The sequence below is a fragment of the Lepus europaeus genome, chromosome 9 (assembly GCF_033115175.1).
Source record: "Lepus europaeus isolate LE1 chromosome 9, mLepTim1.pri, whole genome shotgun sequence".
Lineage (NCBI taxonomy): Eukaryota > Metazoa > Chordata > Mammalia > Lagomorpha > Leporidae > Lepus > Lepus europaeus.
This window is the reverse complement of record NC_084835.1, coordinates 10,619,014-10,759,078: the sequence shown is the minus strand read 5'-3', so window position 1 is coordinate 10,759,078 and position 140,065 is coordinate 10,619,014. Positions and strand designations below refer to the sequence as shown.

Genomic DNA, 140,065 nt, shown 5'->3' with positions numbered 1-140,065 from the left:
AATCTTGTGCTTGAGACTGAGAGGAAAACACAGGAAATGGGGGAAGAAAAGGAGGGAGAAAGGGAGAAAGGGGGAAGAGGGGAGCGTCAGAAAAATAAAAAGTAATGACTTTCCCCAGGAATTCAGACATGGGTCTTTCCTGCGCCAAAGCTGGGAGGAAGTGGCAGCGAGAGGCAGGAATCAGAGAGGCTGTCGCCAGCCGAGGTCAGGCAGAGTGAGAACATCGCAGGCGGGCTGCGCAGCCACAGCAGAGGGTCAGAGGCCAGCAGCTGTGGGCTGTGTTTGGCTAGAAGAGAGACACAGTGAAAGACACGGTTTGAAACTGGATTCGACTAGATGAGGCTCAAATGCAAAACTAAGGTTCTTGACTGTGGGACCCAGTCCCAGATCTCCATGGCAATTGGCAGTGGGGGCTGGGAGCTACCTGGAATGGGAGGAGAACAGGCACACAGATTTAAATGTGTCCCTCTAAGATGCAGATGTTGAAAGCTAGTAGCCAAGGTGATGGTTTGAAGAGATGTGGCATTTCACCGAGGTCCTGTCGGGAGGGTTCCTCCCCTTGCACATGGGATTAAAGCCTTGACAGAGCCCCCGCCCCTTACCCCCACAGTGTCCAGCCACTTGTCCTTCTATTGTTTGCTGTGTGAGGATGCCAGTTTGAAGGGACCATCTTGGAAGCAGGAAGCAGCCCTCACCAGTCAGCTGATGCTGAGGCACCTTGATTTGGGCCATCCTTACCTTCAGACTATGACAGATTAAGTTCTTTTCATTATGAAGTTCCCAGTATCGGGTATTTTGCTATAGCAGCACAATGGACTGTCACGTGGCAACCCAGAATCCACTGCTCTCCTCGGCATCCTGTGCCCTACTGTGCCCTTGGTTCATGGAGCTGGTATTCCCAACATGAGTACCTTGACCCTGGATGCTGGAGCCAGGAAGCTTCCTGGGCCATGGATACTTGCCTCAGCATGAATTTGGGGATCTAGCATGGTTCTGACAAGGGGGAGTGATTTGGCCACCTCTGCAGCCCTCAGGCCGTCTTTCTTCCCCGCTGCCCCGCCCTGGGTCAGACTGTATCACTTCTCACTTAGACAGCCACACTCGCCTGCTCCTTGCTTCCACCTGCCCCCCCTTAAAAGTCATCTTGTATGGCACAGTCTGGCGCTGGCATGCCCCTGCTCACCATCTCCCATGGCTCCCCACTGCCTTGGCGAATGCTCTTTCACAGCTCCTCTTTCTCCCTGTGCTTTTACCTAGCTTACGTCACCTCGTAATTCAAGTGTCAGGGCGATGTCTTCTCTGAGCCCTGTGGGGTTCCACAGCCCCCTCCTCCCATCCACCCTGGCCTTCCCTACTGTCTCTAGACTCCTCCAGGCAAAGCCTGGGCTTCAGTTGTCAATGATGCCCCTGCTTCTGGCACACAGAAAGTCTCCAGTAATGTTTGTTGAATGACTGTGTGACCAATTGGATGCGTATTAGTAGGAAGGGAGGCAGACTGGGAGGAAGGGTGGGGAAGGGATGGCCACAGGGCCTTTGGCTTTGATCATCACTGACCTAGGAGCTGACTGAGCCCTGCGTGCCCCAGGAAGGACTCCAACATCCACAGCAAAGCTCGTTTCTCCCCTATCTCCACATGGGCTCCAACGCACTTGCTCCTGGGGCTCATCTCACATCGTTTGCCTCAGTCTTAGGAGGTAGCACAAGACCCTGACTCCAAAAGAGGTCTCTGTTCTAGAACAGACTCTGCCTGAAATCCCTCATGTGAGCCCTGCGAACAAGAGGCTCCCTAAGGCTGCCATGAGTTCTCTCTCTCTGCCCCAGGGCCCAGTGGCTTCCTAGTCACTCCATGTGGCCCATGTCATTGAAACCTCCCAGCAGACCTAGAAGGCGGATACTCCTAGGAAACCATTGCACGGAGAAGAGCACCCACCATCCAGGGTGAGAACTCTAGTCTAATGCCAGAAGCCAGGAAACACGGGGCTAGCCCTGGGCCAGTGGCAGATCTATCCAGGAACACAAGTGGGGCTGGTGGCCTCTGCCAGCCTCTTGGAGCCACCACGGTCCATTCCGGATTCCTCAATGGGTAGAGGCCTGAGGCCAGGCCCTTCCAAGGAGGCCACCCAGCTCCCCATGGCTCTCTAACCACCAGCCCCAAGTCAGACATGACAGGCCCTGCTTTGTCCCAAGAGGCTGTCCCTGGAGCTGAGTCGGGATGAGGCTGGGCTGGCCACAGTGGGGGCAGCTAGTGTCCTGGGCAGCAGGAGGCCCTCCTCCTCCTGCAATTCAACACATTTGTGTTGACCCCTAGTGTGTGGCTTCTGCCAGGCAACAGCCATGGACACCAACAAGCAAAACCCCTCAATGGGGAGAGATACCAAGCCCAGTCAGGAAAATGTGCAGTGGCCACAGTGACGAGTGCTGTTGGGTAAATGAAACATGGAGAGCCTCCCTGAGTAGGTGACCTTTGAACAAAGCCCTGAAGAGGCAAGGGAGGAGCCTGTGAAAGTCTGAAGGAAGAGGTTTCCATGCAAAGGTCCTGGGGTAGAAGCACACATGGAGGATTGAAAGACAGTGAAGGCCCCATGGAGTGGAGTGGAGCTGGAGGCTGGGGGCCAGGTGAGTTCAGAGAGGTAGCAGGGCCAGGCCTGGGTTGCTGAAGGACTTTGGCTTTCACCCTGAATGAGGAGGGACGTGGCCAGCTGGGTTTGAACAGGCTCTCTGACTACTGACCAAGACTGGGACCAAGATGGATGTTCATGTGTTTTGAGGATCAAGCCAGTAGGGTTTGGATGGAGAAGAATGAGGAAAAGGACCCCAGGTAGGCCTGTCAGCTGACATGGAGATGTCAGAAATGATGGCACCCCCTCTGAGAGCCTGAGCCTGAGGTCCATCCCTTCCCCAGGCTACTCTGAGGGACAGGTGAGGAGGAAGTGGTCTCTCTCCAGGACGGTAGCAATCCTCACTTCACTGGCATCTTCAAGGAATGCTTTCAACTACGTCACTAGCTGCAAATGCCCCCATTCTCTTCCCAGCCTCCCACACAGCTGTCTCTGGTGGATGCTTCCCTGCCTGTAGTGCCTCTTTTTTAAAGATTTATTTATTTATTTGCAAGCCAGAGTGACAGAGAGAGGGAGAGACACAGAGAGATATTTGAATCACTGATTCACTCCTCCAGATGGCTGCAATGGCCAGCACTGGGCTAGGCTGAAGTCAGGGACCAAGTACTTGGGCCCTCCTCTGCTGCCTTCCCAGGTGTGTTCGCAGGGAGCTGGACTAGAAGCCAAGCTTCCAGGGACTCAAGCCAGCACTGTGCCACAACGCTGGCTCTTCTAGTGTGTCTTTGACGTGCTAACCTCCCTCTGACTGGAGGGAGAGGGAGTCTCAAGCTCAGGGCCTCCTGCAGGTGACAGTGTTCGACTAGAATTCAGTGTAGCGTGCCGTCCAGCCTATTTTACAGCGACCTTGAGTTTGTAGTACACCATGGCCCTGACCAGAAGTACTCTTTACATCTAAGTTGAAGTGTGAATGGGTTGAATGAAAGATGTCCAGTGAATGAGCAGGCGGGGCTAAGTGTCGTGATGTTGTGGAAACTCTTGGGTAGCACGTCTGCGGGTGCTGCGAGGGTTAGCTCGTGCGATCTTCTTGCTGGGGGGCCCTTGCCGTGCCTGCTTGGCTCTTCCTTCTTGTCCTCATGCTTCCTCACGGAGCCACTGGGAGCAGGTGGATCCGGCCCAGCTTGGTCAGGTTCTGAGAACTGCTTCCTGGCGGCCCTGGTTCCCAGTCCACTGGGGGGCGTCTACACTGGCCACAGGCCACATCTGCCTCCTTGCCTCACACCATGAGTCCTCAGGTCTTGGACACAGCAGCACGTTTTGCTCTCTTTCTGCCAGGGCTTTCCTCATCATGGCCCCAGATCTCTGTAGCCACACGTCGCGGCATCCCTGTGATGTGGGCTCCAGCAGATGTCAGTGCCCACAGATGTCAGTGCCGGCTGAGGTCACTTAGCAAATGTGTGGCTCATCCAGCATGATGCGATGGCAATGGATGCTGGACTGGACCCTGAGCTCCACCAAAGAGCCGCCTGGGAAGGAGTAGGCAGGAGAAACGGGGCAAACAGAGGGATGGGACCTCAGGACCATGCCGCTTCTGAAATGTGGGCCACATGCACAGCCTGTGGGGACAGAGTCAGGTCCCCATGCACTGGAGATTTACTGCTTCCTCCCAGGGGCTTAAATCTGACCCCAGCAAGAGCCCCAAGAAGTGCTTAACACTTCTGACATAAGGGTGAGGGCTTCTCCTTGGAGCCTCTCACTCATAATCTCATCTTACTACGAAGGTCAAGGCTCTGTTCTAAACACTGTACAGCTACTAGCTCACTTATTCTGCCTAACAGCCCCACGGGTGCTTCTCGTCCTGCCTGGTTTGAAGCACAGAGAGGCAAAGACGTCTGTGAGATCCCACAGCAAGTCAGAGGCAGAGCCTAGAGTCAAGTCCACAGAATTTTGATCAGCGTGTGTCCACAGCCACAGGCCAGGCCGGAGTGGACAGAGGGGCCCAGGCTGCCAAAACCTCCGCAGCTGCTGCTGCATAAGGGCCAGCCCCTCCTCGCCAGCTGGGCTGGTGGCCCCACTCGCAGGAGCCCAGAAGGGCCCTCTTTGCACTGCTTGCCCTCGCCTGCCAGGGCCTCATTGGCTGCCCTGGCTAGTGGACTTGCAGCCTCCAGTGGTAGGCGCTCATCCCCACCTGGCCACTGTGCCTTCCCTTCTCAGGGGAATCCCTCCTTCCCCTGTGAATCCAGCCCTCAGTGGACTCCTGGGCCTGTCTGTTCCCCTGATCTGGGACAGTACCTGGGCCCCTCGAGGCTGCTTCAGCCACAGTCCCTCGACCTCCGCAGATGTCTGCGACCTCGGCCCAGAGAGCACAAAGAGTGGTTTGGGGGATTCAGATGAAGACAGTGCTGCAGCCCCTCCTGTGTGTGTGCGCGGCGGGGCGGGACTGCTGCAGGCTCCAGCCTCCCCGCCTTTGCCCCCACAGTGAGGCCAGCCCAGTGCACTGTTTCCAAGCTCAGGTCCTTTTAAATTTAGCTGCAGGAAAAAGCAGTTTGAGCAGGCCTGGAACGCGGAGACAATCAGCAACAGGAAAAAGTCATCCGAGGGGAGTTTTCAATGAATTATGGAGGCATTGTTCCCGTGCCCAAGGAGCCAGTGCTGCTGGCCCAAGCCTCTCTGAGCCAGCCCAGGCCGCTGGGGCAAAACATTGCCTGGAGCTGCGTCAGGACAACACAATGTAGGCGTCTGAAGGCCAAAAAAAAAAAGCCAGAGGGGGGAAAAAAATACTGGAAATTCCCTGCGTCCCAGCGATGGAAGCGGTTTCTTGAAAATCAACAGCGAGGGAAAGGTTGCAGCCCGCCCAGGCAGGGGCCTCAGGGAGCGGGCGGAAGTCACAAGCGATATTTTGAGATATTTTCAGTCTGGTGTGATGCCGGTTGATTTTCCAAAACACGAGGACCTCCTGCTGGGAGAAGGGCTGAGCCTCAACTGGAGCTGCCCGGGGTGGGGCTGGAGTGCAGGATGAGCCAGGACAGAAACTGGAGCGACCCACTTGGAGAGCTCTGCGGCTCCAGATGGTGGGGGCTGGCCCGAGGCCCCTTCAGCCCTGGGAGACCCAGGAGGTCTCCTGTTGGCCTGGAGGCCTTTCCAGACCTCTCTGAGGGAGAGCTGCAGGTGAACAGCAGGATCCCTAGCACAGAAAGCCTGCCATGGGGCCAGGCAGACTGTTTGCTTGCCCGTCCTGACAGGTCGCTCTCTACCTGCTGGCATCTCCTTCCGCTTCAGCACAGTTCACTGAGAGAAACAGCATCGGTGTTCTTGAAAGGGACCCGGCAGTGAACAAAACCAAGGAAACCACTGACGTCCTCATGGAGGTGCATCCTAGCGTCATGACTGATGTAGACGGTGTGCGAGATTAATAAAATGTGTAGTGAGCTGGGAATTGCAGACGCTGTGAGAACACAAAACAGGGAAGTAGGGTGGGGGAGGGGGGGTAGGTGGGTAGCAGGTGCTACGGCGCAGCAGGTTAAGCCACTGCCTACAACGCCAGCATCCCATGAGCACCAGACCAAGTCCCAGCTGCTCCACTTGTGATCCAGCTCCCTGCTAAAGTGCTAGGCCCAAGTGCTTGGGCCCCTGCACCCACATGGGAGACCCCAGTGGAGTTCTATGCTTCTTGCTTTAGCCTGGCCCAGCCCTGCCTCAGCTGTTCTGGCGATTTGAGGAGTGAACCAGCAGATGGAAGATCTCGCCCTATCTCTCGCCCCTCTCCATAACTCTACCTTTCAAATAAAATTAGTTAAATAATGTAACAGGGAAGGGGGCAGGATGTGCTTGGGATGTGATTCTAGAACAGGTAGTTAAGGAAGAAGTTTTTCTTCACCCTCAGCTGAGTCTCACTCACCTACAATATCTCGTGGGCTGCCTCAGCCCTCTGGGTCCACAGGTCCATCTGTTGCCCTGGGACACCCTTGCTCTGTTCCAGGCTGGTCTGGGCCAGATCCTTGTGGGAAGGGGACTCCAGCCTTCTCAGCCTTCTCGAGGGCCCCAGAGCTGAATACCTTTCCCAGAGCTGAGTGGAACAGTGTCCACCCTCTGAATCTGAATGCACCCTCAGGCCCTTCCTCCATGTTCTAGCAAGTGCACCCCGCCATTACCTCCTGCTGAACTCAGCCTCTGCTGACCTGTGTCACCCACACGTGCACCTCCCCGGATCCCAGGGCCGGGTGGGCTTGCAGAGCCCAGGATGGGCACCTGCATGGGTTCTTGCTGTTCCCTCTCACATCGTTCTGTCCTGTGGTAGGCAGAGGCAGCACACACATGAGACAGAGAGTTAATATTCTCAGCATACAGAGAGTGCCTAAAAACTGATAAGGAAAACACAAAACAAAAGAATACGTTCAGGGAGCTCACAGACACAGAAATGCAAATGGGCGCAAAACAGGAGAAGATGCTAGGCAGCCCCGAAATGCTAATGAGGAGAACAATGGGATGCCCGCTTTCTATTATCAGATTGGGAGAATGATAACATATGGATGAGGCCCAGTGCCAGCAAGGAGCGGGCCCCTGAGCAGTTTTGACAGTGCTGGTGGGAGTGTGAGCTGCCTCGATCTTCTGGGACAGTAATCTGTATTAAAGTTTAAATGCGTATGCCCTGATTCAGCAGCTCCACTTTGAGGAATTTGTCCTGAAAAACTACATATAGACACAGAAGAGGATGTTTACAAGGATATTTGTGGCCAAAATACACTAAATATTATAATATACAAAATATACTAAATATCGATCAGTAGGGCGATGATTAAAGTATGGGTCGTTCATTATGAAGGTAGCATACAAAAATAACCACAATATGCAAAGGGGCTTCAAAAAGTTCATGGAAAATGAATTTAAAAGATTGATTTATTCTGGTGCAAAAAATTTTTTAAATGCATGCATATGAGGGGTCTTTTCACTTCATGGAAAATATGTATTTTGAAAAACTATGAATTGATTTCAATAATTTTTATCTGTTTTTTTAAAATATTTATTTTATTTATTTGAAAGGCAGAGTTAGAGAGAGAGAGAGAGTTCTTCCATCCAGTGGTTCACTCTCCAAATGGCTGTAATGGCCAGGGCTGGGCCAGGCCAAAACCAGGAGCCAGGAGCTTCTTCTGGGTCTCCCATGTGGGTGCAGGGGCCTAAGCACTTGGGTCATCTTCTACTGTTTTTCCAGGTGCATTAGCAGGGAGCTAGATTGGAAGTGGAACAGCCAGGACTCGAACCACCGCCCATTTGGGACAGCAGCATTGCATACAGTGGCTTAACCCGCGGCACCACAGCACAGGACCCCCTCAGTAATTCTTTTAAGTTATTTGTGAGGCAGAGAGACAGAGCTCCCTCCTGCTGGTTCACTTCCCAAGTGCCTGCAGTGGCTGGAGCTGGGTCAGGCCAAAGCTGGGAACTTGGCCCCCAGTGCAGGTCCCCCTGTGGGGGGGAATCATCACGTGCTGCCTCCCACGGTCTGCATCAGCAGAGAGCTGGAGTCGGGAGCTGGAGCCGGCACTTGGTACAGGTGCTGCTATGCAGGACAAGGGTAGCTTTACCAGGCTGCCCCCCCATGAACTCTTTGAAGCACCCTTGTATGTACACACATGTGTGCGGGACTGGAACGGCATTTAATTATGTTTTATTAGACAAAAAAAAACAAGCTGCAAAGTCAGGTAGATGGTGTGATCCTGTCTTTGTAAACATGTTTGAAAGAGCAAAGAAACTGCTCACGTCAGTTACCCCAGGCTAAGAGGTTCACTAGAAGGAAGATGCTTATATTTCTTTTTTAAAGATTTATTTTTTTCTTTTGAAAGCAAGAGTTATAGAGAGAGATAGGAAGAAACAGAGAGAAGTCTTCCATCCACTGGTCCACTTCCCAGATGGCCACAACAGCTGGGGCTAGGACTGAACCAAGTAGAAACCAGGAGCCAAGAGATTCTTCTGGGTCTCCCATGTGGGTGCAGAGGTCCACACACTTGGGCCATTTTCCGCTGCTTTCCCAGGTGCATCAGCAGGGAGCTGGGTGGGAAATGGAGCAGCCAGGACTAGAACTGGCATCCATAGAGGATGCTGGCTCTGCAGATGGGCCCTGTGTTTATCTTTCACAATAAGTGTAAAATCCTGACAACTGTGGCTCAGGGGGTTGAGCCACTGTGTGCACAGCCAGCAACCCATATGTGCACCAGTTCAGGTCTCATCTGCTCCACTTCCTATCCAGCTCCTTGCTGATATGACTGGGAAAGCAACAGAAGATGGCCCAAGTGCTTGAGCCCCGATACCTGAATGAGGCTCCTGGCTCCTGGCTCCTGGCTTTGGCCTTGCCCTGCTCTGACATTGCAGCCATATGGGGAGTGAATCAGCAGATGGAAGACCTCTCTCTCTCTCTCCTTCTCTCTCCATAACCCTGACTTTCAAATAAATAAATAAATATTTAATTTTAAAAAGAACCTGGTAATTTCAGTGGCAAATACTCTTTCTTAAAAGTCATTTTTAAGCAATTCTTAGGGAGATTTGTTTAGTGTGCCTTCATAGCAATCAAGGACTGGGATGGAAGTTTGTCTTCTCCCTGCCAGGCTGGGGGGTCCACCTTACCTTAGACCCACCAGGGCTTCACACTGTCACATCAGCAGGAATCCCGCTGCTCACTGAGTATCATGGTTTCTCTCTCCCTCAGTTTCCCATATCTCTTCCTCCCATGTCTTTTTTTTAAGATGTGTGTATGTATGTGTTTATTTATTTGAAAGGCAGAACAACAGAGGGATGTGGGAAGGGAGACAGAGAGAGAGAATCGTCCTGCTGCTGGTTCACTTCCCAAATGGCAGCAGTAGCGAGGTCTGGGCCAGGTGAGAGAGAGGAGCTCCATCTGGGTTGCCCATGTGGATGGCAGGGACTCAATTACTCGAGCCATCATCTGCTGTTTTCCAAACATTAGCAGGGAGATGGCTCGAAGTGGCATTCCATATAGGGTGCAGGTGTCCCAAGTGGCTGCCTAGCTTGCTGTGCCACAACGCCTCTCTCCCACATCTTGATCCGCCTTTCCTATTCTGTGAACCATCCTGGTTCTAGAACCTGTGCAGAAGGGACTGGGCTGGGTATCCTAACTCCGGTCCAAGATTTGGTGGTGCAGGCTCTAAGCCCAGGACAACAATTAGTTTTGTGTCTTGCAGGCCAACTCTGCACGGTGGCAGGAAAGCCAGGAGTGCTGTGCAGAAAGGGATTCTGAGCCCACTACCAGGTTCCCTGGCAAGAGTGCTGTGGTCAATTGCAGTGTCTGCTCTGGGCAAGAGCTTGTTGGTAGAAGCATCCCAGTTACTGATCTGCCATGCTCTGTCTGGGCTAGTGAGTCCCAGACTGATCCATGCACAGGAATCACTGGGCGTCTCATTGGCAAGCGGATTGGAATCTGACAGGTCAGGGCAGGGCCTGAGAGTCTGCACTTCTACGGGCCCCAGGGAGACCAGTGCAGCTGGCCAGAGAACCACCCCTGGCCAGGGCAAGGATCTCACCTCAGAGCCCTCCATTCACAGCTACCTTCCTCTTCCTCAGCTTCTCACACATTTGCAAATAGAAATGACTGACCCTCCCCAACAGTCCAGCACTTCTTAAATGTGTCTCCTGGGCTGATTCTTGGAGCAGCCCAGATTCTTATCTTCTTTGACAGATGAGGAACTGGAGGGGAAGGAACTCGCCCAGGCTCCCCCAGCTGTGGCTGACAGACTGATCACCAGCCTCCCTCACACCTGCCATCTCCTCTCCTGGGCCCAGAAACCAGCCAGGAAGATCCTGCCACTGCCCTAAAGCACTGTGTTTGTGCCATAAAGAAGGCCTTGGCCCCGTCAGCTTCCTCCTGCTCCCTCAGCGATGGCTCATAGCAGGCTGGGGCCTCGGAAGCCGCGGAGGGAAGGGGAGCTGTGCCGACAAGGTGAGTTATGGGCTCGGGGAAGCCCATTAGTCATGAAGCGAGAGAAGCGAACTCGAGCTTATTAACTCTAAACGTTTATTATTCACATTGATCACGCAGCAGACAGCACCGCCAGCCCACCCCCCGGAGCCAGCCAGCACGTTCTGATGGGGAGGGCTGCACAGGCTGCAGGGGCTCGCTGAGCCCCAAGTACCCGGGAAATGCAGGCAGGGCACAGACAGGCTCCAGGGGCCCAAAAAGGGTTTGAGATCTGGGGCCATGACACTCACTCCCCACAGGTCTGCTGGCTGTTCTGGGCCAGGCCCTAAGCCAGACCCTGAGCCAGGAGCCAGGGAACCACTGATAGAAAAATGAGATGCTGTCTCCACCGTCACAGGCCGAGTGTGAGGCAGAGGAGCGGGGGGCCCTACTGGTCAGAAGCCCGCGCTCCAGGTCTGCCTGGTTGCATTTCTGGCTCTGCCACTCATTGATGGGGGACCTTGTATGGAAGACAAATGGCTTTTCAGATGCTCAGTTTAGTCATCTAGAGAATGGGGATGCATTTCTTCATTCAACAAATAATTTGAGCACCTACTATGAGCTGAGTACTTTCTAGGCCCTGTGATACTGGGATGACCAGGGAAGCTGGTGGTCCTTATGGAATTGATATTCTGGAGGCAGAAACAGACATAAAGCAATGGAGGAAGATACGCAAGCAGAGTAGTTCCAGATAGTGGTGGGAGCTAAGAGGGAACAAGCCCACATCCTGTGCTCCAAAGTGACTAGGGCCACTGGGAGGACACCAGCAGGGAGCCCTGGGCTGGCCTCTCCAAGGAGGAGCACTGGCGCAAAGGCCTAAGTTTAGGGAAGGAGCAGCTGCGGGACAGTGTGGGCCCAGGCAGAGGCAGCCAGCGGCCAGGACAAAGCCATTGCGTCAGGCAGGCGTGGCACGGGTGAGACCAGAGAGAGGAGAACATGAGGGCAGAGCCAATGGAATGGGGAAGGACACGGGGGTGCCCGATCACGGGGCCTCCCTGGCCGGTGCTCTGGGAGCTACTGGGTGGCTTTCAGTGAAAACAGTCATTAAGGTCATCCTTACATTAACACTCCCCCTCTGGCAGCTGTGAAGTACTGTGGATACTGTGCCCCCACCCCCACTGCCTGGAGACAACTCCTGTCACCCAGCTTCAGGGACATTGTCTGCTCATGGCTGACAGCCACCACTCTGCTAGGGCTACGCCTCCCTTCTCCACGGTGGGGCCCTCACCTCCAGGTGGAATCACTCCATGGCGCTCCCCAGGGCTCAGGCTTGGGCCACAGCCTTGCTCGGCTTTTGCCGCCTGCACTCCTGCACCCCCCATGCCCTGCTGATTCGCACACCTCAGCTCCGACTTGGGTTCTGCTTCTGCACCTGACTTAAGACAGGAGACTTAGATCAAACGGTAACTCCACAGGCTGAACCCACACCGACTACACAGTTTGTCCAGTACATCTCTGATTTCAGTACTGAGAGTCCTGGGCAAGCTGGGGTGATGGGGAACCCTAAAGAGCTGCCTGGTAAGATTCACTCACACAGATATCGACTATCTCCTTGTAGCAGGCTCTGTCAGCTGAGCTGCAGCAGGACCTGGTCTACAGCAGCCACAGTCCCATTGCAGTGTCAGGTGCTATTGTAAGATGTTTGCCCTGGCTTGGGAGGGTCAGGAGAGCCAGCCTGGGGTAATGCACTGGGGCCTCCTGGTGAATGGGGAGGGGCTGCTCTAGGCTGAGTCCCAACCCTGGGGAGCTGAGAATCACGATAGCCCTGAGCGTTGGATATGTGAATACAGAGAGAGTTGGTGAGAAGTGGTTCTGGGTCATCCCACCAGCCATGCCCTGAGCTTCTCCAGCCCTCATGTCCTCACTGGGGAAGGTCTCTGCAGCTCCATCAGGAAACCCAGGATGTCTGCCAAGGCAAAGAGCTCTGAGGCCACTGAGGTCCCTGGGCAACCATGAAGATGCTTAAAACCTTGGGGAACCTCCTGTGAGTCAGCAGGCACTGTGTCAGTCCCTGAGGCCTCACAATCACTCAGACAAGTTGGCCTATTGTTTCCATTTTACAGACAAGGAAACTGAGATTTCGTGACTTGCCCAAAGTTATGCAGTCAACAATTGGTGTAGCAGAAGTGGGGTCCCAGGGCCCACAGCCTCCACAGCCACTGAGCCACTTAACTAATTGTGGAGGACAAGGAAAGGAGTATTACCTGCCTTCTCTCCCTTCCTTTATGCCTACGCTTTTATCCACTCACCTGCTTCTAGGACCAGCCTGCCTGTGTTGGATCCTGATTCCACTCTCTGGAAAGTCTATGCCTTGACCTCATCTCTGAAAGAGATCATAAAATCACCTTCCTCAAAGGGCTCTTGTGAAGACGAAATGAATTTGCACTCGAGCCTGACACACTGTAAATATCAGCTGGTGTGGGTTCTCTATTACCCTGACCAAGTGTGATGCAAGTCAGGAAAATAAAACACTGGGACAATGTAAATGTCAGTGATGGGGCATCAGTGAATCAGCCATGATTTATTAATTTGAGTTGAAACAGTAGTGGAGAAGACAGAGTAGTCTTGGTGCTAGATAGATACATAGACCAAGGGAACAGAACAGACGTCTAAAACTGGACCACCACGTGCAGAGTGACCAGGTCTCTTGACAGTGGAGGTGCTACAGCACAGTAGGAGAAAGATGGTGCTGCAGAACAGTGGCACGGGTTCAGCTGGATATTCACATGAGGGAGAAAGATTCCTGATCCCTACCTCACACCATGCAACCATTTCTGTTCTGGTGAAGCCCTCAGCCACCACTCACCTTAACCAGAATATTGTCCGTGGGTACATTTACCCAGTCCTGTGCATTTGAAGAAGGTGATGTTATGGGGAAATGTGAGAACTCGAGATGGTAAGGACTCTTTACATATGCACACAGCCTGACGAGGAAGCCAAGGAGAGAACTTCACTGGTGTCAGTGGTTCCATGTGAATGAAAACTTTGGTTGGTAGAGTTGTCCTTCTGGTAAAGTGAAGGTCATTCCTTTATTTTGAAATTTGCCCAGCACATCTCACCCAATCCAAGATAATCACAGGAGAAGGAAGATGAATTTTAGGCTACAAGTAGTCAATAAGAAAGTTCCAATTTCCTTTAGAGAAAAAGGAAAACATGTTTTGTTGTCTCCCGACAGTGAGATGGAAAAAAATAAAATAACGAAGGGAAAAGTCACCCCACGCTTTCCTTGCAGCCATGGGCCCCCACCACTGTGGCGCCGAGAGGAAGCCAAAGGTGGAAGAAGCAAAACATGTTTTCCTTCGGCAGGACGTCTGTAGAACTGTTGGAATCAATTATTGGAAAACACAAAAATAAAATAAACTTTGGCCTGTGGTAAATACTCTGCTTCTTTCTGGAAAACAAAGGCCAGGATTGGGGTCAGCATAGGACAGTAAGCTAGTGTGCGATGCTAGAGGAAGGGACCTGGGTTTTTGGTGACGCTGGGTGAGATAGGACTGTCCCTAAGCCTCAGCCTTCTCCTGATCCTGTGTCAGCTCACGGAGTTGGGGTGAGATGTCACGGCCCTTGGTGTAGCTGTGCGTTTAGCTCCAGTGCTGTTTCAGGAGTCTGGGTGCTTTCTGACCAGCGTTGTCACGCTGAGACCCATGCTTAGGAGCGTCCTGCACTTTGCTGTCACCGCACAGCAATTCCCAACTTCTGAGAAGGAGGTACTGCATCTTCATTTTGTACTGGACCCCACAAGCTTAGGAAAGAGGCAGCAATGCTTTGTGGTGGCTGCTGAGCGTGTCTGACGCTGGCAGGGTCCCCCTGAAGTCCTGGCACAAAGAGGGTGCTGATAAATGAGGACTGAAATGAACATGAAAGGGGAAGCCAGGGGTTACGGGTAGCTTTCGACAGCTCTCTACCACCCGTCCCACACCTGCCCTGGCCACAAGGACCCCTGCGCACCCTGGCAGTCTGCAGCTGTACCTGTTTCAGGGCAAATGATCCCCACTTTGGTTGGGAAGGTCCTGAGTGCAGACCGGACGTGCAGTTACAACAGACCACCGCTTGCCAGCTGCGTTAGTCTCTAGACAAGTGTCCGTCCCTCAGCTTCTTCATCTGTAAACCAGAGATAATTACACACAACATACAGAGTGCTTGTGTAGATTAAAGAGACACTATTTATTCTATTGAATGTTTCCCTTTGCTGTGCAGGAGCTTCTGAGTTTGATGGAATCCCATTTGTCTGGTTGTATTTTGTTGCCTGCACTTCAGAGTTCTTGTCCAAAAAATTCATTGCCTGTCTTAAAGTATTTCCCCTATGTTTTTTTTTCTAGCAGTTTCATGATTTTAGATCTTACATTTCGGTCTTTGATCCATCTTAAGTTTCTTTTTGTATATGGCGGGAGATAGGGATCTAGTTTCATTCTTCTCCACATGTATGTCCAATTTTGCCCGCACCATTTATTGGAAAGACTATGCTTTCTCCAGTGTGTGTTCTTGGCACCATTGTCAAAAGTTAGTTGGCCAAATGTGTGTAAGATAATTTCTGGGCTCTCTATATGTAGAATATAGACACAGTGAAATACTATTCAGCCATCAGAAAGAATGAAATTCCATCATTTGCAGTAAAATGGATGGAACTGAAGGATATCATGTTAAGAGAAATGAGCCAGACACAGAAAGGCAAATACCACATGTTCTTGCTCATGTGAGGAACACAGGCAGCAAATTAGTGAGGTAGAAGGAGCCGGTCCTTGTGAGGTAACACTGTTCACAAGATACTCGTGTAAACTGTAGGAACAAACAGAAGAGAGAAGCTCCAGCCTCCACTCATAGAGTAATGTCAAAGGAGAGGAAATGCCGGTTGCCCTGTTTAACCTGTGCACAGTGTGTGCATGTACTAAAATATCACACTGTAGCCCATAAATATGCACAGCTGTTACAGACTTTTTTGAGGGGGCTGGCATTGTGGCATAGTTGGTAAAGCTGCTGCCCACAACACTGCCATCCCTTATGGGCATAGGTTTGAGTCCCGGTTGCTCCACTTCTGATCCAGCTCTCTGCAAAGGACCTAGGAAAGCAGCGGAGGATGACCCCAGTGCTTGGGCCCCTGCACCCACGTGGGAGACTCGGAGGAAGCTCCTGGCTTTTGGCTTCAGCTGGATCCAGTCCCAACAGTTGCGGTCATTTGGTGAGTGAATAAACGGATGGAAAACTCTGTCTCTGTCTCTGTCTGTCTCTGTCTCCGTCTGTCTCTCTCTCTCTCTCTAACTCTGCCTTTTAAGAAAATAAATAAGTCTTTAAAAATAAAAATTTTTGAAAAAAGATGTTTAAAGCACTGTAGCCCTACCAGTTTGAGGAGACACCACACCCAGGTCTGTACAGATGGCGGTGGTGGTGGGGTGAGGTCCGGATCCAAAGGAGATGACTATAGCCAAAGGCAAACCTGCTGCAAGTCTCAAAATTGAGACCTGGGGACACCGTCCCTGGACTGTGGGAGTCAGAAGCTGCTCCCTACTCAGAAATGTAGGCAAATGGTAATTATAAAGTTAAAAATGGGTTAGGCTAACCATCAAGTCAGTAAGAAAGAACAGGCGGATCAGGCTTCCACAAAATGCAACACAGTGCCTGGCTGCCCAAAGACAGGGAGACCTAAGTGATTGCCTACTGTGTGCCAGGTGCCTCGTGAGTTGTGCTTAGTGGTGCTCTCGGACGCTGATGGAGAAACGACTATGGGCCAGGCACCTGGGCTTCCAGGTCTTATTTCCCCTTTGTAATAAGAGCCATGCACAGTAGGTGTTAGAAATGCCCCCACTTTACAGGTTAAAAGAGGGACCCCCCCCCAAGGGAAAAAGACTGGTCTGGGGCTCAGGGCTGGTAAGTGGCAGAGCTGGGGCTCAAACCCCAGCACCTGTGCCAACAAAGCTTGGTCCTGTGCTCACACGTAGGGATGATCATTGTGGTCAGCTCCCAGCTCCTGCCAGTGGAAGGTGCTCCTCCCACATGCCCGCTTTCGTCAGGGAGCCCCTGGCTGCAGAAGAGCAGGCTCCAGCCCGTGGCCCCGGTACCCCAAGGCAGCTCGAGGGCTGCTGCTGCAGGGAACAGTGTGTTGACCGCTACCTCTTCTGGAAGGACAGATCCCTGGTGGCCAACAGGGCAAACAATGGATGGGTGCCCAGAGCAGCTGAGCGTTTTAATGGTGTTCCCGTACCAGGCCCTGATTCATTTCCCTGAGTGTCTGCTGGGGGACGGCTGCCCCCTGCAATTGATGGCGTCTGTGACAGGGGTCACACTTGCCTCCAGTGCGCCTCTCTGTGCACCAGTGCACGGTGTGCACATGGTTATTAAGCTAATTAATACGTCCTTTCCAGAGCCACTACCTCCCTTACCCTCTGTCCTGGGCCTGTGGGACTGGATCAGGGGAAACAAATTAGGAGATGGCCCTGGTGGCTCAGCAAATGCTTCTATATAAACCACCACCCTTCCTGGCATTTCAGGGACGGCGACGTCACCACCTCTGTTCTGCGAAGCCAGCCGCGGGGAGGGTCGGCCTTCGAGGGCCTGAGCCACTGTCCTTGGGAGAATTCAGGCACGAGTGGCTGTCAGAGCTGGGCAGCAGGATGGCCTGTCAGGCTTCCCGGCCCCCTTGGCCTCCTAGCACAGCCCTGGACACCAGCACACAGGAGCTGAAGTGCTAGTAGCCGGGTTCTATGCAGATGGGCTGACTGCCACTCCGGCCTTTCGCCAGAAAGCTCTCCCTGGGCTCCTCCCCCGCCCCCACAAGGCTCCATCGCCTTTTCGTGGGACCTGCAAAGCTCCACATTTTCCGAAATGCAGAAGCTGGGTCCCAGACTCCGGGAATCTCACCTCACTGTGCCTGAGGAGAGGCATTGGAACTTGTATTTGAGTCAGCTTTGGAGAAACTTCAGATCAGGAAATTTGGTTCCCTTGCTTTAACCGTGGCCTTGTCAAGCCCTCAAAATGTCAAATCAGAGTGGGCATTTGGCATAGCAGTTAAGACGCTGTCCAGAACACCCACATCCCTCATTACAGTGTCTTGGTTCAAGTCCCAGCTCTGCTTGCCATTCGACTTTCTGCTGATGTGCACCCAAATGCCTAGGTCCCCGACACTCGGCGGGAGACCAGATGGATTCCCTGGCCCCGGCGCCAGCCTGGCCCGGGCCAAGCTGTTGCAGGTATTTGGGGGGTGAAGCAGCAGATGGAAGATTTCTGTCTCTGTCTCTCTCGCTTGGTCTCTCTGCCTTTCAAACAAAAGGAAAATAAATACGAAAATGTTAAAATAGATTTAAGGGGAAGTCAAGTCACCCTTTGTCATTCTCCATCTGTGTCTTTGCTGGCCTTGTAGGAGAGTAAGGAGGAGGCACAGTCCTGGGCTTCCTGTGAACACCTCAGGCACCAGCCTTGAAGTCTCTGAGCCTCCATTTTCCCACCTGAGCAAGGGGGGCAATGATGCATGCCTCCCAGTGCACTCGGCCCCAACGCAGTTCCTGGTGCTCTTGACACCAGCGCTCTTCTAGGGCAAAGGTGTCCTTTGTGCTCCCCTTCCCCCTACCTAAGCTGCTGGCTTCCTGCCTTTAACAGATGTTGCACTGAGCACCTACTGTGTGTCAGGCTCTGTGGTAGTTGCTGGGGAGAGAGTGGCTGGCAGGCAGGAGGCAGTGCTGTGCCCCCTCCACGGCTGGCACAGGAGCTGGGGAGACCAGCAGCATGCAGGTACTGTAGCCCCTTCTCCTGGCAAGGCGGTGGCAGCTTCTTTGTGGTTTCAACGGTGGCCTGAAAATTGGACATGAAGAATTCTAGAAATAAGCAATCTGTATGTTTTAAGCAATGTTTATTACAACTTAGCATTAGAATTGCTCTAACTGGTTACTTGTTGTGATTGTTCCGCTCTTACTGTGCCTTGCTTATCAAACTTGGTCATGGACATGTGTAGAGGAAAACATAGTACATGAGAGGTCTTTGAGAAATACACGGGAAATTCATATGCGTGGACTCCAAAAGTATCTTCCACCAAAATCAAACTCTTCTCAAAATTTATTTGAGACAGAGCAAGCTAGAAAAGCAAGGTCAAGAGCCAGGTAGAAAGAGTGTGTGAGAGATGGGGTAGGGAAGGGGGCACGGGGAGCTGGGGCCAGGCTGGGTGGTGAGGAGAGCTCAGGTGAGCTGCTGTCCTGTGGGAGCTGTGGTGTGGGAGCTGTGCCCATGACACCCGTACAGCAGCCACAGGGGCTGAGGGAAAAGGCAGGGCTCTGGTGGTGCAGTATTTGGGCTCAGGCCACAAGGTCTCAACCCTCCCCATGCCCCACCTCCATCACGACAACAAATGACGGCCTCTGTCCCAAGGCTCGGGTCTCTCCAAGGTTCACAGGGCAAGGTCCCCCAGAAAAGTCACTTTCAGAGTCACCATTCCCTGTCACTTGAGCTGGCTCCCACCTCAGCCACAGCAGAGGGAAATCATTGAAAATGCGCCATGGAATCTGTCTGCCTGCCTTGCCCCCTCTCCAGTGCTGCGTTGTTCTGAGAACACAGTCCCCGCGCCTGCATGGTGTGGCCCGGTGAGGACAGCCTCTGCCTCCACCGTGTCTCACACCACCTGCCCCACCTCTGGGTCTGTCACCTCCTCCCATGTCTCTGCAGGGACAGGCTCCTACTCACTCCCCAGGCTTTCCTCAGCCCCCAAGCTGGAGAGAGCCCTCTGCCTGTGCATTACCCGCCCACCCTCAGAGCCTGGCTCAAGCTCAGAAGGTCCCCCGATTGGACTGATCTGGGCACTGGTTTCTTGCCTCCCTCCCTCAACTGCAGCACTGGTCACTGTGTTTCTCTGCTGCACCCTTGGGCCTGCAGTGCTCAGCACAACACACGTGGATATATGTCGGCTCCGTGATATATGCTGTGGCAGTCAATGCCACAACAGCTCTGTGAGAAAGGCACTCCAATTAACCCGTTTCACAGGTAGAGAAACTGAGGCTTGGGGAAGAGTAAGCCACTTGCCTGAGGTACACAGTTAGCAAGGAGCCAAGATTTCCATGGAGACTTCAGGCCCCACACTTGTGCCTCCTGCACCTGACTCACTGCGGGGACAGGCATTCGCCTGTCTGAGTTCACCTCAGTCTTCTCATCCATCCAGTGGGTATAAAATCCAGCGCTGCCTTTCCCTTGCCTTGGCAGAGAGATTTGGGGGACATCGCTGAGGTGGACCCCCATCACCTGCCTGGTGTCACACCCACGAGAGCTTGCTAAGACGGGGCTCTCCGCCAGCCCTGCCGTCAGAAGGGTTAATGTGGCCTCTTTGTCCGGTGGTTGCCATGGGGACAGTTCCTGCCCTTCAGGAAGCAGGGAGAGCAGTTTCCTGTTTTGAAGAAGGCTTGAGGGCTGTTTTCCTCCAATCCACCTAGGCAGGAAGCCTAGGGCCGGCCGCCCCTGCCGCGGGGTGTGTGGCAGAGCCGTGCCCACGCCCAGCCAGCCAGGAGGGGCCTGGGTGGAAGTGCAGCCTTGGGAAAAGCCAACCAGGCCAGCGTAAGGGAAAAAAAATGCCTGGCCGGAAGAGGGTGGCCGCTTCCTCCACAGACTTCGAATCCCACCCAGTGATAACACCCCACACTGGCCCTGCCCAGCCCGGCTCCCCTCCCCCTTGGAGGGCTGAGGCTGCTGGACAGGGGCCCTGGCGGCCCCTGCTTGCCTCCTCACCTGAATGTAGCCCAGGCTGCACACTGGAGGATTCAGGATAATTGGGTTTGGCCTCCACTTCCCCTTGCCAGCCCTGCCTGGCATGCTCTTCTGTCTCTGAATGGGGAGCACAGCAAAGCCCACCTCCCCCTGGAAGCCTTCCCAGGATGCATTGAGGCCTTGCAGGTGTGGGCCAGGGACACTGCTGAGTTCAGGCCTCGTCTTCTCATGGCACCCCAGCTCCATGCCACCTGCAGCTTTCACCCACCAGGTCACTCTCTCACTCACACATGCAGCTCCTATCACGTGCAGGGTCAAGGCCAGACTCTTGGGCCCACCCACCTTTGGAGAGGTTTTCTCCATGAACACCTTGACTACAACATACTTCCCACCACACCCACACCACTCTCCCCCTCTTCCCTCCTGGCACTTGCTCAGGCTCTTCTCCCAACCTGGAATGGCCGCTCCTGCTCCTCTACCTGAGACCCTAACCTCTGAAACCCAGCCCAGTACCTTAAACTCCATGCAGTCCCCCACTGTCAGCCCAGCCCCACGGTGCCACAGTTAGCTGACCTCCAGCTCCTCCCTCTGACTGCACCAGAATTCAAGGACGAGAAGGGGAAGAGAGAAGGGAGCTAATGTTCATGATGCCCTCATGATGACCCCAGAGCCATCTTATTCTCATTTCACAGGGGCGAAAACTGAGGAGCAGAGAGGTGAAGTGACTTGCCCAAGGCCACAGAGCCAGGGACAGATGGAGCCGGGGGTCTCCAGGTGCCCTGCTCCTCTCTCAACTCAGGTGAGTGTCATGAGGGAGGGGGTTGGCTAAGCTGAACTTACCCGATGTCCCCCCTACCAATTTTTATAGCCCAGGGAGGGACTGGCCGCCTGGCAGAGACTCTGTCCACCCAGGCCGGCAGGTGTCAGCTCAAATTGTCCTCCCTGGAGCCAGCTGAATGCCTTTTCAGGGGAAGAGAAACCCAGGAGGCAATGATGCTGCAGCAGCAGCAGCGGCATGGCAGGTGCGCAGTCAGGGGCTGCAGGCCCAGGGGAATGTCCTTTTTCATTAAAACACATTTCATGCCTGGTGACAGGGGGTTACCTCATGGAAAACGGATGCTGCCCCAGGAGTGGGGTGCCAAGGGGGCGGTCAGCTGGGGCCCTTGATGGAGGGGCCTCTGTCTTGGCTGGAAACAAAACCCTGGCTGGCAGTCACCTCCTTCTGACCCAGGCCACCTCCACGTGTGCTCCTTCTGCTTGGCTCCCCCTCACCTCCCCCTGCACCCAGCCCAGCATACAAAGGGTGCTCTCTCTACTCTCTCCTGCTCTGATTGTGGAGTTTGTGTGCCTTGGTTCCTGCTCACATTTGTTTGCAAACATTTACTGAGCACCAACTGCATATCAGACATTTACGTGACAGTGTTCCCTCCCTGAGCACCTGCTTTGTTGCCTTCCCCTGCTGAATGTCTCGGATGGATTCCCTCACTCAGTAGGGATACTTGTATTTCTACTTGAGAGGGGAGTGGATAGGGGCCTGTGCTGAAGGAGGAAAGAAGGCCAGCTCCAGAGTCAAGGTCCAGTCCCCTCCTTCCTAGCTCTGTGTCCCGGGCAAGTGCCTTAGTTCCTCCATGCAGTGGTAGCCTCAGGGGTAACGTGTGGGTGTTACCAATGCCCACCTGCCTCGTGGGTTTGTGAAGAGGATTAAATGAGTTAATGCACATAAACATTATTGAGTGTATGAAATAAGGCTTCAGCACACGGAGCCATTATGATTTGCAGATGCGGAAACTGAGGTTTGGTGGCCGGTCCAGGTCATATCTAGGTTAACGGGACATTCGGTTGCGTATGTGGGAGGTGTGGCAATGGGCACTTCAGGTGTCCCCAGAGCCAGCTTAGGTGGGGATTTAGCACAGGAGAGTATCTGCCAGGTATGACTAGCGAGCTGGATTTCAGTGGTTTGGAGCAGAGCTTGCCACCAGCCTGAGCTGCCTGCTGGGCTGGAACCAGCCCCAGAATGCCTGTGTATGAGCAAGAGGTGTGAGGGCCGGAGCAAGGGTGAGGAGGAGGGCTCCTGGGGGCTGGTGGGTTCTAGAAGTGCCGGGAAACCCATCAGCGCCACAGCAGGGATGTGAAGGTATCCAAGGAGTCAGCAGGCCAGCGTTGCCCCCTTAGTGTGCTCAGCAAGAGGCCAAGTGACCCCTGAGGGGCCTGCGTCCTCAGCCCACCTCAGGCACAGGGAGGCAGGGAGTGAGCCTGGCCTGTTCACCCAGTACCTGGCCTGGTGCTGGCAAAGAAGACACTCAGTGCATTGTTAGAGATTTTTATTTTTAAAGATTTATTGTATGTATTTGAAAGGCAGAGTTAAAGAGAGAGTGGGGGAGAGAGAGAGAGAGAGGTCTTCCATCCACTGGTTCACTCCCCAAATGGCTGCAGTGGCTGGGGCTGTGCCAAGATAAGGCTAGGAGCCAGGAGCTAGGAGCTTCTTCCAGGTCTCCCACGTGGGTAGCGGGGGCTATTCTCCGCTCTTTTCCCAGACACATTAGCAGGGAGCTAAATCAGGAGTGGAGCAACTGGGACTCAAATTGGTACCCAGATGGGATGCGGGTGCTGCAGGTGGCAGCTTAACCAGCTACACCACAAGGCCAGCCCCTTTTGTAGAACTGATGAAGGAAGGAAGAAGTACAATGGATTCAGGTCCAGAATCTGCCTTGGTGACCTGGGCAAATACTGTGTCATGCACACAGCACAGTCTCAGTGACACACACTAGGGCTAGCTCTGGGCAAATACCCTGCCTCCCTGACCCTGGTTTTCACATCTCCAAAACCAGGATCATGACACACACACACACACACACACACAAAACCCCTTTTTGTTGTCACGAGAAGTCTGCAAAGGCTTGGTCACAGGGAACCTGACCTCAGCCGCTGTTACTGTCATTGTCGCTATTGCTGCTGTTACTGCTCCAGCCTGGGGCTGATGCCGTTTATCCCATTGCCCCCGGCTCTGGATTCCGCACTGGGCTGTTGGATGGATCAGCTCACAGTGGTGCTTTGGCCACCCCTTCCGATGCTTCTGCAGACACGCACTGATTTATCACCGTAAGGTTGCTGGTAGCTGCTCCCATTCTGCCCACCCAAGACACATGGAAAGAATGAGAGGGAGGAAAGGAATGAGAAGGGAGAAAGAGGGGGAGAGAGGCAAGGCTTGCCCAGGGCGGCCTGGCTCCTGCCGGGTGGCTCCCGTGGACAGGGAGGCCTGGCTCCTGCCGGGTGGCTCCCGTGGACAGGGAGGCCTGGCTCCTGCCGGGTGTCTCCCTTGCCCAGGGAGGCCTGGCTCCTGCTGGTTGTCTCCCTTGGAGCTGTGCTGTCCTCTGCCAGGTGCCTTCAAAATGTAAAGCAAGAGACTGCAGCCATTCGAGAAGCAGTGGATGGGTGACTGCCCGGCTATCAGGCACATTACTTTCCCTCTCTCAGCCTGTTTTCCCATCTGCAACATGGGATACAATTCCTGGCAAGAACACGTGTTAAAGGCTCAACACAGTAGCACTGATGGTCATTCGACGGTCACCCTGCTTGCAGCGTGTGGCTGGGGCCTAGCTCCGTGAGTCCCAACAGCAATATCTTCCCCAGATGTTTGCAAAGCTTCGCAGGCTTGCACTTCCACGTTCTTCACCTGGGCAAAGCCAACAAAGGGACAAGCATTTCGGCTTCGCTCCACACTGGTACGTGGCTGCAGCCACACAAGTGCAGACCTGCGTTGTTTCCCCAAAGGCCTTGGAGCTGAGATCTTTGTGAGTACACTTTGCTCAGGTCGAATCCCCGATCAACGGAAGCAGAGAGGGCCGAGTGAGGCTCGGGGGGGGGGGGGGGGGCCTCCGCCCGCCCTGCCACCTCCCTCAGGAAGAGCCGCACTGAGCCTCTGGGTTAGCTGAGCCTTCCTGCCTGCTCTGCCCTGGGGCGGGGGGGGGGGGGGCAGTGTCTTCCATTATTTGATTTTTATTGCTAATTCCCAGAAACAAGCTCAATTTTTTAAAAGCATACTTTCTTTGTACAGTAAATATTAAAATGGCTTATCTGTTCATTTGTACCCACATTCACACACAGATATATCTCCCCCACCACGCCCTCCACCTCCCTCCCACCTCACCTCCTCTCCCTTCTCCATTTCCCCCCGACCTCTACTGCCTCTTCCACCTCCACCACTTCTCCTACCTCCGCACCCCACTCCTCTTCCTCCTTCGCCTGCCACCGTCACCCCATCGCCACCTCTTTCAAACCAGCAGGCACAGACCCATAAAGTTTACTAAGAACCTGAGTAGCACACAGCTCAGCCACAGATTTCCTGTCCCCATCAACTCTCCACGATAGCCTGGGGGCGCAAGGACAGCTTGGAGGTGGAAAGGTCACTGCACAGGGTCTCACTCCATTTCCAGTTCTCCAGCTGGGCAAACTGAGGTCTGCCCTAGACCAAGCCAGGGCCCCCCCCCCTGCCAGTCCTCTAGCAGGCCCTGGGAAAGTCTGCCTACGCTGTTCCTTCCACCTGGAAGGACTTGAACCCTGTCCCCCGCGGCCTCCTCTGAGCTCCAGCAGGCTGCCTTGTGTCCCCAGCACCCATCCCAGCCCAGCACAACCATCAGACCATCAGACCAGCAGCACCTTGAGGGCACAGGCTTATTGGCCAAGGCGTGGCAGGCACCGAGTGGGTACTGAGTGACGAACAAAGAAAGGCTTCTCACCCACCAGGTGGCCCTTTCAATGTCACCTCCCCGGGGAGGCCTTCCTAGTGGTGCTCAGACCTCAGCGTGCCCCAGAAGCACGGGGTGGGGGTGGGGTCATGGCCAGTCAGCCTACAGAGGGTCCCCAGGCTAGCACTTCCTACAGTTCCCAGTTGTTTCTGCACACTGCCCTGCTCGCTCAAGGCACTTCGGGCGCCTGAAGCGGTACTTGTTGCACCGTGACTCTTCCTCTAGCTAGGCTGCTACAGGGCAAGGGCCCGGGGCGCTCTAGCGAGGTCCTCGGCAAGGCTCCGGGTGCAGGACTGGCAACAGGCAGAAGGTCCCCTGGAAGAGGGTTCTCGTCCCTTTAACTTCGCGCGGCTCCCGCAGTCACCATGGCCCCTTTAAACACGCGCGGGGACACCTCGACCCTGGGCTCCCTCGATCCCTGACTGAGCAGAAAAAAAGGAAAAAAAAAGATCCTTCCTCTGCGGGCGCGGGAGGAAACATCTAAGAGGGGGCGGCGGCGCGGCGGCGGCACAGCGGAGGCGCGGCGGCCTGAGCGCAGCGCGGCCCCTCGGAGCAGGGAGCCGGCAGCGGACCCGACGCCCCCGCGCGGCGCGCTCGCGCCCCCTCCCCTCGGGCGCAGCCCGCCCTCCGCCTCCACCAGCGCCGCCCCGCCCCCGGAGGCTCGCGGCTCGCGCCCCCCGTGCCCTGCGCGCCGCTCGGAGTCCTGAGTGGACGCGGCGCCGCGCGCTGCCCCGGCCGCCGCCCTCGCACGACCCCCGCTCGCGCCCCCTCCCCTGCGCTCCACGGCCCCGCCCAGCCCTGAGGCTCGCGCCCCGCGCCCCCACTTGCCCTGCGCGCCGCGCGGAGTCCAGCGCGCGCCGGGGGCGGGGCGGGCGCGAAGGGGTGCGGGCCCCGCGGGGCGGCCATGGAGTGAGGCGGCGTGCGGACTGGCGCTCGAGCGGACAGAGCCGTGGACGCACCGACGGGCGGCCCCGGGCTCCGCGCTCTGGAAGATGAACAGAGCAGGTAGGAGGCTCCGCGCGGGCTCGGGCGTGAGGCACGCGCGCCAGGGGTCCCGGCCAGGCGCTCCAAGTTGGAGACCGCTGGGCGCCGGGAGCCAGCTGCTGCGAATCCCCGACCCCCGCACGCTGCTCGGCCTGGGCCGAGCTGGGAGCGGACCTGGGGTCCCTTGGCCGAGGAGGCTGGGATTCGGGGGTCCCTGTCCGAGGTGCCCCTCCTCAGGGACGACTCCTCCGCTTTGGCGAGGCCGCGCCCTGCCCATGTCCGCCTTTATCCCTCCACGGTCCCCAGCAATGAAGAAAGACGTCTCTGGGCGCCGACGGGACTTGGTCGCACCCCCGAACCTTCACCCCCGCACCTCGGGGTCCCCGACGGGTCCTCGCTCGCCCCTCAAGAGCCGCATCTGGCCCGCGCGCTTTGGCCAGAGCTCTCCCCGACCCCGGGGTCTGCTCCCGGTCCTCTGGTACCCGGCGCACCCTCACAACAATTCCTGCCGCCTCCTCTCACCCGACCCCGGGACGCGGAGCTGCCTCGCCGGCAGAGGGGCCAAAAAGCCTTCAATGATTCCCCCTGTAGCGCACCCCTCCCTCGCGGCGCCCTGGCCCGGGGCCGCCTTTGTGCCTCCCCGGGGGACCGGCCGCTGAGGGCCAGCCCTGGCTGAGGCTTGGCCTCGCTCCAGCCGGCACCCCTTCGCACCCCCCGGGCCCTGTGGGTCGGACTCCCCAGCTTGTCCCGCCGGGTGAGGGATTCCGGGAAACCCGGGCCTGTTTGAGAAGGATCCCCGGTGAGCCCCCTGAGGGGTGCCACTGAGATGCGGAAAGTGAGCCGCAGGCGGGCGGTGCCTGGAGTCCCTCCCCGGGATGCCGGGCTCCGTCCTGCGGGGAGCAGAAAGTTCCCTCCAAGATGGGATTCTGCAGGGGAACCAGCCCAGCGAATCTCACTGCCTGCCGGGCGGGATCTCCGCTCCATTTTCTTTATCCGGCGAATTTAGGGGAAGGCAGCCCCCTCCCCGAGCGACATCCTTGCCGAAAGCTATACTCCAAAATGCACGTCCCTAAAGAAACAGGAAGCCACCATTTTGGCTGTCTTGGAACCATATCCTGCTGCCTTGTGTGTGAGTGTGACTGTGTGTGTGTTGGGGGGTGGGGTGGGGGATGCCGGTGATGAGTTTTTCCTTTTAAAAATCTTTGTAAAGAAACAAAGTTACTGCCGTAATGAGGTGCAGGCAGGAGACCTTGGTCTCCCCTGATGGGTCGCAGCCCTTCGGAGTGGGCAGCTGCCTCCTTGTATCCAGGCCCCATTGTGGCTCTGCAGGGGTTACCTGCGTGCTTAGGGAGGCACAGAATTGGGGGACAGGAGCTGTAGCTGCCCTTATCAGTTTGTGGGGCATCAAAGACTCTGGAATAGAGTTCCAGCACCCAGTCAGCCACTGATGATGGGGAGAAGGTTGCCTCCCGCTATGCTGGCCAGGCCTGAACAGAGCCAAGCTAGCTTTTTCCTACACTCCCAATAAAACTGGCATGTAACAATGGTGAGAGCGTTTCCAGTTTTCTCACATTTTCCTGCATGAGGCTTGGGCACGCCCTCCCTTCGCTGAGAATCTAGGGAAGGGACTGATTGGAATAAACCAAAGGGCAGGTTTGGTCCCTGGAAACTTAGCAGTTGCCAGTTCTGGGTTCAGCCATCCTGTGGTTTGTCTCCAGCTTAACGTGGTGCCTTTTTCAGTGTGGTGGCAGTGACGGTAGCCCGACATGATTTCTGGGTGCCGTGCTCTGCATAGCTTTGAGGCTCCCAGACCTGGTGGGGCTGAACCTCAGACCCAGCATGTCCTGAGTTCTGTGACCTTAGCAGGTTGCTGAACCTCTCTGTGGCTGTTTCTGTATCTGAGAAGTGGGGGTAATGCGATCTTTGTCATCGAGTTCTCATGATTAAATGACTTAAAGCACGTTGTAAGGTGCCTGGAGCAGCATCTGTCACCTTATGAGTGAACAATAAATGCCAGGGTCCTTACCGTGAATCAGATACTGCATTTAAGTGTTACCCTTGTATCCGTTTATTTAGTGTTCACAGTGACCTGGTGGGGCGAGGACTCTTGCTTTCTCCTGTTTTTTGAGCAGGAAAACTGAGGTACAGATAATACGAAGGGACCAAGACAGGATTGAAACAGACTGTCCAGCTTGGAAGCCTGCTTGCTTGTCCAGCGCCTGACACATAGCGGGATGTGGTTTGCCAGTGGACTTGGTCAGGCATCTTATGTCTGTCATTTCCCTTGACCTAATTGACAGCTATATCGGAGATGCGTGTACCGTTTTACCAGAGGCAAAATGCCGTGCCCAAGATCCCACAGCTGACTGTGGCGGAGCTGGGATTGGAGCCTTGGTCTGTCCAAGCCCAGGGCCCAGGCTCTCCCTTCTCTGTCCCTTGCTGTCTTGCTAGGACGTGCCCTGTCATGGATCGCTGGACTGGCTTAACTGCAGCCTAATTAGAAGTCCTCAGGCTCAGCTTGGACATTCCAGCAGGCATGCAGGAATGAAAGTTAAATTAAGATGCAATTGGAAGGTGAAATTGGAAGGTAATTACTCCTGTAACATATGGTTACAAGGTTTGGGGGGATATAATGAAGTGCAAGTCGACTCGGGGAGGGCAGAGGACATCATGAGAAGAGCCATGAGTTTCAAAGGCTGGACTTGGCCACAGCAGACCTGGCTGGCTGCTTGGTCCCTCCCCTCACTCTACAGATGGGGAAACCGAGTCTTGGAAAAGGGAAGGGACTTGCCCAGGGTCGCCTCTCCACTTAATGGCCGAGCTGGGAGAGAGGATCAGGGCTCTCAGCCCCCCGTCCAGTGCTCCTCCCAATACCCCTTCTAACTGAACGTCTCCACCGCTGACAATGGAACTTCTACAGGCAGCCAGCGTGAATGTGTGAGTGACAGATATTTAATTAAAACAGAGAAAGGGAAAATGTAAACTGGTACCAGGGGGCTGTCTGGGGATGATGTCTATCACGAGAAGCTGTTTCTCCTATCATTCTGGCTCCCCTAGCCCCTGCTTAACTCTTCCCATCTTGGCTCAAGGGGTGTTCTGCATTTGCACCATACTCAGGCTTAGCAAGTTGCCGTGAGGTTCCAGGCACTGGGAACTCCATGTGAGGAGGATGTGACCCCAGACTGTGGCATCAGGAGAGAGAAGGTTCACCTGCAGCCCAGGGGCTGCAGCTGAGAGCAGAGGCCACCAGCTGTGACCTTGTTGGGTTCTGGATGGTCAGAAAGTTAAGCTTGGCCCAGAGGAGGAAACCCCAGCTCTGATCCATCCCTGATGTGCCACTGGGGTGCTCTGGCACACCCCAAAGGGCTCACGATTCCCTGCCCCTGGCTCTGCCTGTGCGCCTCGTCCCCTCTGCCTGCAGTGCTGTATCCCTCACCGTTTTGGGTTGTAAAAATCCTCCGTCCTGCTCTGAACCCCAGCGCTGCTTTCCCCAGTCTTCTCTCTGTGGCCTTGGCGGGAGGCTGAGGGGAGGGGCCCCATGGTTCCTTTCTGTGAGGGGGGCGGGCTGGAGGAAGCAGAGCTGGCTGCTCACCCTCCCTTGGTTTTGTTTCGTCGCCCTCAGTCTCCTTTCCTAGCGGATGCCACCTGGGCTCCCTCCACTCTCGTTCCCCTGGTGATCTCGACAGGTGCCTGCCTTCATTTCCGTCTCCAGCTATACCTCTCTGACACCTGAGTTTGTGATAGGTCACTTGGCTTGATGCAAACTGAAATTCCAGGAGTCTTCCCCAGCACCTGCAGACGTTTTCCATTCTCATGGGCTCAAGTTCATCTTTCCCGTTGCTCTGGCTGAAAAACCTCAGTGTCGTCCTTGGCTTTTTCTTTTCTGCTCTGTGTCCCGACCGCCAGCCGATCCCCTCGGCTCTACCTTCAGGCATGTACTCCGGCTCCTTTTCAGCCCAGCCTGGCGAAGCCCCCTTCCTCTCTTGCCTGGATCTGTGCAGAAGCCTCCCTGCTGTGTTCCCTCTTTCCTTCCTCTCCCTTTCATTTCATTCCCATGCGTTAGAACGTACCAGCGCTTCTTCTCGAAACCCTGCAGTGGCTCCCCACATCCTCTGAGCAAAAGCCCCAGGCTCCTGCCCTGGACTCACTGGACAGCCCCCTGGCATCACTTGCCCTCTCTGTGCCTCAGTTTCCTCATCTTTCGGCGAGGGCTCAGACCAGAACTCTCTGCTGCTGGCATCCCTGGATGTCAGAGGGGTGCAGGGCAAGCACCGTGCACTGCAGAGCTGGGAGAGCGGGCGGACTCCGCGTGCTTGTCATCTGCAGGGGCTCCGGCGCGGGAGGCATTTTCTTGCAGGATCACGCCTCAGATGTCCATTGTAACCTTTCCGAGGAAGCGGCGCCCATAGATCAATAGCTTGATTGGATGAAGCATGGGATGAGGAGGAGGGTACTGTGGCCAAGGTGACGGTCATTTTTCATGCCCCCATCTGTCCCTTTGTCATGTCTCCTGGTTGCCAAAAATGCCACCTGTTAGGGATGAGCAATGAGAGGCCCCACCCCCAGAGAATGAGTCCATGCCAGTGCCTGACCCCTGATGTTGAGCGCAGGCTGCTGGGTCAGTGTGGAGCGAGACTTAGACCAGGGAGGACGTGGGCGGGCACAGATGGGCTTCATCTGGACACGGTGTAGCTGCTGCTTATTGAGGAGCTCCGAGTAGCCCCATGTGAATGCCTACTGCTAAGAACTTTTAATAGACATCCTGTGATCTTATTTTTATTATTTTATTATTATTTTAAAGGCAGAGTTAGAGCAAAAGGGGTTGGGGAGAGCTCTTCGATCCACTGGTTCATTCTCTAATTGGCCGCTAAGACCAGGCCTGGGCCAGGCTGAAGTCAGGAGTGTGGAACTTCCTCCGAGTCTCCCACATGGGTGCACAGGAGCACTGGGACCATTCTCCTCTGTCTTCCCAGGCACATTAGCAGAGAGCTGGATTAGAAGTGGATTAGGCTGGTGCCGTGGCTCAACAGGCTAATCCTCCTCCTAGCGGCGCCAGCACACCGGGTTCTAGTCCCGGTCGGGGTGCCGGATTCTGTCCCAGTTGCCCCTCTTCCAGACCAGCTCTCTGCTATGGCCCGGGAGTGCAGTGGAGGATGGCCCAAGTGCTTGGGCTCTGCACCCGCATGGGAGACCAGGATAAGCACCTGGCAGCCATTGGAGGGTGAACCAACGGCAAAGGAAGACCTTTCTCTTTGTCTCTCTCTCTCACTGTCCACTCTGCCTGTCAAAAAATTAAAAAAATTAAAAAAAAGAAGTGGATTAATTGGGTCTGGAACTCACACCCATATGGGATACTGGCATCATAGGCGGTGGCTTACCTTGCTGTGCCACAGCTCTGGCCCCATGTGATCTTGTAATACTTATCCTCTTGAGGGTGGGTACTACTCTGTACCCCTTTTATGGATGAGGAAGCCGAGGCTTAGCTCTGCAGTGGTGAGTGGCAAAGCCAAGATGTGACCTGGGCCGGCCAAGCTCCAGCTACGCTCCCTGGTGTCCCACCACCACTAACGATGAGGTGAAGCTTATGTTTTTAAGTTCTGCATTTCTGTTCTTTTCACTCATCTGGACAGACACTTACGTACTCTGGGGCATGGTGACTACTTCTGGAAAGACGCTGCTTATTCCTGGAAGACGCTGGATTGGGATAGGGGTGTCAGGGGCTGGGTTGAGTGTGGATGTGGGTGAATGGACGCCCCGGGTGCTTTAGCCTTAAAGCCTCTGACAGCTGTGCCTCTTTTCTGTTTTCCTGCTGCCGTTGCCTCCCTGGGTGGGGAACCAGGCCACATGTTCACTGGGCTTCTGTGCAGGCCCTTGCAGAAGCAGGAGGCAGGGGCTTTGTAATCCTGCACCAGGTGCTTTTTCTTTGGGGGCCTCAGCTGGACTTTACATGATTGTGTCATTTGGGGTACAACGGTGCCAACGTTGGCTTCCCAGACATTCAGAGTGAGGTGCCACTGGGGCAGTCTCATGGAGATGTCCAAATGCAGAGCTGTGCTGATCCATAGCCTCCAGACGCACGGGGTTACTGGGCACTTGAGATGGGGCTGGTCTGCCTTCAGGTGTGCTGCAAACGTGAAACACACATTAGCTTTTCCAGACTCAGCATGAAAACAATGCCAAATATCCACTAATAGATGCTGTATAGTCATTACAGATGCTCCTCGAATTATGATGGGGACACCCCAGTGAACTCATTCTAAGCAGATGATGCATTCAGTGTGCCTGACCTGAATGTCATTGCTTAGCCTCACCTACCTGCAGTGCGCTCAGAACACTTAGGTTAGCCTCCAGCCGGCAGAACCACCCAGCTCAGAGCCTGCTTGTAACGAGGCACTGAGTGTCTTGTGGAGTTGATTGACTCCCGTGCTGTAAGCAGAAGCAGAATGGTTGCCTGGTACCCTTTCGCACCATCATGAATTATAAGTTGAACTTTGTTGAAATGATAACATTTAGATATATCAAGTTCAATAAAATACGCTGTTACAATGATTCCATCTACTTTTTAAAAAAAGATTTATTTGAAAGGCAGAGTTACAGAGAGAGGGAAGAACAGAGAGATGCTTCCGTCAGCTGGTTTACTCAAATGGTTGGGGCTGTGCCAAGCTGAAGCCAGGAGCCAGGAGCTTCTTCCAGTTCTCCCGCATCGGTGCAGGGGCCCGAACACTTGGACCACCTTCTGCTGTTGTCCCAGTCAAGGAGCTGGATTGGAAGTGAAGCAGCTGGTTCTCAAACTGGTGCCCGAATGGGATGCCAGTGTCCCAGGCGGTGGCTTAGCCTGCTTGCCATAGTGCCGGCCCTGATTCCATTGCTTTTTTTCTTTTTTTTTTTCATTTTTCCCCAAGATGTATTTATTTATTTAAAAGAGTTACAAAGAGATGCAGAAAGGGGGTGGGGAGATCTTGCATCTGTTGGTTCACTCCCTTAATGACCACAGTGGCCATGGTTGAGCAAGGCCAGGAGCCACGAGCTTCATATCCAGGTCTCCTATGTGGGTTCAGGGGCCCAAGCACTTGGGTGGCCATTTGCTGCTGCTTTTCCCCAGGCATCAGGAAAGAGCTGGATCAGAAGTGGAGCAGCCGGGACTCAAACCAGCCAGCACCCGTGTGGGATGCTGGTGTCACAGGGGGCAGATTAACCTGATGCACTGGCCCCTACTTTTTTACTTTTTAATGTGTCGGCCTCTGAGGAAAGTAAAAGTCACGTGTGTGACCATGTATGTGGTCCCTGCAGTAGCCCTGTGGGGGCAGCCCTGGCCTGGCGATGGCTGGCATGAGAGGCTGCAAGGACGTCAATGGGGAGGGGTGCATAGGGAAGAGGAGAACTTGCTGAAGGAAACCTCCAGGTGCTCTCCTCCCCCTTCCCTCTGTCATGAGCCAGGCTGGCATTCTGAGGCTTGTTTAAGTCATATCCAGGCCTTGGTGGGGGTGGAGTTAGGAGACAAGACTCGGCTGATGGGGAGCACAGGTCTCCTGATGCGTGGGCAGTGGGGATCCAGGCAGCAGGTTTGTGTGCACCCCTGAAAAGCTCCCTGTGCCTGGGGAACAGACAGGAGGCAGAGAGACCAGGGAAAGGCATGGGTTGTCTTGAGCCAGGAGAAACGTGGAATTTTTCAGCCATTCCTTGGACTCATCCCCTTGTTTAGATTCTTCCTGTCCTGCAAAAGTTAGCCCAAGTTTCACTTCCAAGGGATCTTCCCTGGCCACGGCAACCCATACTCCTGCTTCCTTATCATGTCATCTGCAGTACATCTTTTGTTCTGCCACTCTGTCGTCCTCGGCCTGCGCAGGGGAAGAGGCAGTGGGCAGATGCCCGCACTGGCAAGTAGCCGTACAGTTCTGTGCCAGGAGATCAGGGTGCAGGACAGCTGGGTACCATCTTGAAGCATGCTGATTTCAGATGTGGCACTGAGCAGAGTTGTTGTTCACCATTAGGAACCTTTGGTGTGTCACTCCTGAGGCAAAGAGACGACGGCCGTCCCATCCTAACACCCCAGGGGCTGGCCAGTCCTCCAGTTCTGACTCCATGGCGAGCGCTAAGCAGAGGTGTTCTCTTCTGCACTGTGGAGAACTCCGCCATCAACAGTGCCTTGTGTGTAGGGAGAAGGCATCTGACGGGTTTGCTGTAGAATGGATGGGCTGAGGACGGATGGGCTGGTGACTGTCATGTCCAGAATTTGCTCCTGGCTACTTGGCACGTAGAAAGTGTTTAAGAAATAGCTGCTAGGGGCCACTGTTGTGGTGCAGCAGGTTAGGCATCCCATATCAGCACCGGTTCGAGTCCCTGCTGCTCCATTTCTGATCTAGCTCCCTGCTAATGTGCCTGGGAAAGCAGTGGGAGGTGACTCAAGTCGTTGGGCCCCTGCCACCCGTGTGCGAGACCTACTTCCAGGCCCCTGGCTTTGGCCTGGTCCAACTTCAGCTGTTAGGGCTATTTGGGGTGAACCAGCGAATGGAAGATACTCCCCTCTCTCTGTCTTTCTCCATTTCTCTGTAACTGGCCTTTCAAATAAATAATAAGCAAATCTTTGAAAAACCAAAAGAAATAGCTGTTGGATGAATGGATGCAATGGTGTGAACACAGTTTGGAGGGAACAGGTTTTCATTTGGCTGATTTTCATCTGCTGGACACCGTGTGGAAACAAGGTCTGTTCGTTTTGTTTATGGAGTGAGTTGTAAATCGCAAATCAGGGAATCTTAGAGTTGGGATCCAGATAAGCCTGAGACAGGGCATGGTCCATGGCAGGTTCACCTAGGTTGGGAGAACCATCTTTGGTACTCCCTTGCACTGATAAATAGGAGACTCTTGAGTGGAAATCAAGTTAATTGTACTTTTTTCTCCTTTTCTTATCACTTAGATTCTCCAAAACCTCCAGTTGCTCCCAAGCCAAAGACCAGCGGTGTACTCACGCCAGTGACCACACCCAAATTCCCTTCCTCACCCAGACCCGAAAGTCTCCACAGTCCAAACTTCATGTCCAGGGGACCAAAGCCCCCCATTGCCCCCAAGCCCAGGCTGGCTGTCCCCAGTGAATGGAGAGCCAGCGTGTCTGTGAACAACAGTTTCAACAAATGCAGCAACGGGAGGCTGCTCTGTGTAGACAAGGGGCTTTATGAGGGGCACCGTTCCAACCTGGAGTGCTCCGAGTCAGAGACGGATGAGGATTATATCATGGCCCCCAGGGCCCCGCGGAAAGAGGACGAACCCAAGGAGGGGCCCTGTGGAGAGAATACGGTCACAGGGCCCCAAGATGCCACCGGCGAAGAGGTGCATGAGGAGGGGGCCGAGGAGAGTGGCAGGGAGAGGACGGCAGCTGGCGAGGACTTGGCAACTCCTGCAGCCCCAGCTGGTGGAGCACCGGGCGAAGAGGATGAGGAGGGTGCAGACTGCACCCCTGAAAACGGGGACAGTGACAATGACCCGGGCACCGGGGAGCAGGTGTCCACAAGCGAAGAGGAAGAGAAGCTGGTAAAAGAGCATAACGTGTACAACAGGGAGGACAACGGGCCTTGGGCTGCAAAGGAGGGCGTCGAGAGTGACATCATCCTAACTCAGCTTGGCTCAGAGGACCCAGCAGCCCCTGGCGAGGAGCCCAGGCCCCCTGAGACCCCTGGGGAGGTGGCAGAGGAGGAGGGGGTAGGCTGTGCCAGTGCAGAACCAGGGGGGCCAGGCGAGGACACCGATCAGGGTGCTGAAGATGCCAGTGAAGGACCCCCTGAGAACGAGTTGGCCACAGGTGTCCAGGAGGCAGAGATGGCCGCAGAGAACCCTGAAATCCCTGAGGAGGAGTGTGATGGTGCCCCCGCCGCTGAGGACCCAGTGGACCAGGATGAGCAGATGGAGCAGGAAGAAATGGCAGCAGACCCTCGGGAAGGTGAGGACCCTGCGCAGGACGAGGCCCCCGAGGAGAGCTGCCACATCATTCCTTTTGAGAGCGACTGTGTCGATGACGCCGTGACCTCACTCACAGGAAGCCCCTACGAGTTCTTCCAGACCGAGAGCACCTCTTTCTGTAGTGAAAGCTGTTCCCCTCTTTCTGAGTCAGCAGGAGGCTTAGAATCGGAGCAGGAAGCAAGGTCAGGCGCATGTGCAGAGGAGGGCCCTGTGGCTGGAACTGTGTGTGACCAGCGTGACCCCCTGCAGGGTGCAGCTGGGGAGGGGGGGCCCTCTGTCCCCGCAGTGGTGGTCATGCCAGAGGAGGAGGCGGAGGAGGACGCCATGGACGACGCGCTCACCAACCCCTATGTGATGGGAGTCGGCTTGACGGGCCAGGCTGACCCTGCCGAGGGAGGGCAGGCCGAGACTTCAGCTGATCTGGACACTCTGAGTGACTGTGGCTTGAGAGAAGAAGTGGACGCTGATGCCGAGGGTGGCCTCGTCCCCACGGACAGGAAAAACCTCATCACCAGGGCCCGGCCCCACTCCGGGAAGGTGGCTGGCTCTGTCCCGGAAACTGTCCCGGAAGAGACCGGACCAGAAGCTGGCTCACTGGCCTCTGGCACTGCCGGTTCCTCGGAGCAGGCAGGCAAGATGGTGTTGTCATCAGAGGGGAAGGCCGGAGAGGCGAGCAGGGCCCTGCCAGCAAAACCCCGGGCCTTCACCCTGTACCCTCGCTCCTTCTCCGTGGAAGGCCGAGAGATTCCAATCTCCGTGTACCGGGAGCCGGAGGGCTTAGACGACCACCGGATAAAAAGGAAAGACGACAACCTTTCCCTGCCCTGTGTCATCGGCTCCTCTGGGAGCTTCTCACAAAGAAACCACCTTCCGTCCAGCGGCACCTCCACGCCGTCGTCCGTGGTGGACATCCCGCCCCCCTTCGACCTGGCCTGCATCACCAAGAAGCCCATCACCAAGAGCTCCCCCTCGCTGCTGATCGAGAGCGACTCGCCGGACAAACACACCAAGAAGAAGAAGTCGTCCTTTAAGCGGTTCCTGGCGCTGACGTTTAAAAAGAAGACGGAGAACAAAGTGCATGTGGACGTGAACGTGTCCTCCTCCAGGTCCTCCTCGGAATCCAGCTACCACGGGCCCGCCAGGATTCTGGAACTCAACCCGAGAAGCCTTAGTAGCTCCCCTCAGCTCAAGTCTCGCACGGGGAAGCTCCGGGCCTCGGACTCGCCCTCCTCCCTCATCTTCTGTCGCGACGGCAAGAGGAAGGGCGTGCCCTTCAGCAGGACGGTGTCCAGAGTGGAGTCCTTCGAAGACCGCTCTCGGCCACCCTTTCTGCCCCTGCCGCTGACCAAGCCCCGGTCCATTTCATTCCCCAACGCCGACACTTCCGACTACGAGAACATTCCAGCCATGAACTCAGACTACGAGAACATCCAGATCCCGCCCCGACGGCCTGCGAGGGCTGGCACATACACCAAGCTGTTTGAGGATCAGAGCAGAGCCCTGTCCACGGCCAACGAGAACGATGGCTACGTGGACATGAGCAGCTTCAACGCCTTCGAGAGCAAGCAGCAGAGCGCCGAGCAGGAAGCCGAGAGGTATGGCCAAGTTCTTGCTTTCTCATTCAGGCAGTTAACCGATGAGTGCGCCGGGGGTGGCTTAGGTGAGGGGTTACAGCGGACCTGCTGTTTGCTCTCTGTTTCTTTCCACCTGTGTGACTTGGGGTGAGCGGTTTCACCCCTCTGCGCTTCAGTTACTGCATCTCTGGGCAGAGTGTATGGGGAGAGCAGAGTAGGTCTCTTTGGGTGAAGAAATCACATAAAAAGCCAAATCCGGTACAGGTGGGAGCATTGTTATGGTCTACATTATTGAGGTGATATTTCTCCATTCTCCTGGGTTTGCTACTCCCCTCTGGGAAAGTCACCAGGAAAGAGGGTTCTGGAATCTTTCCAAACTACACCTCTTTCACCATCAGGAAAATACCCTAAATTGAGATTGATACCTTTTTATTGTGTAAATATACCCTGTATCCCACAGGAAAGTAGCAAAGACAATTTATTTAAATTGTTTAAAGAGGTAGTCTTGCCCTGAGCTAAATTTCTGAATGGAAGTCTTTAAGATACAGCATTCAAACCAAGGTGTTTTTTTTTTTTTTTTTTTAACTGATTGACTTTGGAAGTGGGTGTGCAACACTAAAGTCATTGCATCACAGTGGGGACTTTGTGGCCCTTCTTCCCGAGACTGAGTGCCCCTTATTGATCCTCCTGAGAGAGTAATTGCCACACCTCCCACTTCCTCGTGCACTGTGCATGCAACTTAAAGGCGATGAAATGCAGCCTTATCCATTTGCATTCTGTGGAGCACTTGAACTGAATTAATGAAAAGCCACAATGGCGATGATTTTTAAAGAAATCCTCTTATTCTTTCCCCGCACACGCAGGAACCCAGAGCAGTCCTGCCCAGCTGTTACGGCTCAGAATTCCTAGGGGACACCAGTCGGGACGAGATAAGGGTGACTCTTGAGTGTTTTCCCCAGCTCCCCAGCCTGACTCCTCTTCCTCCCTACCTCAGGCTGGGGCAGGGCTATTTCTTGGTTCTTTCTAGGATGCAAAGATGTATTTGCCAGAGCGAGGGTGAACATGGGCCCTGCCTGAGGGCTGGAGTTCAATTTAGAGAATGGGGGCTTGTGTGGGCGGTGAGCCGGTGGTGGCCGCACCGCCAGGTTCATCGTATTACTAGGTATCAGCAGACGAGACCCAGCCCTGGCAGCCTGCCGCTTTAGCACTAATGACAACAAAGCCACTCTGGGAAGCCATCAGGTCTCCATGCTGAAGGAGGCCTTGAACCTCACCCCTCCAGCAGGTGGCTACCCCGTCTGTATTTGAATTCCTCAGGTCACAGGGAGCTCACCACCTCCCAGGGCTGCCTCATCTGCTGAGTCTCTGCAGATGTCTTTCTGACTGAGGCCAAAGCTGCCCTCCTACCATCCCTCCCCCAACACGCGGGCTCTTCTCTCTGAAGCCGGGTGGATGAGCTCGCTTAATCTTTTGTATGCCGACCTTTGCAAAATCGAAAACTGCATCTACAGAAAGTCGAGGTGTCGTAGCCGGAGGGAACTGCAGACGTGGTTCAGTGTTGAGGAGGAGGAGACAGGCACGGAGACTTGCCCAGGGCCTCTCAGCAGGCTGGCGGAGGAACTGGTATTAGGAAATCAGATCTCCTGACTCCTGTTTCAGGAATTCACAGTGAATTTTGGTCTGGTTGTGCAGGCTGGGCACTGTACAGCCAGCCTCAGGGGCAACTCTTTCATATTTTAGTCTGCATATGGTGCCCCCTGGAGTTGTGCCAGTACCTTGATCTGTACCCTGTCCAAGAAACAATGAAAGGTTGGTTCCTTTCTCCAAACTAACATGACAGTAAGGGAATAAAATATCCAAGCAAATGCTAAAGCTACCGGATCTGGATCTTGACTGCTGTGTGCCAGGCACGTTGCTGGGTTTGTTCGTCGCGTTACCTCCCGGGTGATGCTGCAGCCTAGGGCTGTGGTGGAGGGTTCTGAACTGTCAGACTCTGTCAGACTGTTGCTGCTGTGATGTTACTTCGCCGAAGGCCAGGCTGAGTGGGATGAATCTCCCATGCAGGAACCACATCCTCTTGGACATCAATCAGCGAACAAAGCTTGCTTCCGCTTCCCTGCGTGAAACAGATGGGAGCCGGGGGAGCGAAATCCCCGCGGTGGGCTGGAACAGGTCTGGGCAGGGAGGTTTGAGACACATCAGGTTGAGGGGCATGAGTGGCTGCCACAGGGCTGGGGGTCCCTGCTTCCTTTGAGTCTCAAGTGGATGGAGGGGCTGCTACTAGAGTGAGACGTGTGCGCAGGGGTGCTCGGTGGACGGGATGAGAGGGTGGGGAGGCAGTTCCTTCCTCCTTCCGCTGCTCTGTCCTCCCCCACACCTTGCTGCAGGGTGAGGATCAGAGGCAGAAGCCAAAATAAATAGCAGCAGCTCTGACACGGGGCAGGACTCAGTGCAGTGAGAGACGGGAATCCAGAGCTGATTCCCGGAACCTGCTGCGGGACCTCCGGCCAGCCGCGGCTGCTCCTGTTGGAAATGGTGGAGTTGGAGCAGTTGGCTTTTCTCAGCCGTTGGCCTTGTGGCCGTCACCATCCCCATTTCTGTTGCATGCCTTGTGCTGTGCTTGCCTTTCTCTAAATCAGTCCATCTTTTGGCTAAAAAAAAAAAAAAGGAAACTTTTTTATGTCATCATTTGCCATAACTAGAAGGTGATTGAGGGGTGGGTATTTGGTACGGTGGTTATGACACTACTTGGCACCTGTCTCCCGTGTCTCACTGCCTGGGTTCAAGTCCTTGCTCCCTGGGAGGCAGCAGTGATGGCTCAAGTACTTGGCTCTCTGCCACTCACATGGGAGACCTGGATTGAATTCTGGGTTCTTGGTTTTACCCTGACCCTGGCTGTTTGCAGGCATTTGGGGGAATGAACCTGTGAATGGAAAATCTCTCTGTCTATCTCTCGCTTTTAAATAAAATGTTTTAAAGATTTATTTTATTTATTTGAAAGTGAGAGTTACAGAGAGAGGTAGAGACAGAGAGAGAGGTTTTCCATCCACTGGTTCACTCCTCAGGGAACCTGGACTGGTGTTCCTGTGGCATGCTTGCTCGCAGGCAGCGACTTAACCCAGATGCTGGCCCCTTCTCTGATCTTCTTAACCCGACAGCTGTTGAGTTTGTCCCTTGAAGTAGACAGGGTAGCGCAGCATCACTTAGGGGCGCAGTGGCTCAAAGACAGCAGGAGGACACCTGTCTTCCTTTGCTGAGGGCTGGCTGGGTTTCTGCTTTGTTGGCAACTCCTCTAGGGGGAGAGGAGCTCTCCTGGAACTGGCTCATGAGGTCCTCTGGCATCCTTCCCCAACTCAGGGCCACAGTGGGGACCTCATCCTGCTGCAGTCCGCTGTGCCTGAAGGCTGGGGGCTGTTTGGAGTCATACTGCTTAGTGGGCAATTCAGATGAGTCAGCCCAGACAGGAGACAGCTTGTGCCTTCCAGAAAGCTCACAAAGGATCCCGGGTGCCCCCTTTTCACAGTGCTTTTCTGTAGCTCAGGGTCATTACAGAGCTGCCCTAGAAGTCCATGCTGCAGAGACCACATGACGCACCATGCACCGAGGAGGAGAAGGAAGGGGTATCCAGGAAAGTGAGTGTGAGGCTGACTGAGGGCGACCGTCCTGGGCAAGACACTGGGCTGGGCCAGGTGTGGAAGGAGCGAGAGGGGGAGCAGGTGCCATCTCCGGCACAAGAGACCTTAAACCCTGCGTGTCTTTTTTTTTTTTTTTAAGATTTATTTGCTTATTTGAAGGGCAGAGAGAGAGAGAAGGAGGTCTTCCATCCGTTGATTCACTTCCCAAATGGCCGCAATGGCCAGAGCTGAGCTGATCTGAAGCCAGGAGCCAGGCCGCTCTCCCAAGGACCGACTGTGTTTCTGATGCAGGATTAGAAGTGGTCAGGATGGCATCCAGGACTGGGTGGCACCAGAGCGGACCCTGCAGAGAAAGCAGGATTCCCACAGAGAGAGGAAGGAGACAGGTGTGAGAACAGAAATAAAACAGGTCTCTGGCGACAGTGACTGTCTTCATTCTTGAGGGACCGTGCCACCTTTATTCAGGAAACCAGCTTATGTGTCTGCTGACTTGGAGACTTCAGAGTGGAAATGGGTTGGAAGGCTCAAGGACTGAAACACCGTTGTGTTGTTTCCCCGTAGTGCCGTGTTGCACAGCTGCCCACAGCCCCTCTGCATCCTGTTCTAGGCAGGGAGGGCTGCAGGGCCTGCCCCCAAACACCCTCTGGCTGGCTGGATGAACAAGAGGGTAGAGTTGGAGCCTGGTGGGAAACAGGGGAGAGCTGGGCGCATGGTGCCCCAGGCTCTGAGGGAGGCAACAACAGGAAGCCTCTGCTGCCTGGCAGATGTTGGGGGAACAGGATCCTGTTCATGATGGAGCTGGGGAGACGCAGTCCAGGAGGAGGGCCAGCTCGTTCATGAGAGTGGGAGTGAGAAGGGGACCTGGAGGTGCCCGGGAGGAGCCCGGTGTATACAGGGCGAGACGGGAAGGCAGGGCTGTGGGCTTGAGCAGTTGAAGCCCATGGAGGTGTGTGGGAGGGTTGTGTTGTGCTGAAAATGGGAGGGCTGGAAGGAGGGGAAGCAGGGAGACTAGTTAAGAAGCTATCGCAGTGGTCCCCTGAGAGGTGATGACCACGCTAGGGCTGTGGCCGCCAAAGAGCAGGAGGACACTTCTGTCCCAAGACTGTACACTGTGCCCTGGTCTCCAGTGCTGATTAACTCTAGGGCCAGATTGTGTCTCCCTTTGCATTTCTTTTCTCATTCTTTCATTTTTGTTTCTCTCTCTGGTCCCAAGTAAATAAGAGTCACATTGGTTTCTGCTGAAAAGATGCAGCAGGAGAGAATAATGCAGTCTGTAATATAAACATTCCAGGAGGCAAGCCAGGTAGTCAAGTCAGAGAGGTGGCAGTCCAGAGCAGGGATTGTGACTGCAGATAAAATTCTCCACCCAGGCCAGGATGTGCACGAAGGGCCTTCTCCCTGCCCCTCCCCAGCCTGTGGCAGTGAACCTGACTGTCACAACCTCAGTGCTGAAAGCCACCTCATTGTATAACAAAGGTGATTTACAGCCCCTCTGCAAACCCTGGGCCTGGGGATGCAGCCCTCTCACTACCGAGCCCCTGCCGACTGATTCCCCTGGTGCAGAGAGCTGCAGGGCTGGGCCTGAGGCACGTCCTGGCGTGGCATTCACTGGCATCTTCATATCTGCCTGTAAGCCGGGAGCTTTCCTATTATTATGATGTTTTTGACAAATGAAGTCATGCAGAGCTTTCATTAAGTCTCATTGAAAGAACCTGGAAATGCCATAAAAATTATTATAATCTCAAAACCATCACATCCTAATGCATGTGGCTGTGCTGCTCATTGAAAATGATGGATGGGAATATCCAGTTTTTAATTTTCTAACTTAAAATAAGACCATCTGCAGCTGTTTTTTTAGCAATAATTTTTAATTAAATGCAATAAAATTTACAGGGAGGGTCCCTAATAAGAAAATCGTGTCAGGAACACACTTACCGTAACATAACTGGCGTGATATTAAGACCCCCGACTATTTTTTTTTTTTGCTTGCAGAGCTGTAATGTAGACGAAATTATGATTAAGTGTTAATCACAGTGTGGTTTTACCTTCATAAAGTCAGCCTTTCCCCCTGTGGGAGGTGTGAAAATAATTCTCGCTAATAGGAGGCGGTCTCGTTGTGCGGAATCTTTGGTGAAATGTCAGCAGCAGGTCTCCCTGACCAGCTGAGCCTCCGAGGAGGGGAGAGGCCTTTGTTCCAGCCCGTGTCCGCGTGGTCCTCCATGTACTCGGCCCACCTTCTTCCCACCTGTCGAGTGGAGAAGAGCGTGTCTCACCCAGGACGTGGCCATCCATCGGTGTGCGTCAGGGACCAGCACTGGGCGCTGCCGTCCAAGCTCCGGGGCAGCAGTGAGGGACAGACAAGGCCCAGACCCTGGCAGAGCTGGCGTTCCACCAGAGAAGAGAGGCAGCAGGGAAACAGACAAGTCGGAGAGCCAGGCGCGGCCGGTGCAGAAGCACCGTGTCACAGCAAGGGGTTGGTGCAAGGGACGGCTTCTCTGAGGAGGTGACTTTGCTACCTTTTTAAAAGATTGATTTGAAAAGTCAGAGCCTCTGCCCAGATGGCCACAATGGCCGGGCTGGGCCAGGCTGAAGCCAGGAGCCAGGAGCTTCCTTTGGGTCTCCTTTGTGGGTGGCAGGGGCCCAAGCACTTGGGCCATCTTCTGCCTTCCCAAGCCATTAGCAGGAAGCTGGACGGGAAGTGAAACAGCTGAGACTCGAACCAGCACCCCCATGGGATGCTGCTGTTGCAGGTGGCCGTTTTTTCACCTGCTGTGTTACAGCACTGGCCTCAAGAGGTGACGCCCTAGGGAGACCTGAACACTCAGGCATCCTGGGAGCGGGGTAGATTCCAGGAAGAGGGAACAGTAGGGACAAAAGCTCTTTGTCCTGAGGCTGGAGGCCTGGGTCTGTCAGAACAGTGAGGAGCCATTGTGGAGGGAGTGCACAGTGCAGGGGAGAGTGGGGTTGAAGGGGACCAGTTGGGAGTCATTCTTAAAGAGTTAGATTGGGGCTGGCATTGTGGCGTAGAGGGTAAAGCCGCCTGCCTCACTGGCATCCCTGTGGGGCCAGTTTGAGTCCCAGCTGCTCCACTTTGGATCCAGCTCCCTGTTAGTGGCCTGGAAAAAGCAGCGGAAGATGGCCCAAGTGTTTGGGCCCTTGCGCCCATGTGGGAGACCGAGAAGAAGCTCCTGGCTTCAGCTTGACCCAGGCCCAGCCATTGCAGCCATTTAGGGAGTGAACCAGTGGATAGAAGATTCTGTCTGCCTCCCCCTCCCCCTCCCCCCTCCCCCTCCCCCCTCTCTCCCCACTTTCCCTCTTCCTCTCTCTCTGTCTCCCTCTCTCCCTCCCTTGCTCCCTCCCTCCCCTCCTGTCTCTGTAAGTCTTTCAACTAACTAAATAAAAGAAAGCAAGCACTTGACACAATGCAAAGGAATCATTCTTCCAAAAATGACAATAAAGGTTTGGGTTTTCCTCGAATGAGATGGCATTAGGCAGAGTCATGTTTATAAAGTGTCAGATCAGCAGATAATTAAAAACTGCAGCCAAGAGAAGTTGCTGTTCAGCGCAGTCCTCAAGGTATAAAGAGGTTTGGATGGAGGCCTGCCTGTGGCTGTGTGGTTCCGAGCTTGTGGATCTCAGGTGTCTCTCCCACCTGTGACTGCTCTGCAGTGGTGTGGAGCCACTGCTCTGAGTCACCGCAGCTGAAGCATCTATAGGATACAGTGTTGGTTCAGGGGCCTGAGATGAGTGGCCCAGCCACAGCAGAGGGAGAGCAGGCGGCGACCAGACGGGGACGGGTCTTGAAAAGGAACACGCTGGATCTGGATCTGTGCTCCCCATGTGGAATGGCTGGATCTGTGAGCAACAGGGAGCTACTGAAGATTTTGGAGCAAGGAGCCGTGCTCCGCTGGTTCTCTAGTACAGTTGTTGTCAGGCGTGTGAGGGTAGGATGAAGAGAGGAAGCCAACCCGGGAAAGGGCTCTCTCTGTGGAGAGTCGAGGCGACCGCAGGGCCTGGCTGGCTCAGCAGAACCGCCCAGAGTCCTGGCTAGGCTGCAGGTTGCAGGGCAGGGGTTCTCAGGTGGTCAGTGGTGTTTGGTGCAAGGGACGGAACCCGAGAAGCAGTGTGGCACAGTGGGGAGAGCGAGTGTGTTCACGTCTGAATCTCAGTTCTGTCACCTGTGCACATCGGGGCAGTGGCCCCTTCATCTCTGAGCTGTCACAGGAGGGAACGAGACACTGCACCCACGAGAGACCCGTCAGGCGCTGCCGTCCACACTTTCTGCCACCCTCCTGAAGCCCCCTGAGCCACAGATGCTGTTCTTCCATCTGTCAACAGATAAGGAAGTGAAGGTACGAAGAGGCCCAGGAAAGAACCCAAGGTCATGGAACTGGTCAGCACAGCCAGAGTTTTAACCCAAGGGGTTTCCAGTTCCTGTGCTGTGAGATTCCTTCTCAATTCATGCGCATCATTTCTCTTTTTGCTAACTACCTGTTTGGGGGCACTTACCCAGCTTCATATATTTTTTAGTTTTTAAATATATTTATTTGAAAGGCAGAGAGACAGAGAAGAGAGAGTGAGCGAGAAATGACTTACTCCCCGAATGCCAACAGCAGCTGTGGCCAGGGCAGGCCAAAGCCAGGAGCCTGAAGCTCAATCCAGGTGTCCTGCGTGGGTGGCAGAGACCCAAATAGTTGAGCCATCACCTGCCGTCCCCCGAGGGTGCATGTTAACAGGAAGATGGGATCAGAAGCAGAACCAGGACCTGAACCACTCAGATATGGGATGTAGGCATCACATTCCACGTGCATCACATTCCCTGTGCCAAATGCCCACACCCATTTTTTCAATAATAATTTTTATTTATTTGAAAAGCAGAGAAAAAGAGAAACAGAACCCTCCCGTCCACTGGTTTTCTTCCTGAATGCCTGCAACAGCCAGGTCTGGGCCAGGCCAAAACCAGGCTCCAGGAACTCTGCCTGGGTCTTCCGCATGGGTGGCAGGGACCCAGTTACTTGAGCCATCACCTGCTGCCTCGCAGAGTGTGCATGCGTAGGGAAGTAGACTGGAGGGTGGAGCCGGGCCTTGGATTTAGGCACTCTGAGGTGGGATGTGGGCTTCTTAATTGGTGACTTAGTTGCTGTAGTACCAAACACCTGTCCCTCCACCCCTCCTCCTGCCCAGTTTGATTTTTTAAAAGGAGAGGAAACTGTGTTGGAGTAGTGGCATGGCTTGTAAGCCAGAGGAAGAGCAGTGTGGGTGTGGGTTCTCTTTCCAGTTCACCTCCTTTGAGAGCTTCCCAAATGAAATGGACCCTCCAAGTGTCACAAGTGAGGACAGGCAGCAGGGTCTGAATCTTCAGAAAGGAGCCACGCCTCTCATAGGAGCTCAGAATTGGACAGTGTCTAACGACTGTCTGCTGGCTTGGATCCACATGGCCAGGGATGATGTGCAAACTGCATGCGGACAGACCGGCACACGTGTTGCCGTGACGAAGGCATGGTATTCTGCAGAAGGCCAAGGCTCCTTGGATCGCCCGGCCTTTCCCCAGGAAAGGCCCCTGGGGAATGTATCATCCTTGGTCCCAGTCCTACAGCGCAACAGCACAGAAAGACTCCTCATCGTCTCTGAGTGGTGAATTAATGTGTCGCATCTGGTTGAGAATGCTCCCCCCTCAGAACGCCCTGCCTCCGAGAGAGGAAGGCAGGCACGGGGCTTGCAGCTGTGCGTGGCGGTACATCCCTGGCTGGGAGAGGCCGGGTCTCTGGCTGTTTTCCTGCGAGACAAATGTCTCAGGGCTGAGATTGTTTTTCGGGATGACGTGGCTGGTTTCCATGTAAACACACCCATTCTCTGCATACACGGAGTTGGTCCGGAGCCCTGAATAGGACCCAAGGGAAGTTTCTCCGGGTCAAGGCACGACCCAGGCACTTGAAATTTTGAGTTTGTTTGCATGATTTCAGTTAAAAAAACAAGACAGACACACACACACACACACACAAATCCTGCCTTGCAGAATCCGTGCAGGACCTTAATTAATTTCTTCGCTCTATTCCGGGGAGCCTTACACTGAGAAATGAGCGCAGCAGGGTTCTGTGGGGCAGGAGCTTCCCGTCATGAGCAGTTAAGCTCAAGTGGAGAGGATAGCAGAGTCTGTCGGGTGCAAGCCAGCAAGCTCCTGGAGTCACAGGGAAGCAGGTGGACTGCTGGAGATACTGCCTCAGCAGCCCCCGAGCTGTTCCCAGAACCTGAGGGAGGAGAAGCCCAGGGAGACCATAAGAAGTCCTGGTTCAAAGGGCGCCTCCTGGTACAGCCCAGTGGCCACTAGGTCCTCTGAAAGGCCGTCAGACTCTCCTGTGGAAACACATCAGCTGGAAGGCAGCACCCTGGGGACAGAGATCTTCCATCCACTGGTTCAGTCCCCAGATGGCCAGGAGCCAGGAGCTTCGTTCAGGTTTCCTAAGAGAGTGGCAGGGACTCAAGTACTTGAGCTGTCACCTGTGGCTTCCCAGGCTCGTTAGCAGGGAGCTGATGGGAGGTGGAGTAGCCAGGACTTGAACCAGTGCTCTGATATGGGATGCAGGTATCCTACGTGTCAGCTTAACCCACTGGGCCACAGCGCTCTCCCATGTGGTGTCTGAGAAATGCAGACTGAAAACCCCACCTCATCTCATATAATCTGGGCAGTCACCTGTCAGGTAGGTCTGGTTATGTCTTTTCACCAAGAATGTAATCACAGCTTTACATGCCAGACCTAGTGGGAAAGGTGAAGAAGTGGTCATTCCTGATCGCCTGTCTGCCTCCCCTCCCTCCCTTCCACTCCTCCCTCCCTCCCTCCCTCCCTCCCTCCCTCCTTCCCTCCCTCCTTCCCTCCTTCCCTCCTTCCCTCCTTCCCTCCTTCCTTCCTTCCCTTTATTTCATTTACTTGTTTATTTGAAAGGCAGAGTTAGAGAGGGGAAATAGATCTTCCATCTGCTGGTTCTCTTCCCCAGATGGCTACAAATGGCTAGAGCTGAGCCAGGCAGAAGCCAGGAGCTTCTTTCAAGTCTCCCACGTAGATGCAGGGGCCCAAAGACTTGGGCCGTCTTCCACTGCTTTCCCAGGCGTAGCAGCAGGGAGCTGGATCAGAAGTAGAGCAGTGGCCGGCGCCGTGGCTTAACAGGCTAATCCTCCGCCTTGTGGCACCAGCACACCGGGTTCTAGTCCCGGGTGGGGCGCCGGATTCTATCCCGGTTGCCCCGCTTCCAGGCCAGCTCTCTGCTATGGCCCGGGAAGGCAGTGGAGGATGGTCCAAGTCCTTGGGCCCTGCACCCGCATGGGAGACCAGGAGAAGCACCTGGCTCCTGGCTTCGGATCAGCGAGATGCGCCGGCCGCAGCGGCCATTGGAGGGTGAACCAATGGCAAAAAGGAAGACCTTTCTCTCTCTCTCTCTCTCACTATCCACTCTGCCTGTAAAAAAAAAAAAAAAAAAAAAGGTAGATCAGCTAAGACTCAAACTGGCACCCATATGGGATGCTGGTACTGCAGATGGCAGCCTAACCTACTGGGCCACAGCGCTGACCCTTCCTACCCATCTTGCAAAAAGAAATATTTTTTCTGTTAAGGGAGAGAAGTAGTCTAAGGAGAGGGTAATTACTGAATCATGGATTATAACCCTTGCCTCACTGTCTGTCTTATGCAAAGTGCCATGAGGTTCCTGATATCGATGGACAAAGGACATGTGGACATGTTTGCCATGTACACATCACTGATCCTTTCAGCTGCCATGCAAGACCAGGATTATCCGTCCCCTTTTAAAGACTGGAAGGCTGAGGCTCCTGGATGTCACATGACAGGAGGCAGGACAACGGTGCCAGAGCCCAGAGCCAGGCCCCACAAAGTACACAGGACTGAGCAGTGCCTTCTGCCATGGGGAGCTGAGAGACACCCCCACAGCAGGGTTGGGCACAGGAGCTGGATGCACCTGGTCAGAGAGGCGGGTTCCTCTTATGGCCAGACAGCTGGAACTAGAAAACCCACAAAGTTCAGGAGCTCATGGAACTTACTGTAGCAGCCACGTTCTTGGTGACCTGTACTTTACAGTTTTAAACATTTATTTATTTGAAAGGCAGGGGGAGAGGAAGAGTCTTTGACCTGCTGGTTTGCTCTGCAGATTTCTGCAGCAGCTGAGGCTGGGCCAGGCTGAAGTGAAACTAGGATTCTGGAACTCCAGTGGGGTCTCCCAAATGGGCAGGAGCCAGGACTCGAGCCTCAGGACTCTGATGTGGGATGTGGGTGCCCCAAACAGCAACCTAACCCCTGTGCCAAATGCCTGCCCCTGAACGCTACAGTTTATAAAGCTTTTCTTTTTTTTCTTAAAGATTTTATTTATTTATTTAAGAGGTAGAGTTACAGACAGTGAGAGGGAGAGACAGAGAGAAAGGTCCTCCTTCTGCTGGTTCACTCCCCAGTGGCCGCAATGGCCAGAGCTGCGCCAATCCGAAGCCAGGAGCCAGGTGCCTCCTCCTGGTCTACCACGTGGGTGCAGGGGCCCAAGGACTTGGGCCATCTTCTGCTTTCCCAGGCCACAGCAGAGAGCTGGATTGGAAGAGGGGCAGCCGGGACCAGAACCCAGTGTCAACATGGGATGCCAGCACCACAGGCAGAGGATTAACCTGTGCCGCAGCAATGGCTTTTCTTTGTTTGTCGTCTCCATTGATTGTCTCAGTAACCGCTCTTTGGAGTGGGTAAGACACCAATTAAAAACAAAATGTAAGCAGAGACCTGAAGAAGAATAGATAAGGCAGCTGTTTGCTCAGTGAGGCTTGAGTAGGCCTTCTTCCTGGACTGTCTCAGTTCCCGCGATTGTAAAATGGAGATAACAGAGGCAAGGGTCTTGCAGTTCAGAGGAACCCGTGCTGCAGCTGGTGTTGGGAGCATTGGGTTAGGCCGCTGCTTGGGACACTACACCCCATATTGGGGTGCTGGTTCGAGTCCTGGCTACTCCGTGTCTGATGTGTCTCCCTGTTAAATGCACCTGGGAAGCAGCAGATGATGGCCCAAGTACTTGGGTTCCTGCCATCCCATGTGGGAGACCCACCTGGCTCCTGCCTGAGACCTGGCCCAGCCCTGGCTGTTGCGGGCATTTGGTGAGTGAACCAGGGGATAAAAGATCTCTGTGTGTCCCCCTCTCTCTGTTTCTCTGCCTTTAAAATGGGGAGGGGGAACCCACTAAACCCAAAAACCCACGTTGAGTGCTTGGTGTGCAGGGCTTGGCGTGTAGCAGGTTCTCGGTGACTGCAGTAAAGATGTTGGTTGGGATTGCACCCCAGGTGAAGGAGGGCTGGGGAGGGGCCCCTCCCTGTGAGGCACAGGGTTTGGGAAACCCCAAGGAGGGGGCAGGGAGTGAAGGGCAGAACACACTGGAGGCTCTGGGAGTGTTGTCCAGCAACACCAGATGCAAACGGCGAGGCTGGACACACACCTCAGCGGCATCTGCTATGAAGCCGCTGCACCTGTGCCCTGTGAGGGGCTGAGGTAGGCGAGTGTCCCCGGCACTGACCTGAGAGAGGCTGTGGCAGGTCGCAGGTCACACCTGCAGCGCTGCGCTGGGTGATTACAGAAGGGAGGGTGATGTCATCTGCTAGGGATTGTGCTGGGCCGCGCTCCCCTCCCGGGAAGCTCCTTGTGGATGCTACATCTGGTTTCCAGGAAGGTCCCTGGTCCAAACCCAAGTTTCCTTACTGGCCTGAGGCCAGAGGTCAAGGCTGGGTTTGAAGCCTTGGGCTGAGTCAGTGGCTTGCTGAGGATCAAGAGTTGAGGCAGCTGCTCAGGCTCAAGCGCAGGAGACCTTCCCTGTCCCCATCCTCCTCGAACCCAAAGGGTCGCAAGGCTCCAGGAGGCCCTGGGGGCTCTGTGCACAGCACTGTGTGGAGAGACCTTCATGCTCTGGAGCCCTCTGCCTTAAACCAGGGCCCTGTCCATCTCTACCCTGTCCCTCCTGCCTGGAGCAGGGAGGCTCAATAATCCATATAGCCCATGTGAGCCCCTTCACTTCACAGAGGAGAATCGGAGGCCTAGAGAGGAGTGCTGGGAGTGGGCTCCTAAGCTGGCCAGGCCACCAGCCTCACAAATTTGGGAATGGTGGAGAGGGGGCGGTGAGCACAAAGGAGAGGGCAGGCCACCTCAACAAAGGTGTTGCAAACACCCTGGAAATGCTGGGATGCGGTCCTTAGACTACAGCAGGTAAGCACCGCCTGCCGGACCCCTAGGAGTTGCTGCTTTCCCCTTTGACCTCTGTGTAGAGCCTTCCCACCTGTACTATTTATGTGACTTCCTCCCCAGGGACCCCCATCAGGGCATCACCGCAGACAGGTGGTCCCTGTGTTCCCACAGTCAGGCTTGGGGCGCAGCGAGGCTCAAAGTTTGTAGCATCAGCAGGTGTGTTCTGGAGGCTGAATCTCAGAGGGCACACCCCACACATGGGGGCTTCCAGTCCTCACAGCCTTGCCAGGCACCACCCGGGTGCTGCCTGCTGGAAACAGGAGAAGCAGGCAGGTGCGGGTCCTGCCTTGCAGTCTGCCTGGAGACAGGCACAGTCCCTAGGCTCGAGTCCTAGGCAGACAGAACTGCCTGGTGGCGTGGGTTCTCAATTAAGTTCAGCTTGGTGCTAAGCACGCCAGAGAAGTGCAGGGAGTTTGAAGAGCTTTTAACAGGGACCCAGCCTTCACTTACTTGTGGCCCAGGAAGGAGTCTTGGGCTTGGTCCCAAAACGTGATGAGGAATTGGTAGAGGGAGTCGCTGAGGAGGAGAGTCAGAAAGCGTGTGCCAGTCCAGGAGAGCAACACATGCACAAGGACTCTGCAGGAGAGGTACGGTTCCCGCCCCCTTTTCAGGATGAGAAAACTTAGGCTCAGTACAAGGAAGTGATTGTCCCGGAGCCATGCAGGTGTCAAGAGAAGCTGAGGTTCGTGCGCAGCCCTCTGACTCGGAGCCCGTGAGCCTTCTCCTGCAGCTCTGCCCTGAGGCCGGAGCTGGCTGTGGTCACTTCCTGGTGTGCTTGACCAAGGCCCTTGCTTCCCACCTGGCCAGCTCAGCGTCCACTCCTTCCCTGCACCCAGGGGCTCCCTTGCCCCCAGCCCTCTTCAGACATCTCTCACCTGTAGAATCCAGGCTCCAGAATTTGCTCTTGTGAGTCTGACCTTGAAAAACATTTGTGAGCCTCACGTCTGAAAGATGGATTTAAATCAACATAAGAAGTATTCACTGGGCACCTACAAAACAACCGTAGGGTCTGCAGCTGAGGGTCGCAGGGGTGGCTCAGACGTTAAGTCCCGTCGATGAAGGTGGATGGTGTGGTTAGGAGCACAAGAATGGTGGCCATGAGAGGAGAATGAACACTACGCTGGCAGCACAGGAGCAGCCAGATGCTCCCAGGAAAACCTCCCTGAGGTGTTTGCAGGGTTAGCATGGACATTGGAGCTGGCCATGGAGGGCAAGTGTGCGTTTTCTAGATGAGGAAGGAGGTGGTGTCTCTGCAGGCACAAGGGACGGCAGGCACCAGGGAGGGACCAGGAGGCCCCCAGACATGGACAAGGACAGAAGGGGCTGGCTGTAATCTGCCCCGAAGTGCAGCAGTTCGAGGCAGGGGCTGAGAGCATTGGTCAGCAGGTCAGCTGCGGGGCCCAGGCTCTGCGCTCAGGCTCGCCCTGCTGCTTCTGCCTTCACTGGACAGTCCCTGGCCTCTTGTAATCCTCCATGAAAACTGTCAGAGACCTCTGTCCCCTACGCCTGGAGAAGGGGAAGGTTTGTGAGTAGAGCAGTGTCTGCGGAGACTGGGGTGAGGTCTGCCTCTCAGTTGTCCCTGGCAAGGCCACTCCTCTGCTCATATCTCTAGGGCTTCCTTCCACAGTGCCTTGGTGACAGGCATAAGCCAGCTTCCTCTGAATAGGCCAATCAGAGCCAGGAGTTGGGAGGAGTGCATTTCAGAGGCACGACAGCAGGGCGAGCCACCTTGGGGTGCTGTGACTTTGCAGAATCCTGGTGTGAGGCCTGTCTGCCTGTTCCATCCCCGTGTGTCTGGCCTAAGGCCAGCTCATTTTGTATGAAGTCCAGGCCTATGTGGACTCCTTTCTTTCCACAGAGGGAGGCAGGCTGGGAAGCTTTTGCAGGTGCCTGTGAGTCACTGTGTCCAAGATGACTGACTGACCTTCACAAGGTTGACCTTGTGTTCGTGGTTTGGTTTGGAGCTCAGAGCCCTGGTGTGTGCAGGAGTTGGCCCAGAACGGGCCTCCATTCTACACCTGAACCCTCAGGCTCTCTGCCTCTTGCAGTGTAACCTTTTGGCTGAGTTCTACTTCTTGGGTATCGGTTTCCCATTTGGAAAATGAAGGCTTTATCTGAGTGGTTTCTAAGGGCTGTTCTGCATCTGTCATGAAGTTCATGTTTCCAGTTGCTGTGATTTATCCCAAATTCTGTGGCTTCAGACAAGTCAGAAGTCCGGAGGGCTCAGCTGGGTTCTGTGCTTTGAGTCTTACAAGGGCATAGCCCAGGTGTTGACTACCTGGGCTTTCGTCTGCAGGCTGCATAGGAGACCTCACTCGCAGGGTCCTGGGGTTGTTGGCTGACGTCCCTTCTCCCCAGGACCGAGTGCCTTGTGTCCTGGCTGTCAGCCGGGGGTGGCCTCTGCTTCTAGAGAATGCCCGGTTCTTCCTCATGCTTTCTGAAGTCGAGTCTCTGTCATGCACTGGATCTCTGATTCCAGCCAGGAAAACTCTCTGCTTCCCAGGTCCGTGTGACTACACTGGGTCCACCCATGTAACAAAATAGTCTCCCCCATCATAGTGACCCTAACCACATCTGCAAACTCTTTTATGCCATGTACTGCAAAATTGTTACAGATTCCAGGACTGGGGTGTAGGTACTGTTTTTGAGGGCTGTTATTCGGCCTAAGACACTCTGCCCCCTGACCTCCAGAGATTCAGGTCCATCCCAAAGCACAGTGCAGCGGTCTCATCCTGTGACAGCATCAGCTCACATCCCGTCCATGTCTCCAAAGTCCTAGCTCCCTTATATCCAAGTCTCTAAATCTGAATGGGAGAGGCTTTGGGTGTGATCTTCCAGGGGCACAGTTCTTCTGGACCGGTGACTCGAAAACTAAGGGTACAATGACTAGACCAGCTCTAGACATCTCTGTTCAAACAGGGAGAAAGTGAAAGGCAACACAGAGTAAGTGCCATTCCAAGGACCTTACATCCCTGTCCCAAAACTGTGGGGAAAGCACAACGAAGCCAGTGGTTGGTTAGAAACTACAGGAAATTTCACTGAAATGTAGCAGAGGGATTAGGGTGGAGCTTAAGGGTGCCATTGATGCGCAAGGGTTTGTTAGCACTGGACAGTGAGACCTGTGCTTCCGCTTTGCTCAGCTCTGGAAAGTGAGACCTATAGACTTCCGCAACATGTGCTCTGTGGCTTCCGAGCTGGGTCTCATGGGGGCATTCACCCCTCTGAGCCGCAGTTAGCGTCCTCAGCTCTCAGATGGAGAGATTACTGTTTATCTCATAGACATGTGAAGATCAGATGGGAACGGTAGGTAGAGTTTTGTAGACCTTTAGCTGTTTGCAGGTAGCCACTGTGTCCGTGCACAGCTTGGGCCTGGGTATGCCACCTTTGTATATGGGGGTGGGGGGTTGTCTTGGGTGTGGCTGCCATGGGACCTCCTCCTCCTCTTCTTCTAGAATGATGCCCCACCGCTCTACTTCCCAACAGTTATCCGGTTATCTGGTATTATGTAGAGGATCCTGTCTTGGGTAGCACAGCCCAAGGGTCACAGAGATGTCAACAGCGGTCAGATTTCTAGCCACAGAGGAGGCAGCAGCTCACGAGCAGAAACGGAGCCAGTCCATGTGGTTCAGAAACCGGAGCAGATTTTATAAAAGGTCACATAGACTCCAGAAATTCAGGTCTTCTGAGAAAAATTGCATCTCACACCACTGGGCCCCTGTTCCGCAGCCCCTCCCCAGGTGTGGCATGCGTCTCCATAAATCCTTTATGTATCTGAAGGTGGAAGCAGAAAACAACGGCCAGCCCCATGCTGCCATCGTTACTGTTGCAACGGGCTGTATTTTGTTCTTGTGGTGTGAAAGTCTATGTAGGGTGTGCTTGCTGTGCGTGTGGTCATATCCCGTGTAAAATCTCCTCTCTTGCTTATTTCATTTAATTGTGTATTATAGATGGTAGCCTATATTATGCAGTAACTGACTCATTTAATAATGTGTGCTATGAGGCAGTCGGAGGTAGGCGCTGCGTAACAGCGGTAGCAAGCAACTGCCCGGCAGCTCAGAGCCGACCTGCTTGTTCCGCTTTATGGTGAGATTAGAGGGCTTGTGGTGTTTTGCTGTTTTGTAAAGAATATTCAGGCAAACCTATTCATGTTTAAAGCTTTCCCAGCATTTGTGTTTATTTCTGTGGTAGAGATGTCAGTTCAGAGGTTTCATGTGTGGCCACAGTGCCGTCCACGTGAGCTGTGGTACCACTGTGCTACCACTCTGAGCAGTGAGGAGTCTTTGGGAAGATGCCTGGGCAAAGTGAAGACCATGGGAGGATAAGTATTAGCAGCCCCCCCCCCCCCCCCGGTCAGGCCTGCGTGTGTGCGCAGATCCCAGGCCCCCTGGGTTAAACGCTGTCCTGCCCCAGTTTGCATCCAGTTATGGAGGGCTGATGAGCAGAGACCCGTCGTGGGTGTGAATAATTCAAGACTCTGCGATGTTGGAGGGGCTGCTAGGAGGAGGAAGGAGATGGACGGGCGTAGTTAAGGAGCAGACTTTTTTTTTTTTTTTAAACCAGGATAAGATTTCAGGAAGATACAGGAAAAGTCACCACCGAAGCGTGGGTATCGCTGACGGTTGTCCTTTCTCTTATCTGGAAAGGACACAGGGAGGGGGAGGGGGCCTGAGCTGTCTGTCCCCAGGAGGAGGTCTGAGCACAGAAGGATGATCGAGGGGTCCCTGTCCCCAGGGTTCTGCTGCCTCTCCCTGCATCCCACACGTTCCCAGTGCCTCCAGAGTGCACACTCCTGGGGGTGTAAAGGCTCCCACCCGTTCCCGCAGCGTCCTGGGGTCCCAGGCCCCGGCTGTCTGCAGTCCTTTCTTCCCGAGGACTCGGGCAGTTGCTGAAACCCAGATGCTTGGCCTGCATCTCCTCTTGGCACAGCGTCCAGCCTGACAGTGAAGTCTGGGCTGTGCTTTTGTCCTAGAAAGGCATCCCGGCCTGGGCAGCTGCAGCCTTCGGGACCCAGCGAAACAGAATCGCACCTCCCCATGCTGAAGTGCCAAGTTGTCCTTAAACCGACTCACGGGGCTCCCACACCAGGCCTTCACCATTCCCTCCAGAGAGTCCTGGGGGAGTTTCTTGTCAGATCTTAGACCTCAGGATCACGGCTACATCCCTCACCCCGATACGTGGCCAGGTGCCTGGACCTACAGAGGACTTTAGTGGGGGACCAGGAGCATCCACGTGCAACGTCTTCCCCAGTGAGCAAAGCATAGGCATAGCCATGGTCACAGAGGCTGGCCTGCTGCAGCACCTGCACCCCGACCTGAGCCTCACCCAGCTCCATCTGCAGCTCTTTCTGGGTGGGGTTTCTGAGCCCACCCCTGGCTTGTCAGTATCCACTCTTTCCTCTTCTCTCAGCTCCCCCTCTGTGACCCTCAGAATCAGTGGAGCAGGATTCCATCCTGTTCCCTCTCAGATTCTGAGCGTCCCACATCCAGACCTGCTGTACTCCATGCCCACACGCGCTCCCACTCGTTCTGCTTGTCCAGAGCCCGCCGAGGGCCCAGCCAGGCCTGTTTTAAATTCCACCTTCTCTTCGAAGCTTCATTATGTCTCCTGGAAGCTGGTGACACCGCCCGAATTTCCCCAGCAGTTTAGCCCTCCTCCTCATAAACACTTGTGTAGCTTTTGGAATTCCCTGCTGTCTTCCTCTTCGGGGGCTGACTCTGTGTTCTCATGTCTAGAGTTCCTTGCTGGACCACAGACTCCCAGGGGATGGGGACTTGTCACCTTCTTCCTCCAGCACGTGGCAAGCGCCTTGCCCATGTAGGACGTGAGGATGGGTGGGTGGGTGGTGGAGGTCCAGGCGTGTTCGGCCCCTCTGTCCCTGGAGTAGCCCTGTCTAAGATGGGCTGTGGACGGTGCTTCCTGTCCACTGTCGAAGCAGAGAGCCAAAGTATACTCCTATGTGTTACATTTGTCCAGTGAAGGTTTGTATTTCTTGTTCTTCATTTAAAACTCTCAAGAGTTGAATACTCAATAATTCTTCAAGAAAAGGAGGGTCTAAATTGAGTTGCCTTTTTTCCCCTCATGTTTGGCATTCACATGTTTATTTTAGACTATGGCTCTGGATGAAAGGAAAGGTCCACATCCCCAGCTCAGCACAGGGCGGGGCCTCCCTGGGTAGTGCAGAGTCGCACTGTCATCAGTTGCCACGACCTCCTCCTCTCTCTGCGCCCAGAGCCGTGTGAGCTGGGGACAGGGGAGGCCGATGTGCAGGGCCAGAGGCCCTCCCTGCTGCCGTCTTTTCTTTTTAGACTTGGAATCTGGGACTGGGCTCCCCCTTCCTTCCCTGCGTCAGTCCTGGCCCTGGGCTCTGCTCAGGCCTTGCCTGCAAAGCACCATCTGGACGCCAGGCAGCCCCACTGGGGATGCCAGGCCTCGCGGGGCCCCTGCTGGATCCACCATGCCTTCCCACCCACTGCCGTTGATGAGGTCAGAGCCGGCCCCTCCCCGTCGGGGTGCATTCCCCTGGCAAAGCTGTCGTCTGGCGGCTGTAAGGAAACAAGATGCACTTGGTGTCTACCCCTGGCCATGTTCAGGGGGCTTTTCTGAGTGGCTTTGCTCTCCATGGCAATTCTGTGGCCTGGGGGAAGGGATTTCTATCCCCACCGAACAGGTGAGAAACCAAGGCTCACGGCCAGTGCCGCGGCTCACTAGGCTAATCCTCCACCTGCGGCGCCGGCACTCCAGTTCTTGTCCCGGTTGGGACGCCGGATTCTGTCCCTGTTGCTCCTCTTCCAGTCCAGCTCTCTGCTGTGGCCCAGGAATGCAGTGGAGGATGGCCCAAGTGCTTGGGCTCTGCACCCGCATGGGAGACCAGGAGGAAGCACTTGGCTGCTGGCTTCAGATTGGCGCAGCGCACCGGCCGTAACAGCCATTTGGGGGGTGAACCAACGGGAGGAAGACCTTTCTTTCTGTCTCTCTCTCTCACTAACTCTGCCTGTCAAAAAAAAAAAGAAAGAAAGAAAGAAACCAAGGCTCAGAGTGAGAAGTGGCTTGCCCAGGGTCACACTGCTAGTGGGGCTAGGGTTTTTTTTGTTTTGTTTTTAAGATTTATTTACTTATTTGAGAGAGTTACAGGCAGAGAGAGGGAGAGACAGAGAGAGAGAGGTCTTTCATCCACTGGTTCACTCCTCAAATGGCTGCAGTGGCCAGAGCTGTACTGATCTGAATCTAGGAGTCATGAGATTCCTCTGGACTTGGGCCATCTTCCACTGCTTTTCCAGGCCGTTAGGAGAGAGCTGGGTTGGAAATGGAGCAGCCGGGACTCAAACTGGCACCCATATGGGATGCTGGCACCTTGCTTGGAGGCTTAGCCTCCTATGCCACAGCGCTGCCCCTGGGGATGGGATTTGAACCTGAATCTGCTGACCCATGTAGCTGCAGCATTCCACAAATCTTAATATGCCTGAAACCAAGAAAGCAACTAAAACCCCAGATTTCCAGACCCTACACCTGGAGACTGACTCAGTGGGTCTGGAACCTGGCTCAGAAAATTACTTGTGTAACAGACTATCCCCTTCTCCCAGAGCTCCACAGCGTGCGTCCTTAAATAAGTGCTTCCCTGAAGCAGGTGCACGGAGTCATCACCCACCCCTCGGTCAGGTCCATTCCAGGAACCTTGGGACCCAGCTGACGGCAGCAGGTGCTAGCGCCTGAGAGTCTTGCTTTTTAGCCAGACAGGTGTGAGGTATGCTTTAGAGCCCCAGCCCCAACTTACCAGCTGTGTGGTCTTGGGTTCGTTGCTTCATTCTTGCCTCGTGGACCAGTTAGGAGACCTAAAAGAGACACTGTGTGACAAGCACTAGCACCATGTTGTGCTGCAGGGCTGCAGACAAAGCCTGGTTCTCTGAGGCCTCCTGTGCAGCTGTCTCTGAGCCACCGCCTGTGCTGTTTGCTCCAGGGAAGCCTTTCCCTCATTGCTGCTCATCTCTCTCGGTCTGCTGAGTTGGGGTAGCTCTTGGCTGGTGTCTCATTATCTCCCAACGCATGCGAGGAAGTCTCCAACTCTTGGTTGTAGGAAAGGTCCACCCGTGCTCAGGTTCCAACCGCTGTGCCTCCTGAGGTTTGAGGGCTAGAACTTAAGTCTTAGCTCACCTTTTTAAAATCTTTTAAAGATTGTATTTATTTATTTGAGAGAGTTATGAACAGAGAGAAAGTCCTTCCATCCGTTGGTTAACTCCCCAAATGGCCGGCTGATCTGAAGCCAGGAGCCAGGAGCTTCATCAGGTCTTCCAGATAGATGCAGGGGCCCAAGTACTTCTTCTTTTTTTTTTTTAAGATTTATTTATTTATTTGAAAGAGTTACACAGGAGAGGCAGAGAGAGACAGGGGGAGGTCTTTCATTTGCTGGTTCACTCCCCAATTGGCTGCAATGAGCAGAGCTGTGCCAATCTGAAGCCAAGAATCAGGAGCCAGGAGCTTCTTCAGGTCTGCTACGCTGGCACAGGGGCCCAGAGACTTGGGCCATCATCTACTGATTTCCCAGGCCATAGCAGAGAGCCGGATTGGAAGTGGAGCAGCTGGGTCTTGAACTGTCACCCATATGGGATGCCGGCACTTCAGACCAGGGCGTTAACCTGCTATACCACAGCACCGGCCTCCCCAAGTATTTCTTGTACTACTTTCCCAGGCCATAGCAGAGAGCAATCAGGATTCGAACGAGCTCCCATATGGCATGCTGGTGCCACAGGTGGAGGCTTAGCCTACTATGCACAGCACTGGCCCCAAGTCGTAGCTCACTTTGACAATGCCTAGAGCTTCTGGGTTTCAGTCTCATGTGTGGGTGCGTTGGAGGGGAGGTTTTTCCTTTTCTGTCTCTTGAACACGTCAGTGTACACCATCCCAGATCATCTCCATTGTAAGAGTTTGAAAGGCTGAAGGGACTCTCCTGTTCCAGCCTGTGGGTTGGAGCAGCCTGCAGGAAAGGCTTCCTCCAGCTATGTTTGGAAGGCATCCTCACCCTGCTAGTCGTGTCAACCACCATCTTACTTTACTCTGGGAAGTTTATGTTAAAATGAATGAGGCTGTTCCCCTGGAGGCTGCCAGGGAGGGGGTTATGCGATGGGGACACCGGGCCCTCACTGGTTGAGCTCGGGTGCCCCAGGAAGGAGGCACTCACTCTCCCTATGCAAGCCTTTGCCTCCTTGAAGTTGTGTCTTTTAATTCTTCTTCCTGCTCTGAAGAATTCAGGAAGTTTCTTCAAACCAGGAAATCTAGGAACAAGAGGTGCAGGCACGTCAGAGGTGGCTGTTGAGACTAGGACATGGGGGAATTTCTCAAAACAGACCCAGTGCTGTGAACCAGGTTATACCTGAGGGTGGTGTGTGTGTCATACACAGAATCCCCAGCAGCAGCTACCTGCCCTGTTTTGCTGGACTTGGAGGTTGGAAAGCTGCCTTCAGACAGCTTGTGTTCAGATCCTGGGCTGCTGACTGGAGTTCCCGGTGCCCCTGTGACGAGGGCCAGAGTACATGCCAGCCTCTGCAAGGGGCCCAGCAGGTGGAGAAGAAAGATGGGAGGGAGAGGAGGCTGGTGTGGGGCCTGGTGTGAGTACAGAGAGCAGCCCTACCCCAGCACGCCCTGGGCTCTGTTACCTCCAGGCCACTGCCAGAGTAACTCTTCCCTGTTAGGTGACAGGGTCTCAGACTTCCCCTGAATCATTAACTTGGGGCACAGTCTGATCTTGAAGCAGAGCTGGGGGCTCCTCTGGGCTTGTTTGTTTGGGGCTGAGGGAGCAGGGCAGGTCCTCATGGACACTTTCCTTCATCTCCCACCAGCGTGCTCCGTGGATGTGTGGTTTTCCCAGCCTTCCATTGTCCCAGTCTCTGTCCTGGGCGTGTGGGAAGAAGGCAATGCCAGCTGGCATTGCAGCTGAACTCTCAGAACCCATGTTTCAAAGGAATTACTGACAACAAAAAAAAATGGGCTTAGATGCACAGCTCATAAATACTTCCAGATACCCTGCCACAGGCCCCAGAAACTGCTCACACAGCATCCTGGGCCCATGGGGAATTGTCTTCTGCTGGTGCATCCTTAGGAGCCCCTGCCCAGGGCTCCTCTGGGGCTCGTGCAGGGAACAGAGAGAGAGAGAGTTCTCATACGAAGGTCAGTGCTCTCAGCCCTGTGGCCAGACGCCCTGGTTGGAACCCTAGGCAGGTTGGTAGGCCTGCCTGAGCCTCCTTTTTCCCCCGTCTTTGTCGGAAGTGGCCATGCCTGCTTTGCAGGTTTGTAGGGATCATCAAGGGAGATGAAATACGTGGGGTGTTCAGACTGCAAAAAATTAAATTACACAAATGTCAGCTGAGCCTGAGGAAATCCTGCCCCTGCCCCTGCCCCTGCCCCTGCCCCCACCCACCCCCACCCCCACCCCCACTCCCAGCCTCAGCTTGTGTGTTTGAGGCTCGGCAAAGGGGGCTAGATGAGGGGAATCACATCCCCACCCTGCCCGGCGATCCCTCAGTTTTGTCACCCATAACTTGGCAGTGACTCGACGGTGTAGGGTTGTTTTAAGCAGCTGAGCCCTGAGCTGGGACTCACAGGAAGCCCCCGAGCTGTTCATCACTGGTGAGACTCTGGTTTGTGTGGAAGGCGTGGACTGGATGTGGTCTGTGTAGCCTGGAGGCCTGAGTCTGCTTTTGGTGGAGTCCAGTAAACATTGAAGACCAGGAGTAATAGCACATCCTGTGTGTGTTCCAGGTGCTTTGTATCTGTCACCTCACTGAATCCTCGAGACATCCCTGTGAGATCAGGGCTGTCTTCCTCTCCATTTTACAGATGGGAAAACCAAGGCGCACGCAGCTTCCCGGGGTTGCATAAATCATTGGCAGAGCCCTGTGTTGGAAACCCACATGGGCAGGCTCCAGAGTCTGTGCTGCTAACCACTGTCCTGTTGTCAGGGCTCCACGTGCGGCAGCCAGGAGCTGCGCTTCCTGTGCAGCCTGCAGCAACCCCTCCCTTCCCCCCGCCCCCGGCCTCATTTTGCCCCTCTGTGGCATGGGGGCAACAGCTGTTTGGTTCCAGCTGAGGGTGGTTTTCCTCTGGATACTGGGAAGGCCTGGGGTGTGGAGCGGCCAGCCGGAGCCCCAGGCCAGCCATTGTGTACTGGGTCTGTCAGCCGTGGGTGGGGCCCCAGCACTGCCAGGCCCTCCCCAGGGAGGAAGTGTCGGTGTTTACAGGAAATGCAGGACAAGGCCTGGGAGGTGGGTGGAGGGGGGAGCCAGTGGCCCTGCCGGCCACCCTGAGCCCTGAAGACGTGTGTGGCTCTGCGGGGCCAAGGGCGGGTGCCCCTCTTCCCACCCGAAGGACGAGGCTTTTTGTTGTTGTGGAAGGGAGAAGTCCCACTTCCAGGCAGCCCTGCCCCTGCCCGCACCTCCTCCCTCCAAGATTACCCCACCCTGAATGCCTCTGAGAGCCCCAGGACAGCTGCCCTGTCCACTGAGAAAGCTCCGGGAGCTGTGGACGTCTGCTCTGCCTCCAGTGCCTCCCCTGTGGGCCACTCGCCCCGCCATAGCCCTAAGCAGCGCCCAGTACGGCTGGCCATCCTCACAGGCCCATCGCCCTGCCGGGAGACGCGAGGTGCCACGAGGACAGACCAGCCCTGGCCAGCCCTGTGAGCCTGGGGGTCACGGTTCAGCCTCACTGGAGCACAAAGGTGTTTCCTAAGCAGTGCATGAAGATGGAGATGACGTAAAACGTGGGCTCTGTGTTAGTAACACTGGGGGGGGGGGGCAAGACTGTGCTTTAAGGCTTGAGAGGAACTGGAGAGGGGGTACCTGTTCCCCCGAGGCCCTGCCGGGTGCCAGGCACTGTCATAGTCATTTTTATGTGCCCAGTCTCACCTTTTAGGAAAAACAGATGTGATTTGTGGAGGTGGCAGACCTGAATTTAAATCTGGGGTCTGCCACTTGCTCAGCTGTGTTGCCCCAGCAGGCTACCAGTTCCTGATAGCCTCAGCCTTCCACTCTGTGAAGTGGGGATAGTGGTTGTTCCCACCACCTTCCTCTTTATCCCATTCGGAGGCCTGAACTTGCGCCTTGCCATCCCCAGCCTGAGCCACGGTCTGCCTCGTCTCCCCTCTCCCCACCTCCTGCATGTCCCCTCTGGTCCCTGCTTCACAAAGTGGCCGAGGTTCTAGGCTCCAGGGAGCACGATGGTGCAGTCCTTTCCCGGGCTGAGGCCTTTCACCCATGGCCAGTTACCCCCGGGCTGCACAGTGGCCTTAGCCCTGCCCCACAGACCCCTGCTGCCTCCCTAACCTCTCCTTGCCCTCCTTACTTCACAACTGAAGTTCATGGCTCCCCTGTAAGCAACAGTGACACCCTCCAGCCTGTGCCCTGGTCTAAGCTTCCCTGGGAATGCCCACCACCCACCCAGTGCCCTTGTCTTAGACTGTAGTCCTGCTCACCTGCAGACTCAGCTGAGTCCTTCCCAGACATGTGCATGGGCTCAGGACCCTTGTGTGGGCTGCTTTCCTGCGGCCCGTAGTACCCTGGCTTGGGTTTGGCTGTCCGCTCTCCCTCTAGGCTGCGAGTGGCTCCAGGGCAGATGCGGGGGCTCGTTCACCTCTGCATCCCCAGCACTAGGCACGGATAAGTCCACGCGGAGGCCTGTGTCAGCTGACCAGGTCACAGCGCGGAGGCCTGTGTCAGCTGACCAGGTCCCCGCTGCTCTGTCCCTGGTGGGTTGCCGCAGCAGGAGGCGGTGGGGCAGGTCTCTCAGGTGTGTTGATTTGGCAAGTCCTGTATCTGTGTCTGTCCCCCGTGCAGAAGGGCTAGTGGCCCTGCCCTCTGCCGCGTTAAAGCCAGAAGGTTTTATTGAGCACCTGCTGGGTGCAGAGGGCTTTGCAAGTTAAACACTGAGGGTTGGCAAGGAGGAGCTCCAGGAAGAAAGAAGGTCTGTTTTTGAAAAGTGAAGATCACAACCAGTGAGGGCTGCCTCTGGGAACCTGAGCCTGGAGTGGGGGCAGGGCCGCAGCCGGCAGGTTCAGGAGCTCATGCGGTCTGGGGAGTCAGAGGGCCTGGGTTTGGTCCCAGCTCAGCTCCTGACGCGAGCTTCCTGCTGACGCAGACCCCGGGAGGCCGTGGTGATGGCTCCAGTGACTGAGTTCCTGTCACAAACATAGGAGGCTTGGATTGAGTTCTTGGCTCCCAGCTTCTGCTCCCTGCCCACTGTGAGCATTTAGGGAGCAAACCAGCAGATGAGATCACTGTATACCTGCCTATCTGTCTCTGCCTCTCTAAATAAATAAATAAATAAATAAATAAATAAATAAATAAATAGAAAAGGATGTACAACTAAGAAAATAAGTTAATCTATTGGATTTCAAGAGAGACCCACCCCTGCAAGTGTGGAGTCTACAGCTCATGCTTCGTCAGCTTAGCTAGCGGTCAGGGAAGGCTTCCTGGAGTAGGAGGTGAGGTTTGAGCTGGACCTAGAACAGCCAGAGGAGCATGGGCCCTGGGCACAGGGGAATCAGATGTGGGCCCTTCCTCCAGGCGCAGGGTGGATTTATAGGATCTTACAGCTGCTTGGCAAAGAATGGCATTTCCTTGGAACTAAAGGAGGTGAATGGAGTTGGGCATTCCCCACCTGGCTACTGTGACCGGAGTGTGTGTGTGTTACTGGGTGTCTGGGTCCAAGCGTGCAGCCCCTGCCTCTGGGTCTCAGCTCAGTGTGTGCGTCTCTCTGGCCCTGGGTGACAGGTTCCCATCCAGGCGTCCCACTCTGGCCACACGTGGCTCTTGCGTCGATTGTATGGTAGGAGGATCTTCATCCACCTGCCTTCTTCACACCAGTTGCTCCGTGGATGCCCCCTTGTGTTCTGACACCTCTCACCTAATTCCAGGCCTACCCAAGTCATCTTTGCCCTCACACTACCCACACGGAGGAGACAACAGGGGGCCACAGGAGCAGGCGCCTCTGATGAGGGCGTCTGGCTGTAGTCGCCCGCTGTGGTTGTGTCTGAGAGGTTGATGGAAGGGAGCAACAGAATGAGTGACCTCGGGCACGTCACTGAACCTCATTTCCCCGCTGGAAAACAGGGACAGTGGTCAAAGGATCACACGGGGTAGTTCCTGGGGCACGCTCAGCACAGTGCCCGGTAATTGTCCACTGCTGCTGGTAGAATGGTGCAGGCCGGCAGGAAAAGGGTGGGCCTGAAGCTGTGTTCAGATCCCAGCTCTGAACTTCTCCAGCCTGCACCTCCTGCTTGTCCATCTGGAAGGGAAGGCTGTTACACCTCCCTGACACAAGGGCTGGGGGAGTCACAGAGCACCCGGCATGTAGTAAGGACTTGGGAATACCGTTGCGGTCACTCTCTGCTAGTGCCACCCCTGCGGCCGTTGTTGACTGCTGTGTCCCTGCTGAAGGGAGGGGTGGGAGAAGGGGATTGGGTTGCAGATCACCACACTTGGGAACCACGAGCTAGCCTGCTCGCAGCCCTGGCAGCCTCTGGCGTGGTGTGTAAAGTTGAGCCTCCTTTGTGAATCCTTGGCTGCCCAAGGCCAGAGCAGTGGCTCCCCCACCCTTCCTGCTTCCCCTGTGGTCAGGGTTGCTCCAACCCCAGAGCAGAGATCCCAGGAGAAAGACATGCCTGCACTTCCTCCTGTTTGGCTAGGGGTCAGTGCCCAGGACCCACCCCTGGCTGTGCAGCCCAACTTGCAAACAAGGAAAGTGAAGCAGTTGCATCCCCAGTCCTTCAGCCCCCACTGAACTCCCAGCCGGACTCAGGGTGAAACTGGGATGGCCTACTCAGGAAGGAAGTCCGTGGTGCCGAGCACCTCTGAGCCTGTCAAGCTCTGTGTCGTGTGTGTGGACACAGAAGCAGGCCCAGGTAGCTGGGGTAGGCAGGAGAAAACGGGAGGGGACAGTTGCTCACCATGTGTTTCTGGGGCACCTACTGTGTGCCACTCAGGACACAGAACGCCTTCCAAGAAGCACAGATATCGGTCACAGAATGTGCCAGGAGCCCTTCTAGCAGAGAAATGGAGAGGGCTTCTTAGAAGAGGTGGCATTTGGGTTAGACCTTGGCCGGGGCGGAGGGCAGTGCTGAGCAGATAGAGAAGAGAGGAGGTGGGAATTCCAGAAGAATCGGTGACAGAAATGGGACAGTGCAGCTGTGAGCACGGGCCGTGCAGCAGGGCTGGGGCTGCCACAGAGGTGGCAGGACTCACTGGAACAAAGCCCTCAGTTTTGGATATAGAACCACAGGCTTCGTGGCAGGAAGCACCTTCAGAGACCCTTAAACTTTCCTACTTTCAGATCACAAAACTGAGCCGTGGAGGTCAAGGAACTTACTCAGGGCCATTGGGCAGAGAAGTGTCAAAACCGTTCCTTTAGGCCGGCGCCGTGGCTTAACAGGCTAATCCTCCACCCTGCGGCGCTGGCACACCGGGTTCTAGTCCCGGTTGGGGCGCCGGATTCTATCCTGGTTGCCCCTCTTCCAGGCCAGCTCTCTGCTATGGCCCAGGAAGGCAGTGGAGGATGGCCCAAGTGCTTGGGCCCTGCACCCCATGGGAGACCAGGAGAAGCACCTGGCTCCTGGCTTCGGATCAGCAAGATGCGCCGGCCGCAGCGGCCATTGGAGGGTGAACCAACAGCAAAAAGGAAGACCTTTCTCTCTGTCTCTCTCTCTCACTATCCACTCTGCCTGTCAAAAAAAAAAAAAAATTAAAAAAACAAAACAAAACAATGTACCTTTTACCACAACCCTCTCCCGCGGCCCCAGGGACTCCAGAATGTTAGGGTCCACGGCGCTATTTAGGCCAGGCCCATGTCGCCCACGACCCTGCCTGGAGTTGTTCCAGGGGCAGGCGCCAGCTGCTGAAGCTGGAGCCGGAGCCTCCTCTGTTCCTGTGGGCAGGAGGGCTTCGGAAGTCGTATTGCATGTCCTCTGCTTATGTTCGTCTGTCACTTTACGAGGCTTCTGAAGATGTAAAAATTTTGGGTTTTCTTTATCCCCCTGGACCTGTGAACCACACTTGATGAGCTGAGAACTAAAACCTTCTTAGTCACAATCTGTTTCTCTTTGGCTAGGAAAAAATGGCAGCATTTGCTCGGGGTGGGAGGAGGTGGAACTGGAATCCAGGCAAACACAGTCCTTTGAAAATCCCTGTAAAACCACTTCAAACCTACTAGCGTGGCTAAGAGAAAAAAGACCAACAATCACAAGTATTGGCAAGGATCTGGAGAAACTGGCAGCCGCAGGCACTGCTCGTGGAAATGTAAAATGACGCACCGCTTTGGACCAGATCGTTCCGCAGAGACTGACCCTGTGACTCAGCGGTCCCATGCCTCGGTGCCTGCCCGAGAGAAATGAAAACACGTACACATAAGCACATGATACCAGTGTCCACAGCAGCATAATTCATAACAAACCATAAGTACCCCTCACCGGAGGGAGGGATAGAATATGATCTGTCCACGCAGTGGAATGTTACTCAGCCATGAGAAAGGAACGAGTTACTCAAGCTACAACACAGGTAAACCGTGAACACGCTGTGCTGAGAGACAGAAAAGGCCTCATATTGTAAGGTTGCATTTTTGTGATGTCCAGAGTAAGCAAATCCGCGGAAAGAGCAAGTCGATGAATGTTTGCTAGGAGCTTGGGGCCTGGGAGGGCTACTGAGTGACTGCAAAAGGGTACGGGTTTCTTTCTGGGGTGAGGAGAACGTTCTAAAATAGTTGTGATGGTTGCACAACTCTGTGTACTGAAAACCACTGAATTGCACATCCTATCTCATTAAAGCTGTTACAGAAAGAAAAAATCCTTGTAAAGAGAAGGGCAGGGAGATGTCACAGGTCGGAGGGCGAGGATGGACTTTTGTTTTTGCTTAGTGGGAAATGGAAATTGAATTTAAAAAAAAAAAAAAAAAGCCTCCCCTTCAATGCTGTTTCTGGGAATCATTACAAGGCTATCCCCTGGCTGACCCCGGGTATGTGATGTGTTCCCTCCAAGACAAGTGACGTGGAGCCTTGCTCAGAGCCCAGCCCCCAGGCCATGGCACACGTGGAGTCTGCTCTCAGCGCGTGGTTTCACATCCCTGGGTGTCCCGTGCTGGGACCCAGCAGTCCAGCCCCAATTCACAGGTGTGGCGACTGAGACCTGCCAGCTGGTGGCGAGGTTGGTCATGCAGGGGGTTGGTGGGGAGCCCAGTGCTCCCCATCCTCCTGGCCTCTTTTCATCATGTCAGATTTCCTCTGTGCCTTGTCATCAGAGGTTCCTGATCCTATCTGCGTCCATCTGGATCACAGGGTCCCTTTGAGGAAGTGGAACACAGGAGGGGTCCGTGTGGAAGGAACCACCTGGGAAGGCCTGCAAGGTGGGGAGTGGGCATGGTGCAGGAGTGAGCATCTGCGGGCTCAAGAGCCCCTGATTCTGTGCTCAGCCCTCAGCTCTGAGCACCGCCAGGCGCTTCAGCAGCTCTGCGGATGGAGATGGCCCTAGCCGCTGGTCAGTTTCCTCCATCTCAGACTTTCCAGCTCCCAGAGAGCCCAGCCCCACAGCCCCCTCCCAGGGGAAGTGTGTTCCTTTGTAAATGAGCTTGCTGAGCCTTTTTGGCTGTGTTTGTGGCGATGGCTCCCAGCGAGTGTTACAGAGGGTGGAATTTCACGGTCACCGTTGGACAGCGCGGGTCGGGTTGTATGGAGCTCTTCTCCCGCAAGGAGGCACTTGTCTTTTTACGACTCTAGGCTGCTGCAAAGGACCGGCTCCCTGGGAGGGTCATTTAAGGTAACAAGTTCTGGGCAGCTTTGCTTTCTGTTCCCTTGAAAGCCCAGTGAGCTCAGGGAGAACACAGCTCTGGTGGAGAGTAGTCTGGGGAGTTAGAACTTGGTCCTGCCGCAGGCTCTTCTGGGCTGGCCAGAAAGGATCTGCTCCGTACCAGGCAGTGGCCACTTTCACCATCGTGTTCTCGTTGAGTGCCATGATGAAGCTTCTTGGTCATCCCCACTCTACAGAGAAGAAATAGAGAGGTTGAATGACTTGCCTAAGGTCGCACAGTGGCCTTCCTCTATCCGATGACAAAGTTCAAGGCCACTCGGTCACTGAACTGACAGTACTGACGCTTCGGCCCATTTGACAGCTCTCCCCACCGTGTAATTCCCTAGATGAATTTCTTGAGTACTGGGCCCATGTTACCCCTGTAATATGCCCAGGATTCCCTGAGAGCCCCCATTCAAGGACCGACAGTCAGCTGGTCCTTGAAACTGTTGAAATCATGCCCCCAAATTCCATTCTTTTGGCTTCTACATCGTGTTTTCCAGATGTCCATCCTCATTCCTTATCCATCAAGGTTTCAGATCCTGGGTCTTGGTTTGGGGCTTGGGAAGACATGAGTGCTGGGTGTTGGGCAACTATGAGACTCCAGCAAAGAAACAGGTGTGAAGGAGCCTGGACATGTAAGGCACTATAAAGTGGGGGCCTCTCTATAGGTCCTAAGCCACCCTCAGCACCAGCCGGGGCTGCTGGTAGGATGGTCTTGTCTGCATTTTTATTAAAGATTTATTTATTCTAATTATTTATTTGAAAGGCAGAATTACTGAGAGACAGAGGCATAGGCGGAGGTCTTCCATCCTCTGGTTCAGTCCCCAAATGGCTGTAGTGGCCAGAGCTGGGCCAACTGAAGCCAGGATCCAGTAGCTTCTTCAGGGTCTCCCACATGGGTGCAGGGGCCCAAGCACTTGGGCCATCCTTTGCTTTCCCAGGCCCATAGCAGAGAGCTGGATCGGAAGTGGAGCAGCTGGGACTCTAACCAGCGCCCATATGAGGGTGCCAGCACCGCAGGTGGTGGCTTTACCCGCCATGCCATAGCGGCAGCCCTGGAGCCTACCTTCTTAATGAATGCTCTGGACTGTTGACCTTTTTTGAAGCCACAGGTGCTTTAGTGATCTTTGACTCCTCCATGTGTTAGGTGCTAATCCCTGTTGGATGAATTCGTGAGTGAGGCAGTGCGTGGATAGAATGATAGAGAGGCAGGTAGGTGGACGGATGGATAGCTGACGGATGGAAGGATGCTCAGATGGGTGAGCAGATGAGTGAGTACATGGATGGTGAATGTGTGACTGGATGAGTGAGTGACTAGGTGGGATGGTCTCATGGGTGCGTGGATGAGCAGACATATGAATGGACAACAGATGTGTGAATGAACACGTGAGTGGGTGGGTGATTGTGTGGATGAATGAGTAGACGGGTGGGTAGGTGGGTGGGTGAGTGGATTCAGGAATGGACATCTGATTGGGTGGGTGATTGGGTGGGTAGGTGGGTGGGTGGGTGAGTGGATTCAGGAATGGACATCTGATTGGCTGGGTAGGTAGATTGTCAGGTGAGTAGATGAATGAGTGTGTAAATGGCTACATGAGTGGGTGGATAGGTGGTAGGGTTAGGGGGCTTTCTCAAATGTGAAATATTGGTAGGCTCAAAAAATCCATCCGGAGACAATACCTCACTTAGTTATCGTGTTATAAGCGTTTTCACTGTTGAGGCCTTAGAACAAAGTGTCAGTTCACTCAGGATGTTGTCCCCAGTGCAGCCTGAAACACAAAGGCTCCTAATGAATTTTTTGCAATGAATGAAAAAACAGGCACCAGATAGCTAAATGCTGTGCTCCGTGTGGCCTTCCTTAGACCACACGAAGCAAAGGACCCAGCTCGGAGGTTCATGTCGGCAGACTGGGGAGCTGGGTGTGGTATTTAAGTATTCCCGGTGTGTTTTCCCAAGGAAGGGGTGATTACCACCAGGAGAGAGGTGCTGTCAGAGCATTTGGGAAGAAGTCGTTAAACAATTTCTCAGAGGTGTTTCTTTACCCTGAATTTGAAGGTCAACCTGGTAGCTACTACCAAGGACCTGTGAGTACAGCCAGTGGGGTCTCAACTATCAACATTTTGGTTTATTTAACCCTGCCTTCTTCTTCGAAGACAGGGTTTGTTACTACGACTTTGTCATTGGATGTGCAGAGGCATTGAATTTGCTCTTTTATGCAGTGAAAACATTTTACTTGTTCATTTTTGAGAGGCAGAGAGCGTGAGAGGGCAAAAAAGAATGCACCCATCTACTGGTTCACTACTCAGATGTCCAAAACAGCGAGTGGGTGAAGCTGAGAGCTGGGGACCCAATCCTGGGTTCCCACATGGGTAGCAGAAAGCCAGGTACTTGAGCCGTCACTGCTGTGTGCCATATTGCTGCACATTAGCTGGGAGCTGGCCTCAGGAGCCGGCGCTCAGCGGCGGGACACGAGCACCTACCCGGTAGGCATGCACCTGCCCCTGAAAGCATGTTTTCATTGGTGGTTTCTCCACATTTGTCGGGCTCACAGACCCTCAACAGTACAGTGCAATAAATTATCATCTGACACCTTGCCTCCTGAATTCCATTTCAGTGATCTTTCTAGAAAACAGAAGCCAGAAACTAATATAATGAGAGGAGAGCCATCCTCATGGGGCACGCTTCTGACCATAGTCGAGGTTGGGTTGAGTCAGGTAGGTGACAGGGGGGTCAGAGTTAAGCAGGTTTACCTCCGGGAGGCCTGTTTATTTTCGATTGTGAGCAAGATAACTTAGTGCACCGTGTTGTTAAAGTTTACTAATTTAAAAGTGATAGAAGAACACAGAACTATGGCTTCACAGGTCTTTTTACTCAGGACACATCAGAGTAGCTAGCAAATGTTAAAAATGAGTTGATTGAGGGGCCAGTGTTGTGGTCCAGCGGGTTAAGCTACTGCTTGTGGCACCAGCATTGGAGCCCCAATACCAGCTGCTCCGCTTCCCATCCAGCTCCCTGCTAGTGCATCTGAGAAAGCAGTGGAGGATGGCCCAAGTGCTTGGGCCCCTGCCACCCACGTGGGAGACCCAGATGGAGTTCTGGACTTCTGGCTTCATCCTGGACCAGCCCCAGCATTGCAGCCATCTGAGGAGTGACCCAGTGGATGGAAGATCTCTCTCTCTCTCCCTCTCTTCCTCACTTCCTCTCTCCCTCTCTCCCTCTCTTCTCTGCTTGCCAAATAAATAAATAAACATTTTAGAAATATAAGTTGATGTAGAGAAAACAGTAGGAAAATATAGTGCAACTGTAGGCAGCCAGGCCTGAGCTGGTGCTGATGGAGTGGCCCCGGCCAGGAAGTGCCCAGACTGCAAGGACAGAGGAGGAAAGGAGGCTAATAATGAAAGCAGCCAGCGCTGAGTCGGGCAGTGTGGGCCCTGCTCTTTTTTTCAAAGATTTAATTATTTATTTTAGAGGTAGATTTACAGACAGACAGAGGGAGAGACAAAGAGAAAGGTATTCCATCCTCTGGTTCACTCCCCAGATGGCACCAAAGGCAGGAGCTGGGCCATTCCAAAGCCAGGAGCTTCTTCCGGGTCTCCCACACTGGTGCGGGGGCCCAAGTACCTGGGCCATCTTCCACTGGTTTCCCCGGTCATAGCAGAGAGCTGGATCAGAGGAAGAGCAGCCAGGACACAAACTGGCACCCATATGGGATACCAGCGTCGCAGACGGAGACTTAACCCGCTGTGCCAAAGCACCGGCCCCAGCTCTGAGTGTCTTACATATTAACTCAGAGACTTTTCCAGCTGCCCCGTGCATTAGTTCCTGCTGTTCCTCCTGTTGGGAGGTTCAACAGGGACCAACCAGAAAGTGAGCGCTGGCAGCCCAGCTCATGAACAGGAGCACCGTTCTGAAAATCAGATAACAACACACAGGAATCCAATGTTCACGTTTGCCTTTACAACCCAAGCCCCAGTTCCATGCATCCGTGTACTCACAGAACCTGCGGTGCCTCAGTTTCCAAGTGTTTAAAATGGAACCAAGCATGAGGAGAGGCTTCTTCAGAGGCAGCGTGCATTGGCCCAGATTTGGCATGTGGCCTTGAGCCAGCCCCTCCACCTTTGGGAAATTGGCTTCCGTGAGCTCCGTCCTCAGTGCCACCCACAGCTCTGCTCAGCGGCAGCCACTCCCTGCTTGACTTGAGGCAGAACCCGCAGTCTGGTGCCGTGACACCCAGTAGCACCTGGCACCGGAGAAAGTCACAGCAGAAGCCAAGGATGCCCACCTTCCCCCTCCCTGGGCCGCACCGAGCCTTGCCCAGGGCTGAGCTGTTGAGGCTCAGCAAGGGGGCCACAGGGTCATAGTGGACTTGAGTAAGGTCATCCTGGCCTTGTCTGGAGAACAGGTGGGAGGCCAGCCAGGATGGGAGGGGAGAAGCAGGAAGAAGCAGTCACAGCCATCCAGGCTCAGGGTGGCCTGGGCCAGAGGCCATGATGGAGATGTGAGTGGAGCTGGAAATACCAAAAGGTAAATTTGGGAGGGGCTTCACGCTCAAGCTGCAACTGTGCAAGGAGACGCGCAGGTTTCTGGCTTGCTGCCTGGGGGGCCTGGCTGGACATTCCTTCCTCCCCCACCGCTCATCCTAGGAGAGGCCTGAGACACACCTTTTCCTGAATGAGGAGGAGGGGCCAGGGCATGGCTCACGGCCCCATTGCTCACGGTTGCCCGCTGTCCGAGACAGTGCAGCTGGCCGCTTCAGGGCCTACGGTGTCAGCTGCCCTCGGAGGGAGCACTGGGCTCTGCTCCTTCCCTCCCTGCTGGACAGGGGATTGCACTGGTGCCGTGATTCCGAAGGGAGGGACACTGGGGCTCCGTGAGACTGATCTGTGCAGTCAGTTTGCTGAGCAGCCCTGAGCTCTGCAGAGCAAGTGAGGCGTCGCTCAGGCTTCAGGTGTTCTGGAAATGGGATGAATGGGGCTGGCTCCTGTAGGGGTTGAGAAGGAGTCCAGGATGGGCCCCTGGCTTCGCTGTCACCTAAGGCTCCGTTTCTCTTCCCCTGTCATCCCTCTACCTGGGCCAAGGCCCAAGCAAGGGCAGTAGCCCAACCAGTCCCGGAAGTGGGTGTTCCTTCTCTTTTCCCATCTCTCCATCATTCCAGAGTTACCTGGCATTCCCAGAGAGCAGGATAAGCAGGATAAGAACTTTGTAAAATCAGGTGCCTGGATTTTTTTTTTATTTAAATTTATCTGAAAAGCAGAGAGAACTCTTCCATCTGCTAGTTTGCTCCCCAAATGTCCATATAAACCACGGGGTTGGACCAGCCAAAGCCAGGAGCCTGGAACTCAGTCATGATCTCCCACATGGGCTGGTGCTATGGCATAGTGGGTAGAGCCACCGTCTGTAGTGCTGGCATCCCATATGGACACTGGTTTGAGTCTCCTATCCAGCTCTCTGCTGTGGCCTGGGAAAGCAGTAGAAGATAGCCCAAGCCCTTGGGCCCTTGCACCCGCATGAGAGACTTGGAGGAAGCTCCAGGCTCCTGGATTCAGATCAGCCCAGCTATGGCCTTTGCAGCCATTTGGGGAGTGGACCAGCAGAAGGAAGATCTCTCGTTTTCTCGCTCTCTGCCTCTTTGTAACTCTGCCTTTCAAATATAAATGGGTAAATCTTAAAAAAAATAAATAAAAGATCTTCCACGTGGGTAGGAAGGACCCGCGTGCTGGAGCCACCATCACTCCTGCTTCCCAGGTGCGCTGCTTTCCTCCCAGGAGGCCAGAGTCAGAAGTGGAGCTGAGACTCCGCACTCGGGCACTGCCCTACAGGGCGTGAGCATTCCAAGTGGCCGTTTAACCACCGTGCCAAGTGCCTGCCACGGGTTCCTGGATTTTGAGAATGAAGAAGCGTTTTGTGAAAAGTGGTCTGGGGCCATGTTGCTAATGCTAGGAGGGATCTGTCGAAGGTCCTCAAACAGGAGAGGGCCAGATCCCACTGCAGACAGAAATCGCCGCACTGTGTGGCTGAGGAGGCTGTGGTGATAGGGCCAGGGCCTCTGCTGTGGGGCTCGGTTTGTGCTTGTGCCTGAATTGTTCATGGGGAGGACAAGGGTGCACCTGCTCTCTTCTCCTGTGCTCTACCCGCTGGCCAGCCCCACATCCTCATAACGCAGTTAGTATGTATGCACTGAATGCCCGTGTTAACTACCAGCAGTGCCTTCAGAATTGTCTCAGTTCCTGGGAGATGAGCTTATCATGGCTGCATAAGCTGTGACTCTCGAAGCAGCTGCCAGGACGGCGAGACGGGGCCTCATTCCCTCATACCGCCCGCGTGGTCAGAGTAGGGACCGATGCTGGCTCTTGTCTGGTCCATGCTGATGGCGAGACTAGTATTACAGGCTAGAACTTGCAGCTTGGTGCTCAGCCAGCCACGTGTCGCATCCCTTGTTCAGGTCCCGAGAACGCAGCTACTTGAGAGCTGATGCTGCTCTCGGTCAGACCCCAGACCTCCAGTGAGAGTGCTCGTCTGTCACCCTCATTATTTGGACCTCCCCTCACCACTATAGCCTGTCTTGAATCTGATAGAGAGGTGTGTCTGTCTTAGCATGTGTAAAGGCACTGGGGCAGCAAGAGGCTGGTGCTTTGAAGGCAGTAAAAGGTGGCAGGCAGGGTGGGGTGGGGTTGCTGGGGGGGAGCGAGGTCTATGCCTGGGTCCTGCTCATTTTTGGTACCCGTGGAGATCACGGAGCTTTGCCTGCCCAGTACTCACTGAGGCCCCTGGGCTTGCCTCTGCTGGACAAGAACCACTAACCCTTCTCCTGCTCTGATCCAGTGCCTACACGGAGCCCTACAAAGTCTGCCCCATCTCGGCGGTGGCCCCCAGAGAGGACCTCACATCGGAGGAAGAGCAGAGGAGCTCAGAGGATGAGGAGAATGCTCCAAGCCTCACCCACAAGGTAGGGGCCCTGCGGGGTGTGGGCATCGGAAAGGTGGAGGTGGGGAGCGGACAGCAGCGGCCTGCCCCAGCTGTTGGTGTGGAGGGAGCTGCTCGCTCCCAGCTGGGCCGAGGGCTGCAGGCTTCAGGAGCGTGGCTGGTGACACCTGCCTCTGTGACCCCGGGGTTGCTGCTCCTCCTTGGTGCATTCTTGGTCCGGGAAGTCTGGGGCTTCTCGGAGCCTTTGTGGGTGAAGCAGAGTAGAGCTGCCTGATTTGCATCCAGACAGACATCGTTCTAATGACCTTGGGTCCCTGGGCCTCTGTTTGCTCTTCTTTGGAACGGGGATGAGGAGAGTGGGATGTTCTAAAGGCTAGACCACTAATGTCACAGCCCAAGGCTCCACATCTACACTGTGGTCCTAAGCAGGCCAGACCCTCCCTTCTCCCACTCCTCCTCTTGTGTATGGAAGCAAAGCGAGGGACGTCTCCATTTCTCAAAGACGTGTTTCCGCAGAGTGTGACAAGCCGAGTATTGTCAACTGAAGGCAGAGTCTGATTTCCCCTGGGCCTGTGGGAGTGCCCAGAGGGGGGCGCCTGTGCTCATCAGGGTACAGGTGGCCAGCCAGGTCCCGGGGACGGTGAAGACCCCAAGCATGGGCACATAAGTGCTGGTGCTGGGAAGGTGTGTGTTCCACTGGGCACTGACCCACCCCAGCCCCTCCCCCTCCCCTTCTAGGAGCCAGGAACCGCTTCCCAGGTGACGAATTGCCTAGGGGCTCGTGGCGGACAGGTGATGTCCCAGAAAACATCACAGGGCACCACCACCACCAGGGGCAGGTCAGGAAGGCTGAGACCAACTTGGAATCTCCCCTCCACACCCCACCCATCTTACGGGCCTGCTCCCACCCACCAAGGGGTAGCTGGGGAGGCAGGGGGCACAGCCCTTCCGCCGACAGCCTCCCTCGGGCCCCTGTCTCTGCATCTCTCTCTCTCTTCTTCCTGTTCTCCTGAGCCTGGGTCAGGCTTGTCACACTCTGCGGAAACACGTCTTTGAGAAATGGAGACGTCCCTCGCTCTGCTTCCATACACAAGAGGAGGAGTGGGAGAAGGGAGGGTCTGGCCTGCTTAGGACCACAGTGTAGATGTGGAGCCTTGGGCTGTGACATTAGTGGTCATCTGGCCTCCAGCCTGCCATTGTGACGTCCCCAGTAATGAGGGCAAGAGGCAGGCAGCACAGGGGCCACTTGCTGGCTGAGTGCCTTCTTACCACTGCTTCTGGGTTTCCCCAGCTGTGTAGTCGAGATAACAGTGACCCTCCCTGCCTCCTAGTCTTTATGAGAGTAAATGAGCTGAGAAGGCTTCGACAGTGCCCGCCACCCAGGGAGGGAGCACACAGAGGTCAGAGATGCGGGCCCCACCGTCGGCCAGCAGAGGCGGGTGGCAATCCCAGGGTCAGGTGGGGCCCGGCAGTGACGATGCTGGGGCAGGAGCATCCTGTTGTTCCAAGAGCTTCGGGTCAGGGCTCTTGGCGGTCAGGTCACTGCCTCCTGGCAGCCACCAGACTTCACGTCTGCCAGGGGCACTGGACGTCCCTGCTCTTGCCACCTTTCTACAGCTCATACAGTCTGCCACAGTTGGAATCCCCTTGAAAACCACGTTTTCATCATGCCAGGCACGTCCCAGTGGATTGTCCTGGTGACCCGTCAGGGCACACGTTCCCAACATCGTGCACTCCCAGCTCACCATGCTGTGCAGCTTGGCACCGATGCTTCCAGAGCTTTCTCTCCGCCTTCATCTGCCATTAGAAGTAGAAGATAGAGTATATTGTTTTGTGGAGTGATTAATTTGGTGGGAGCCATAACAGACTGTAAGGAACCCAGGGTAACTTTGTTGGCTTTGTTCCATAGAATCTTAGAGATGTTCCCACACTGGGACACAGAGCTCAGAAATGAAAATGTCTCACTGCTGCCTCACCCTCCATTGTAGGGATGTGTGGGCATTTACTCAGTACTCCCTGTGGGGACGTTGGCAGTGTTTCTGCTTCAGTTGCCCTCTGATCAGCGTTGCCATGAACTTATCTGCATACTTTTCTTGTTCACATGCCTCCTTGTGCCCATACCTCCTGTACACACGCCTCCTCATATACTCACCTCCTTGTGCACACATCACCTTGTGCACACGCCTCCTTGCACACACTCCCTTGATCACACGCCTCCTTGTGCCCGTACCTCCTGTACACACACCTCCTCATATACACACCTCCTCTTGCACACATCACGTCGTGCGCATACTCCCTTGATCACACGCCTCCTTGTGCCCATACCTCCTGTACACACACCTCCTCACATACACACCTCCTCTTGCACACATCACATTGTGCGCATACTCCCTTGTTCACACGCCTCCTTGTGCCCGTACCTCCTGTACACACACCTCCTCATATACACACCTCCTCTTGCACACATCACATTGTGCGCATACTCCCTTGTTCACACGCCTCCTTGTGCCCGTACCTCCTGTACACACACCTCCTCTTATACACACCTCCTCTTGCACACATCACATTGTGCGCATACTCCCTTGTTCACACGCCTCCTTGTGCCCGTACCTCCTGTACACACACCTCCTCTTATACACACCTCCTCTTGCACACATCACCTTGTGCACACGCCTCCTTGCACACACTTCCTTGTTCACATGCCGCCTCATGTGCACATCTGCTTGTGCACACGCCTCCCCATTCACACACTCCCTCATGCACACGCACAGGCTTTTCTCTGGGGTCCCAGGAACGGAGCCCCAGCTGTTTCACAGTAGAATTTTGGGTGAAGCGGGAGTGGGGAGGAGGATCGTTTTCTGCTTGTTGTTTTGTTCTCCAGTCTTCTGGAGAATTTCATTTCTCAAAGGCAAAGACCTGGCTGTGCCTCAGTCGCATTCTGGAGGAGCCGTGAACGAGGCTGCCGTCCGCAGCCACCCTGAGGGCGCAGACCTAGAGAAGATGCTGGAGTCGGGTTGCCCCCATCGGGCCTCACAGGCCTGTTTGGGGGTGCGGTGGTGAGCCCTGCCCTGCCCTGACCGCATGTTGGGGAGCAGCCAAGACAGGAGGGGAGAGGTTCTTGGAGTGCAACAGCTGGCCCACCCACACGTCTGACCACTCCCTCCTTCCCACTCCCAGACACACAAAGGGTGTAGGTTGAAGGAAAGAGGGAGGGAAAAAGGAAAAGCAAGAAGGACTTAAAAATAGCTCAGGCTGTGAAAGGAGACATTCAAAGGCCGCCTGGCCTGGCGGTGCTCCTTGACAATAAGCCTGCTTTTCAGACTAACGGGTACTTCGCGAGCTAAATACCAGCTCCCCGGAGACCAGCCTGGGAGCTGGCAGCCCCTCCCAGGTGCTTGCCTCCCTCGCCAGAGCCTTGTGGCCATAGTTCCCTGACCGGTTCGCCCCAGGCTGAAGCGGAAGTCTGGCCTGGCTTCAGGAAGAGATCTCGCCCACCCTCAGGCATACCCCCTCCACGAGTTGTCCCCGGCAGAACGGGGCCCACGAGCCTCACTTGTTTTTTATTTTATTTTATTTATTTATACAGTGAGAGAGACAGAGAGAAGGTCTTCTTTTTCCATTGGTTCACCCCCCAGATGGCCACTATGGCCAGCGCTGTGCCGATGCGAAGCCAGGAGCCAGGTGCTTCTCCTGGTCTCCCATGCGGGTGCAGGGCCCAAGGACTTGGGCCATCCTCCACTGCACTCCTGGGCCACAGCAGAGAGCTGGCCTGGAAGAGGGGCACCCAGGACAGAATCCAGCGCCCCGACCAGGACTAGAACCTGGTGTGCCAGCGCCACAGGCGGAGGATTAGCCTAGTGAGCCACAGCGCCGGCCAACATAAGCCTCACTTGTAACCAAATCTCTGCCCCTGCCAGGAGGGCTGGCTTGTGCCCCAGTCCTTGTACCTGTAGCCTCTCCTTGACCACCTGCCCTAGGCCCAAGGGTCCACCGGAACCCCGATTGTTACTGTCCGGCCAACCCCCAGCCCAAGTTAAATGTTACCATGCACAGACACCTGGACTCAGGTGTGTACACCTGCTCCCTGGCTCCCCTGCCATGCTCACTTCTCCCACCATGGAAGGCAGCTCTGCACCTCCGACCACCCCTGCATCGCACAGCCCTCGTCTGTTGCGTGTGAAGTCCCTCTAGGAACAGTGAGCCTGGGAGCTCCTGAGGTGTAGTCAGGTGGTGAGTGCTGTAAATACAAACAAAACAAGCCCAGGGCACAGAGAGGATGGAGAAAGGCCATCTTTCCCCCTAATTAAAACAAAATACGGGGTTGGGAATTTGGTTGTGGCAGTTAAGGTGCTGCTTGGGATGCCCACATCCCGTGTCAGGGTGCCCGGGTTCAAGTCCTGGCACCTGCACCGTGCCAGCTCCCTGCTGTTGTGCACAAAACCAGGAGACAGCAGTGATGGCTCCGTACTCTGGTCCCTCCCACCTGCACGAGAGCTCTGGATCCAATTTCCAGCTCCCAGCTTCAGCCTGGTCCGACAGCTGTTGTGAGCATTTAGTAAATGAACCAGCAGGTGGAAGATCCCTCTCCCTTCTTCCTCTCTCTCTTTCTGCCTCTCAGCTAAATAGTAAATGTGTAAGAATTTTTTGCATTGTGGTGAAGTACACAGAAGACCCACCATCTTACCCCTTGTGCAATTCAGTGGCGTTGAGTACCTCTAGAATCCCGACTGAGACTCTGCCCCCATTAAGCACTAACTCCATATCCACCTCTGGCAGAGCCTGGCACCGTCGTCCTGCTCTCCGGCTCTGTGACTCTCACTACGCTAGGAACCCCATGCAGGTGGAATCGTCGTGCTCCGTGCCTGTGCTTCTGGGCCTGGCTCAGGTCACTGAGCACGCGGTCCACAAGGTTCATCCGTGTCGTAGCATGGATAAGAGTTCCATGCCTTTTCAAGGCTGACTAGTATTCCATTGCATGGGTAGATTGCATTTTGTTTACCCATTCACCCACAGATGCACACGTGGGTGGCTTTTGACTACTCTGTTTTGAAGATTCACTTATTTGAAAGGCAGAGTTAGAAAGAGAAAGAGAGAGAGAATATGAGAGAGACAGAGTGATCTTCTATCTGGTGTTTCAGTCCCAAAATGGCTGCGTCAGCCTGGGCTGGGCCAGGTGGAAGCCAGGAGCCAGGAGCTTCTTATTGGTCTCCCATGTGGGTACAGGGCCTCAAGCACTTGGGCCATCCTCTGCTGCTTTCCCAGGTGCCTTAGCAGGGAGCTGGATCAGTAGTGGAGCAAATGGGACTCAAACCAGTGCCACAGGGGATGACGATGGCATTGTGGATGGTGGCTTAACCCACTGCACCACAGTGCCATCCCCAGCACATACCTCTTGAAGTCCCTGCTTTCAGTTCTTCTGGGTCCATACCCAGAGCAGCATTGCTGGATTGTGTCGTGATTCAATTGTGAGGTCTGGAGGCTCTGCCTTATGCTTTCCCGTCAGCATTGCAGAGGAGCTCCAATCCCTGGGGAAGAAGAGGAGGAGATGCTGGAGCAGGTTGCTGAATTTGTGTGTGCGCGCGCACACACAAAGCTCGGGACAGTGTGTGAGGGGCAGGGAGCAGCAGTGGAGAGTAGGGAGCTCTGAGAGCTGGAAGTTGGATCAGATGGCCAGAGCAGCATGAAGTTGGGGAAGGTAGGAGAGGGCCCGGAGGGGTCCCACAGTCGCTGCCCGGACTGCCGCACTCTTCCACCACTGTGGTTCCTGCTCGCTGACCTCCACGGGCCAGCCATTGTGCTGTCCACCACAGATGCCCAGGCCTCAGCCCTGCTGGTCTCTCCCTCCTTGGCAGCTCCCACTTGCCGGGGCTTCGTTGTCACCAGCCTCTCCTTGTTTGCCTCCTGTGTATCTCACTGTCCTGCACGTCCCAGTGCCCAGCCTTCCCCAGTGCCCATCTCTGTTCTCTGTCTTCTGCTGCTGTGGCCCTGTCTCCTGCAGCTGCCAGTCCCACATAGAGGGGCTCTTCCCAGAGCTGACTCCGGCCTGACCCCATACTCGAGCCCAGATGTGCTTGTGGGTCCTCCTTAGAAGCCTCGGAAGCACCACCAGCCCAGCACACCCCAGAATGAGCTTGTCGTCTTCCCGCTCCTCAGCCCGCCCCTCCTCTCAGGTTTGCCCTCCTAGATGTGGGCCCCAGATTGGACAGAGTGGGATCCCTGGCCTTTGTCTTCTCAATGCCTATCTTAATTACAGACCAAAGGAACCCTGACACACACCTAGGCCATTACCTAGGCATTGTGAAAAAGACAAGAGTAAGTTCTGTTGGTTCCCTCAGCCCACCCCAGGGCCTTTGCACTGTGGTCCCCTCCTCGTGAAGCCCTGTTGCCACCCTTTGCACAGCCGGCTCCAGGTCTCAGGTGTCATCGGCTCAGAGAGGCATCATCCGGCATGGCTCTGGCACGGCTCCGGCACAGCGTTCCCGTTTCTTTCCTTCTTCTGTAGTCGGGTTCTTCATTGCTCTGCTTGCTTGCATATTGTCTGCATTCCCTGTCAGAGGTAGTGCAGGAGGACAGGCCCCCGTTTGTCCTGTTCAGGGTTGCATCCTTGCTGCTTGACAACATTAAAAAGTATTCAGTGTGTATCTTTAAAAATACAGCCAATCAGTGACTGCATTAGACTCAGTTCTCCCATTCGAGTGGGGAGAACACAGGCAAGTGCATGGTGGTGTGCTGGGGGAACACTCACTGGGGCCCATCTGCTTCCCTGGGCACCGTGCCCCACAGAGCCGGGAGTCAGGCCTGCATCACTTTGTCTGGGCCCCCGGGAGCCTGGCTCAGGGTGCTGCGGTTCAGTGCCGCACAGCAACACAGAGACGCTCCAGAGTGGGCTGAGCACGGGGCCTTGGGAGTGCAGGGTGGCGTCCTGGGCACCTGTGTATCTGTTACACCTTGTTCCGGCCTTGGAGGGTCTGGAGGCAGTCAGAGCCAGCCAGCAGGGCATGAGGACAGCGAGAGTCCCCTGGCTCTGAGAGAGCTTTAGCTGTGGCTGAATGTCCTCCCTGCTGAGACTCAGGTGTGTCCCGTGCCCCAGCTGTTTGGGGTTTGGACCCCCAGGTAGAACTGACCCTCACTTTCTCCTTCCTGACTTCCTAGCGGTCACTCTGTCTCTAAGCCTTGCTGCCTAAGTGCCATGCAGGGGGCAGCAGAACCACGGTCCCTGGGAGCTTGTGAGAAACACAGAGGCCCAGGCCGTGCCCCAGGCCTGTCAGTCAGGACCTGTGTGACCCATGGTTACCCCTGGAAGTTTGAACTCTGACCTGCATCGATCAGCCATCTAGTGGGTATGGAGTGCTCACCGTGTCCTCGGCTCAGGGGGATGCCAGGAAAGAAGCTCGTGTGTTCCCCAACCTTAGGGGGAGTCAGGGGATGAGAAAGTCACACCCACGAGAATCTAAAACTTTGTGTTACATTCTTTTCTGGATATCTCACAGTTCTAAAACATAGAGGCTCCCCGTGAGATGGGACAGATGTGAGGTGAGCCAGAGTACTCAGCTGTGTGAGCTAAAGCAGGAGCAACACAGGAGTCGGGGACGCCAGGAGGCGACCAGGAGGCCTGAGCGCTGCTGTAGGGCGAGCAGGACACAGTGTAGGGGAAAGGAGGAGGGTTTACAGGAGGCAAGGACGACGGAGGTGAAGCGTGGCAGCTGGCCACCAGCTGGCCTCCCGAGTCCTGGCTGGACCTTTCTCCAACAGGAGTGAGGCGGGGAGTGCACGAGGACTGTGCCCTGTACCCCTGTGCTGGCCTGTCCCTGCCACCAGACCCAGTAACCACCACAGCTGCTCTCCAGGAGGTGCGGGCGCTGAGAGGGAGACTGAGAGACCCCTCCCTTAGGGGATTGTTGTAAGAAGATGTGGCATAAGGTCTTCCCTGTTAGTGTCCATCCACGGAAAACCTCTGCCTGTGTGTGTGTGTGTGCACAGATGTCCACCCAGTGGAGCACTAGCAGCTGTGTGAGGGGCAGTGGGGATGAGTGGGAGGGGGAGGGTACGCAGAGTGAGAAGAGCTCCGTGATGCTCCTGATAAGAGGTGTCTGCAGGAGAGGCGGAGAGCGGGGTGGAGGTTGCCAGGGACTGGGGAGGGGAAACGGGAGCTGCCGCTCAGCGTGTCTGAAGCTTCAGTCACGAGATCACCATGTTCCACAGGAAGGGAAACCAAAAGCCCATGCCTCCACGCCTCCACAGGGGGACTACTGGGGTGGCCTTGAGCCGTCTCTCCCTGAGCTGTGGTCTCTGAATTTTCCAGCGGCCATTGGAAGCTGTGCTGGAAGTCTCGAGGCAGGGGCACTGTCTGCTCCGGGGCTGTCCACAGGAACTGAGGGACGGAGTCCCCCTGGTGTCTGCAGACTGAGCTCGCTTCCTCTCTAGGTGCCCCAGCAGAATTCAGCCACACTCCACATCCCCACAGCACACTGCAGACTCATTACAGTCATTTCCCTGGGGCTTGACACAGCCCAGGAAGGCCGCTCCACCCCCTGTCTGAATGAGGGTTTCTCGGGCTGAAGAGGCTGGCACCTGGGAGCCCAGTGCCTCCCGTGGCCCCGCACCCCACCCCAGGTGAGCGTGTGCCCCAGAGACGCTTGCTGAGACTGGCAGGGAATCCCCAGCCAGCAACAGGAGCAGCACTGGATTCCATGTGGAGAAAGCGGGGGAGGCGACTGGGCAGGGCCTTCAAGTGGGCCCCAGGGGCCTCTTTCTGTGAACCACCTGGGGCTGCAAGTGACCAAAGCAGGAGGCTCTCTGGGACGGGATGGGTTGCAGTGGGTGATTGCCTGGAGCCTCCCTGAGGTGAGGGAAGACAGAAGATAGGGACCAGGCAGCACGGAGGTGGGTGTCCCTGCAGGTCATCTGAGGGTCAAGGAGGTGAGGCTAGGGGTTGCAAACGGGAATGCCCAGGTGAGAACTAGACACGGAGGCCTCAGGGGGCTTGGCTCGGGGCTGGCATAGATGAGAGTGGAAGAAAGAGGCAGCTGTGGAGAGGCAGAGCAGGTACAAGCCCAGGAGGTCTGCAAGAGGGGAAGGGAGGAGCTTGGAGGCTCGCTCCTCCTTCTTCCTCAGGATGGAACTTGGCAGAGAAAGATTGTGTGGCCCCGGACATCCCGGGAGCCACATGAGGGATGGGCCAGCAGCCTGGCCTGTCTTGTGCTCCAGTGTGCACGGTGCCTGACCATCCTGTAGATCTGCTGATGGCCAGGGCCCCCACTCCCAGTGCTGTGACAGTCTCTGCAGTAGCAGTTCCTAGAACGTTTTGCTCTCGGACCCATCTGCCTGCTTAAAGGTGGTCTAGGGCCCCAAAGAGGTTAGGGTTCGGTGAGTGGCACCTTGTCAGTGTTTAGCACACTAGGAAGTAAAGCCAAGAGGATTTTTAAATGTCTCTGTGTTTGTTTTAACAATAGTAAACTGATTACTTGTCCACATAATGGCATTTTTGTGGGGGAAAGAAGTGTGTCTTCTACAACAAAACAAGAAAATCAGTGAGTCGTGTGACGTTGGTTTGTGCAGATACCGGGACTGCCTGGCTGACGAGTAGGCAGCTAGCTGGGTTCCCTGTGCTCTGTCTGCAGTGGCCGTCATTTTGGTCCAGCTGAAGGAAGAACACTGGTGTCTCAGATCACACTGTAGAAACTGCCGTTCTAAGAAGGGGGCTGGGCACTCCCATCTCAGCTGGAGAAACAGGCATGGACCTGCCGTTTAACCCCGGGCTCCCCTGGAGGAAAGACCAGCGCTCCCACCCTGCCCCGCTCCTGGAGTAGCCAAGGGCTGAGCAGCTCGCTGGCCTAAGGCCTAAGGAGGAAACCCAGGGGACAGGCTCGGCTGCTGGCTGCCGGCTGTTAACACCCACAGCTGAGTCTGAGAAATGCGATAGTGCAGGCCCTGGCCTCCCTGTCCCCACGCTCCTGGGAGGAACCCTGTTCCCAGAAGTCTGTCCTGGACACAGCCGTCAACCTCGGAGTTCATTTCCTGGTTAAACAAACATCGGTGTTAAACGGCCCAGTTGGGCCCCACCCAGAAGCAGCTTCTGTGGAGAGCCTGGGCACAGGGCCTGCCAGGCCTCCTCCTCGGCCGTCTGGCAGAGACACATCCATCATTGGCCGTCATGGCAGCAGGACTGCCCATGCGGCCCGCCCAGAGTCTGCCCGTCTGGCAGGAGGGGCCAGGGGACGTGCAGAGTGGCCCAATGCCTGGACCCTACGAGACGTCCTTGCCTGCCGGCGGTGTGACAGTGATAGCGCTGAGAGTTTGGGGAGAATGTGGCCACTGCCAGCTGTCCTCTTCTCTCATCCCTGGGGGCATGGACACTCACCCTGTTTTCCAGTTGAAGAAATTCAGGCACCTGAGAGAGCTTGCCATAGTCCCCTGTGAAGTTCTCTTTGCACCTTTGTGGCCAGTGTCCTGAGGGATAGGAATTAGGAAGAGCTGAGCCCAGAGGGGCTGGTCCAGGCCTTCCTGAAGGGCTGGACACCCATGGGCCCTGCCGTGCAGATGGAGAACAGGTGTTTCCTAACGTAACGGCCTCCATCAGCCGTGAGCACAGGTGCCACGTGTGAGTGCACACCATGTGCCCCCTGCCCTGCTCTGGGCTTGAGCCTGGATCTTGGCTCTGCCCCTGAGGAGCAGTGACCTTCGGCAAAGGCTAGGACTTACTGGGCCTTGGTTCCCTCCTCTGTGGAATGACTGTAGTACTACAGGTTGCGTGTCCAGTCCCTGAAATGGTTGGGCCCAGGGCTGTGTCAGGCCTTGGAGATTTTCCAGTTTCGGAATATTTGCAGACTTTATTGGTTGAGCAGTCCTAAGCTGGAAACACAAAATCCAAAATGGTCTGGGCTGCAGAGTTCACTGACTGCCATCATGGTGCTCTCAAAGTTTCAGATTTCAGAGCATCTCGGAATGGGGGCAGTCAACCTGTGGAACCTACCTCAGAAACCGTTGGGTGGATCAAATGAAAGGGCACCTGTGAGAGTGTCGAGCCCACGTAGCAGTGTGTTAAGTGCTCAGTACACGCCAGCCAGTGTTTTATTAAGCAGGTGCTAGCCCTGTTTGCAGAGCAGGACCAAAGGATAGGATAGGATGGGAGAGGTGCAGCCCAGGACTTCTGACCCCTGAGCTCTGGCTCTCAACACCATCCCCTATGGCGTGGGAACAGCCAGAGGCACCTGGGCGGTTGGAGGTCATCTTGACTCCTTCCCTCGTTGTGTGGGGAGGAGAAGCTGAACTTCAGCCCTCGCTGCCTCTGTCGCTTCCCTCCAGGATGATTCTGTTTACGGAAGCTTGGCCGCAGGGTTTCGTAAGTGTTGAGGCCCGTTCTGGCAGAATCCGGTTCCCTTGCAAGCATTTCTTCATATGGGGGATGCTGCTGGGGCGCCCATGCTCGGGGGCTGGGGGGGAGCGAGCACCCCTCACCCCCACACCCTCACCCTCACCCTCATTGCGGGGTCAGTCATGCTGTGGTGTCCTTGACCTGAGTTGTGCTCTGTCAGTGAGAAAACACTGTTGGTGAGAAACGAGGAGGACAGACCAGCAGGGAGAGGGACATTCTCGAATGTCCATTGGCCAGTTGTGTATAATGGTAGTTTTGGGGATGGCAGGTGCTCAGGAGTGTCATTCCACAAGGTGCAGGGAGGGCAGTGGTCTCCTCCCCCAAGAGGACACGGCGGGGCTGGGGCAGGAGCTGTGGATGCTGTTCATGTACCCACGGTCCATGGAACAGCTCCTCCGGCAGAAATGATTCGAGTCCCAGGAGTGCACGGAGGATGTGACCTCTGAGCAGGGACCTGAAAAGGCAGAAGCTGTGGGGAAGAGCATTGCAGGAAGGGGCCATCGTAGAAGTGCACTCCCTGGGCTGCCCACCATGCTTCCGTGGAGCAGATGGAGACCAGGAAACAGTGGCTGCTGAAGCGTGGACGGTGAAACCTCAGGGGAGCCAGGGCTTGAGCTTTGGTGTGCCTGTTTCCTGGGTCCGTTCGCTTCCCACTGTCTCAGATGCTGCGGCGGGGGCACAGAGCAGCATTCGTTTTGCAGTGGAGGCCTTTTCTCTGCTTGCCTGTGTAATTTTTTTTAAAAATTCCACCCCTGGATCAGTCGATTGCAAACTGCTTTTAGGCTTGAGCTGCTTGAGGCCAGTGAGAAGTTATCTAGTGTGAAGTTCAGAAATCGGGCTCCTCGTATCGACATGGTCACAGCAGAGACAGCCAGAGACTTTGTAGAAGGTGATCCCATGCACAGTTATTGGAAAGCATCGTCCCCTGGTTTGGACGATGGGTGTAGCAATAGAATCCTCCTAGCAAGGAGGTGTGAACTTAGACCTGGCAGGCTACCTGCTGGGTCGCTATTAACCGTTGTCAGGCTTAGAGCTTGCATGAGCCTTTGGTATTTCTGTCTGTGTATCTTACAAGATACCCTGTAGCATTACATTTCTAGTGTTAAGAATTGTGCTTGCCACAGGGCTTTTTGTAAAGTGTCCTCCTGTTTTAAATCATTTGAAGCAAGTTAAATAGTCTTTCCTGATTATATCATCTGCTAGATGACCTCTTTGATATAGCTTCAATTAAATAATCTTATGACTAAAAAAGCAAACGAAAAAATTCCGTCCATGGATATGTGGTTCTGTTCCTGGTGCCACCTCAGTAGCAGATTAGCAGCAATCGTGATAGCCAGTGTCTCTGTAGCGTTTATCCTGTGTTGAGCACTGTTTCAGGTGGTGTATGTATTAGATTCAGATCTCTGTCTTTCTCTGTGTATGTGAAGACATATTGGGGCCGGCACTGTGGCACACAGGTTAGGCCTCCACCTGTAGTACCAGCATCCCTTATGAACGCCGGTTTGAATCCCAGCTGCTCCACTTCCTATCCAACTCTCTGCTAACGTGCCTGGGAAACAGTAGAAGAGGGCCCAAGTACCTGGGGCCCTGAACCCACATGGGAGACCTGGAAGAGGCTCCTGGCTTCAGTCTGGCCCAGTCCTGCTCATCGTGGCCATTTGGGAAATGAACCAGCGGATGGAAGATCTCTTTCTTTGCCTCTGTGTCTTTCTCTCTCTAACTCTGCCTTTCAAATAAATATGTAAGTCTTTAAAAAAATTTTATTAACTTATTTTCATTTTATTTGAAAGGCAGAGACAAACAGAAAAAGCTCTGTATACTGGTTCAACTACCCAGATACCCCCAACAGCCAGGGCTGGGCTAGGGCAAATACGAGAGCCCGGGGACTCCACCTGGGTCTTCCACCTGGGTCTTCCACCTGGGTGGCAGTAACCCAAAGACTTGAGCCATCACTAGCCTCCCAGGGTGTGCATTGGGAGGAAGCTGGGTCAGAAACAAAGGTGCCCAGGACTTAAACTCCAGTCTGGGAAATGGGACTCCCAGGCAGCAGCCTGACTACTACATCAAATTCCCTCACCTCTGTTAACTTGAGAGAGAGAGAGAGGGAGAGAGAGAGTGAGCGCGCGTGAGCGCAAGCACTCCCATCCACTAGTTCACTTCCCAAGTTTCTAACAGCTAGGGCTGGGCTGAGGCTGAAGCTGGGAGCTGAAGAACTCAATCCATGTCTCCAGTGTGGTGACAGGAACCCCGTCCTTTGAGCCATCACTGCTGCCTCCCAGGGTCTGAATTAGCTGGAAGCTGAAGTCTGTATCCTCAGCTGGGAATCAGACCCAGGTACTCTGGTGTGGAATCGGGCATCTCTGCTGGGCTCACATGGGTTACACAGTTCACCTTCCAGGGCCAGCCTGCTTGCCAGTGTCCCCGAACGCAAAGAACAGTCACTCGTCATTCATCCACTCATTCGTTCTTTCAGTCAACAAAGGAGAACCGTGCAGTGAGCACTGGCCCCTGTCCTTCCCTTCCCCCATGGGAGACATGGGCACCTCACGGCAGTGATTGATCGTAAGAGCAGGTGTGCAGAAATGATGCCTAACCCAGCTGCTCATGGACAGGGGTCAGGAGTGGCTGCTTGGTGGAGGTGGTCTTAAAAGGATGATGGGCAGTTAGCCAAGCAGAGAGAGGAGAAAGAACCCCAAGGAAAGCCAGAGGAAAGCTCCATCATTCAGAGAAGCACGGGTTGTTCAAGATCGCCAGGGCTGTGGGTGGGAGGCGAAAGGCACACCGTGTTGTTAGGGGCCATTAACTGAGCAGTGACTGTATGTAGGGCCACCATGCTGGCATGAGCTCAGCAGTCCGCTGAATTAGTCGCTGTTAATGCCCACATGAGCAGGTGGAGAAACCCAGGGCATGCAGGTTAAGTTCCTGTGGAAGATCCCACAGGACTGGGTGCCAGGGAACGGACTGAGAGACACTTGAATCTTGCCCTGGGCAGCGTGGCGGTCACTTCTGCATCTGTGCCCTGGAGCCACAGTCTTCCTTCTGCCCCCGTCCGTGCCCGCCCCTGGTGACTGCTCTGTTTCCTTCCGCAGGTGGAAGGACAGTCCAGAGCTCTTGTCATCGCACAGGAACTGCTGTCTTCGGAGAAAGCGTGAGTCCCCAGGCAGCTGCCTGTGGCCTTGAGCTTGTTAAAAACCTCTCCCCGTCCTGGGCTTGTACGGGATGGGAGCTAACAGAGACGCGCTTTCCCTCTGCAGATACGTGGAGATGCTCCAGCACTTCCATCTGGTGAGTTCATCATTTTAATTGTCCAAAAACTAATTGCCCTTTCACAAGGCTGTGATATAAGAGGCAGAAAAGCAGTGAGGAGACAGAGGTGATTTCCATCAGCGGAGGCTTGGCAGCCAGCAAGCTCTCACCGAGGCTGTTCGGGGAAGTCTGTCTCCTGATTCATGGGCTTCAGCCGGTGGAGAGCACTGGGCTTTCAGTGGGGCGTGCCCCTGCTGGCTGCAGGGGTGGGTGGGCAGGGACTGGCTGAGGTTTCTGGAAGGATGTTGGAGGTTTCCTCAGCCCTCCTGGTGGACAGGGGGTGGTTCCAGGCATTGCCAAGTGTGCAAGTCCATGTGCGTGTGTGTTACACTCGGAGAGAATGATGTGTTTGCCCAGTGACGGGGCAGCCATGGGAATTGGGAGCTTTCTGGGTCCTCCTGGCATGGGGGCAGTAATTCCTGGCCATCCTTGGGCCTTGCAGGGGCGTGGGGGCCAGACTGGGGACCACGTGGAGGTCAGGCACTGACACCGACACAGCCCGCAGGACTGCAGTGAGGTTGACAGGCATGTCTCCCAACCCTGGCTGTGTGAGAAGAGCTGGGGAAGCAGACAGCGCCCACTGGGCCCTTGCCCAGGACCTCTGGCCAGTGACGGCACAGATGCAGGAGCAGATCCTTATTCTGAGCACAGCAAGTGGCCCCCAGCATTGGAGTACGTGGGCAGGCTTCCCTGAGGAGGTGGCCTGGGGGCCTGGGTTCAGGCTGAGTCATGGAGAAGGGTGAGGGAAGTGGACCCGGGGTTCCCCCTGCCGCCCTGCACTCTCCCAACCACTCGCAGACTTACCAGGGTGAGTGTTTGACTTGGTGCTGCTTGTATTGTTCTCCTGGGCTGCCAGTGCCTACCTGGACTGGGGTACCGATATGGAGACCCAGAGCAGGAGACCTGGCCAGCATCATACTGGCTGGCATGGCACCCCGGTCCCCTGGCTCTCAGTCCACTGTTGTGTTACTTGTGTGCCCCCAGCTGTCTTTGGGGGGCCTCGGGGCAGGGCCGTCTGTAGGAGCCCCAGAGCTCCCTGACACCTGTCAGCAACAGGTGACACATCCCTGGTAGCTCATCCCTGGGAGGAGGCGTGCACACTCCTCCCGCCTGGCATGTGCAGCCGCTCATCTCTGCACTTCTGGGGAGAGCTTTGTGTGCTGTTAACCCACAGCCCTCGGGTACGAAATGCACCCCACCCCCGCCTTACACCAGGAGACCCATTTAGCAAGGGCAGGCAGCACCCATTCTTCTCCTGTCATTCCCAGGCTGGCAGCACCACGGAGGCTGGACATTGGGTTTTGTTTTATGGCTCTGTTAAGAGCATTTTAACCGGGACACATCCATCTGTGTTTGCTTCCTGCCAGCTGGAAAGGCCCTCCGTGATAACCTCCCAGGGAGGAGGGGAAGGAGAGGGAGCTAGAAACTCAGAGCTGTGAGCTGGCTGTGGGATGGTGTGGTCAGCCACAGAGGCGTCGTGTCAGTGCCTATGGGGACAGCATGGCAAAGGCCCCCGGTGCGGCTCCAAGCCCCGGCTGGAGACGCTGCCTTCAAGGAGAGCCCTGGCTGTGGGCCACACTCCTCCACCCCAGCCGTGGACTCGATGCCATTGAAATCCCATGGCTGAATCCTGACAGAGAGGGGCCGGTTGCACGTCCTGAAGCCCCCCACCCAAAAGGCCCTTGCACCAGTATGCTCCTGCCAATGGCCGAGGTGCTGGCTCCAGGCCTTCCTGCTTGGGGTTCCTCTCTGTAGACAGAACTGACTCTAATGCTACTGGTGCTGGGTGTCCCAACTGAGTCCCGTGGATCAGCATCCTGTTTTTGTGCAGCCTGTTGACAGAACAGGTGTTGGGTTTTTAACTGTTTGTGGAAAACTGCGAAGTAAGTAAGTGACTAAGACCGTACGTAACACTGTCTTTTCTGGCCCCTCAAACAGAAAGCTTGCTGACTTGGCTTAAAAGCTCCTGTCCACCATTCTGTAAACCCAGCCCTAAAAGGGTTCATCCACCTGCCCATCTGTCAGTCTCTTGCCCACCCTGCAATTGTTCACACCCTGCCTTTGCTGCTCAGGTGCCTGCCCGTTCACCCACCTGCCTGTCCCTTCATCTGTGCGTCCAGCCCACTCCTCTGTTTGCTCTGGGGACTGTCCAGGATGTTGATGTTGCCATGGTGATAGATTTCTCAAATCCCACAAAGGGCCAGAGCCCACCCTTTTTTAAAAAAAATAAAAATAAAAAAGATTTATTTATTTGAAACTCAGAGTTACAGAGGAGAGACAGAGAGAGAGACAGAGAATCTTCCATCCACTGGTTCACTCCCCAAATGGCTGCAATGGCCGGAGCTGGGCAAATCCAAGCCAAGCCAGGAGCTTCTTCTGGGTTTCTCACTTGGGTGCAGGGGCCCAAGGAATTTGGCCATCTTGCACTGCTTTCCCAGACTATAGCAGAGAGATGAATCAAAAGTATAGCACCAGGACTTGAACCGGCGCTCATATGGGATGCCGGCGCTGCAGCCTACTACGCCACAGTGTAGCCCACTCTTGAGTAGGCTTTCCTTTGGGAAAGGAGGGAGTGTGTGGGTGGGGAAGGAAGACAGATATCTGGAAAGACCCGTGTGCTGCTCTGTAGTTCGTACAGCCACAGAGGAATGGGAGAGAGACAGTGACTGACTCTGCGTTGGGGTCTCCCCTGAGATTTGTGGGTGTCCCATCGAGACAGCCTTGGAAGGGGTGTGATAAGGGAGGCCCAGAAGGCAGGGCGTGGCGGAAGCCACCACTCAGAGGCCTCAAGGTGCAGAGAGTGGAGCATCATCGCTTAAGTCAGAAGCGGATTCAGGCCACGTGAGGGGTCCAAAAGCCACGTCGGGACCAGACTGAGAGTCTGAGGGCCAAAGCGTGAGCCAGTGCCTGTCCTCATGTGTGGACACGAGCGGAGGCCTCTGGACCTCAGTCCTCTGTTCTCTCCCGAATCCCTGTCCTTCCTACCCAGGGCCCTGCAGCGTGAGGGCATCAAAGGGCTATGGAGAAGCCAGTCTGCCGTGTGCAAGAGCAAACTTGAGATTGTCCCCGGGGCCGGCGCCGTGGCGTAGCGGGTAAAGCCGCTGTCTCGAGTGTCAGCATCCCGTATGGGTGCCAGTTTGTGTCCCTGCTGCTCCACTTCCCATCCAGCTCCCTGCAAATGGCCTGGGAAAAGCAGGAGAAGGCCCAAGTGCATGGGCCCCTGCCACCCACGTGGAAGGCCTGGAAGAAGCTTCTGGCTCCCGGTTTCGGCCTGGCCCATTTGTGGAGTGAACCAGCGGATGTAAGATCTCTGTGTGTATCTCCGTCCCACTCTGTGACTCTGACTTTCAAATTAATAAATCTTTAAAAAAAGAGAAGCTTCTCCCTGGTGGGTGCTGCGGCAGAAGTTCCCTCACCGGGAGGCCCCGGGGTCCGGTCCCTGCCTGTGTCCGCGTTCCCTCCTCCGTTTCCCTCACTCGCTGCAGCCACGGGGCCTCCTTGCTGCCCTTTGGATCCCAGGTGCACTTGTGTCTCCGCTCTGGTGCCTGCTCCTGCCTGCCGGAATGTCCTGCTCCTGGTTCCTCTCGGCCAGTTCTTTCTTCGGGGCTCAGGTGCCACCTCCCCCAGCAGGTGCTGCCCCGAAACCTAGCGGTGCCACACGGCCGTCGTGCTAGGCTCCCTGGTTCTCTGCTCCGTGAATGTAGACAGGATGTGGTGGGAGGAGCTTGTCTCTGCGATACTTTGAGCCCTACCTGGAGGACCCAGCGATGAGGGAGAACTTGAGTGTGAGGGGCAGGGCTCCCCCGGAGACGTCTGCACTCACACAGCCAGTGGTTGAAGCTGGCCGAAGCTGGGAGCTCAGCCAGGCTGGCAAGCAGAACACTCCTCTGTGAGCCCTCTGCATGGGGGGGTCTGGGTGTGGGCCCTCTGCGTGGGCGGGTCTGGGTGTGGCCCCTCTGCGTGGGCGGGTCTGGGTGTGGCCCCTCTGCGTGGGCAGATCTGGGTGTGGCCCCTCTGCGTGGGCGGGTCTGGGTGTGGCCCCTCTGCGTGGGCGGGTCTGGGTGTGGCCCCTCTGCATGGGGGGTCTGGGTGTGGCCCCTCTGCGTGGGCGGGTCTGGGTGTGGCCCCTCTGCGTGGGCAGATCTGGGTGTGGCCCCTCTGCGTGGGCGGGTCTGGGTGTGGCCCCTCTGTGTGGGCGGGTCTGGGTGTGGGCCCTCTTCATGGGTGGGGCTGGGTGTCGCCCGTCTCTGTGGGTGGGTCTGGGTGTGGGCCCTCTGTGTGTGCGGGTCTGGGTGTGTCCCCCTGTGTGGGCGGGTCTGGGTGTGGCTGCTCTGCGTGGGCGGGTCTGGGTGTGGCTCCTCTCTGTGGGCGGGTCTGGGTGTGGCCCCCTGTGTGGGCGGGTCTGGGTGTGGGCCCTCTGTGTGGGCGGGTCAGGGTGTGGCCCCTCTGTGTGTGCGGGTCTGGGTGTGGCCCCCTGTGTGGTGGGTCTGGGTGTGGCCCCTCTGTGTGTGCAGGTCTGGGTGTGGGCCATCTGTGTGGGCGGATCTGGGTGTGGGCCATCTGTGTGGGCGGGTCTGGGTGTGGCCCGTCTCTGTGGGTGGGTCTGGGTGTGGGCCCTCTTCATGGGTGGGGCTGGGTGTGGCCCGTCTCTGTGGGCGGGTCTGGGTGTGGGCCCTCTTCATGGGCGGGTCTGGGTGTGGCCCGTCTGCGTGGGCGGGTCTGGGTGTGGCCCCTCTGCGTGGGCGGGTCTGGGTGTGGGCCATCTGCGTGGGCGGGTCTGGGTGTGGCCCCCTGTGTGGTGGGTCTGGGTGTGGCCCCTCTGTGTGGGCGGGTCTGGTTGTGGCCCCTGTCTGTGTGCGGGTCTGGGTGTGGGCCATCTGCGTGGGCGGGTCTGGGTGTGGCCCCTCTGTGTGGGCGGGTCTGGGTGTGGCCCCCTGTGTGGGCAGGTCCAGGCCCCCCTGCAGCAAGGTGCCGCTACCCAGCAGCAGGAGGAAGCGCTGTGGTGGCGCAGCCTCGGCAGTCGGGCCGTGCGGCGTCTACCACGCTGTGGCCACCGTTCAGCAGACGAGAGTCAAGCTCACGTTGTACCAAGACCCTGCGAGGTAGGAGGTGCTGTTGTGGTTTTGGAAGACGCTGTCTACTACAGAAGCCCGCCTCGTGATTCTCTGTCAGCTGAGTCGTATGTGCAGGCCAGTAACAAAGACTCAACTAGGATGACTTAAGTAACTCAGGGGTTATTCTTTCACATAAAGGAAGTCCAGAAGTCGGGGTCCAGATCAGATCTGGAGGAAGATCCCATCTGTGTTTTTGCTGCATCCATTGCCAGGGTTCCTCGTGAACACAGAATGGCTGCTGAAACTCTGTCACATCCGTGTCCCAGATAGGAAGACAGAGAAAGGGAAAAAAGCAGAGCCTCCCAGCTGAGTTCGTCCTCTTGGGAAAAACTTTCCAGAAAGTGTCAGTAGATGATTCCCCCTTTTATCTCATTGGGTACTCCTAGTTTCAGGGAGAGCTGAGTCACCTGGGAGTCAGCTGATCGAAGCTAAATCCAGCAAGGGGATCTCTTTCTTGTGCATTCATTCTATGGCCCAGGCCGAAGGGTCAGCAGGTGCCCGAAGAAAAGCCCTTCCCATGGTGATAACAACATCAGAGGGCTCTAGGAGTTTGGCTCACCACAGGCACCTGATCCCTTCTCCCCATCCCACTGTCCACAGCTGGTGCCATGGCCAGGCCCAGAGGCACAGGGCGGGGTGCTGTCTGCTACTGTGCAGACGTGGCCAGGCTGTGGACACGGGGAGGTGACAAAGCGTGGCTGCTTCCCCCTTGACTCCGTCTCAAGCTTCACTTCATTTCTTAGCTCCTTTCACCGTCTGAAGTGACCTCGTGTAGCGGTGTTGGCGTGGGACGTTGTGTTTTCACGTTCATTCTGTTCAGAACGCTTCCCGGTTCCCCTTAGGATTTCCTGGTTGACCCGTGGGGTGTCTGAAACTATGCTGTTTCTCTGCCAAATATTTGTGTATTTCCCAAATCTCCTGCCGCTGCCGCTTCTGATTCCCATCCAGCTGCTAATTCCGTCGAGCGCGGGAGACACACTTCATACGGCTTCAGCCCCCTGGGATGTGCGGAGCCTTGTCTTACGGCCTGGTGCGTCCCAGGGGACCTTCTGTGCGGTGTCGACGTGCGTCGGGTGGGCGTCAGGTAGATCGGCAGTGACGCTCGAGTCGCCTGCCTGCTGGCCGGCGTTCTGTCCGTTCCCGAGACGTCGCGCCTGTTGTTGCTGGGTGTGCTGTCTCCCCACAGTCCACTAGGGTTTTGCTTCCTGTGTTTTGGGGCTGTTTAATGCTCCCTCCCTCCCTCCGTGTGAGCTCCTTGAGGACGAGGAACTGGTCTGCTCCCTACCCCCGGGGCTGGTGGCACCCGGTACACAGCCGGTGATGGTGAGGCCAGCCCTTCCTAGAGCCCCTGATTCCTCGTCAGAACCGCTTCCCGAGTGCCTCCTGCGCGCCAGGTAGTGCTGGCCTTCAACAAACGAGAGAGGGGAGGTGTGACCAGCTAGAGCCCCGTGTGGGGCGTGCACGCTGAGGCTGGACGCTCAGGGCCGCGCCGGGCTTGGTCAGAAAAGGATTCCCAGGAAACCGTGTCCAGTGGCCGGGTCGGGGTGCAGTGTGGAAATTAGTACGTGCAAAGGCACGGAGACCGATCACGAGTGGCCCGTCTGGGAACAGAGAAACTCAGCCTGGCTGAATGCAGCAGAGGGAGCCGAGGGCCAGGGCAGGGAGAGCGCCGAGCCCTGGTTAGGGTGCAGGCTCAGCCCTCTGGGACACAAGGAGGCTGTTGGGTGTTGCAGCAGCAGGTGTGTGTGGACGGGAGTCAGGCTAAGCATGGGGGCTGTGGTGAGCATAGAGTGGGCCTGAGGGCCCTGGGCTCAGGGAGGGCAACGTGGTGGGCGGTAGACACCGCATACACACTGGACTGGAGGTGCTGGCAGTGTCACCTGAGGGAGGGCTCTCGGGTGCCCCGGGGAAGAAGGAAGTGCCCTGGAGGGGGTGCCCCGGATAGATGTTGAGGGACCTAGGGAGGGTGTGTGGCAAGACTTGGCACAGACACGGTCGCCCCTGGACGTGCCCTGCTGAGAACCGCACTCTGCTTAGCATGGCAGCGGGGACCTCCCAGAAGCTCAGCCAAGCAGCGGAAGGCGCCCCGGTCGCAGGTCCTCCCTTTGCGGTGGGGAGGAGTGGAACTCGGCTCTGGGCTCGGGGCTGACGAGGCCGGGGCAGTGACGCCATTCGCTGACTGCTGAGTACTTACACTGGCTGCTGTCTGTGTGCCCAGCCCCACCCTCTCCTCGTCCACTCCTAGCTCTTGCTTCTCCCTGTGGTTGATGTCAAAGGCGCCAGATGACACAGGGGAGGAAGAGGGGGCAGCGGTGAGTGTTGAACTCCCACACCTCACGCACGTGATCTTTGTACGTGGCACGTGCTCAGTCTCACATGGCTGGGGCCAAGCACTGAATCCCAGAGAAGGTGAGGGACTGAGTGACTGGCCCCTGGTCATGCAGCCAGGGCAGGTCTGACTCCAGAGCCCCGAGAAGGGGAGGAGACAGGAGATGTAGACTTGTCCAGCTGGTTGGTAGAAGAGCCTGAGGGGGAGGGGCGGGGGTCATAAGCCTTCCAGCAGAGAGCGGGAACAAGAGCACGGGGCGCTGCTGAGGGCAGGACTGAAGGTGTGGGGGGTGCGGGAAGTGGCTGAAGGAGGCACAGGGGTTGGGAGCCCTGAGGACAGACAGGGAAGGAGGCCTCGGGAGGGTGCACTGGGGGGCTCTGGGGAGGGAGTGCTGGGAACCAGAAGGTTAGCCCAGTGCCGGTTACCCAAGCCAGCACAGCCTCCATGGCTGGGGACGTTCGGGTAGAGCCAGGAGCCTCATGTTCCCGGGGCAGGGGCTGTGTCTTCCCCTTGCTTGTCTTTGCTCACTGCCCGCAAACAGCACTAAGGACTGGTTTGCAGTGGGCCCGGGAGGACCCTCTCGTGCTCGCCACGTCTTTGCTGGGTTCTCATGGAGCAGAGCAAGCACCTGACTTTCAGAGACTCGGAGGGAGGCACCTTGCAGCTCAGCACAGCAAGAGGTGGTGGCCCCTGGGCTGCCCGAGCTGCGGGAGGGGCACACGGGGGCTGCTGAGGAGGCCCCTGGCCCTGTGTCTCCGTGCAGTCCTCTAAGGAGAGCTGCTGCGCAATCCTGCAAGTCTCCTCCTCCCCCACACCTCACCCTGAGACTGCAGATGGAGCTTGAGCCCCTCCTCCCCCCAACCCTCAGAGCCCCAGCACGAAGGTAGGGGCGTCTGGAGGGTGGGGGCTCACAGCAGGGATGAGCCAGGTAGGTCACAGGTTCTCAAAGTGTGGGCCCCGGCCCAGCAGCCTTAGCAGTGCCTGGGAGTTTGTGAGAAATTTACCCCTGGGACCCCACCCCCGTGCTTGTGAATCGGGAGGCTTGGTTAGAGGGCGGACGCCTGGGCAGACAGCACAGCGCAGCACCGCTGCAGCCCAGCGCCGGGCGCGCAGCAGGTGCCTGAGCGTGCACTGGGCCGTGGGCCGGGGCCGGACGCCGTGCAGGGGCCTCCGACTTACTCTGGATACATCATTTTAAATAAATTAAGTCAGACGTGGATATATTTTGAAGACTAATATAAAATGTGCATTACATCTGAAGTATTTTAATTATTAATATTCTAACGTGAGGCTCCAAGGTGGTTCTGAGATTGGGTGGCTCCCTTCAGGCTGTCACCCCAGATATCTGGAGGCTGTCGGACACCTGAGAGGTGCTGAGACCGATGGTGGGAGTAACCCCGAAGGGCCTCGTGAAAGAGGGGGCGTTGGAGCAGCCAAGTGAGATGTGAATGGGGTGCCGGAAGCACAGAACAGACAGCCTGGGAAAGAGGGTTACCGTAGAGCTGTTAGCACCTGGGCAGTTGAGAGACCTGGCAATCACCCCGCCCCGCCCCCAGCCTGCTGAGTGGGAACTGGGGGCGGGCTCTGCAGTGTGCTTGACAGGCCAGGCAGGGGCTTCCGAGGCCCCTCACTAGGAGAGCCACGGTTGTTCGGGCGTGAGCAGCCAGTCGCAGGCACAAACCGGCCCAGCTCCTGCAGAGCCACAAACGCCACGCCAAGGCAAGAGGTGCCGCAGGAGTTCAGAGAAGGGGTGAACAAAACGGGGAGTCCTCGCTGGTCCTCCCTCCCCAGGGGCCTCTTGGGAAAGCGTTTTCCCCTTCAGGGAAGTCTTGCAACTTCCATACTGGTGGGCGTATGGGAACGGAGTGTGAGTAGCGCACGCTTGCCGCAGCTGCCTGGGCAGGACCCCATCCGCTGTCCTCCCGGGAGGTTCCTGGCGCAGCCCGGTGGACAGACGGAGGTCGCAGCTGCTGTGCTCCAGGTCCCGCCGGATGGGTTCAGCCTGCTCTCCAGTGCCCTGCAGGTGGAATGAGAATGGCGTGCTCGGCCAGCTCACCACCCTGCCCCGGGGTCACATCAGCACTATCCCGCAGGCATGGGCCAGAGTGTGCACACCCCCAGGCAAGGGGCTCCCGGGGCCTTTCCAGTTGGGGCTGTCGCCAGGCTGCTGTGGACATCCGTGTTCCACGTGCGCTCTAGGTCACACATGTGGTCCTTTCTCCTCCAGATGGAGATCGCAGAGGGGCCGAGGTGGTGCCGTGCCGCCCCTCTCCCCGTGGGAGGAGCACGAGGCTGCGTGCTGGCGTTGTGGGTTTGTGCCCTGGTGCTCTGTGATTGTGCAGTGCTTCTCCTTGTGGTTTGAATCTGCATTTCCCTCATGATCAGTGAAATAGACTTGTCTCTGCTTATTAACCATTTGGGAATCTACTTTGCGAAATGCCTTTTGCTTATTTTTAAATTGGCACGTGGGTCTTTTTCTTACTGATTTATTATAGAAGGTCAGATTTAGGTATTGTAAATATTCTCCCAGTCCGTGGCTTCCCTAGTCACTTTTTTAAAAACAGCTTTATTGAGATACAAGTCTCACACCATTACCAGTTAGCCACATAAAGTGTAAAATTCAGTCATTTTTAGTATACTCGCAAAGCTGTGCGGTCATCACCAGTTTTAGGACATTTTCATCACCCTATAAAGAAACCCGTACTCCCACACTGTCCCTCCCTGCCTGCACCCTCCTCCCAGCACTGCACAGCCGCCAGCTTCGTTCCTGTCTCTGAAGATTTGCCTGCTAGCCCAGCTTCACATAGCAGAATGATGCAGTCTGGGCTCTTCTGTGATGGACTTCGTTTCTGCTAGTGTGAGGTTTTCCAGCTGTATCACGGCTGCAGCCAGTGTCAGTCCCTTCGTGTTCCTGCTTGAATGATGGCTGCACCTCAGCTACTTATCCACTCAGTTGGTGAATGGGTTCTTCTCACTTTTTTTTTGTCTTTGTTGTTTTTAAAGATTTATTTATTATTTATTATTTTTATTTTTTGGACAGGCAGAGTGGATAGTGAGAGAGAGAGAGACAGAGAGAAAGGTCTTCCTTTTTGCCGTTGGTTCACCCTCCAATGGCCACCGCAGCCGGCACATCTCACTGATCCGAAGCCAGGAGCCAGGTGCTTCTCCTGGTCTCCCATGGGGTGCAGGGCCCAAGCACTTGGGCCATCCTCCACTGCCTTCCCGGGCATAGCAGAGAGCTGGCCTGGAAGAGGGGCAACCGGAATAGAATCCAGTGCCCCAACCGGGTCTAGGACCCGGTGTGCCGGTGCTGCAAGGCGGAGGATTAGCCTGTTAAGCCACGGCACCGGCCTAAAGATTTATTTATTTATTTGAAAGACAGAGTTACAGAGAGGCAGAGGCAGAGGTAGAGGGGGAGAGAGACAGAGAGAGATGTCTTCCATGTGCTAATTCACTCCCCAAATGGCCACAACAGCCAGAGCTGGGCCAATGCAAAGCCAGGAGGCAGGAGCGTCTTCTAGGACTCCCATGCCAGTGCAGGGACCCGGGGACTTGGGCCACCTTCGACTGCTTTCCCAGGCCATAGCAGGGAGCTGGATCAGAAGTGGCGCCACTGGGACCCCAGCCGACGCCCATAGGGATGCTGGCAGTGCAGGCAGTGGCTTCACCCACTACGCCACAGCACCAGCCCTCTTGTCGCTTTTTGACTGATCTGAAAACACTGCAGTGAACATGCATGGATGAATTCTTGTGTGAATGTTTTAATTCTCTTGGGTGTCTCCTAGGAGTGCAGGTGCTAGGTCATGTGGTCACTCCTTAGCCTTCTAGAAAACCGCAAAGTGTCTGTGACATGTTATTTTCACACAGTTGCACTGCAAAGGTTCCAGAGTCTGCCTCCTTATAACACTGTTACCATCCCACTTAGTGGTAGAGTCCATTGTGTTTTGCTTTGTTTTAAAGATTGGCCAAAGAGAGTGAGAGAGAGAGAGAGAGAGAGGAGAGATAGATCTTCCATCTGCTGGTTCACTCCCCCAGATGGCTGCAATGAGTGTGTCTGGGCCTGGCCAAAGCCAGGAGTCAGGAACTTCCTCTGAGTCTCCCACATGGATGGCAGGAGCTCAGGAGCTTTGGCCATCTTTTGCTATTTTCCCAGGCCATTAACAGGGAGCCGGATTGGAAGTGGAGCAGCCGAGACTGGAACCGGCACCCATATGGGATGCCTTGCCCACTGTGCCACAGTCCAGCTCCTCATTCCCTAATGACTGACGGTGGTGAGCATCTTCCCGTGCTTCTTGGTCATTTGTATAGATTGTCTTTGGAGACGTATGTACCTGCCCAAATTTTACCTGGGTTGTCCTTTCATTGTCGCTTATCGGATACATGATTTGCAAATATTTTCTCCCATTCTGTAGGCTTTATTTTCTTGATGAGGTTGTTTGAAGCACAAAAGTTATTAAATTCAATGAAGTCCAATGTATTTTTTTCTTTGTTGTTTTTGCTGTTGGTGTCTTATTTCAACTCACTGTACCACAATGCTGGCCCCACCCATGTGAATCTTTCACATAAAGTCTAGTTTATTACATGTTTTTCTAGGTGGTTAATACTTGTTGTAATCTTTGCCTTCATGATTCCAAAGTACCCTCCGGGCAAGCCAAGTGAAGTCGTGTCCCCAAGCCAGCCCACGGCCTGCCAAGGCATGTTGGTGGTGTGGGTGGGTCACGGCCAGGGTTGGCAAACTTGTGGTCAGATGGGATCTCAGTGAGTCCACTTGGTCTTGACCACAACATCAGCGGTTTGACCACTTGCTGGAAGGATATTCCGGCCACCCTATGACTCCTGAGCCTGGGGAAGGGAGCTGTGGTGGAACCCAGAAAACTCAGAGGGTTTGGAGGAGTGGGGGCGCTGGGAAATGTGAGTGCCCTGCTTCCTTTGCACGTAGCCTGGGGCCCTGTGAGCTGCAGAGACCTGAGTGAGCTCTAGGGGCAGACAGGCCACCTCATCCCAGACCTGTTCACCAGACCGCACCAGCAGCTCTGTGCTTGGCTGCAGGGCCTCGGACAGCACTCTGGAGTCCTGGGTTTTAGCCTGACTCCTTGACCTCAGACAAGTCACCTCCACTTTCTAGAAAGACCCAGGGGCTGTATAGGCCCACAAAATCACCTGATCTGGCCCTGCCAAGGCAAACCGAGGTGGGGCTGGAAATTCAGTAAGTCTACAGCAGGTTAATTTGTAACTTGATAATTTTGTGTGGACCCTGAGCGATGCTGAGTATCCAGATGGTTCCTGGTTCCCCAGCCCTGGTGTAGAGTGATGGAAAGGGCTAGGACTTTGGAGTCAGACAGCCCTGGGCTCGCATCCTGCTGTCCCGGTGGCCTCGGTAGGTTACTTGATATCGCTAGCCCTACATCGATACAAGGGGCTGCCATGAGGATACAGAGAGAACTGACTCCAAGTGCTTCGCACGCAGCTCCCATGCCGAGTGCTCAGTAGATGCCGGCATCGTGGTTTCTTGAGCGTCTTCCCTGGCTGGATGCTGGGGACACAAAGATAAGATAAATCAGTGTTTCTCATCTTGCAGAACAGAAAACTGGGGTGCTTGGAGATGAAATAGTTTGCCCGAGGTCACATAACCCTCTCCAGGAAGACAAGGGCTGCATGTGCTTTCCAGACCAGGGCTTGAGGGGTCCTACAAGGCTGGAGCAGGGACCCTGCAAAGAGCTGGGGGAGTGCTGGACGCTGCTGGGTGGGCCCCTGCCTGGCTTTCCAGCAGTGTGCTGCTCCAGTCCTGCACACTTCCTACAAGGGTGCACTGTGCACAGATGGAGACACGCACATTGCGTGTACTTCCTACAAGGATAGACTGTGTACACACACCATGTGCACTTCCCACAAAGGTGCGTGTGTATACATACACCATGTACCCTTCCCACAAGCATACCCTGTATACATACACCTTGTTCACTTCCTGCAAGGATACACTGTACACACACACCGTGTGCACTTCCCACAAGGATAGACTGTGTGCACACACATACCATGTGCACTTCCTGCAAGGGTGCATGTGTGTACACACACCATGTGCACTTCCTACAAAGAGTCTGCACACACACACACTGTGCATCCTAAAAGGGTGCATGTGTTACCTGCACATGCACACACACACTCCCCACCCTGCACCCAGCCTCACGGTTACTCTTCCACCTCAGGACCTCTCCGGTGCTTGAATGCTCCCCTATTGTCTCTGGCAGGCTTTCCCAGCACTGAGCCAGGTCCCCCTCCTCTGGTTTGCCATACACCCTGTGCTTTTCCCCATCACAACACTTACACTCTTTTTTTAAAAATCTTTCTACTTCTCCCCTTGCCCCTAGATTGCACCCCTGCTGTGCCCACGCTCTCCTCTTGGGGGGGGGGGGTTGGTGCAGTACAGGCACTCCTAAAAGGGTAAGGGCCTCTGTGAGGGATGCCTCCAGGCGCAGGTGAGCTCAGGGGACAGCGTTATTGAGCCAGCAGTGACCCCTTGGGGTAGTGGATGGTGCCGCTGGGTGCTCAGCATTTACAGCTGGTTCACAGGTTTCACGAGTGGGTGCCTGAGGCCCTCCCGAGTATGCTCCATGTTTGGAAGGACTCAGTGATGGCTCTCTGCCCATTAGGACTGGCTGGACTCAGGAGAATTAATTTCAGAGGAGGACCTGGTGTGCAGAGTGGTTACTGTTTAAGCTGGTGGAGGGTGATGCAGCTGTCCACCCTGTCTCCCGGCTCCTTCCTCCAGCCCGCAGTGCTCTGGGTGTGGGGCGCCTCCAGGGCTTCCTCTCCTTTTCTGTTAAATGACGGTAGTGCCGTCAGGCCGTGGGCATTCCAGGACCCCCTCTCTGTGCTGTGTGCTCTGATGGACTCCAGAAACAGCAGCAGACAAAACCCATGTGACTCCTGTGCTGAAGTGATCCTGTCTAGGGTGTCCCCCCCACCCACGGAGACGTTCCCAGACCCTGGGGGATGCTTGAAGCTGTGGACTGGACTGTACCAAGCCCCGTGCGTGCCGTTCCTTCCTCTAAATACATCCTTGGGTAAAGTTTCATTTCTGAGTCAGGTACAGTAAGTGACCAGCAACTATGAATAGTAAAATAGAACAATTGTAATACGATGTGAATGTGGTCTCTCTCAGTGTCTTACAACACCCTGTGGTGATATGTGGTGACACAGTGCCTGTGTGCTGGGATGAGGGAGCGGGTGATGGAGGCTCTGTGACAGCTGTGTGCTGGGATGCGGGAGCAGGTGATGGAGGCTCTGTGACAGCTGTGTGCTGGGATGCGGGAGCGGCTGGTGGAGGCTCCGTGACAGCTGTGTGCTGAGATGAGGGATTGGGTGATGGAGGCTCTGTGACAGCTGTGTGCTGGGATGCGGGAGCAGGTGATGGAGGCTCTGTGACAGCTGTGTGCTGGGATGCGGGAGCAGGTGATGGAGGCTCTGTGACAGCTGTGTGCTGGGATGCGGGAGCAGGTGATGGAGGCTCCGTGACAGCTGTGTGCTGGGATGCGGGAGCGGGTGATGGAGGCTCCGTGACAGCTGTGTGCTGAGATGCGGGAGCGGCTGGTGGAGGCTCCGTGACAGCTGTGTGCTGAGATGAGGGATTGGGTGATGGAGGCTCCGTGACAGCTGTGTGCTGGGATGAGGGATTGGGTGATGGAGGCTCTGTGACAGCTGTGTGCTGGGATGAGGGATTGGGTGATGGAGGCTCTGTGACAGCTGTGTGCTGGGATGAGGGAGCGGGTGATGGAGGCTCCGTGACAGCTGTGTGCTGAGATGAGGGAGCCGGTGATGGAGGCTCCGTGACAGCTGTGTGCTGGGGTGCGGGAATGGCTGGTGGAGGCTCCGTGACAGCTGTGTGCTGGGATGAGGGATTGGGTGATGGAGGCTCCGTGACAGCTGTGTGCTGGGATGCGGGAGCGGCTGGTGGAGGCTCCGTGACAGCTGTGTGCTGGGATGCGGGAGCGGCTGGTGGAGGCTCCGTGACAGCTGTGTGCTGGGATGAGGGATTGGGTGATGGAGGCTCTGTGACCGCTGTGTGCTGAGATGAGGGAGCAGGTGATGGAGGCTCCGTGACAGCTGTGTGCTGGGATGCGGGAGCGGCTGGTGGAGGCTCCGTGACAGCTGTGTGCTGGGATGAGGGATTGGGTGATGGAGGCTCCGTGACAGCTGTGTGCTGAGATGAGGGAGCAGGTGATGGGGGCTCCGTGACAGCTGTGTGCTGGGATGCGGGAGCGGCTGGTGGAGGCTCCGTGACAGCTGTGTGCTGAGATGAGGGAGCAGGTGATGGAGGCTCCGTGACAGCTGTGTGCTGGGATGCGGGAGCAGGTGAAGGAGGCTCTGTGACAGCTGTGTGCTGGGATGCGGGAGCGGCTGGTGGAGGCTCCGTGACAGCTGTGTGCTGGGATGCGGGAGCAGGTGATGGAGGCTCTGTGACAGCTGTGTGCTGGGATGCGGGAGCAGGTGATGGAGGCTCTGTGACAGCTGTGTGCTGGGATGCGGGAGCAGGTGATGGAGGCTCTGTGACAGCTGTGTGCTGGGATGCGGGAGCGGGTGATGGAGGCTCCGTGACAGCTGTGTGCTGAGATGCGGGAGCGGCTGGTGGAGGCTCCGTGACAGCTGTGTGCTGAGATGAGGGAGCAGGTGATGGAGGCTCCGTGACAGCTGTGTGCTGGGATGCGGGAGCGGCTGGTGGAGGCTCCGTGACAGCTGTGTGCTGAGATGAGGGATTGGGTGATGGAGGCTCCGTGACAGCTGTGTGCTGAGATGAGGGAGCGGGTGATGGAGGCTCTGTGACAGCTGTGTGCTGGGATGCGGGAGCGGCTGGTGGAGGCTCCGTGACAGCTGTGTGCTGGGATGAGGGAGCAGGTGATGGAGGCTCTGTGACAGCTGTGTGCTGGGATGCGGGAGCAGGTGATGGAGGCTCTGTGACAGCTGTGTGCTGGGATGCGGGAGCGGGTGATGGAGGCTCCGTGACAGCTGTGTGCTGAGATGCGGGAGCGGCTGGTGGAGGCTCCGTGACAGCTGTGTGCTGAGATGAGGGAGCGGGTGATGGAGGCTCCGTGACAGCTGTGTGCTGGGATGAGGGATTGGGTGATGGAGGCTCCGTGACAGCTGTGTGCTGAGATGAGGGATTGGGTGATGGAGGCTCCGTGACAGCTGTGTGCTGAGATGAGGGATTGGGTGATGGAGGCTCCGTGACAGCTGTGTGCTGAGATGAGGGATTGGGTGATGGAGGCTCCGTGACAGCTGTGTGCTGGGATGCGGGAGCGGCTGGTGGAGGCTCTGTGACAGCTGTGTGCTGAGATGAGGGATTGGGTGATGGAGGCTCCGTGACAGCTGTGTGCTGAGATGCGGGAGCGGCTGGTGGAGGCTCCGTGACAGCTGTGTGCTGGGATGAGGGATTGGGTGATGGAGGCTCCGTGACAGCTGTGTGCTGGGATGAGGGATTGGGTGATGGAGGCTCCGTGACCGCTGTGTGCTGAGATGAGGGAGCAGGTGATGGAGGCTCCGTGACAGCTGTGTGCTGGGATGCGGGAGCAGGTGATGGAGGCTCCGTGACAGCTGTGTGCTGGGATGCGGAGCGGCTGGTGGAGGCTCCGTGACAGCTGTGTGCTGGGATGAGGGATTGGGTGATGGAGGCTCCGTGACAGCTGTGTGCTGAGATGAGGGATTGGGTGATGGAGGCTCTGTGACAGCTGTGTGCTGGGATGAGGGATTGGGTGATGGAGGCTCCGTGACAGCTGTGTGCTGAGATGAGGGAGCAGGTGATGGAGGCTCCGTGACAGCTGTGTGCTGGGATGCGGGAGCGGCTGGTGGAGGCTCCATGACAGCTGTGTGCTGGGATGAGGGATTGGGTGATGGAGGCTCTGTGACAGCTGTGTGCTGGGATGCGGGAGCGGGTGATGGAGGCTCTGTGACAGCTGTGTGCTGGGATACGGGAGCGGCTGGTGGAGGCTCTGTGACAGCTGTGTGCTGGGATGAGGGAGCCGGTGATGGAGGCTCTGTGACAGCTGTGTGCTGGGATGCGGGAGCGGCTGGTGGAGGCTCCGTGACAGCTGTGTGCTGAGATGAGGGAGCGGGTGGCGGAGGCACTGTGATGGAGCTCAGGCCGCTGATAACTTTTGTTAAGCTGTCAGGAGTCTCGTCTGCTTCAGGTGGTCATACGTGGGATTCTTATCTTTACTGAGAACTTGCCATATGCAGACTGCCAGCGTTCAAGGCCACTGTTGAGGAGGGGTTCCTTGAACCCCACTGCAGTTAGTCTGACAGCTGAGATGGCTGCTGTGGGACTGGTGGGCAGGTGTTGTACACACGTGGACACACTGGACCTCCTACACGGGAGGGAGTAGGACAGCCTGGGATTTCACACTCAGAACAACACAGTTGAAAACTTGTGGATTGTTTGTTTCTGGAATTTTTCATCTAATATTTGCAGACCACATCTGACCCCAGGTGACAAAACTGGAAAGGAAAACTGCACATGGGGCTGCTGTTCAGTGGGAACAGACTTCACAGTCTGCGAAGCAGTTTGTTTTTTAAATTACTTATTTACTTATTTGAAAGGGAGAGTTACAGAGAGATCTTCTATCCGCTGGTTTGCTCCCCAGAATGGCTGCAATGCCCAGGACTGGGCCAGGCTGTAGCCAGGAGCTTCACCCAGCTCTCCCACATGGGTGTAGGGGCCTAAGCAATTGAGCCATCCTCCACTGCTTTCTCTGGTCATCAGCAGGGAGCTGGATCGGAAGTGGAGCAACTGGGACACGAATCGGCACCCAGTTGGGATGGCAGCATCGTGTGGTGGCTTTACCTGCTCCAACACAACCCCAGTCCCTGCAAAGCAGTTTTAATCATGGGGGTGAGGCTGGCTGAAGCCTTGTGCTGTCCTTGGTGGTACTGTTAGGCCGTTTTACAGATGAGGAAACCGAGGCTCAGAGAGGTGGTGGCTTGGCTGTAGCTGCTTGCGCCGTCTGGTGCAGAGGTGGAAGAGTGGGCACCGCAGGGCCCTCCGTTTTCCTTTCCCCAGTGTGCTGGGGCTGAGGTGGCCCTGAGGGGAAATGTGTGTGGCAATCTCCCCTGAACCTGTGCAGTAAGGAAGCCTTCACCCCAGGTTCAGCATGACCCTCGTGGCCCGGAGTCAGCTGTGGGCAGAAATAGGAGTTACAGAGTGGGCGTTTAGCCTGGCGGTGGAGACGCGGCATCTCACTTCGCAGTACCTAGGTTAGATTCCCGACTCTGGCTCCTGACTCCAGCCTTCTGCCAGTGCAAACCCTGGGAGGCAGTGGCTTTGGCTTGAGTAACTGGGTTCCTGCCACCCCTGTGGGAGACCTGGTTTATGCTCCTGGCTTCTGGCTTTGATGTAGCCCAGCTCCAGCCAATCTGAGCATCTGGGGAGTGACCCTGTGTACAGGAGTGATCTTTCTCTCTCTCTACCTCTCCAATAAAAAAAAAAAAAAAAAGTTTTTAAAGACTGAAATAGCGTTTCCCCCAGCACCCTCTGCACCTGGTGGCCCTCCGTCTTGCAACCATTACATCCTCCGCAAGTCACCTTGAGGGCTGGCTCGGGCAGCTCCTGTGTAGGAAATCAAGTTTCCAAGCATTCATGTGACTTCCACTGAGGGACAAACCTGCCTTCAGCCCAGAGAATCTATTCATGTGTTCAGAACTCGGCCTATGAGAGCTTCTGAGCTTGGTGGTGGGACTGGAGGTTTCTCAGAACCTTCACATTGTGCAGGGTTGGGGCTGGGCAGGAACCCACTCATCCTCCCTCCTTGGGACTGCGAGTCTGGGGCCACAATCTCCTGACTTCCCCCGGACCAGGCCACAGTGGCAGGAGATCAGCACAGGACAAGATGAGGTATTCAGTCAGCAGACCCCTTATAAACCATATACCTGCTGTCCTGCGCTGACCCCTCGGCCTCTGCCCCGCACCTGCTGTCCTGTGCTGACCCCTGCGGCCTCTGCCCCGCACCTGCTGTCCTGCGCTGGCCCCTCAGCCTCTGCCCCGCACCTGCTATCCTGCGCTGGCCCATCAGCCTCTGCCCCGCACCTGCTGTCCTGTGCTGGCCCCTCAGCCTCTGCCCCGCACCTGCTGTCCTGTGCTGGCCCCTCAGCTCTGCCCCGCACCTGCTGTCCTGCGCTGACCCCTGCGGCCTCTGCCCCGCACCTGCTGTCCTGTGCTGGCCCCTCAGCTCTGCCCCGCACCTGCTGTCCCGCCCTGACCCCTGTGGCCTCTGCCCCGCACCTGCTGTCCTGCACTGGCCCCTCAGCCTCTGCCCCGCACCTGCTGTCCTGTGCTGGCCCCTCAGCTCTGCCCCGCACCTGCTGTCCTGCACTGGCCCCTCAGCCTCTGCCCCGCACCTGCTGTCCTGTGCTGGCCCCTCAGCTCTGCCCCGCACCTGCTGTCCTGCCCTGACCCCTGCGGCCTCTGCCCCACACCTGCTGTCCTGTGCTGACCCCTGCGGCCTCTGCCCCGCACCTGCTGTCCTACGCTGACCCCTTGGCCTCTGCCCCGCACCTGCTGTCCTGTGCTGACCCCTGCGGCCTCTGCCCCGCACCTGCTGTCCTGTGCTGGCCCCTCAGCTCTGCCCCGCACCTGCTGTCCTGTGCTGACCCCTCAGCTCTGCCCCACACCTGCTGTCCTGCGCTGACCCCTGCGGCCTCTGCCCTGCACCTGCTGTCCTGCGCTGGCCCCTGCGGCCTCTGCCCCGCACCTGCTGTCCTGTGCTGGCCCCTCAGCTCTGCCCCACACCTGCTGTCCTGCGCTGACCCCTCAGCCCTGCCCCACACCTGCTGTCCTGTGCTGGCCCCTCAGCCTCTGCCCCGCACCTGCTGTCCTGCGCTGGCCCCTCAGCCTCTGCCCCACACCTGCTGTCCTGCGCTGACCCCTCAGCCCTGCCCCGCACCTGCTGTCCTGTGCTGACCCCTGCGGCCTCTGCCCCGCACCTGCTGTCCTGCGCTGGCCCCTCAGCCTCTGCCCTGTACCTGCTGTCCTGCGTTTGCCCCTCAGCCTCTGCCCTGCACCTGCTGTCCTGCGCTGGCCCCTCAGCCTCTGCCCCGCACCTGCTGTCCTGCGCTGACCCCTTGGCCTCTGCCCCGCACCTGCTGTCCTGCGCTGGCCCCTCAGCTCTGCCTCGCACCTGCTGTCCTGCGCTGGCCCCTGCGGCCTCTGCCCCGCACCTGCTGTCCTGCCCTGACCCCTGCGGCCTCTGCAGATGTTGGAGGAGCAGTGCAAGGGAGGGATGCTCTCAGGCTCTGCCATCAAGGGCCAGTTCTCCCTCATAGCCCCCTTTGCCTCCCCCTCTCTCCTGTCCTCACTTCCCTCCCCACCTCCATTTCTCTCCGTCTCTCTCCCTCTCCCCCTCTCCCTCTCTGCCTCTCTCTCCCTCCCTCCCTTCTTCCCTCCTTCCCTCCTTCTCTCCCTCTCTCCCTCTCTCATTGGGTCTGCTTTCCTGTTTATCTCCCTGCTTTCCCTCTCTCTGCCCCAGTCCCACCTCCCTGCCCTTGGTCCCGCCTCTCTCCTGTCACTTCTGCCCCTCCCATCTCTCCTGTGCTCCCTCACTGGCAGGAGAGAAGACCAGGAAGGCTTCCTGGAGGAAGGGCTGCCCCTCCTCTTGGTCTTGTTCTGCACTGGAACGCAGTGTCTTGCCCGGTAGTGAGCTCCCTATCAGGGACACCCTTGATCGAGGCAGAGTGACCATCCTTATTGCGTGCTGTGGAGGTGGTCTGACCCCCAGCCCCGCAGTTTTCCTGAAGTGCGTTGCTCTAAGGTTCACGACGGCGATTGCAGGATACCCCATGTATTTAAAACCACAGAGCTGGGCCTCACTTAAGGGCAGCTGGATTTGAAGATAAAGTATTTGTCCAGTGAGGAAGAAATCTTACATCCATTATCATTTTAATGCTTATTAAATTTATTTTATTTTTACAAGGAAATTAACTATAATATTAGGAAAATGAGATAAAAAGGTAAGGTCATAATTCCATACCCCAGACAAAGCTACTGTTTGCATTTCTGTTTTCTTTTAGCTTTTTTCTTTGTTTACTGTATACACAATTGTACTGGGGTGCAAAAATAACCAAGTATGCCTTCCTTTTTAAAAATTTTTGTTTCTTATTTATTTTAAAGAGAAGGAGATAGAGACAGAGATCTTCCATCTGCTGATTTACTCCCAAGCTGCCCACGACAGCCAGGCAGGAGCCAGGAGTCAGGAACTCAGTCCAGGTCTCCCATGTGGGTGGCAGGGACCCAGGAACTTGAGCTGTCCCCTGCTGCCTGTCAGGGTCAGGGTGTGCATTGGTGGGGAGGTGGGGTCTTGAACACAGAGCAGGCTATGGGATGCTGGCATGCCCAGTGGCATTGGCTGCTGCACTGAATTCCTGCCCCTGTATCCTGTCTGGATTTTCTATCATGACATAAATGCTTTTTTTAAAAAATTAGGATTTATTCATTTGAGAGGCAGAGTTACAGACAGAGAAAGAGGTCTTCCATCTGCTCGTGCACTCCTCAAGTGGCCACAACTCGGATCGGAGCTGGGCCGATCCGAAGCCAGCAGCAGGAGCTTCATCCAGGTCTTCCACATGGGTGCAGGGCCAAGCACTTGGGCCATTTTCTACTGCTATCCCAGGCCATGAGCAGAGAGCTGAATCAGAAGTGCAGCAGCCAGGACTTGAACCTGTCCCATATGGGATGTTGGCGCCACAGGTGGAGGTTTAACTGCCACAGTGCCGGCCAACGTGAATACTTTTACATCAGCCATGTCATCAGGGACTGGGGTAGCTGCCTGTGATGTCTTTAGACTTTGTTTTGAAACCAGGTAGCACATGAACTTCTTCATAATTAGAATGTGGGGTCGTGTCCTCACAGAAGGAAAAGAGTGGTCACCAAGTGACCGTAAGGGGTGCTGGCCTGAGGTCTCACCCCGGCAGTCTTTACCAGGCAAGGCCCCAGAGCCCACGTGCACCTGCAGGCAGGGCTGTGCTCGGCCCCGTTGCCCCACAGGTAACAGGCTGTTTGAACTTTCAGGATTTCCACGGCGCTGTCACGAGGGCCTTGGAGGACATGGACCCAGAGGGCAGGGACCCGCCGGCCCACGAGGAGCTGAGGCAGGGCCTGGACGAACTTCCTGCCATCCTTGACCTTCACCAGGGCCTCCTGGAGGAGCTGCAGGAGCGGCTGTCTGAGTGGTGAGCGGCTGCCCCCACCCTGCTGCCGAGGCCCCTGGGGGTGTGGAGGGACCCCGGCACTGCCCTGCGCATCTGTGCGGGTTTAAGGACAGGCAGCCGGATACAGAGGCGTTAGGTCGTTTGTCCAGAGTAAAAGAGCATGCAAGGACCAAGCCATGTGACTGCAGCGCCGCTGTGCTGGCCCTATGCTGAGTTCCTGCCGTCTGCCCTTCCCCGGCTGCAGGGAGGGCCAGCAGAAGGTGGCCGACGTCTTCCTGACGCGGGAGCAAGGCTTTGAGCACCATACTGCCCACATCCTGCAGTTCGACAGGTACCTGGCTGTGCTCGCGGAGAGCTGCCTGCGCTCCCCACAGCTGGCGGCGGCCGTCCGTGAGTTCGAGGTGGGTCCCTGTGCCCTGAAACCCTGCCGTGAGGGTGCAGGGCTGGGGGTGGGCATTCCTAGACTGACCAGAGACCCACAGGGCAGGTTGGGAGATCTGAGCTCGGGGAGAAGAACCCAGAGCATCCCCACGTGGCAAGGGGCGGCCCCTTGCTAAGCCTCAGGGGCTGGTCTCCCGTGCCAGTTGAAAGGCAGACACCAGACTGGGGCCTCAGCCAGCGGGTGGCCAAGGAAAGGCCTGACACCGGCCACAGACGGGATCCAGTTCCGACACAGCTCGTCTCTGCCAGTAACATAACGAGCAAAGCGTGGCCTGGGCGAGCGCTGTGAGCCTGGAGGAGTGAGCAGTCACACAGGGCCGGGCCAATCTGGAAGGGCTTCCTGGAAGGGGTGGGGACCCGGTTCTGAAGATAGAGGGGAAGCTGAGCTTGACCAGGAAGAAGTGTGGGTGGGACGGCTGGGGGCTGTGCCAGGGCCTCCCCTCCACCCTCTTTCTAACAGCAGAGTGCGCAAGGCGGCAGCCAGGGTGTGAAACATCGGCTCCTGAGGGTGGTTCAGCGCCTCTTCCAGTACCAAGTGCTGCTCACAGGTGGGCCCACAGCAGGGCGGGGTGTGGCGAGATGGGGTGGGGGTTAAGATGCTGGATGAGGAGGGGCCTCACCTCCTGCCCTGCCAGTGCTCTCCGTTTCTTGCCTGCATGCCCCTCAGTAGCCCCTCCCACCCCATAACCCCAACTCCAGCCCCATCCCCACCCCAGCCCCTCTCCCACCCCCACCTCTAAACCAGAGCCCCCCTCGGGGCCAAGACCCTGGCATTTCTGCCGCCAGCCTTGCTTGAGGTCCTGTCCGTCTGTAACCCCCCACCTGCTCCTTCTGCCAGTGAAGGCCTTGTCTCCCCCACGGTCCTGTAAGCACCAGAGCGCCTTGGGACCCTGCCTCAAGTCCTCTCTCCGCTCCCTCTACAAACTCTGCTCCTCCACTGCCTGCTGCAAACACCTGCCCCTCTGCCCTGGGCTCCGGCTGCCCCCTAAAGCAGCAGAGACCCCTGCCCGGGGGGAAAGGTGTTCTCCCCACGGAGACACACGGGCAACTCCAAGGGCTGTGAGGTGAATACTCAGTGCCGGGGGTAGACACTGCATCTGTCTCTTCCACCAAACATTTATTGAGCACTTACTGTATACCAGGCCCCAGGGTAGGTGCTGGAGACACAGCTCTGTATTAAATAGGCAAATGCTGTGGCACTGTGGAGTTTATACTGTAGACAAACGTGGAAATGAGAACGCAGTGTCAGTGTGAAAACTAAGGGCTTTGTGATGCTGTGGGTTAAACTGCTTGCAATGCCACAGCTCCCTCCTGATGTGCCTGGGAAAGCAGCAGAAGATGGCCCGAGTGTTTGGGCCCCTGCTACCCGTGGGGGAGACCCTGATGGCATTCTGGGCTCCTGGCTTTGGCCTAACCCAGCCCCCCAGGCCCCAGCCATTGTGGAAGATTGATCTCTGTCTCTGATTCTCTCTTTCTCTTTCTCTCTCTGTCCCTCTCCCTCTCCCTGTCACTCTGACTTTCAAATAAGGAAATCTTTTTAAAAAGGGACTCAGTAGGGAAACGCAGCAGGTTAGAGGTCTAGAGGGGAACAGGGCTGCTGCACTGAGCACAGTGGAGGAGCCGTCTCCGAGGAGGCGGCCGGAAACGGAACTCAGTGAGGTGAGCCCTGGCCGTGTGGAGATCTGCACGACGGAGTGCCGGGCCCCGGGGTAGGGGCAGGCTTGGTGTGTTCAAGAAAGGGCAAGGGTGCCAGTGTGGCTTGAGCAGGAGGCATGAGGTGGAGAGAGACGCTGGGCAGGGAGCAGGGCGGGCAGATGCCAGAGGTTCCGAACACGTGCCCCGCCCCGCCCCGCCATGTTGCTTGTCACTCGTGCTGCAGGAGGGCAGGGTTGTAGCTCGTTGTGCCCCCAAGGCATAGCGCAGTGACTAGCGGTGGCAGCCATGTGGAGGGTGGTCCTGGGGTGGCAGTGAGAGGGTGGGTGCCCCACTGCCTGGGGACAGTTTCCCATCTCTAAACACAGGCGCACATGCCCAGGTGTGGCCAGGGTGGGGACGACGGCGTCGCTGACCCCTGGCTCTGCTTCTGCCCACAGACTATTTAAATAACCTGTGCCCGGACTCGGCCGAGTACGACAACACGCAGGGTAAGCCCACCAAACCCCCGGGGGAGGGGCGCTCATTCCTGCTTTGGCCCCTGTCCCTGCCCGGGGCTTTTCTGCGGGGTCACGGCCTCCTGCCCGCCAGTGGCCGTGCTGAGAAAACACGCCTTCACCTTGACCGGGAAGCTCCCTGGGGTGGACTGAAGCTGAGGAGGGGTCCCCAGGAATCAGGGACTGGAGGTGGTGCCAGGTCTCCCCATTCCCTCCCAGTCCTGTGTGACTGTCCCTGCGTGGGACCTTCCATGGCATCCCTGTTGGAACGTGCAGCACACAGAGTGGCCGGGTCACTGTCGAGATCACTTGGGCAGTGGCAGAGCAGGGCTGGGGCCTGTGACACAGCACTGAAGTGGGGAAAGTTGACGCCTACCCCAGAGCTGGCTGTTGCAGAGGGGTCGGGGAAGGGCAGAGCAGAAGCGAGTGGACGGGGACAGGGCAGGGCGGCCCCGTCATTCAGCCAGCCGCCTGCTTTCCTCCCCAGCTGTGCTGACCCTCATCTCCAAAGTCACGGACCGTGCCAACGACAGCATGGAGCAAGGGGTGAGTGCGGCCGCAGACCTCTGCCCCTTTCCCCAGGATGCCCCACCCTCTGCCCCACCCACTAGGAGTGGCCTAGAACCTTGGGTTCTGGCCCTGCCATGTGCTGTGTGGCCCTAGTTGCTGTGTGTCCTTCTCTGGTTCACCATTCAAACCCAGGCCTGATAAGCGATGCCCGATTGTTGTCCGAGCCCACCACGTCAGCCCCGGGACCTTCGGTACCCCGTGCCTTGCAAGGCCTACCTCGGACCTTCCCAGGTGGTGTCTGGGTGAGGTTTGGAGATGCACGTTTTTAGCAAGTATATCTAAGACCCTGCGTGTGTCACATGCTCATCCGGGGCTTACCGGGTTTCTGCCAAGGATGGCAAACCTGATCCTGCATCCCAGCTGCATTTCTGTAGTTACCATCGTTACTGTGTCCACGTGTTTACTGCCCCACTGAGCTGTGTGTTGAGATGATTCCAAGGCTGAGTCCTGGCCCAGTGGGAAGAAAGTTCAGTGATCCATTGCTCATGTCTCCCATGATGCTGGTGATTGCCTCCACCTTCACTGCCGTGGTGAAGATGAACACAGAGAGGACGGTAGCCCCGACTGGATGCCTGCTGAGTGTCAGGTCTGGTGCTCTGTTGAGGTCAGGAGACGCCGAGGTGACAAGGTGTGAATCCTGGTTTTCAGCGTGCGGTGCACCTGAGCAGGACCAGTGTCATGAGAGGGAGCTGGGATGGTGCAGGGTTCAGAGAAGGGAGCTGGGGCTGTGAGACTGCAGTGGAGGTGCCCGTGGATGGGGTTTGCACCAGGACAGAGGGAGAAAGAGGGCTGGCCAGGGCACAGGCACAGGGGAGGAAGCCAGAGTCGAGACAGGAGCTGGAGTGTCTGAGCGTGGAGACTGAAGGCAAGTTTCCGGGGCTGTTCCCGGGGCGGGTCAGTTGTGTGTCCTCGGCATCTGGCCCTGGGCCCTCCCCCTGTCGACATCTGCGGAGCTCCCCACCCTTGACGGCTTTGGCATCCTGTGCGTGCAGTGCAGTTCCTTCCATGGAGCCCAAAGCAGAAGTGCCATGGGCCCTGGCGCGCCACAGCCGCAGATGGCCTGGGCACTGCCTCTGCTCCCAGGAGCAAAGTGAGGTCAGGAAGGGCCGAGTCCTGGGGGGACCTCACGTGCTTGTCAGCCCCGGAGGGAGGGACTGAAGGGCTGTGGCAAGACGCCCTCCAGGCTCTCTCCAGGCCGCTCACGCGTCATCTCCCAGAACAGCTGTGGACAGCTGGCCCAGGCCTGTGTGGATCCAAGGCCCCCACCTGTGCTTGCTGGAACTGGGCAGGGACTCTGCATTTGACAGGGCCGCCGGGCCCCAGATAGACCTGACGCCAAGTCTGGGCCCTGTGACTGAGAGCTCCTGAGGACCAAGCCTCCCCCCCCCCCCCCCCCAGCCGGCTCCCAGCTTGAGGCCCATCCCCTCCTGCGTGGGCAGTTCCTAGTGTTCGCCTATCTGTTCTCCACCTGGGAACCAGATGGGATACTGTTACAGTGTGGTCCAGCAGTGCCCTGGGAAGCACTTACAGGCTAGAAAATCAGGCGAGGCTTCCTGGAGGAGGCAGCGTTCACTTGGGGTTTAGACTCACATCAGAACATCACCAGAACTCCCGGCAAAGGTAGCTGGGCCAGAGGTATGATTCACAAGAGGACCTGTTCCCAATTCTCAAACCCAAAATGGGGCCCACCTGCCACAGGCCACTGTGGCCGAACTGCCACCATTGAGACATGCATTTGGGGGCCAGCCCTAGCTGTAGAGACGCCGACGGTGTTGGGGGCTTTGAGGTGCTTCTGGGAACCCGACTGAAATAGCTGGGTTCAGGAAACCACCACCTCCACCCCGCTGTGCCATGAATTATGGAGAAGAAGGCGTAGAGGGGAGCAGCCCGGAAGACAGGATGGGAAATCTGTGCAGGAAAAAGCCACCTCCACCCGCTGCCAGGAGATGCGGCCATGGGCCCACACGGCACCCACGCTCAGGCTGCCCTGAGGGGAGGCACGCCGGGGCCTCAGCAGCGAGCACTCCCGCTCTGCAAGGAGGGTTGCTTCGCTGTCACTGTGAGAGCCGGACTTGAACTCGAGCCTTTCCTGACCACCAACCAGGCCAGACTTCCGGGTGCAGGAGATACATGGGGTCAGACCCCCACCTCACACACACCTCCCACACATCCGTGTGCCACACAGCACCTGCCCCTCCCTGCAGAGTTCGTTGGAGCGCCTCCTTGCTTTCAGGTCCTGCAAGGTGCTCCAGGCTCACCCATCTTAGCCAGTTCTCACCCCAGTCCTAGAGTCAGCCACCTCTCCAAGAAAGCCTGGTTCCAAGACGGCGCTAGGTGCGCTCACACTGTTCTGGCCATTTTAGCTGACACAGCACTGCCTTGCATGTGTTCCTGTGGGCATGCCTGTGTACCTGTGTGCCCCTATGTGCATGTGTGTGCCTGTCTGCATGTGGGTATACCTGTATGTACCGGTGTGCGTTTGTGCACCTGTGTGCCTGTACCTGTGTGTGCATGTGTGTGTCTGCGTGTGTGTACTGTGTGTGTATGTATGTGTGTGTACCTGTGCATTTCCACACACAGCCATCTGTGTTTGCATTGAGTGACACACAGTTCTTACTGATACCCCCCAGCTCTCATTGTTCCCACATGGATTATGCTAGCCCCCTCCCCTTGCTTACCTGTGACTCCCCAGTCCACCAGTGAGACTCCTGGCTCCTACCACCCCTCATCCATTCACTCAGTCCTTGAATCTGCCTTCCTTTTTTAGCGATTTTTTTTTCCTGAGTATTAAAAATCTCGGTTGACCAGACTTTTCTTCCAGTGTTGAAGGTGTGGCTGCAGCCTTGGCTTCCATAGTTTCAGACAAGAAGTCCGCTGTGGCACTTAGTTGGTCCTTTCTGTCATGTGCGTCCCCTTGCTCTGGCTGCCTTCAAGCTCCCTCTGTGTCTGACTCTGGAGTTAGACTGGGATGCGTCTGTGGCAGGGGTGGGGTGGTGTCCACCCTGTTGTGACCCTCAGCCTCCTTGGCTCTGTGCTTGGTTGTCATCCACGCATCTTGGGAAAGTCTCCTGGATGCCCTGGTCATTCTCCATGCCCCAGCCCCCACTCTTTCCGTGTTCAAGTTTGGGTCTCCCTGATCACTCTTCAAGAGCGTAGTTCTCTCTTCAGCTGTGTTCAGTTTGCTGCTACATCTGTCAAAGGAATGCATTTCTGGTGCTTTTCAAAAACTGATGAGCATTTCCCATTGATTCTTTAAAAAAAAAGATTTATTTATTTGAAAGGCGGGGTTATAGAGAGGCAGAGAGAGAGTGGTCTTCCATCTGCTGCTTCACTCCCCAGATGGCTGCAGTTGTGGAGCTGGGCTGATCTGAAGCCAGGAGCCAGGAGCTTCTTCAGGTCTCCCACGTGTGTGCAGGGGACAAGGTCTTGGGCCGTCTTTCACTGCTTTCCCAGGCCATAGCAGAGAGCTGGATTAGAAATGGAGGAGCTCAGATTCGAACCGGCACCCATATGGGATACCGGCACTGCTGGCGGCAGCTCTGCCCGCTACACCACAGTGCCGGCCCCTCCTGTTTTGTGTCGTCTGTGCCTCTGCTGCAGTGCCCCGTCTGTCCATGTACATCACCCCCCCTCCACCAGGCCCTGACAAGTCCCCATCAGACAGTTCCAGCACTCGCGCCACCTTCTGATCAGGTTTTGTTGCGTTCCTTCTGTCCTGCAGTTGATGTGGGAGGGTCCCCCGTGGTTGTGTGTGCATATGCATATTTCCCACAATATCTGAATACCAGATGTTATGTGTGGAAGCCTTGTAGCTACTCCCCAGGAAGTGGGCAGGCCTCTTTGCTGGGCGTGCCGTTGGTGCTGGGCGTAGAGGCAGTTGAGTGGTTTGAGTTTCGTTGCCATCATCCTCACCCTCTGCCCCAGCCTTTGTGTTCCTCCAGCAGCAGAATTGCCATTGCCCTGAGCCTTGCTGGGGCCTGTGGTGCTGCAGGCCCACAGTTTGCAGTCCGTGCACCATCAGAAAGCGTCTCTTCCTCGCACTCTTGTCCCTCCTTGTTCCTAAGTACCAGTCTCCTCCACTTTAAAGATTTATTTATTGATTCATTTGAAAGGCAGAGTTTTAGAGAGAGAGAGAGAAGGAGGGAGGGAGGGAGAGAGGAAGAGGAAGGGACAGAGAGCTCTTCCAGGTCTCCCAGATGGGTGCAGGGGCCCAAGCACATAAACCATTTTCCACTGCTATCCCAGGCACATTAGCAGGGAGCTGGATCAGAAATGGAGCAGCCAGGACTCAAACCGGTGCCCATATGGGATGCCAGCATCACAGGCGGAGGTTTAAACCGCTGTGCCACAGCGCCGGCCCCAGTACCGGTCTCATAGTGGACACTGGAAGCCTTCTTCCTGTATCCTTCCCAGTGGGAAGCAGTCCATCTTCCTCCCCTCCCTGGCAGCCAAACTCAGCCTTGGTCCTGGGGCTGGCGGGGACAGGATTCCGTGTCTGAGCTCTGCATGGTGCTGGTGCTGGGCCTGTGGGGTGGCTCTCCCCTCCCTGTGGGCAGGCAGCTTTCATTCCCACTCTTTTCCCAGAAGCAGAGCATCCTTGCCTGGCCTCCAGGGGTGGGAGAGTCTCTAGCCTTCCCCAGTGACTGATGCCTTGAGCCACTGAGAGGCCTGGGAGAAGTGGGCAGGGCTCTGCTCCAGCCCTGCCTGGCCACTCGCATGCTTTTGCAACCCATGGGGGCCGCAGCCACCACCCCTGGAGCAGAGCCTGCAGGAGGGTCTGTGGCTGTGTCAGTCCTGCCTGTGCCGCCAGCCCACTCCTGCGCTTTCCACGTCTGTGAACTTTGCAGCTGCTGGCCTGCGGCCTCCTTGGGGCCTCCCACCTCTTCCTGTGGTGTGGCCATAGCCGGATCCCTGCAGGGCTTGTCAGTCCTCAGTTCAGTCATTGTCGCCGCTGTCTCATGGGCAGATTCCCGGCTTCTTCTCACTGTCAGCGCAGGAGCCACGTTCTCCTGCAGCTTTCTACGTCATAAACTGGCTGTTCTTGCGCATGGTTACCGTGTGGGATTTTATGCCCCAAACCATGGGAAACATAAAAGACTTCTCGAGCTGATTTCTCTGCACACCATTCTCACCTGACGATGTGTCTTTGTGACCTGGCCCCGTGCCAGGTTCGGGGGACCACTGTGTACCGCACAGGGCTTGCACAGGGCTGCACTTTGGGGGTAACACAGTGAGAGGCTACAGGGCAGTGGGTGGCCCCAAGCAGCGTATGTTTCCAGCTGTGAGGCTTCAACAGTGCGATGTCCCTGGTCAGTGAAGTTTGGGTGCCGCAGGCTTCGAAGAGGAGGAGGGGCCCGGAGACGGACAGAGTGTCAGATGTGCCTGTGTCCGTGGCACCCAGGCAGACTGCAATGGCAGACACCAGGCCCAGCAGGAGAGACCTGGTCTTGCATAGCACCCCACCCTGGCGGCCTGCATACCCAGCCTCGGGTCTCAGTCCTGCCACTCTTGGGAGGCTGAAGTTTGGACAGTGCTTTTCTGGGCCCAGCCCTGGCAACAGAGATAGCACCCTCACGGGGGCTCTGACTGCCTTCCCCTCTTCCCGCTCTGGCCGCAGGAAAACCTGCAGAAGCTGGTCCACATCGAGCACAGCGTTCGAGGCCAAGGGGATCTCCTCCAGCCAGGAAGGGTGAGTGCGTCGCCGCCGGGCAAGGGCCACGGCCGGGCGGCTCCGGCTGATAAGCCTCCCTGTTGAGCCGGGCTGGCCCCAGACAGGAGGGCGGGCGGGGTGCAAGCTGTCTGGGCTCGCGCCACCGGCCCACGGCTGCCTCCCCTGGCATTGTCCACTCTGTGCCCATGCTCTCGGCCGGCCGCGAGGTGCAGTGCCAGTGGCCCGTGCTCGCTGTGGTAGCCCCAGTCGCCAGGAAAGCAGAGAGCTTTCCAGAGTGAGCCCCGCACAGTCCCTTAAAAATAACCTCCGGGACACTGACTGACTCCCGTTCCAGCTTTCGGGTGGAGAACTCGCAGCTCGGCTGCAGAATGGTAGAGACCATGATCCTCGCCAGTGGTGGTCCGCGAGGGACAGGAGGCAGAGGGAGGGGGCATGGACCAGGGAGATTGTGTGAAATCACATTGTGCACTTGGGCTGGGACCCCGAGTCCACTTGTTAATTACTGACCCTGTGGTCCGATACTAAGGGGGCCATAGCTGCTGCCCATAGCCATCAGCTGTTGTGAGCAAAGCCGCCAGCCCTCTGGTCTGAGTGGACCCGTCGGCGGCACACAGCGTAGGAGTTGTGGCCGGACCACCATGAGCAGCTTGGGGCGGGGCTCGGTGCACTGCCAGGTGGCTGCCCCCGAGGTCCGGTCGCCTGTCCCAGAGCCACTCTGCTTTCCGGGAGGATTTGTGGCAGGTTCGCCGTCTTCCTACCCCTGACCCCAGCTCTGCCTCACCCCTCCAGGAGTTTGTGAAGGAAGGGACGCTGCTGAAAGTGACTGGGAGAAACAGACACCCCCGGCACCTGTTCCTGGTGAGTCCCCAGCCCCAGAATCAAGCCCCGGAGCTGTCGAGCTCTGAGGATTTTTCTGGGGCCAATAGCCAAGGGCAGGTGGGATGGAGGGAGGACCGTAACAGCCTTTAAGATGAGGCTCTTGCCTGATGCACCATGAGAGAACCTCGCGCAGACAGGAGAGCCGTCTTGTCTAGGTCTCCCAGCGGGTCGGCCTCCGAGGCCTGGAAGGAACTCAGGGTGGTGACCCCAGTCCGGCACCTTCTCCCCGTGCAGGAGGCCTAGCGTGGTTCAGTGTTCATGAGACGTGCAGCCAGGGAGGGGCCGGGCCAGTGGCAGGCCGTACCAGCCTCGGGGCCCGTGGGGCTCTGGGCGGCTTTCGCCTTCCATCTGCGGGCTCGCTTGTTGCTCCTGTGCTTTCGTGGTCACTTTTCATGGCTGCTTCTCGCAGCCTCATGAGGAAACACACCGCGGTGTGCGTCGGCAGTGTGTCGCCTCTGCTCGCCAGGTAGGGCTCCGTGGCGTGGACGCAGCAGGCTTGGCCGGCGTCCCCTGTGCTGTGGGGCCGTCAGGCGCAGAGCTGCTGTGAATGCTCTGGTTCCGACCCCTCTGAGTGCCTGTGCGCCTGTCACCCAGACACACGTGTCTGTGCACCCTGACCTTGCTGCTCACCTGTGGGGGCCACTGGGGAATGCCAGCCACCTGTGCACGCTGGAGCTCAGGGGCCCCCGCCGCCAGCAGCCCCGCACAGCCTTCTGGGCTGGCCACATGTGACGTGTTGTACCCTCCACAGATGAGCGACATGCTTCTGTACACCTATCCCCTGAAGGACGGGAAGTACCGGCTGAAGAGCTCGCTGCCCGTGGCCGGCATGAAGGCAAGTCTCAGGTGCTGGGCACCCTCGGGGTGGAGGAGGCAGCAGCCCCACTGCCCATGGCCAGGGGCACCTGGAGCAGCCAGGAGGCCAGGGAGGGAGGGCCTCCCAGAGGACTGGACCCGGGCCCTTGGTATGGGTAACACTGGATCCAGTGTGGGGCGGGGCCAGGGAAGGGCGGCCTGCGGAGAACGGTGCGTAAAGGCAGACCTGGAGGCAGCGCAGGCAGGCACTCAGTTGTTTGTCTCAGCTCTGGCCAACCACACGTGATGTGATAGCCAGCGTGCGGGGCGCCGGGGCGCCTGCCGCTCATCCCCACGGAGCACGGAGCTGTGCGCAGGCCCCGCCCATCCGTGCCCAGGGCTCTGTCTTCCTCCACTGAAAGCTCCTTGACCACGCTCCTCACTGGCACAGCCACCCCCACATCTGTCTCTGAACCTGACTCTGGGGCCTCACACCGACAGCACCTGTTCTGTATGATGGCTGACGGCTGCTCCTAACGCCCCTGGGGTCCCTCCCTGGCCAGACCCTGCTCCCCTCCCAGGACCAGGTCGTACCCTCTGTCAGCCATCAGGGCACAGGGTTGCCCACACCTGGCTTCTGTGACCCTGGGTGTGCACCTGTGGGTGGCCCCGAGTGACCTCCAGGATTCTTGGGGAACGAGAGGTTTTAGGAAGCCAATTCTGGTGCTGACACCCACCCTGTTGAGGGACAACGCAGCAGGAGGTGGTGGTGGTGTCCAGGGCAGAGTGGACTGGCAAGGGGAGCCTGAGGGTCCCTCCTGATCCTGTAGGCTCTTCAGCACCTGGAAGGGGAGGGAGGCTGGATGTGTCTCAGCAGGCTTGTTTGCTTTCAGAGCCCAGGGGCCTGTGGGAGGCTGTGGGAGGCGTGGGAGGCAGCCTTCCTGGGGGTGGGTGAGTGAGGAAGTGTGCAGCCCGGCCTCTCCGGCAGCTTCTGCCGTCACAGATGGAAGGTGTGCCCGTTGCAGACGTGGGAACTGAGGCTGGGAGCATGGCAGGCCTCGGGAGATCTGGCCAGCGCCCCTGCCCCCGCCCCCCATCCTGAAGGGAGCTGCCGGTGGTTTTGCAGGTCAGCCGCCCCGTGACAGAGAAGGTGCCCTATGCGCTGAAGATCGAGACTCCGGAGGCCTGCCTGCTGCTGTCTGCGAGGTGGGTGGGGCCTGGGGGCGGGGCCGGGGCAGTGGGGGGCCTGCGCATCCATCTTGCCTGGGATGCCAGGACCTCGCGAGCAGGTTTCTTAGCCATTTGGGGTCATTCTCAGACCCCATTGATGACCTGCTAAAAACTGTCTCCAGAAGAAATGGACGCGTTCATGAGGTTTTTTTAATGAGAAACTTGTGGTCACACTCACCGTCTCTCGGGCTTGCAGACGACCTGTGGGTGCCTAAGGCACCATCTCCTGCTCCTGCCTTAGGCTGTGGAGGGCCTGGCCTGTGTGCAGGCCAACAGTGGGCAGCTGTGTCCCCGTGGGCTGCAGTGACGACAGCCTGGAGGCTGCCAGGTGCCCAGAGCAAGGTGCCAGCGGGTTTGGTCTCTGACGAGGTCTGTTCCCCGTGGATGGTGCCTGCCTGGTGCCCTGCTGTCCTCTCAGGTGGACAGGGCCGGGGTCCCTCGGGCACTTTTATACAGACACTAAACCCCATTCAGGAGGCTCTGCCTGGTGATCTGGTGGCTTCCCAGAGGCCCCACCCCCATTGCTCTGGGCTGTGGATTTCACCTCACCATGGGGATCTGAGGGGGACACGCTGTGGGACACTGCCCACAGCAGGGGTCCTGGCCTTCCTTTCAGGGGTCCCTCATCACGACCTCAGGCTGTGGCCTTCCAGGGCCCCCTCTTCCCTCCCCACGTCCCCTCTCTCAAGGCAAGGTGAGCTCCAGCTCTGGGGGCTCAGACCAGGGAGGGAGCTCTCAGGCCAGGTGGGCATGGTGGGGTGGGGTTGGGTGGGGCTCCTGCAGCTGGGCTGTCCTCCCCGTCGGCCAGCATGGCCTGGGTGCCCGCGGGCCCTTTGTGTGGGGGTCATCCTGCCTGTGGACGTGGCCCTGGGGCTCCTGAGCATTCATCATCACGCCGCAGTGCCTGGAGCACACAGACAGTTTAGCCTTGATGTTCTCTGGACGTTGAGCTGTCAGGTGGATCTGGACGGTGGTGACAGCAGTCACAGGCCGTGGACACCTGCCGGGTCTCGGGGGCTTCCTCGACCTTAGGGGAGCTGCCAGCCCCTCTCCTGTGTGGGGAAGTTGATCCCTGGAGAAGGTGACAGAATTACGTGAGGCAGAACTGGGACTCAGTCCTAGGACTGTGACCTGGAGCTCGTGTCCAGTACTGTCCAGGGGCTGAGGGGTGGACGAGGCCCTGGAAAGTCTAGAGTGACCTCCCGCTGTGGGCAGGTGAGGGAAACTCCCTGGAGGTGCAGTGCCGTGACCTCTCCTCTGCTCTCGAGATCGGGCAGGAAGCGCAGGGCGTGGTGTCCATTTGCCCAGCCCTGGCATGAGGCTGAGACAGGTCAGGCTCGGACCTTCAGGTGGGGCTGCCTGTCTCCCCAGGCAGGGCCTCACTCTCTGACCTTGAGCCACTGTCTCTCCTGCTGGCCTAGTCTGTTTGCGCTGAAGCCCTCAGGGACAGCAGTAGTGACATGGCCACTGCCTGCCACCCTCCCTCCTTCCCAGCCCCAACTGGTCCCTTTTCCTTGCATGGCGGTCCCACGGGTAGGCCACTGCTTATGTGCAGGGTGGGTGCGACATCTAGTGGACACTGTGAGAATTTCCAGCTAGCTGCTGGCCTGGGCCAGGGTACTACTGCTTCTGGCAACTCCCAGAGCAGGTGTAGCTCTCACCACTCTGGAAGCCCTGCCAGGCAGAGAGGGTCCCTGGAAGGTCCATCCCGTGAGTGAGCCCGTGTTTGGGAAGCTGTGGGGGAGAGTAGGGAGGAAGATTGAGACAGATGTGCCCTGGCCGGTTCCCCTCCGCCCCTCGCCCTCCACAGGGTACCCAGGCCTTGGACCCTCCCAACGTGTGGACCCCCAGGCCTGCCTGATGCCCTCGCATTTGCACAGTGCTTGCCATGGACATGGTGTTCCACCTCCCACACCTACCTTTAGAGGATTCCTGTGATTCCCATGAAGCACTGAGCCCAGAGGAGATGTCTGTGTGCATGCCACTCATATGTGAGGGGCTCAGGGTCAGACGTGGTCTGGCCGGTGCTGGGCTCTGGTGGCTGAGGTCTGGGGCCGAGGGAGGGGAAGCTGGGTGGGGGCTCCACCTGCTGGTGCCTGCCTGGGCTCACTGCTGTGGTACCCACAGCTCCTGTGCAGAGAGGGACGAGTGGTACGGCTGTCTGAGCAGAGCCCTCCCTGAGGACTACAAGGCCCAGGCCCTGGCTGCGTTCCACCACAGTGTGGAGGTGAGTAGCTGGCAGGGGCAGCTCTGCACGGCCAGCAGCACAGCACCCCCAGCTGCGCCTCATGGTCCAGCTCTGTCTCCCACTGCCCTTAGCAAACCAGGGGCACCCAGGGGTTTTCAGAATGAGAGACCACTGCGCCCCATGAGAGCAGGGGCAAGGTCTGCTCAGCTGTGGCCAGCACTGTCCTGAGCAAACCACTCGCCTGATGCCCCTGCTGCAGATCCGGGAGAGGCTGGGAGTCAGCCTGGGCGAGAGACCCCCCACCCTGGTGCCCGTCACACACGTCATGATGTGCATGAACTGTGGCTGCGACTTCTCCCTCACCCTGAGGCGCCACCACTGCCATGCCTGTGGCAAGGTGAGTCCCCCAGCCGGTGGGCATGTGCGTGAGGGTGGGGCTGGGGCCAGGCAGCTGCCGCTGTGCCTTGGGCCCAGAGCCGGGCATGGTTGTGCCTACCCAGAGCAGCTCCCCTCCCACTGACCCCCTCTGCCCAGGGCTCCAAATCTCAGGTGTGGCCCATGGCATTGCGGTGTTTTCAGAATAAGCTGGTAGCATCCTTGTTGATCGTCCTTGGGAGACAAGGGAGGTGCGACAGGGAAGGGGCAGCGTGGGGCCCATGGAGGCGGCGGGGGCAGGTGCACAGAGCCAGGGCCCGTGCTGTCTGCATGTCTGCAGATCGTGTGCCGGAACTGTTCGCGGAACAAGTATCCCCTGAAGTACCTCAAGGACCGCATGGCCAAGGTCTGCGACGGCTGCTTCGGGGAGCTGAAGAAGAGGGGCGGGCCCATCCCTGGCCTACTAAGAGGTAACCCTGCCGCCAGGGGAGGGGGAGAGGCCCCCAAGGAAGCAGAGGTTCAAGTCCATGCCAGATAGTTCCTCAAAGTGCTGGCTCTGGGGACAGTTGCCCAGTGCTCCCAGAAGGAACGCTTCCGTGGGGCCCTCCTAAGGGCAGGAGGATTTGCAGGCTGACAGCAGAGGGGCTGTGGGCCAGGGAGGGGCACAGCACCCCCTGAGAAGAGCTGGGGGAAGCTGAGCCGGCCCCGGGGGAGACTCCTTGCTTCCCCACAGGCCATACCGAGGTGGGGAGGAGGAAAAGCGTTTCCCTCCCCCATCCCTGGGGCCACCCAGGGCATGGGGTATAGCCCAGTCCTGGAGAAGAGCCACCTGTGCCCCTGGGCAAGCATTCGCTCTCCAGGCGCACAGCTCTGCGGGTGTCGGCAGGAGGGGCAAGGCCGGCCCCAGCACCCCACGGGACTTGCAGACTGCCCACTGTCACCCCGCAGAGCGGCCCGTGAGCATGAGCTTCCCCCTGTCCTCGCCTCGCTTCTCGGGCAGCGCCTTCTCATCCGTCTTCCACGGCATCAACCCTGCGGCCTTCAAGAAGCAGAAGAAAGTCCCTTCGGCCCTGACCGAGGTAGGGCGGGTCTGGCCGCCTGGAGGGGAGTCGGGGAGGACCTGGCAGGGTCAGACCCCCTGCCCCATCCCCGCCTGGCCAGTTTCTCTGGGACAAAGAGGGTTCCTAGTGGGAGACATGCCAGGTACACCCAGAAGCCAGTGCTCCGGCTTCCTTGCCAGCCCTGCCCGGCGTGAGAGGAGACTCCCACTCGGTGGCAGAGGGCGGGCCTGGGAGCAGTTGTGGATGGAGCCAGGAGGCGTCTTCCTGCCTTCTCGCTTCTCTGGCCCATGGCCCAGACCAGGCGCGTGCCCAGCGGGTACTGTGTGCATCCCAGGACACCTTGGTCTCGAGGAGCTGCCGCCCACCACAGGCCCTCTGAGCTCTGCCGTGCTGTCACCCTGGGGGCCCTGGGACTCTGGAAAGCTTGGGGCTGCCTAGACTTGACTGCACGCCGCCGGGGACCAGGCCGTGTCTGTATTCTAGTCACAGCTCTGCCAGGGTGTGCCCAGCACACTGAAGTTCCCCATGAATATTCATGACCAAGTAGCAGGTGGCAAGGGCTGAAAAGAATGCTAGGGACTGGAAAACCTGGACAGCACAGTTCTGTGCCTTTCCTTACTCCTTCTGCAAGTTAGATCTTGGAAATAGCACAGACGTGCTAATTTTCCCCAAGAGACCACGTGTGAAAAGTGAGTTTCTTCTCTGTCACTTAATCCAGCTCAGAGGTCATTTCACATTCGCCCATACACGCAGGCTGTGTTTGCGTAGGCCGTGGCTGTCCCACTGTCTACTGAACTAGCCCCTTCCACAGACCAACAAAAGCCGCTGCAGCTCTCGGGGGTGCATGCGAGTCAGGCTCATGGAACCGGAGCAGGCCATGGGCGCGGAGTTTGAGAACACCACTAGACTCAGGCGGCTGATGCTGGTGTCGCTGGGCCACCTCAGCCAGCCCCCTGGGGGCTTCTGTTCCCAGATGACCAGCCACACCTGCATTTGGTGGGATCAGCGGTGGCCCACGTCTCCCCACTCCCACTGCCTCCATGTTCCTGGAGCACCCCCCACAAAGCACCTGCCGGCAGGAGGCTGCAGTCGGCATCCCCTGGCATGTTCCACCCTTCTCACTCTGTGGAGTCTCCCCAGCAGGGAGAGCGGGGAGCCAGAGCCCATGGCCAGCGTCAGGCTCTTAGCTCCTGTGGCAGGCGCAGGGTTGAAGGCCAGTTCCCTTTCCTGGTTCTTCTCAAGCCTGAGCTGGTTGCAGAGAGCTTCCCCAAAATTGAAGCTCACCGCGCTCCGGGATGTTTGCCAGGCAGTCCGAGCAGCTCCGTTCCCGGTAGCTCAGTGGGGAGGCCTTCAGTAGATCCCTCCGTTCCCTCCCTTTCAAGATGAGGTCTTTCTGCACTTTGGTTGTCTTGCTTTAGATATCGTATTAAATACCTGGAGACTTCCCACAAGTCAGGCACTGCACTCCTGTCATGATTCCCCTTCCCCGTAAGGAGCACCTGCGTTCCTGAGCACCACCGCGGGCCAGCTCACCACTGCCACCACCAGGGAGCTCGAGGAATTGCTGTGTCCTCACCCTCGCCCTCCAGGCAGGAAGTCAGGAAGCAGGCAGGATGCCCCCGTCAGACAGGCTGCAGGTGTGAGGCTGTGTTTTAGGGAAGAACCCAAGGCCCATGATTCAAGGGTCTGGGTTTTGGGCAGAGGGAACCCAGGGTCTGAAGCCTCCGGACAGCACTCCCAGAGGCGACTTTGAAGCCCGCGTCTCCAGGGTCCGCCAGCCAGTGCTGTTCCTCAGCCACCAAGTTCTGCTTTGCTGACTTTGGTACTGGATGGAACTTGAGACTTTGCCCCGGCATCAGACTGCAAAGCAGGACAAGCAGGCTGCCGAGCTCGCGAGGTCATCTTGGCCATGTTTATGACCACCCCCTGGGGCGCTGACCGCTCTGCCTCCCATCCACAGGTGGCCGCCTCTGGAGAGGGCTCCGCCATCAGCGGCTACCTCAGCCGAAGTAAGAAGGGCAAGCGGCACTGGAAGAAGCTCTGGTTTGTCATCAAAGGCAAAGTCCTCTACACCTACATGGCCAGCGAGGTAGGGGACGTGCGCGCGCTCACTCAGGTCGAGCTCCTGCTCAGAGTCCCCGCCTGGGGTCTGCACACGTCCCGCCGCCTGCAGAGCCACCCGGCCTCAGGCAAGCACACGTCTTGGCGTGTAGATGAGCAGGTGTGGCATGCAGTCCTGTGTGGCACAGACTTGCACAGCACGTCGGGCGAGCCAGGTGTGCTGGAGACGCTGCGCTTGGTCTCCGCCCCGGCTGCCTGGGACCACAGGGCAGCGTGGAGGAAGCTGCCCTCCTGCCTGTCCACTTCTCTTACCAGGCTAACTGGTAACTGGCAACACATACCCTGCAGTGTGCACCTCTGCTTTTGTTTTTGAGATGTGTATATTTGTAGTAAGTTGTATTCTTACATCATCCGAAGTATAGGCAGGAAGGCCATGGAAGTCAGCCTGCTCCTGGGGCAGGCAGAGGTGAGGCCCTGCCCCCAGCTGCACCTGTGGGGTCACACGAAGGGCTTCTGTCCTGGGGGTTCCAGATGCAGGCCGGGCCCTTCTCGCCCAGAACACAGAAAGCTTCCCTCTCAAAGGCCCTACGGCTGTGGCAGAGGTGGTGCCCCTGTCATTGGCCGTCACAGACGCCCTCTGCTTGTCCAGAGATGACAGGTGCTCTGCACCTGCTTGCAGCCCGAGCAGCAGCATCTAGAGGAGGTGTCAAAGCCTGGGTTCCCAGGGGCCCTGAGTAGTCAGCAGGGCCCGCCCTCAGGATCCCCACTACCCCAGAGGCCATTCCCATGCTGCCTGACCCCACCCTCTCCTCACGGAGCCTTGGGCAGAACTGCTGTTGCACAGGACACAGCTGAGGAAGAAACACAGGCTCTGATGCAGGTGGTGACCCTGAAGTGACCGCCCAAGAGAAATGAGTCCTGTGTGAGGACAGAAGCTCCAGTCACAGCGGTGACAGCACCAGCTGGCGTTAAAGCCAAGTTGGCTCCAGAGCCGATTCTTCTGCAGAGGGAGGAGCGAACACCATGTCTCAATAAGCTTGTTCTAGGGATGGGACGGTGCTTTCCAAATCCCATCCAGAAACCGAGATTTTGAGGAAATGGACAGGCAGGTTTCTGGGCACACTGCCAGTGCCCCCGCAGGGACCCCTCGGCTGGCCAGGAGATGGCAGACTCACTCCACAGCACCATCCTGGGAGCAGGTAACTGCCGGCAGTGGTAGAACCTTTTTATTTTCTAACATTGTATTCTGTATTGTGTACATTATTACAGCAGCTTCCAAACAAAGCCATGACAGTTTACGGCACGCTGTCCCAGAGCAGTGGGCTGGGTGACACAGTTCACTCTGCCCTCCGTAATGGAGTGTCTACTGGTTCTCCCTCTCTCCTTTTTGTTGCTTTTCAAGATATTTCCCCATAAAGAATTCAATGTTTGTGTATATTTTTGATTTTTAAAAATTATTTTATGAGAGAGCTCCCATCTGCTAGCCCACTCTGCCCAAACACCTTCAGTGGTTGGGGGTGGTCAAAGCCTGAAGCCAAGAACTCACTCCGGGTCTCCCATCAGCTGTTGCCTCCCAGGCTGCACAGCAGCTGGAAGCTGGTGTCAGCCTTGGAGCCCATATCACCCAGCACTGATACGCTTCTATTTGATATCCTTCTGTTAGAAGGGTTTTGGTCAATGCTGCACCTCTAGATCACTACACTCGCCCTGTGCTGAGGGCGGGGGAGCAGCCTCTTCTGTTTCTCACCCCCCATCGGTCAGTTTTGCCCCTTTGCGATCTTGCTGTAAACGGACTCCCGGGCGATTCCTTCCACTCACCGTGTTGGCCGTAATAGGCATCCATGTGCTTGATTCTGGCAAGCTGCGCTCCTTGTGGGGTAAGCCATCCTCTGTTTGGGGAATACTCCAGTCTGTTGATCACTCACCAGCTGAAGGGCATTTGCACTGTGCCAGTTTTGGGCAGTTGTGTGTAAAGCCACATTAAACATTTGCATACAGGTTTTTGTGTGAACATAAGTTTTTATTTCAATTAAGTAAACAGCTAGGATTGGAACTGCTGGATCCCCAAGGGAGGTACACATTTGCTTGGTAAGAAATTGCTGCATCTTTTTCCAATCCAAGGTATGTGGATTTAAAAAAAAAAAAAAAAAGATTTCTTTATTTGGAAAGCAGAGCACCAGAGAGGGGAAGGAGGGAGGGATGGAGAGGGAGAGAGAGGGAGGGAGGGAAAGAGAAATATCTTCCATCTGCTGGCTCACTCCCTAAATGACCGCAATGCCAGACGTGGGCCAGGCTGAAGCCAGGAGCCAGGAACTCTGCCCTGGGCTCCCATGTGGGTGGCAAGGGCCCAAGCACTGGGCCTTCCTCCACGGCCTTCCCAGGGGAGCCAGCATCCAGCTGGCACTCCCAGTGTCACAAGTGGCTGCTTAACTCACTGAGCCACAACGCCAGCTCAGGGACTGTGCATTGGAGAGTTCTGGTTGTGTCACATCTTTGCCAGTACTTGGTGTTGACTTGAATTTGGGCTATTCTCCAGGAGTGTGGTGGTATGTCAGAGTGGTTTTGATTCCCTGGTCTCTGATGTACTTTTTGGCCACTCAGTTATTTTCCTTTGAGATGTATTCACATCTCTTGCCCATTTTTTAAAGTGGGTTCTGTCATTTTATTAATGATTTAGGGGAGTTACTTATATTCCACAAATATTCTCTCTCAATCTCTTGACTTGTTTCTTCATTTACTTCACAGCCAATTTTTTAAGTCTGAGAGACGGAGACACCTAGGTGGGGGTAAATCCCATGTGCTCCCCAAAGCTCACAACAGTTGGGGCTTCCACGTGGGCAGCAGGAATCCCGCTGTGTGAGCCATCAGCACTGTCTACCAGGGTGCACATAGTCAGAAAGCTGGGGTCAGAGGCAGAGCTGGGAATCAAGCCCAGGCACTCCAGTGAGCAAGGCAGGTGTCGGCCCCCAGGCGGAGTGCCCGCCCTGAGACAGAGCTTGTGATTGGTGCAGGTCTATAACCAGTGTTTTGTTTTGATGGCTGTTTTCCACAGCCAAACAGTCTTGTCTACTGCACGTCACAGAGTATTTTTTCTGAAAATAGCAGTGCTTAGTTTTTAGACTGAGGTTCACGTCAGATGCATTTTTGTGCAATGTGTGAGACAGTTGTCAGGGCTCTTTTTTCCCCTAGTGGATATCCAGGTGTTGTACCACCATTTGTTGAAAATACTCCACTCTCTGTTGGTTTCTTTTGGTGTCTTTGTTAAGCAGCAAATAACTGGAGAGACGTGAGTCTCTTTTTGGGCTCTCTGATGTTTCTCGTAGACACTTGGGCACTACTCCTGTATCACGCTGCCACATTTACTGTAACTTCATAGTAAGTCTTGAGGTTGGGCTCAAGCCTCCAACTTTGTTTCTAAGATTATTTGGGGTATACTGTGTCTTTTGTTTCCATATAAACTTGCTAATTTATCATAAAGCCTGCAAAAAGTACAATAGGGATTGTTGAATTTATAGATCAATTGACATCTTCATATTGAATCATCTAACCTGTGAAGTTTGTGTAAATTTTCGCTTACTTAGCTCTTTAGTTTCTTTTTACTATTTTGTAGTTTTTAGTGTAGAGGACTTAGACGTTTGTTCTTGTACTTCTTGCAATTTTATTCTTATTTTGAATAGTTTGTAGTTGTTTACTGCTGGAATATAAAAGGGCACTTTACAAGGTTCATGTAGAAAATAGGTGTTTACATCAATGCAAAAAATGAATGGATTTTAATTTTTTTAACCAGAATGATTTTTTTTTTAAAGATTTATTTATTTGAAAGTCAGAGTTAATACAGAGCGAGAAGGAGGCAGATAGAGAGGTCTTCCATCTGCTGGTTCACTCCCCAGTCGGCCACAGTGGATGGTGCTGCTCCAATCCGAAGCCAGGAGCCAGGAGCTTCCTCTGGGTCTTCCCATGCGTGTTCCGGGGTCCAAGGACTTGGTCTGTCTTCTACTGCTTTCCCAGGCCATAGCGGAGAGCTGGATCAAAAGTGGAGCAGCCAGGTCTCCAACCAGTGCCTATATGGGGTGCTGGCATTGTAGCAGTAGCTTTACCCACTACGCCACAGCACCAGCTCCAGAATGACCTTTTTTTTTTTTTTTTTTTTTTTTTTTTTTGACAGGCAGAGTGGACAGTGAGAGAGAGAAACAGAGAGAAAGGTCTTCCTTTGCCGTTGGTTCACCCTCCAATGGCTGCCACGGCTGGCGCGCTGCGGCCAGCGCACGGCGCTGATCCAATGGCAGGAGCCAGGTGCTTCTCCTGGTCTCCCATGGGGTGCAGGGCTCAAGCACTTGGGCCATCCTCCACTGCACTCCGGGGTCATAGCAGAGAGCTGGCCTGGAAGAGGGGCAACTGGGACAGAATCCGGTGCCCCGACTGGGACTAGAACCTGGCGGAGGATTAGCCGGTTGAGCCACGGCGCCAGCCCAGAATGACCTTTTTTAAAATATTTATTTCAAAGGCAGAGTGACAGAGATCTTCATCTGCTGGTCCAATCCACAAAAGACCGCAACAGCCTGGAGTGGGCTGAGGCGAGGAATCGGGAGCTCCATCTGCGTCTCCAGTGTGGATGGCAGGAACTCACATACTATGCCACTGTCCACGGTTTCCCAGGCACATTATCAAGGAGCCAGACTGGAAGCAGAGTAGGCAGGACTCAGAGTGGCACTCCAGTATGGGACATGGGTGTCTTAAGCAGTGGATTAACTCACTGTGCCATAGCACCCACCCCAATAAAATTATCTTACTCCATTTTCCATTAATTCTTTGAAGTACCTCCATATCTGTTTAAAAAACAAAAACACTGATTATCCTGTGACCTTGCTAACATTCCTCAGATTGCTCTTTTTTAAAATTCATTTATTTGAGAGGCAGGGTGACAGTGATTTTCCATCTTATGGTTCACTCCCCAGTTACCGACAATAGCCAGGGCTGGGCCAGGCTGAAGCCAGGAGCCTGGAACTCTTTCTGTGTCTCCCACATGGCTGGCAGGGCCATCATCTATTGCCTTTCCAGGCGTATTGGCAGGGAGCTGAATGGGAAGCAAAGCAGGGGGGACTTAAACTGGTGTTACCATACAGGATGCCACTGTGACCAGCAGTGAATTAACCTATAGGGCTGGCCCCTGCTTTTCCTTTTTCTGTCACAGACCCTCAGAGGAATTCCGAGACAAGAGCACCATTTGATCTCCCCAAGCCTCAGTTCTAATTGCAAAATGAAGTTGCAAAGGACTTGAAATTGGAAGGTGTGGGTTCCTGATCAGTGCATGTACTTTGGAAAGCAACTTTTTTTTTTTTAAGATTTTTTATTTATTTATTTGAGAGATAGAGTTACAGACAGTGAGAGGGAGAGACAGAGAGAAAGGCCTTCCATCCATTGGTTCACTCCCCAGTGGCCGCAACAGTTAAGAGCTGTGCTGATCCGAAGCCAGGAGCCAGGTGCTTCCTCCCGGTCTCCCATGTGGGTGCAGGGGCCCAGGCTGCTTTCCCAGGCCATAGCAGAGAGCTGGACTGGAAGAGGAGCAGCTGGGACTAGAACCGGTGTCTTTATGGGATGCTGGCGCCACAGGTGGAGGATTAACCTACTGCACCACAGCGCTGGACCCAGAGAGCAACTTTTTGTCCTGGCTGAAGCCAGGAGCCTGGACCTCTATCTGGGTCTCTCTCTCTTGTGGCAACAGGAACCCAGATAAATGGCCCATCACCCACTGCCTCTAGGAGGCATTAGCAGGGAGCTGGATCAGAAGCATGGTGCAGTCAGGAGTCACACCAGGCACTCCAACATGGGGTACAGGGCGCCTTAAGCAGCAGCCTAACATGTTGTGCCCCAGTGCCCGTCCCCCTAGCACTTGTTTATAACCAGTCCTGTTGTCCACAAGCACAGAATTTTACTTCTTCCTTTCTGATCTGTTTCTTCTTGCCTTGATGTGATGGCTAGGACCCCAGCAGAGTGTGGTACTGAATAGTTTATGAGCAAATGTTTCTTTGTGATGTGAGCTGTGGGTGTTTTATTAATGTTCTTTATCAGACGGTTAGTTCCTTCCTACTCATTTGTACTTTATCATTCCTACTCATTTGGCTTTATCTTGAATGGGTGCTGGATTAGCAGTCTTTGAAATTGATTCAAACTTTTTTACACAAACTCCCCTTTCTCCCTCTCCCCCTTCCATTCTGATGTTTTCATCTGTTTTTACAAAGCCTGTATTATTGGTGAACGTGTTTCTTATGTACCCAAGTACAAAAATATCATTGTATGTGAAAAGCTTTTTCTACGGAGCACTGCTTTAAGATCCGTCTCTGCCCCCTGGGTACCTGTCGTCAGGCCTACCCACCCTGGCTTCATACTGAGGCATGGCAGGGAGAATCAGCACAGAATCCATTATCACAAGTGAATCCACAGAGCCCACTGATGACTATTCGGGCCTCTGAGAAGAACGGGGGTGAGCTGGTGGTCCCGGGCCAGGGTCGCTCTGCCCCTTACTAGCCGTGCAACTTTGGGCTGCTCCCTTCTCTGTGCCTGTTTCTTAGACCAGAGATGGCAGCTTCTGTCCTCACTAAAATCAGGGTGGAAATGCGTGGCCCCTACTAAGCTGTGTCTCACTGTGCAGTCTGTGTCCTTCCTTAGGGCTGCCTTGGAGGGGAGGGAGTCACTTGGCACAGAGGCGCTCTCCATGGGTCTCGGACTGGAGGGTGTGGTGTGTGGGGTGGTGTGTGACCCCGGCATTCTTGTCCTCGCTCCACAGGACAAAGCGGCCATGGAGAGTATGCCCCTGCTGGGCTTCACCATCGCCCCTGAGAAGGAGGGCAGCAGCGAAGCGGGACCCGTGTTCCACCTTTACCACAAGAAAACCCTCTTCTACAGCTTCAAGGCAGAGGACCCCAGCGCAGCTCAGAGGTACCACAAGTAGCTAGCCCCATGTCTGCTTGCCTCTCACAAGCACCCTGCCTGTCACCATGGCTGTGATGGGTGTTGCTCCAGCCATCCCGTCCACCAGTCCCTAGAGTCTGCACACCACAGTCACCTCTGCATGTACAGTGATGAGAAAGGAGCTGGAAAACAGCACCACCTGCAACACTGTGGCCCCTGTAAGGTCAGAGTCAAGGAGATCCTGGTCTAACAGCAGGGCACACACAGCGTAAACGGACATCACAGGCTGCGGGACCGCAGACCCATCTCAGCTGGCACGCATACACGGTAGTGTTCGCACGACAGAATCCCCAGCATGGGTTCTCAAATGCTTCCCGTTGTCCTGTGACAGGTGATGACTACAGTTGACCCAGACAGGCACACACTGAATCAGCAAACGCCGCACTGTGTTTGAGGCCTTCTGCTAACCATGTCAAACATGTTTGGGAAGCCGAGATGAATGTGACCTGGTCCACAACTTGCAGCTGACTCTGTAGGTCTGAGACCAGTCTCAGGCAGGGCTGTGACCCAGGTGCCCTCTTTTCTGTTGTGCAGGTGGATAGAGGCCATGGAAGATGCAAGTGTATTATAGCAGTCGGCAAGCAGGCAGACTTGGAACACTCTTAGGCTGACGTGAACCCTTCCAGAAGCAAATCCACGTCTCCACTCCTCCGGACGCACACCTGGACGCAGCACAGGGTGGGACCTTTCTGCCGTAACTCCCCGTACCTTCACCAGCGAACCCTGCAGGAATATTTATGGACTGCTCCTTTCTGTGTGGGTTTGCCACCCTCTCCCGTCATAAACTATTTCCTTACCCAACAGTAAGTTAAAACTTAGTAACACAAAGACATGGAAACCAATAGAGAAGTAGAAATACAGGCTTTTTAGTAGCAACGTGTTTTTACAGTTCTACTGTGGTAAGTTTTATCTTTAATGATGTCAATTTCGGTGCCTCAGGAGAAATGAGAACCAGCCAGTAAGGAGCAGCGCCTCTCGACAAAAGCACTTTATTGTTTTACTGAGCTGCAGCCTCTGTTTTGCAAGTGATTCATTTAAGTCAACTGCAGACACGGAGTCCCAGGGACTGATTTGCACCCAGTCCTCTCACAAGGGTGTACATAAAGCTTTCACAGCCCTGGTGGTGGCTGCAGGGACCAGGGATGGGAAAGGGAGGGTTTTCACCTCCAGCTGATGCTGCGAGCTGTATCCTGACTTAACTTATTCAAGGGGGCTTCCTCCCTCCGACAGCCATCACCAGCACTGGGCGCGCAGTGACAGGCAGATCCAGCCCCAGAGGTCACCACAGACCCTCTGCAGCCAGGGTCCACTTAATTTATAGTGTGCCTTCCTGTGCTCATCCCACTCAAGCTATGGCCTCACACTGTGGCATGGAAACCTACTCTTGTTTCAGACACACAGGAATCCTTGGGCTGAATTATCCAATCCTTTTTATTTGTTAAGAGAAGAGAAAAACAAAGTATCGCCAGGAGCTGATTTATCTCAGTCTGGACATAGCAAGGGAGCACACACAAGATGGCTTGAGTCACGGGGCACTCACTCATGCTGAGGGGAAGAAGGGGGTGTAGGAGTGGGATTCCTTGTTGCTCTGCTGCAATAGGAAACAAGTATATCATTTTCTGACCTGCTGCCCTGCCCCGCCCCGCCCCACCCCTAAAAAAGGCATTTGCTGGCAAACCTTTTGTAAAAAGTATCATCTCAAGGACTTAGTTATAATAAATATTTTCAGGGGAAATGTTTTTCATTTTAACTGTTCTTTTGAAATGTCTGCATTAAACATAGAGTGTCGCACACTAGGTGACTAGACAGACAGTTCTGTTCATTTCTGAGTGTAATTCCAGTAGAATCCTTTTCACCATCAAACATCTAAATGCTGAGCCTTTAAAAGCACACTTCAGTGCAGCCATGCACCTTATCTGTGGTGTCGCTTTTTGTGGTTTCATTTACCTGTGGTCAGCCACAGTTGGAAAATAATTCAGTTTAAGATAACCTTTACTGTAGAATATTGTTGTTGTTATGACTAGCTATTAAATCTATTGTACCAAATTTATCAAGTATGCCTGTATAGGAAAAACTATATCAAAGTACTTCAAAACACTCATGGGAAAATAGAATTAAGATAACATTTATTTTGGTGCAGAAACATGTTGAAATCCATTGTTTCATGATACACATTTTTCTATAAATGCTGATACATAATTTCAGAAATTTTTGCACCAAAATGAACTCTTTAATTCCACTTCCTGTGAAATTCCAGAAGTACGCAGGTGTTGAGGCCTTGGTA

The 140,065-nt window shown here is 55.9% G+C and overlaps 1 protein-coding gene across 1 annotated transcript; it reads left to right on the top strand.

Annotated features, from left to right (window-relative positions):
- The first annotated feature begins 25,889 nt into the window (after positions 1-25,889).
- FGD5 (FYVE, RhoGEF and PH domain containing 5) lies at positions 25,890-138,400 on the top strand. The gene is made up of 21 exons (XM_062200513.1): positions 25,890-25,940; positions 34,834-37,465; positions 75,978-76,101; positions 90,543-90,601; positions 90,708-90,738; positions 113,252-113,412; positions 113,636-113,792; positions 114,293-114,380; positions 115,926-115,976; positions 116,470-116,528; positions 122,170-122,241; positions 123,013-123,081; positions 123,854-123,937; positions 125,024-125,103; positions 127,255-127,354; positions 127,575-127,712; positions 128,031-128,160; positions 128,639-128,769; positions 130,712-130,840; positions 137,597-137,748; positions 138,316-138,400. Exons 1-21 carry the CDS (start codon positions 25,928-25,930, stop codon positions 138,350-138,352), a joined length of 4,497 nt encoding a protein of 1,498 aa, XP_062056497.1. The 5' UTR covers positions 25,890-25,927; the 3' UTR covers positions 138,353-138,400.
- Positions 138,401-140,065: the final 1,665 nt, after the last annotated feature.

What these genes read in the sequence shown, in the direction of transcription:
- FGD5 (XM_062200513.1), top strand. An exon ending in GCCGAGCAGGAAGCCGAGAG is followed by an intron (nt 37,466 to 75,977) that starts GTATGGCCAAGT and finishes GCTCTGATCCAG; the next exon opens with TGCCTACACGGAGCCCTACA. An exon ending in ACACCTACATGGCCAGCGAG is followed by an intron (nt 130,841 to 137,596) that starts GTAGGGGACGTG and finishes CTCGCTCCACAG; the next exon opens with GACAAAGCGGCCATGGAGAG.